General features: G+C 39.2%; 1 protein-coding gene across 7 annotated transcripts; it reads right to left on the bottom strand.

Annotated features, from left to right (window-relative positions):
* Positions 1 to 22110: 22110 nt before the first annotated feature.
* Positions 22111 to 102088, bottom strand: CFLAR (CASP8 and FADD like apoptosis regulator). Of its 7 annotated transcripts, XM_043996901.1 has the most exons (12): positions 86349 to 86763; positions 81367 to 81447; positions 63183 to 63603; positions 58783 to 58888; positions 52484 to 52619; positions 51623 to 51702; positions 46695 to 46752; positions 43914 to 43960; positions 42845 to 42923; positions 27461 to 27968; positions 26325 to 26478; positions 22111 to 22597 (listed from the first exon to the last, which is right to left on the bottom strand). In XM_043996901.1, the coding sequence occupies exons 3-11, from the start codon at positions 63479 to 63481 to the stop codon at positions 26340 to 26342; spliced, it is 1452 nt and encodes a 483-aa protein (XP_043852836.1). In that variant the 5' UTR covers positions 63482 to 63603; positions 81367 to 81447; positions 86349 to 86763; the 3' UTR covers positions 22111 to 22597; positions 26325 to 26339. The 7 variants fall into 7 exon arrangements, with proteins under 7 accessions (XP_043852836.1, XP_043852833.1, XP_043852835.1 ...); XM_043996898.1 differs by lacking the exons at positions 81367 to 81447; positions 86349 to 86763 and adding an exon at positions 101873 to 102088; XM_043996900.1 differs by lacking the exons at positions 81367 to 81447; positions 86349 to 86763 and adding an exon at positions 87397 to 87542.
* Between the last annotated feature and the right edge of the window lie 1401 nt (positions 102089 to 103489).

A 103489-nucleotide genomic window follows, 5' to 3' on the forward strand; every position in this document is an offset into this window, starting at 1 on the left:
CCCACCCTTCCCTTCCCTTGCTCCTAAATAAACTATCACCTTATTCTAACTACTTTTGTGTGCAAGAGGGTGTAATTCTTTAAAGCAGAATTCCTAAGAACCCCAACCGCTACCCAAACCCATTTCCCCCCATACAAAAGGAAACCGATTATACTGAAATACAGTTATTAAAGTGAGGAAGAGAAAGGGAAATTGACTCTTGCTCCACCCAACTCTTGAGACACAGTTCAAAATAGATCTCAAACTTTATAGCCAGAAAGGAAGAGAGAGGCAGAGAGAGAGCAGTAGCCCAGTTTTGTATATCCCTGTGTCCAGTTCACTACTCCATATCTCCTATAAAGGGTTCAAACAAGCAATCATTCTACTAAAATCATATTCCAGTAACCTCAGGTGGAAGCAGTTCCCAAGACAGTTAAAAGACAGATCAGCAAAATAAAAACCACTGGCCAAAAGGAAACAGTTGGCCAGAAGGTTGCCTGGGGTCTTATGTCCTTTTCCCCAACACCTGAAGAACTACATTTACACTCCTCTTGGCCAAAGTTCCCACAGCTGGGTCCCAGTTCATTCCATCCTCAGTCTACAGCATAGCATCCTTGCTTGCAAAAGTCCAGGCTAGTGTTGTGGGGGTGGGGGTAGGGAATTAACACATCTCCCTAGTTCCATCATTATTCTGGTCCAAAATGTCATGAGCTACGAGCTTTTCCCATACAACAGCTAATTCTCCCATTGCAAACTTCTGACTCATACACATCCAGAAGCAGTGTTCCTAAACTCTCACATGGTTGACTGCAATCAGGCAGAAAATATATCTAGCCCAAGCTCTGTATAATCTACTTTCAGTTTTGTCTTAGAACATAACCTGTGCTAGCCATACCAAATATGAAGCTACACTATAAAGTGGCAGTCATCAAAACTATTTGGCGCTAGCTAAGAAATAGTAATGGATCAATGGAATAAGTTAGGCACAGGAGACACAGTAGTAAATGACTATAGTAATCTACTGTTTGATAAACCCGAAGACTCCAGCTCCTGAGATAGGAACTCAGTATTTGACAAAAACTGCTGGGAAAACTGGAAGATAATATGATAGAAACTAGACATAGACCAACATCTTTCACTGTATACCAAAATAAGGTCAAAATGGGTACATGATTTACACATAAAGGGTAATACCATAAGTAAATTAGGAGAGGAAGGAATAGTTTACTTCTCAGATCTATGGCGAGGAGAACAATTTATGACCAAATAAGGACTAGAGAATATTATGAAATGCAAAATATATATAAACAGAATATATATAAACAGAAGCAATGCAGCCAAAATTAGAAGGGAAGCAGAAATTTAGGAAACAATTTTTAGAGCCAGTGTTTCTGATAAAGGCCTCATTTCTAAAATATGTAAGGAACCAAATCGAATTTATAAGAATGCAAGTCATTCCCCAGTTGAGAAATGGTCAAAGGACATGAACAAGCTGTTTTCAGATGAAGAAATCCAAGCTATCTATTGCCATATGAAAAAATGCTCTAAATTACTATTGATTAGAGAAATGCAAATTAAAACAACTCTGAGGTACCACCTGACACCTATCAGATTGGCTAATATGACAAAAAAGGAAAATAATGAATGTTGGAGAAGCTGTGGGAAAATTGAAACACTAATGCATTGTTGGTGGAGCTGTGAACTGATCCAACCATTCTGGAGAGCAATCTGGAATTATGCCCAAAGGGCTATAAAGCTGTGCATACCCTTTGACCCAGCAATACCACTTTTGGGTCTTTTTCCCAAAGAGATCATAAAAAAGGGAAAAGGACCCACATGTACAAAAATATTTATAGCTGCTCTTTTTGTGGTGGCAAGGAATTGGAAATTGAGGGGTTGCCCATCAACTGGGGAATGGCTGAACAAATTGTGGTATATGAATGTAATGGAATTCTATTGTGCTGTAAGAAGCGATGAGCAGGAGGAGTTCAGAGAAACCTGGAAGGACTTGCATGAACTGATGATGAGTGAGATGAGCAGAACCAGGAGAACATTGTACACAGTATCATCAACATTATGTGTTGATCAACTGTGATAGACTTGATTCTTCTCAGCAATACAACAATACAAGATAGTTCCAAAGGACTCATGATGGAAAATGTTCTCCAAATCCAGAAAAAAAAAGAACTGTGGAATCTACATGCAGATTGAACCATACTATTTCTTTTGGGTTTTTTGCTGTTGTTTTTCTTTTTTGAGGGTTTTACTTTTTGCTGTGATTCTTTCATAGCATGACTAATGAAGAAATATGTTAAATGTGATAGGGGCAGCTAGGTGGCGCAGTGGATAAAGCACCGGCCCTGGATTCAGGAGTTCCTGAGTTCAAATCCGGCCTCAGACACTTGACACTTACTAGCTGTGTGACCCTGGGCAAGTCACTTAACCCCCATTGCCCCGCAAAAAAAAAAAAAAAGTGATTGTACATTGAGTCAAGATAATGGAATATGATAGATAAGGGGATTTGGCAGATACTCAAAGGCCCACCTAGAGATTAATCAAAACTGATTGAATTAAGTGAGAGTGATTGACTGCTCATTAGCCTACTCCCAGTTAACTAGATTGTAAGCACATCTGGCTGGTCCTTAAGAGGGTATTGTTCTCAGAAACTAAAAACTTTGAACTTTACATCGAGACCACCTTTGGGTCCAGTGAACCAATGAATTTGAATGACACTAGCCAATCAACTTGAAGAACCTCCCATTTCTGGGAGGGGAACAGGAAGGAGGAAGTTGACGCTGGCAGAGGACTTCTTCCTCTTTTGGTTCGAGACAGCATGGTGGAAGGACTTCAAATGGGCTGGTAGGAAAGCTAGGAGGGGCAGCTGGGTGGCACAGTGGATAGAGCACCGGCCCTGGAGTCAGGAGGACCTGGGTTCAAATCCGGCCTCAGACACTTAACACTTACTAGCTGTGTGACCTTGGGCAAGTCACTTAACCCCAACTGCCTCACCAAAAAAAAAAAAAAAAGAGGAAAGCTAGGATTTCCATGCTATAAGAAATCTGCTCTCAATCTTTCTCTTTCTTTACTATCTTTTATCTTTTAATAAACCCTTAAAAAACCTAAACTCATTTATCAGTGATTTTAGCCAGTTTCCCCCCAAAACTGGGGGGACAGATTAGAACCCACATTTAGAATTTTAAAATACACAACATATATAACATATCAGATTACTTGCTGTCTTGGGGAACGGGGAGGGAGGGAAGGGAGGGAGAAAAATTTGAAACTAGAAATCTTATAAAAACAAATGTCTAAAACTATCTCTACATGTAACTGGAAAATAATACTTTTATAATTAAAAAAAAAAAGAATCCTACTGCCTCTTCTCATACTAAAGTTAGAAGAAGAACCTGGGATAATTTTCTTAGGTGGATCTGGAAAACTGCTGTCTTTACTATTCCTTTTGTTGGGTAACTTGACCATGAGGTTATGCTTACAAATTTAACATTGGTAATAGAATAAGTTTCTAATTCCACTGCATTAGGGTTACAAGAATTGGAAGAGTGCTCGTACTCTCTGGCAAATGTGGTCCTGGACTGAGGCAGAGTCTGTATGGTTCAGAACACCTCCTGAAGGTTGAGCTCCAGTACCAAGGTTACCTGAATGGCTGAAACTTGTTCACAACTGTTTACTTCATTTGGTTTTTCATGGATCTCTTAGATTTATTCTGTATTACGGTCCCTTGGTCTATTTGCTAATCACTTGTGTTTTGTGTTGTGGTCCTTGCATTTATAACTCTAGCTCCTGGATCTCCCTCAATTCATAGACATACACAAACCCCTCCATGAGCCCCTACCTTGCCCCCACTCAGCAGGAAGCAGTGACAGAAGAGATGATCTTCGTCCTTTTTCCTGGAGTATATGAAAATGGGGGAATGATGTAGGAGGCCAAAAAAAGGGGTTAACAGAAAAACCTAAGACCCAAGCTCTAATTTAGATATGAGCTCTAAAAGGAATTCAGACCCCAATTAATGGATAACTTAAGATTTGACTCTTCATTAATACAAGTCAGGGCCTAGGTTCTCCTTACCCACATTAATCAGCACTCATAACAAGAACATAAAGAGGAAGGTCATAGAGACCTTAAGTATAACAATGATACATTGACAGGGTATAGAAATTCAAACTGATAAATGAAAATATTTTGAAACTAAGTATGGGAATCAAAAGATGACATGGGGGGGGGCAGCTAGATGGCGCAGTGGTTAAAGCACCGGCCCTGGACTCAGGAGTACCTGAGTTCAAATCCGGCCTCAGACACTTGACATTTACTAGCTGTGTGACCGTGGGCAAGTCACTTAACCCCCGTTGCCTCAAAAAAAAAAAAAAAAGATGACATGGGCAGAAAAGGCCGAATTTGTCTCCAGATTCACCTTATGATGTGTAAATCCCCAAAACACACCTCCACAGAAAAAGGCACCTGCCTCAAGGATTGGTCTAAACCCCCAAGAACTCCAAATTAGGATAAGCCCTCCCCTGTACCTCCCTAAGGTGGAGGTTATTATAATGAGACTGATAATCAATTTATCCATACCATAAATATAACTATCTTTCCTTTCCCTATTTAAGAGATACTTTCCCACTTTTCTGGTTCTCTCCCTGTGTTCACTCACAGTTGTAATGATTGGAATGACGCCACCTGCTGGAGACTTACTGTAGAAGAGTTCCGCCCATGAAGCGAAGGTCTTTGAGGGCAAGACCAGGAGTCTTTTCTTTGGAGTCAGGAAGTGACGCAGGCTAGTGGGAGGAGGAAGGAAGAGACTGGCGCTCAGTCTCACTCTCTTTCCTGAGGACTCTGGTGGAGAGCGGAGCTAGAAATGTGCTCTCCCTTTAATAGATAGGAATCTAGGCCTTTCTCTCTCTCTTTACCAAATTCTTATTCTCCTTAATAAATGCTTAAAAGTCTAACTCTTGCTAAAGCTTATAATTTATTGGCGACCACTCATTGGATATTTTAGAGAGACTAGCTAGAATTTTAGCCCTTAACACAGTATTGCAATAAAACTTGGGAAACTGAGTCACTGACTCTTGTAATTCTTTTGGGACAACTCACGATCAGTTTGACCCTAAATCCATTCCACATCAAAAGGACTCTCCCATCCAGTGACCCTGTGCTGACAGCTGGTCAGCATCGGTGAACCCCTCACAGTGATAAAAGGGCTTCACTCCCTCTCCAATTTCTCAACTCTCGGTGAGTTCTTTTTTCTGGTGGCATAGATTTCTTCTGGGTCCTCCTGTACCCTTTATCACCTCAATGAGATAGAAGTGACTATGTTTAGGAACATGTACAGAGGAAGATGAAGAGAGGACTCAGGGGGCCTTTGGTCCAGAAAATGAAATTTACTCAGAAGGGAGCCCAAACCTGGATCATTCCAATACATGTATTCTGTTTATCCAAAAAGATGTAACAGTAATGTTCTAGTGCATTATTTAGAGGTTACATGAGTAGTTGTTGGGTTTTTTGGGGTTTTTTACTGGATTTGTGATTTCATTGGTTTAATGAGCTCCCCTAGAGCAACCTCCCTCTATCGATGAATATCAATCAGGTTTGTTGTTATTGTTCATTTGTGACTGACCCTTCATGACCACTGACAGGAAAATGACTCCTGCTCAATAATTCTCTGGAACTCAGTGGCAGTGATGTGTCAATGGCAGTGATGTGTCATTCTCCAGAGAATGGTCACCCAGTGTGCAGCTGGTGGGTGCAAAGAAGGGGGGTTCGCAGGCCCCATTTTAACTCCTAGTGCCTAAGGCAAATGGATCCTCCCCTTTTTTATCACAGGTGGATTACTCAAGGGTCCAGTGGTCACTCAGTTTATATGTGTCCAAGATGGGACTTGAACTCTGGTCATTTTTTTTTTTAGTGAGGCAATTGGGGTTAAGTGACTTGCCCAGAGTCACACAGCTAGTAAGTTGTCAAATGTCTGAGGCTGGATTTGAACTCAGGTCCTCTATCCACTGCACCACCTAGCTACCCCTGAACTCCGAGGTCAGTTTTTACTGACCATAATGCCTGAGCTGTGAGTATTCATTACTAGGGAGAGAGAAGGCTCGGGCAAGTGTTGCCTCAGAAGTCACAAGGATTTGAACTTGGCTTGGGGTGATTTGTGGGAAACAGAAGCTGGAAGAGCAAATCCATTTTGTCCATGACTTGAGAAGGGAAGCACTATAAGCTAGGCTGAGCTGCTTGGGTTCTATGAGCTTTCTCTTGAAAGAGCTACTTGCACTTTGTAGGGGGAAGAGAAGGGAAATCACCCATCATAGTGTTTGCTCTCTCTGTCCTCGATAATAGCTCACAGTTACACAGTGTTTTGCTGAGGCTTACAAAGCCAGTGCTCCAACAAGGGGAGCAGTCCCATTCCCAGAGCATTTACAGCTTTGCAAGTTCCAACCTGGAGAGAGTCGGATGTCCTCCTTTCACCTCCATAGTGAATCCCTAAGAGCCTTTCACTAGGTTTCTGTTCTAATACAAAATGTCCTTGGGCCTCCCTTCTCACTTTCCATAGGCCAGCTTAAGGTGGACATTGTCTTATCTTGTTTGATGGGAAAAATTAAACATCTGAATATTTGTATGGGTGAGGATAGTGAAAGATTATGAGAATTATCATGCCATTCAAATGAGAAGAGACAAAGAAAACATTAAGCAAAGGCTCATGGGTAAGGTTATAGGATGATAAGATCATAGATTTAAAGCTAGAAGGGAACTTAGAGGCCAACCCTTTCATTTTACGGATGAGGAAACTGAGTCACAAAGATGGTTAAATGACTTGCCCCAGGTCACATAGATAGAAACATAGTATTTGAGGTAGGATTTGAATCTTGGTCTTCCCAACTCCAAGTCTTTCCCAGATGCCACAAGACTGGGCCAGGAAGGCCAAGTGTATTATGGTTTGTATTAATGGAAGCCAAGGACATGGGGATTTGCCATGACAGCAGAAATGTCAGTATAGTCTGTAAGCTTTTGCCCTCTCCACTTTTAGAACTTCTAGGGTTTCTTAAGGATTTTTCAGAGCTTTAAGGTGGTTTTCATGGCCTAGCCCTTTGTGTTTTATAAATTAATTGCTATTGCGCCAGTTTGGGCAATAAGCATTTATTATTATTTTTAGTGAGGCAATTGGGGTTAAGTGACTTGCCCAAGGTCACACAGGTAGTAAGTATCAAGTGTTCTGAGGCTGGATTTGAACTCAGTTCCTCCTGACTCTGGGGCCAGTGCTCTATCCACTGCGCCACCTAGCTGCCCCCAAGCATTTATTATTTATTAATATTATATACCAGTAAAGGTTTGACCACACATCTCCCTAACTTCTCATGGTCTCAGGGCTACTCTGTCCTAAGAGGGAGGGTCAAGCCAAGAGGGAGTGCCAAAAGAGACAGCCCCTGGTGTGGCCAAGGGTTTTATCCTCTTTTGATAGAGGGTCATTATACATTGATCAAAGCATCATTCAATTCCATTGGTTGACATGATGTGAAGGTGGTCTACATTAAAATGAACTCTACAGATGACATCAGGGAAAGACCCTCATTCATGGAGCTAGACAAAAGAATCTATCTTTTGTTTTTTTGTTTTGCAGGGCAATGAGGGTTGTGGTAAAAAATATGAAAGTTTTTAACAGTTGGTTAGGATAACTGAAAGACGCCAGTTTTTGAAGGACTACCCTTTTGGGGAGGAGACGAACAGTCCACCTGCTGCGCACGTCAGACTGCCTGCGGGGACTCGACTTCCAGGGTGGAGAGAACGGAAGTGGGGCTTTTTCTGCTTGGCTGGGCTCCTGATGGCGCAGCACAGACAGTCTCTCTCCAAAGGTGGCCTTTTCGGTTTGGTGAGTTTTGGTAAGGAATATAGACTAAGCTTAGACTTAAGACGATTTGTATTGTGTTTCTACTTTCCTATCCTTTTAATCAACATCACCTTGTGACTACCATAACAATAAATAAAAGGTCTATCTAGAAAACCAAAAGCTTCTTCCATTTACTAGTCTGGGAGATAAATTAAGGGAAAGGTTAAGTAGGGGAGATTTATGATCTAATATCCAATTTTAAATCTCACAGGGTTAAGTGACTTGCCCAGGATCACACAGCTAGTATCAAGTATCTAAGGCCGGATTTGAACTCAGGTACTCCTGAATCCAGGGCCGGTGCTTTACCACTGCGCCATCTAGCTGCCCCAAAAGAATCTATCTTCATTTCTTTTGTTCCTTTGGGTTTGTCCCAAATAAGATCTAGAACTGAACTTTCTGGAGGGGGCAGGAGAGGGGGAGGGAAGAAGGAGGAGGTGTAGAAAGTATTGAGAAGCTTATCTCTGGGGCCCCCAAGAAATCTAGAAGAGGTCATGCCTAGTTACTTAGGAGCATGCTAGGAATTGGAAAGGCAAGTAGAAAGGGATATAAGTGTTTATTCCCCCCAAAAAATACTGAGTAGGAGATGCATTGCCTGTACCTTCAAGAAGGGAAGAGGAAACTCTATGATCCTAACTCATCTAGGAGTAAGGGCTGTGGACCTTAGGTTGAGAAGTGTAGCGATTGGAATGACGCCACCTGCTGGAAACTTACTGTAGGAAAGCTCTGCCATGAGGAGAAGGCATCTGAGGGCAAGACATGCAGCTCTTTCGCGTCAGGAAGTGGCATTTGCTTGTGGGAGGAAGAGGGGGTGAGGCTGGTGCTCTCGCTCTTTTTTTCGCCAGGACTCTCAGGGAGAGTGGAGAAGGAGAACTGTAGCTCCCCAAGATAGATAGCTGAATCTAGGCCTTTCTCTCTCTCTTCACCAAATTCTTATTCTCCTTAATAAATGCTTGAAAGTCTAACTCTTGCTAAAGATTATAATTTATTAGTGACCACTCATTAGATATTTTAGACTGAAAGAATATTTTTTATGACTAGCCTAATTTGAGGGAATAATCTATGGATGACTAATCTGGGGACTTTTGACTATCTGGCTATCTGACTTTGTTAATTTAATGTGGGCTGTTTATAAAGTTCCACCACACTGCTCCACTCCCAAATTGATAAGCAAAATATTAAGAAGGCTCTTATCTAAATAATCAAAGCAGAGTTTATTTATGAGATACTATTTAAAATTAATAATACATGGAAATAAAATGTACAACCTGACTGCTTTCCTGCGGTCTCTTTCCACTTCCTCTCTACTTGAATACAATAAGGGCCTTAGCTGCCTCCAGCCTCAGGGCACATTACACTTTATTCTAACTCCAAGCCCCTTTCACTTTGTAAATCCCCTTGCTTCTAACTTTCCTCTCCTTACTGCCACTGCTGAACCCCTGTGTTTCTCTCACTGACCTTCTGTCTGTCTGCTCTGTCAGTCTGCCCTTCTGTCTCTCTTTTCCCTGCTCCTAGTCCTTCTCATATTCTCCTGCGTCCTTGTAGCCCTGTCTCTAGTCGGCTGCGATCCAACCTTTCTAATCTCGTCAGCCTCCGTTTGACCTCTTCTCCGCCTTGTCTCATCCCCCCACCCCCTTTTCACTTGTCTCCTTGTCCGTCCTCCGCTCTAATCTCATCAGCTGCCCCTTCTAAACTCACTCCCAGGTTTATATACACCCTTTTTATCTCCACTCAAATCTCAGGGCTTTGGTCCCCACAGACCAAGCTAATCCACTAGCCAGGGCTGCGGCTGGTGGGGGGGGGGGGGTGTTCCAGCCTCACGTGCCTCAGGACAGGCTATCCAGGATCTTTCAGATAGCTCCACTCAGGTCAGAGGGAGTTGGGGGCTTTTTTTCCCCCAGCTGTCTGACCTGGCGTCTTGTACAGCCCATGGGGCTTTTGGGCTCAGCTGAAGCAGAGGGGGAGGGGCACCAGCCCCTCCCACACAGAAGAGACCCTGAGGGCCTAAGGCTTTCCAATCTCAGCCCAAAGGTAGGGTCCCCAGATCAAAATAAATTTCCATAAGACAAACTAGCTAGAATTTTAGCCCCTTACTGATGGCAACCATAAAGGGAAAGCTGAATCTCTGTCTTCTGATTGAGTAAGATTTCCCCTACCCTGTCCCCTTAAATTGGAAAGTACTGCTAAGTACCAGCTGTTTTCCCTTTAAATTTTCAAATGGGTTTTTTCAACTCCCTAAGTACCCTGTTCCTGATTTTAGTCTGTTTAACCAGACAAATGGGGGATAAGATCATGTTAATGCTTTGTTTTTGTAGATTTTCTATTTCTATTTTTATTTTTGTTAGAAGAGCCAGCAAGGTGCTCACATAAGGGAATATTAATATCCCCCCACCCCCTCCCAACCATGCCTTTTCAGAGATACCTAAGACTCCTGCAGCTTTTCAAAATTCTAACACTAATTGTTGCTCTAATTTTGTTTGCCTGGAGGCAACTACCCAGCCTCTAGAAGCCTTTAATCCCCTAGAAGTGGGGGAAGGGGAAATCAGGCTTGAGTTTGAAACCAAGCCTGATTCCCCAGCTGTGCACCACGTAGGAGAGGTGGTCCCCTCCCCTCCTCTTGGGACCCCTCCTCCTACTCCTCCCATGGCCAAGCCCCTTGATCCTCCTCCCCGGGAGGTCATGAGATCTAATCCACCAGCTTCTTCTCAGTTGCTGAAGCAGTCAGCCTCAGCTCTTCCCCAACCTGGCTGTGATTCTGACTTGACCTGCTGTGGTTCTCCCAAACCAACCTTGGAAAACCCTTTAAATCCCAGATATGCTCGTTTTGTTCATAATTCTGTTAATCTGCTTTTGTCTTTAATTAGTAACCTTATAAAGCATTTGTATTATGAAAGGACTGACAGACAATATAGAGGGGTTAAAGAAGACAAACTTAAGCTGAATAAAAATGACAATCATCATCATATTTCAAGAAGACATATTTTACAGAAATGTAGAAGCAGAAAGGTATTAATATGAGTATTGGGGATTTTAGATATCGGAATCAAAAGTGTTCCAAATTCACTCAGAGAAATAGAGTCAGTTCAGAGGTTATATAGGATTTCTATGCTATCACATCTACGTTTTGAAAATTAATGGTATGGGTTTATTTTCATAGAGATTTTCATGCTTTTGAGATTGTGTTTTATACTTAGGTTTTTTTTTAAAAAAAGGAATATTTGTAAAAGCTTTTTACAGTCATGTGATCAAGTTTATATTTTGTAATACTCTTATTAATGTTAAATTCATATTCATTTAGATTTCCCTAGTTTGAATTTCATTGTCTTTTATTCTTCCATGTGTATTTTCTTCTATTTATTCATCTATCTAATTTTGAAACAATGCAAGATGGTTTTGATTTAATAATACAATGTTAATTCTGGGATTATTGTGCTCCCATATTTTGAGTTGTTTGTTTTTGTTATTTTTTTCTCTCAACTGATTACTTGATTGAACTCTATTTTCCTGGCAAATTGGTTGCCATGGCAAGTGTAAATTGATTCTAGAAGTATTATTTTTGATAAGCATATTTAAAAAAAAAAAGAGGGGAACATTTGTAAAAGTTTTCTTTTTTCAAAAAAAAGGTTTTCTTTAAGATTGTGGTTGTTTTAACTTGTGCTTAAATATGTTCTGATTTTTCACAAAAGTAATTGTATACTTAGTAAAAAAAGGTATTATTTGAAATTATTGCATAATTGTATATTATATTCTGAGTCAAGGTACATTCACATTTTTTGTGATCACTTTATCCTCAATTTTTAAATTCATATGAGACTTGGATTATGGGAACTTATCATTTAAGACATTAATTGCCTTCATTCTGAGTTATCAGGTGCCATCTGATCACAAGAGCAGACACTGAACTGTCACATGAAGGGAGACATGCATGAAGTCAAGGTATGGCTGAGGGAACGGCTTTTGGCAAATGTTGAGGTTGGTTTCTCTTTGTTTAATTTTTTTTCCCACAATATTGTACAGATGGCTGGAAGTTTTCATCCCACCCATCTCATTCTACACCTGGCTTCCATGATCCCTCCTATATGCCTGATACCATGGACATCTCAATCCCATGCATCTGATTAAGTCTGACTCAGTTTCCTCCAATATGTTCGGTGGCATGGACTTATATCCCATCCACTTATTTTAAGCCTGGCATACTGCATGGACAGTATATATTGCTCAAGTGTGGGAATGCTCATATCCCATCATTTCTCTGTTCTTTTATGGTAACTCCCCCTAATTATCTCAGGTGTCATGATAAATACAGTGTTGAATTTGGCCTTGACATCTGTTATCAATTATATTAAATTTTTAAACTTCTCATAATGGCATGAGGATAATTAGGCAGATGATGCAAAAAGTGATGAAACAAAGATAAAATTATTTTTTAAATCAATATCGCAGCAATTGTCTTCTCAATTTACCCTCCACAAGGGGGAACTATAGTAATATTAAGTTTTAGAGAATGTTTCAATTTTTGTTTTATTATATGTTTCATGTATAACAACTAAGATTCTGAATTCCCTTAGACATGGTTTTTGAGAACTCTCATTGTTTGATTTTATTATTGACAAAGCTATTTTAAAGTTGTGTTAAGGTCAATTTGGTAGGAAAGTTTCCTGACTGATTACCAGCATCCACACACCAACCCCTGAAAAGACTTCCATTCCACAACTACATCCAGAGGACATCTGAGAAAAGACTTTCAAAGACTTTAAATGAACAGTTTTGTTTGGTTGATTTTTATTCCCTTCTGTTGTTATGTATACCATTTGTAATACGTATTCTCTGTAGAGGCCCTCCCTCTGCAGGGCAGTGTCAAAGCGCCAGATCATGTGGAACCAACCCTCTGGACAAAATTTCCTTTCTCCTTTTTCTATATTGTTATTAACATATTGTTTGTTAGCATAGGGTATTATATTCTGTTATTTTTGACTGTTTCATCAAGGAAACACCCCATGTTTCTTGAAGAAACAAACGGGGAACTGTAGAGATTGGAATGACGCCACCGGCTGGAGACTTACTGTACGAAAGCTCCGCCATGAGGAGAGACATCTGAGGGCAAGATATGTAGCTCTTTGGTATCAGGAAGTGATGTTTGCTTGTGGGAGGAAGAGGGGGCGAGGCTGGCACTCTCATTCTTTTTCACCAGGACTCTTGGAGAGAGTGGAGCAAGAGAACTGTAGCTTCCTGAGATGGACAGCTGAATCTAGGCCTTTCTCTCTTCATCAAATTCTTATTCTGCTTAATAAATGCTTAAAAGTCTAACTCTTGCTAAAGCTTATAATTTATTAGTGACCACTCATTAGATATTTTAGACAGACTAGCTAGAATTTTAGTCCCTTACAGAAGGGAGACTATGCAAGTCTCACAGACTACCTAAGTGACCCTTTTGGACACTAAGTGGGACTCGGAGACTGACTACCTAGAGCTAAAACTATGTCAACTAACCAGGGTAATCTCACTATAAAGGAATGAAGAGGCTTCTATAAGGAAAAAGCAGCAGCAACAGCAGCAGCAGCAGCAGCTACAGTCACAATGAACTTTGGTCAAGGGAAATTAAGAAAATGGAGAGCAGAAGGCAATAGAAGTAAGGAGGAAGTTCCTAATCATATGTGAGAGCTGTGAGCAAAGTGTGACTATGGGAAACTACTCATTGATTAGTGCTAAGAATGATTTTCCTGCTAGATTTTCCCTATTTGCTTTCCAAATTCCACACTCTTTTTCAGTTGTTCAGTCATTTCAGTAGTGTACAGCTCTTTGTATGATCCCATTTGGGGTATTTTCCCCAACATTTCTGGAGTAGTTTGTCATTTCCTTTTCCAGATCATTTTACAGATGAAGATACTGAGGCAAACAGGGATAAGTGACTTGCCTGGGGTCACACAGCTAGTAAGTGTCTGAGGCCAGATTTGAACTTAGGAAGATGAATCTTTCTGACTTCAGGACCAGTGCTCTATTCAGTGTACCATCTACTATTTAATACATTGCTATTTGATTCATGGTGCCTACTTGGTCTATTAGAATTATACAAGTACAAAAACAAAAATAAAGCCCTTCCATATTACAGTACATTGATTCAGATATGGCAGGATGCCTGTGTTCTAAATATACTCTTCCTCCTGGGCAGCTAGGTGGCACTTTGGTTAGAGCACTGGCCCTGGAGGCAAGAGAATCTGAGTTCAAATCTCACCTCAGACACTTAATAGCTTTGTGACCCTGGGCAAGTCACTTAACCCCAATTGCCTCAAACATCCAAGGCCATCTCTAATTGTCCTGATATGTGCTTTGCCACTGGACCCAGATGACTCCAGAAGAGAGAGTGAGGTTGATGACCTTGCACAGCCCTCCCTTACTTAAATCCAATTCAGTGTAAGTCATGACATCACCCCTGATATGGGGTTTAGGATTACTCAGAAGAAATTTCTCCTGTGAGAAGCAAAACTAAAGATGATCAGATAAGAGGACAGACATATCCAGGAATCAAGGGATTATTAGAGTTTAGATTGACCAAGTAGTTGGGAGATAAAATTCTATAGCAGGAAAGTCAGTTAGGTGTGGCTACTACCTGACTAGGTAGTTAGGAGATAGAGATAACTCCCAAGGTCAGGACCATCATTTCAAGAAAATCCCCCTTGACTCTCAGGAATATGACAAGCATTCAGGCTTTCCCCACCCCACCCCAAAAAGCAATATAAAAAGCTATATAGATCCAGTAGTATCCTTTCCTTTATACCCCTTCTTCCTTTGCTCCTATTCCTCCACAAGCCTAGTTCTCTCTGTCTCATGTTAGGCCTTGATCCATCCCTTATGTGAGTTAAAAGTGCTGAAATGAAGACCACAACTAGGATGGGGAAATCAGGGCTCTGCCTCAAGGCAGTGACATATAGTGCATAAAATCAAGCACATTCACTCCTTCAGTGGCTTAGAAACAACTGAGGTTAGCTGGAAAAAAAAAGTAAAAATAGGAAGCTATTAATTATTGCTCCTGTTCAACTCACATTGTCTTGATTCTTAATTTTCACATCATGAAATACAAATTTGATATCAGGATGTTTTTGTGTGACTTTGCCCCAGGCACCAGAATTGTAAGTGATAGTTCTGGGCATAATAAAGGTCTATTGCTTTAAAAAGGCATTACTGAGGGCAGCTAGGTGGTACAGTGGATAAAGCACTGATCCTGGATTCAGAAGGACCTGAGTTCAAATCCAGCTTCAGACACTTGACAATGACTAGCTGTGTGACCCTGAGCAAGTCACTTAACAATCATTGCCCCACAAAACAAAATAAAAAACAAACAAAATATATATTAAAAAAATTGGGGGGGCAGCTAGGTGGCACGGTGGATAGAGCACCAGCCCTGGATTGAGGAGGACCTGAGTTCAAATCCAGCCTTAGACACTTAACACTTACTAGCTGTGTGACCCTGGGCAAGTCACTTAACCCCAATTGCCTCACCAAAAAAAAAAAAAAAAGCATTATTGGCTTTTCTGATGATAAATCAGTTCCTTCTTCAGTTCTAAAATTCCAGTTACAGATTGGGACAAATAGACACTAAACAGGAGCTCAAGCCACATGTCACTCTTATATTGAAGCCTGCAAACCCTGGGAAATTCCAAAGTAAGTTAAATATATGTTACATGGGTAATGTGAGAAATATCACTCAAAAATTTCTGGAACTCAGAGTTGAAGGTGTGTCAAAAAGCTTCTTTATTTTCATTCTCCTGAGAATGAGCCATTCCCTAGTGAAATGTGCACAAAATGTAGGCTGCAAGCCTTTTTTATCTCTTAACCAACTGACCCCTACCCTTCTTCCCCAATTACAATTCATGAGCCAAAAACTGGCACCAAAAACTGGCGCCAAAAACTAGCCAATGTAGGGAGGTGACACAGGGACAACCCTTCAAACTCCTCCCCGACATGACCAGCCTAGGGTTTTCCCTGAATTATGTGATTTTGTTCGCTGCAGGGTAGGGGGAAAGGGGGGAAGAGGCAGACCTTTAATGTGTCTGAGAGAAGCCCAACACCCCCATTTCCTCATAGGTATGTTTCAGTTCAATTCAACAAAAATTCTGTAAGAGATCTTCTGTACAGGGCATTGTTCTGGTACTAAGGATACAAAGAAAAATAAGACACTGGTATTTTTCTCAAGGAATTTATAATTCAATGGGATAGATGGGGAAATGAGTGCCCAAACAATCAAGATACAAATGAAAGGGAATTCAGTGTGAAAGAGATGCAAAGAAACATTTAAGTACTCTGGGAGGCATTCAAACTCATTTTTAAAAAGTGATTCCAGTATGCTTTTTTTTTTCAGGGCAATGAGGGTTCCGTGACTTGCCTAGGGTCACACAGCTAGTAATTATCAAGTGTTTAAGGTCAGATTTGAACTCAGGTCCTCCTGAATCCAGGGCCAGTGCTTTATCCACTGCGCCATCTATTTGCCCCATATGCTTTCTATTTCTTACTACAAATGTACAATCCATGTTTGGACTATATTTGTGATTCTATAACCTTTACATTTTTCAGACACTGACTCATCTCTTTTGATTGGTGGAAAAGTGTGATTGATCTCTTCTTCCAAAATTTTGGAATCTAACAGTCTTTTATGATGCTTTAAAATGGACACAGATATATATTGTGATATATCACAATAAATAACAACATGGATTTATCATTAAAAACCTATAATGTGGGGGCGGCTAGGTGGCGCAGTGGATAAAGCACTGGCCCTGGATTCAGGAGTACCTGAGTTCAAATCCGGCCTCAGACACTTGACACTTACTAGCTGTGTGACCCTGGGCAAGTCACTTAACCCCCATTGCCCCACAAAAAAAAAAAAAAAAGCATTATGCCCTCTTGTACACAAATCCAATAAAATAAAATAATAGTTTATTTAAAAAAAAAAAACAACCTGTAAATGTGGGGGCCGCTAGGTGGTGCAGTGGGTAGAACACCGGCCCTGGAGTTAGGAGGACCTGAGTTCAATTCCAGTTTCAGACACTTAACACTTACTAGCTGTGTGACCCTAGGCAAGTCACTTAACCCCAATTGCCTCACAAAAAAATACAAAAACAAAAACAAAAACCCCGTAATATGTTCCCAAAGAAGATACATAAGAAAATACCTTCACCCAACTCCTTTGCAGAGTTGAGGGGCCTGTGGGTATGTAACATTGTCCATATTTTCAGATTTTTTTCAGTGTACCAATTGGTTTTACTGATTTTTTTTTTCTCTTTCTCCTCTGTTTTTTTCTTTAATTTTTTTTTAATTGGTAATGAGGGTTGGCTCTCTGGAAAGGACAGAGGAAGAGATACAAGAGGAAGTTTAGACAATGTAAAAATAAAGAGCTCAATATTTATTTTTCATTTATGAGTTATTTAGGTATTATTTATATAGTAATTATACTTAAACAAATTTGTCAAATTATTTATATAAATTGATATATATTTGTTATTTATAAAACAGTTATTTAAGGAATTAAAATACTGAGTTATATGTATTAGAATATATCTAGGTATATCCAAATGTAATAATGTAGAAAATTTACATTATATATGTCATATATGTGTCTTTGTGTATATTACATTTATGTTTGATATATCTATAAAATATGATTATATATCACAAATAAAATTTTAAAAAATTTTAAAGATAATAAGATATTACATGGTTACTCTCTTGATTCTTGAATATCCATAAAACACATTGTTTTATCTGAAATCAAACTATCTTGCAGTAAGTGATTATTGTACAACATTTTACCCTAGAATTGCACACCGAACAAATTAAAAAACAGAGCTGCTCCAGCCTAGAAAGTTCAAAATGCAATTGCAGGGAGCAGCTAGGTGGAGCAGTGGATAAAGCACTGGCCCTGGATTCAGGAGGACCTGAGTTCAAATTTGACCTCAGACACTTGACATTTTTACTAGCTGTGTGACCCTGGGCAAATTACTTAATCCTCATTGCCCCCACCCCCCCAAAAAAGGCAGTCAGAGTGACAAAACCAAAGCAGTCAAAACTATAAAGTCCAGATTCTTTTCCAGTATATTAGTAACATTGATAAAGTGTTTTTTTATGCTGACATACATTTAGATATAAACGTGTATTATATATATATATATAACATTTACAAAGAATGTAGCTAATTATGTACTGCATTTGAAACATCTGCATTATTCTTGAACTTCTTCCATTAAAGAGTCCAAATGTGAAAATTTAAGAGACATAATGATAAAACACCAGTATTCACCAGTTTTTTTCACAATGGCTTTACAGAAATTTCATGTGAGCACATTTTTTTGATCAGTAGATTTTTTTTTATAATAAACATTTTTATTTAAAGTTTTGAGTTCCAAATTCTATCCTTCCTTCCTTCCTTCCTTCCTTCCTTCCTTCCTTCCTTCCTTCCTTCCTTCCTTCCTTCCTTCCTTCCTTCCTTCCCTCCCCGCCCTTGTCCCCAAGGTGGTAAGCAATGAGATATAGGTTACATGTGTGCAATTATGTAAAACATTTCATTATTAGTTATTTTGTACAAGAAAACGTGAATAAAAGAAAAAAAAGAAAGAAAGTGAAAAATAGCATGCTTCAGTCTGTGCTCCATCAATATCAGTTCTTTCTTTGGAGGTGGTTAGTATGCCTCATCATTAGTCCTTTGGGATTATCTTGGATCATTGTATTGTTGAGAATAGTTAAGTCATTTACTGTTCTTCATCAAACAATATTACTGTCTCTGTGCACAAAGTTCTCTTGATTCTGCTCACTTCACTAAACACTGGTTCATACAAGTCTTTTCAAGCCTTTCTGAAATCATCCTGCTTGTCATTTCTTGTAGCACAATAACATTCAATCACCATCATATACCACAACTTGTTTAGCCATTCCCCAATTGATGGACAATCCTTTGATTTCCAATTCTTAGCTACCACTAAAAGAGCTGCTATAAATATTTTTATACAAATAGGTCTTTTTCTCTCTCTTGGGATGTCTTTGGGATATAAACCTAGCAGTGGTATTGCTGAATCAAAGGGTATGCACAGTTCTATAGCCCTTTGGGCTTAGTTCCAAATTGTTCTCCAGAATGGTTGGATCTTTTCACAACTCCACCAACAGAGGATTAGTGTCCCAGTTTTCCCACATCCCTTTGAACATCCAACATTTTCCTTTTTTGTCATATTGGCCATTCTCATACGTGTGAAGTGGTACCTTAGAGTTGGGGGGTTTTTTGAAGGCTTTTTTTTTTTTGGAAGGGATGACTTAGTGGTTAGTAACAGATATAAAAACTAAGTAAATAGCATCAATAATATATATATATATATATATATATTTTTTTTAGTGAGGCAATTGGGGTTAAGTGACTTGCCCAGGGTCACACAGCTAGTAAGTGTTAAGTGTCTGAGGCCGGATTTGAACTCAGGTACTCCTGAATCCAGGACCAGTGCTCTATCCACTGTGCTACCTAGCTGCCCCAATAATATATTTTTAAATAGGCAAAAGAAAATTAAAATGTTCAGAAGGGAAAACAAGTAAATGTTGCAATTTTGTCCCTCCATTAAATTTTAAATGTACTTTTTAAAAAGTGCAGGGATTTCACATAAATGCCATTTTTATTCTTATATGGTAATGTTTAGGGGCAGCTAGGTGGCGCAGTGGATAGAGCACTGGCCCTGGATTCAGGAGGACCTGAGTTCAAATCCGGCCTTAGACATTTAACACTTGTTAGCTGTGTGACCCTGGGCAAGTCACTTAACCCCAATTGCTTTACCCCCCCCAAAAATGTAATGTTCATGTATGTTACTCATTATTAAGTTTATCTTTAAAAAAAAAAAATTTAAGAAATACATTCATGGGGCAGCTAGGTGGCACAGTGGATAAAGCACCGGCCCTGGATTCAGGAGTACCTGAGTTCAAATCCGGCCTCAGACACTTAACACTTACTAGCTGTGTGACCTTGGGCAAGTCACTTAACCCCAATTGCCTTACCGAAAAACAAAACAAAACAAAAAAGAAATACATTCATATTAACTTTGTTGTTGTGCATTCATTTCAGTTGTGTCCTACTCCATTTGGGGTTTTCTTAGCAAAAATACTGTGGTTTGCCATTTCCTTCTCCAGTTCATTTTACAGATGCAGAAGTGAGACAAATAGGGGTAAGTAATTTGCCCAAAGTCACACAGCTAGTAAGTATCTGAGGCCAGATTAGAATTCAGGATGATAAATCTTCTTGACTCCAGACACAGCACTCTACGCACTGCGCCACCCACCTCAGAGTTGTTTTAATTTGCATTTCTATGATCAATAGTGATTTAGAGCCTTTTTTCATATGACAATAAATAGCTTTAATGTCTTTGTCTGAAAACTGCCTCTTCATATTCTTTGACCATTTATCAACTATATCTCTTATATCAACTATATCTCTTATATCAACTTATCTCTATACATTTGAGAAATGAAGCCTTCATCAGTGATACTTATTGTGAAAATTCTTTCCCAGTTTTCTATTTTCCTTTTAATTTTGGTTACATTGGTTTTGTTTGTGCTAAAACTCTTTAATTTGATATAATCAAAATTATCCATTTTACATTTTGTATTGCTCTCTATATCTTCTTTTGTCTTAAATTCTTCCCCTGTCCAAAAATCTGACAGATAAACTATTCCATGCTCTCTTAATTTGCTTATGTTATCACTCTTTGTGTGTAAATCATGATTTTGACCTTATTTTAGTATATTGTGTGAGGTTTTGGTCTATACCTAGTTTCTACTGTGATCAGTAAAGATTTAATAATGCCTATTCAAAAGAAAAGCAATCTAAAAGTCAGATCAGGCATTTAAAAAATTGTCAGTAATATATAACAATAAGCACCAAAAGGATATGTTACCTAAATTTTAAAACCTTTAAAAATCAGAAAAGAGGGGCAGCTAGGTGGTACAATGGATAGAGCACCGGCCCTGGAGTCAAGAGGACCTGAGTTCAAAGCCAGCTTCAGACACTTGACACTTACTATCTGTGTGACTGGAGTGAGCTCTCGAACTCATGACATGATTGCTCCAAAAAACATCCAAATAATGCCATAGGACAATTCCTGGAGCAGCAAAACCCACAGAAGAATGTGCTGAAATCATCTTCTAACCAAGGACAGCTTGGAAGGTCAGAACAAGGGAGCTGCTGTTCTGAGAGAGAAGTGGAGCCCAACCCCACAGTCACCCTGATACAGATCCAGATGCAGGAAGGCCTCGCCAGAAAAAGAGACACCCCGCCCCCAGAGAAAGAGACCCCCCCCAGAACCTCTGAATTAGCTGCAATGCCAGTGTCGTCTAGAACTAAGCTCACAATCTGATGAGAGGGCTGAGCCCTTGGCAGGAGGGAGACTACAGGGGTCTGTGCTGGTGCTGAGGCAGAACTTGGGGTTTTCACCCCTGCTGGGTACCAGGAAGTAGGCTTGAGTAGCAGTGGCCCAGGTTGGCGAGGGGCACAGGCTCGTGGGAGCTGACAACCACAACACACAAAGCTGGTTGATAAGCAAGTTGGTCTGGGCTCTTCTACGGACCAGGGAACAGGTCAGGTGAGTGAAGAACCTGCTCCTCCTTAAATTATACCACCTGGAACCTTCTGAAGCTTGGGATAGTGCAGCTTGGAAAAGTGCCCCACTTTAAGGAGTTAAAAGTCAAGTAAAAGAAAGGCAAGATGAGCAGACAGAGAAAGGTGAGGACCACAGAAAGTTTCTTTAGTGACAAGGAAGATCTAGGTGCACCATCAGAGGAAAATGTCAGCTTCCGTGCCCCTATATCTAAAGCTTCCAAGAAAAATATGAATTGATCTCAGGCCATAGAGGTGCTCAAAAAGGACTTTGAAGATAAATTTAGAGAGGTAGAGGAAAATGGAAAGAGAAATAAGGGTGATGCAGGAAAGACATGAGAAAAAAGTCAACAGCTTGAAAAGCCAAATTGGCCAAATGGAAAAGGAGGTACAAAAGCTCTCTAACAAAAATAATTGCCTAAGAATTAGGATTGAGCAAATGGAAGCTATCTGTGTGACCCCAATTGCCTCATCAAAACAATAAAATAAAATAAAATCAGAAAAGAATAGATATGGGTCCTTTTCACACATATATAACCAGGGAGAACATTCTTAAATAATGGTAATTGTAAAATTTAAAAGAATTTTCAAGAACAAAATCAATGAAGATAAGTTAAAAGCTGTTTATTGGGGGGAAAATTCATGCAGCACAATTATTGTTGTAATTATTTCTGATAAAGGTCTGACATACAATATTATATGAAGAATTGATACAAATGTTTTGTTGATTGTCTAGATTTAAATGAAGGATAAACAGTTAATAATGTGGATTAAACTTATTTGGTGGAAAAGAGTGATTGATCTCTTGTTCCAAAATCTTGGAACCTAACCATCTCTTATGATGCTTTAAAATGGACACAGATATATATTACAAACACAATAAATAACAACATGGATTTGTCATTAAAAACCTGTAATGTGTTCCCCAAAAAGATACATGAGAAAATACCTTCACCCAACTCCTTTGCAGAGCTGAGGGGTCCGTGGGTGTGTAACATTGCCCATATTTTCTGATTTTTTTTTCAATGTACTAATTGGTTTTACTGATTTTTTTTCTCCTCCTCCTCTCTTTTTTTCTTTATTTTTTTTTATTGGTAGTAAGGCTTGGCTCTCTGGACAGGACAGAAGAAGAGATACAAGGGGAAGTTTAGACAGTATAAAAATAAAGAGATCAATATTTATTTTTTTAAAGATAATAAAACATTACATGGTTACACTCTAGATTCATAAAACACATTGTTTTGTCTGAAATCAGGTTATCTTGAAGTAAGTGATCATTTCACAACAATACATATTACCCTAGAATCTCATGCCAAACAAATTAAAAAACAGAGCTGCTCCAGACTACAGAGTTCAAAATGCAGTCGGAGTGACAAAACCAAAGGAGTCAAATCTATAAAGTATGTTCAGATCATTTTCCTGCGCATTAGTGATATTGATGAGGGTTTTTTGATACTAACATACATTTAGATAGATAAAGGTTTATTTTATACATATACATAATGTTTACAAAGAATGTAGTTAATTATGCACTGCATTTGAAACATCTGTGTTATTCTTGAACTTTTTCCATTAGAGTCCAGATGTGAACTATCTCTAAATATAACTGGAAAATAATAAAATATCTATATATTAAAAAAAAAGAATCCAGATGTAAAAATTAAGAGACATAATGATAAAACACCAGCCTTCACCAGTTTTTCACAATGGCTCTAGCTGTGTGACCCTAGGCAAGTCACTTAACCCCAATTGCCTCAAAAAAAAAAGCAGCTATAAATATTTTTGTACATATGGGTCCTTTTCCCTTTTTTTATGATCTCTTTGGGAAAAAGACACAAAAGTGGTATTGCTAGGTCAAAGAGTATAGCATAATAATTTCTTCTCATTTCTTATAGCACAGATTTCAGATTTCTAGTCTGAATTCCACTAACACCCCATGGTGTTAGTGACTTGGAGGGACAACAAAGTTGGCTGAGAGTCAGTATACCTCAGTCCTAATCCTCATTGAGAAGCAAGAATAGATGAACCTTCTACCTCCAAGGTTCCTTCATTCAGTGTTGCTTAGCATATATGTACTTCATATTGTTGTGGTAAAAATTATTTGTGGTATAGGCAGCTTTTGAAGAACCTCCCCTTTTGGGGGAGAAAAGATTGAACACTCCCTGAAGGGAGGTTAAAGGGCACATCTGGAATGCTAAGTTCTCACGGCACTTCCGGAACGCCAACTCTAGAGTGACTTCTGGAACTCGAGTTAGCTCTCTCTGGCTGGTGACTGAGGTCCTGGTGGCGCACAAGCAACCTTAGACTGGCAGGCTGTTCAGGTTGGTGAGTTACTTACTGAAAACCCTAAATTCCTTTGAACCAGCTTAAGCTAAGTTTAGAGTTAAGAGCATTTCTCTATATTACTATTTTCCTATTTCCTTATCTTTGATTTTTATTAGTTTCACCTTTGTTGTTTAATTAATTCCCAAGTAATAAAATCTGAACCTTTTGTGTACTAAAGCTTAGAGGATTCTTTCTTATTGGCCTGGGAGAAATATCTAAAAAGGGCAGTTCAGAGGGGAGTTTAAACTTAAAAGGGTCCCTCATATTTCCGGGACCCCAATATTAAGGCGAGTCACCCAAATAATGCTCCGTATATCAAATTTTGGCCCTCACATTGTAAAGTTGCTATCTAGCTATACTGTCTAAAATATCTAATGAGTGGTCGCCAATAAATTATAAGCTTTAGCAAGAGTTTAGACTTTTAAGCATTTATTAAGGAGAATAAGAATTTGGTGAAGAGAGAGAAAGAGGCCTAGATTCAGCTATCTATCTCGGGGAGCTAGCATCTCCTACTCCGCTCCCCCCTGAGGTCCTTGTGAAAGAGTGAGAGAGCGAGCCTTGCCCCTTCTTCGACCCACAAGCCTTCTGTGGAACTGGTACATCCCATCCACAAGCTAATTGGCTGGTAGCTTTGATCGACAGTACCCACGAGCAAACATTACTTCCTGACACCAAGGAACTGACCTTGCAAACCACATGGCTTGCCCTCAAACGTCTACTTTGCTCTAAGCTTCTTCACTGCCAAGCATATAGCATGTATTTGATGCATGTTTAACTATAGAAAATAACAAAACTTAATGTTTTAAAAAAGAAGAGAACAATGCTGTAATCTTACATAAAACTAAAAAAGAACATAAATAAATATTAGAACATAAATAAAAATTACCTACATCATTTTCTTGACAAGTTACATATATTTTGTTCATGTTTTGATACTTTTTCTTACAAATAAACATTTTTATTTATAGTTTTGAGTTTCAAATTCTTTCCCTCCTCTCCCTCCCCTCCCAACTCTGTGAGGCAGTAAACAATCAGATGTGGGTTATACATGTGCAATTATATATGACTACCATATTAGTCATTTTGTATATGAAAACTTGAATAAAAGAAAAAAATGAAAGTGAAAAATAGCATGTGTTCAATCAATATCAGTTCTTTTCTTTGGCAGTGGATAGTATGTTTCATCATTAGTCCTTTGGGATTGTCTTGGATCATTATATAGCTGAGAATAGTTAAGTCATTCGCTGTTCTTCATCAAACAATATTGTTGCTGTGTACAACATTCTCCTAGTTCTTCTCACTTCACTAAACACCAGTTCATACAAGTCTTTCCAGGCCTTTCTGAAATCATCCTGCTTGTCATTTCTTATAACACAATAATATTCCATCACCATCATATAACACAGCTTGTTTAGCCATTCCCCAATTGATGAGGATTCCTTTATTTCCAATTCTTAGCCACCACAAAAAGAGCTGCTATAAATAAATATATATATATATATACATGTGTGTGTGTGTGTATATACATACACACACATATTGGGGGCAGGGCAACGAGGGTTAAGTGACTTGCCCAGGGTCACACAGCTAGTAAGTGTTAAGTGTCTGAGGTCGCACTTGAACTCAGGTCCTCCTGAATCTAGGGCCGGTGCTTTATCCACTAATATTTTTGTACAAATAGGTCTTTTTCTCTTTCTTGGGATATCTTTGGGACATAAACCTAACAGTGGTATTGCTGGATCAAAGGGCATGAACAATTCTACAGCCCTTTGAGCATAGTTCCAAATTGCTTTCCAGAATGGTTGAATCTTTTCACAACTCCAGCAACAGTGGATTAGCATCCCAGTTTTCCCACATCCCCTCCAACAACCAATATTCAACTACTCATATTTTCCTTTTTTGTTATAATTGCAACTCTGATAGATATAAGGTGATACCTCAGAGTTATTTTAATTTGCCTTTCTCTGATCAATAGTCATCTAGAGCCTTTTTTCATATGATTGTAGATAGCTTTGATTTCTTGGTCTGAAAACTGCCTGCTCATATTGGATAACTTTTTTTTCATTATAATATGTATGACCTATATATGATTGCTTACTGCCTCAGGGAGAGGGGAGGGAAGGGAGGGAAGGAGGGACAGATTTTGGAACTCAAAACTTTTTAAAAAATGTTTATAGGGGCAGCTAGGTGGCGCAGTGGATAAAGCACCAGCCCTGGAGTCAGGAGTACCTGAGTTCAAATCTGCCCTCAGACACTTAACACTTACTAGTTGTGTGACCCTGGGCAAGTCACTTAACCCCAATTGCCTCACAATTAAAAAAAAATGTTTATTATTTATAAAATAAAAAATAAAATTCAAGTAGCCTTTTAAATGACTTTTGTGTTGGATTGCCCAAAGTGCCTAAATATGAGTTACTGTTTCATATAATCCTGAGATTATATTTATATGAATAAAAAGAAAGGAACATAACTATCAATTCAGTCCCTTTTGACCTCATCCCACAACAGCCTCACCTTTTTTTTCCCCTTTCATCTATAGGAAAGAACAATTTTCTTCCTCAGAGTATGCTCTAACATGATAGAAGACTGCTCTTCAGGAGCCACTCTGCTGTTCCGGTCATAGATTTTGTTGTTGAGATCAGTGTGGAGAGTCAAGAGCGAGCATCCTCTGAAGAAAGGAGAAGAGAGAAAAGTGAGTGCCAGGCACTGTCGATTCTAAAGTCGGTGCTAAGCAACTGAGGCAACCTGTGGTGATGCGGTGAAGAAAGACCTAATTTTCATCATCTCTAAAATGGGAATAGTAATATACCCTTTGTCTACCTCACGTTGTGAAGATGAGATAAAAGATGTGGAAGAGCTTTTTAAAAAGTTAAGCAAAGGGGCGGTTAGGTGGCGCAGTGGATAGAGCACCGGCCCTGGAGTCAGGAGTACCTGAGTTCAAATCCGGCTTCAGACACTTAACACTTACTAGCTGTGTGACCCTGGGCAAGTCACTTAACCCCAATTGCCTCACTAAAAAAAAAAAAAGTTAAGCAAAAACAAACAAACCAACCTTATTACAAGAATGCATAGGAATACAGGCAATTCCTGACTTGGGAACTGCAGGCTAATGAATGGCTTTAAATATATAAACTAGCAGTGGGAAAGAATGTATGCAGAAGCCTCTTTCCATAGACATAACAAGCATTCAGATGAAAATAAAATTGTACTATTACTGCCATTCTTCATATACATTATGAGTTTGTTTGTTTTGCAGGGCAATGAAGGTTAAGTGACTTGCCCAGGGTCACACAGCTAATAAGTGTCAAGTGTCTGAGGCTGGATTTGAACTTGGGTCAGCCCTCCTGAATCCAGGGCCAGTGTTTTATCCACTGTGGCACTTAGCTGCCCCCCATTATGAGTTAAATAGGCCTTTGGGAAGTGGCCTGGGAACCTACTGACCCATATATTATACTATTGTTTCAACTGTAAAATGTTTTCTGAGTTCCCAATAACCAACTGGGAAAGAAAACTTTTGGAACATAACTGAGCCAGAAATTAGGAACTGCTGTTGTCCTTAGTGTACAAAAAAAGCTAAATTCCTTTTCTTCCTGGGTAGCCCTGCAGATATACCATGCGGCCACCTGCTAAGAGATGTCAGTAACACTCACCTCTTCTCCCGTAGGAGATTTGACAGCCCATGCAGGTAGAAGGATGGTGAAGTGGGAGACCTCGCCAGCACAGAAACATTCACCTTGCACAAACTCCAAAAGACGTCGGCTTCTTGATGAATAGTGAAGTTCCTGGATTCCCATCCATTATAAGATACTTTGGCAACCCTGCCATCCACCTCTAAGAGACTGTTTGGCTCCTTGTGGTCTTCTGGTACCACATAGTTCTGAATAAAAAAGAGCTTTGGTTTCCCCAAGAGCAAAGGGCAAGCATCCCCTGTGAAAAACTTCCTTATTTGATGCAGAGGCAATCCCAAGCAAGGCTGGTTTATTCCAAAAATGTTCTCAGAGTCACCACGGCAGATCAGAATACACACAAAGATGTCATAATTTTGATGTTTAGTAAGGCAGGCAACTTGATAAAGAGTCTGCTGGATTTCTTCTGTGCTCAGGTGTTTGGAATACTGAACTTCAAACCCCAGGGAAATAAATGTGTCTTTTAGTGGATCTGGTGGGGTGGGGGGAAAGTAGAAAACATTAATTTGAGAAGATTTCAAAGTGTGGAAATTTATTTTGATTTGGGGACCCTATCTTTAGGCTGAGATTAGAAAGCCTTAGGCCCTCAGGGTCTCTCCCCCTCCTCAGCTTCAGCTGAGTGAAAAAGCCCCATGGGCTATACAAGACGCCAGGTCAGACGGATCCCGGATAGCCTGTGCTGAGGCACGTGAAACTTGGAGCGCCCCCCCCCCCAGATGCAGCTCTGGCTGGCAGATTAGCTTAGTCTGTGGGGGCGAAGGAAGCCCCGAGATTTGAGTGGAGAGAAGAAAAGGTGTATATATAGAGCTGGGAGTTAGAGAAGGGTGGGGGGGCGCTGACTAGAGGAGGAAGGAGAAAGGAGACGGACTAGATAGAGAGACAAGATTAAGAAGGAAGGCTGACTAGAGCAAGGGAAGCTGACTAGGAGAGACGGACTAGATAAAGGACAGACTAGAGGACGGGCTGAGGACGGACTAGATAGACAAGACTCAGGGGTTCTGACGGACAAGAAGAGGTCAAGGGGATGGATGGAGGAGACGGACTAGAGGAAGGAGACTCGAGGAAGGACTAGGAGAGAGGCTGACTAGAGGGGAGCCCGGACAAGGACAGAGGAGAGTTCGGTTCGGAAAAGGAGAGACCGGGCTGACAAGGTTAAGGGCCTTAATACAAACCAGGGAAAGTGCAACTTGCCCTGAGGCTGGAGGCAGCTAAGGCCCTTATTGTATTCAAGAAGTTCGAAGGTCAGCAGGTGCAAAAGAGAGACGAAAGAGACCGCAGGAAAGCAGTCAGGTTGTACACTTTATTTCCCTGTATTCCTAATTTTAAATAGTATCTCATAAATAAACTGCTTTGATTATTTGGTTAAGAGGCTTCTTAATCTTTAGTCTATCAGTTTGGGAGCAGTGTGGTGGAACTTTATAAACGGCCCACATTAAATTAACAAAGTCAGATAGCCAAATAGTCCCAGTTTAGTCCTCCATAGTTTAGCCCCCCAAATTAGGCCCAGTCAATTTAAAAATATTTCAACAAAAGAAAAAGCTGGAAGGAAGCCTTCATATTTTCTAATGTCAATCCTAGATTATTTTGATTTTTAGAACAGTCATGTCAAAGGCAGTCTTTGTGCAATGAGGGGCTGTGAGGGACTGGGCAGGCAAGAAGAAGGTAGACCCACAGCTGATCAAGCCTGTCTGTAACTCTCCATTCTGCCTGATTCTTTTTTTCTACCACTTCCCTTCAAGACTCAAGAGCTGGTCGGGTCCTGGTGCTATTAAAATTGACCACTAGAGGGAGACCGATTCCCTCTAACTGCCCAAGACGTAGCTTCATTTCAGTCAAGCTAAGAAGCCAACCAACCAGTCCCATCGTCCAGTTCTGTGTCTCAATCCTGTCTAGGCTGAATGCTAAACTTTTTAAGCAATGGTTGGTGCTCCAGATCTAATATGACCCTTAATCCCTCCCAGGACCCACTTCCTAGTCTTATTTTCTATTCCCTCTCTATCTACCCTCTCCCATCCTCCATCTCAGATAATCTCCTCTGACTTTTGGCCAGTTCCCAGCCATGCACTCAGGCACCTGAATGAAGGAAGCACTTGACTCCCAAAAATTATTTCTCTTGACCCAAGTCCATCCTGCACTAATCTCGCAGCTACCTTCCAAGTCCTGTCTCCTGTTTCTTTCCCTTTTTCCCCCCTTCCCTTCCTTCTGGGACCTATTACATGAACTGAAGCACATCTACTTGCTGCTGTTAAGGTTGGCTCTGTCCTTTGGTGAAGCAAAGGGTCTTCACCTAATGTTCAAGGCTGGAATTTCCCCTGATGGTTACTTTAAGTTCTTTCTTTTTTGTTTTTGTTTTTTGTGGGGCAATGAGGGTTAAGTGACTTGCCCAGGGTCACACAGCTAGTAGGTGTCAAGTGTCTGAGGCTGGATTTGAACTCAGGTACTCCTGAATCTAGGGCCAGTGCTTTATCCACTGTGCCACCTAGCTGACCTAAGGCTGGACTTTCAACTTGGTTTCTTTAATATCGGCATGGCTTTTGAGTCATTCACTACCTGTGCTTTAGGGCCCTGTCCAACATTATTATCCACTCCTTCTGATAGCAGAAAGACTTCTAGTTCAGTATCTTTCAAAGCCCATGTTACCCTGTGGGTTGCCCACTAAGTTCCTGTTTTCTCTCTGGGGGATGCCACTAGTTCTCAGTTCCTTCTTTTTGGGGGGGGGTGTTTTTTGTTTTGTTTTTGGTGGGGCAATGAGGGTTAAGTGACTTGCCCCAGGTCACACAGCTAGTAAGTGTCAAGTGTCTGAGGTTGGATTTGAACTCAGGTCCTCCTGAATCCAGGGCCAGTGCTTTATCTACTGTACCACCTAGCTGCCCCCAGTTCCTTCTAAGAAAGAAGAAAAAAATGTATATATTAATCTTATGTATTTTTGTAAGAGGCAGCCAAGTGACACAGTGTAAAGATGTTGGATCCAGGTTCAGGAAGACCCAAGTTCAATATTATTATTATTATTATTAAATATATTATTATATAATAGCTAACATTTATATAGTGTTTACTATGTGCCAGGCATTGTGCTAAGTGCTTTACAAATATCTCATTTGATCCTCGAAACAATGTGGGAGATAGGTGCTATAATTATTTCCATTTTATACTTGAGGAAACTGGGCCAAACATGGTTAAGTAACTTGCCCAGGGTCATACAGCTCATAAGTATCTGAGGCCAGATTTGAACTCAGGTCTTCCTGATTCCAAATCTAGCATTCTATCCACTTTGCCCCACAGCTGCCCTAATGCACTACATAAATGCTAGAAATTACTAGATTTTTTGGGAAGTAACAGTTAACTGGAAAAGGTTAAATGACTTGCCTAAGATACTCAGTGAGGGATATAGCCAGGATTCAAACCCAGCTTGTCTGATTGCAAATCTAGAACTCTTTCCACTGTACCTTACTGCCCCCTGGATAATGTTGAGGCTTCAAACTTGGAAAGGAAAGGGAAATGAAGATATGAGTATTAGGGCAAGATGCTGAGTTCAACTTTGGACAAACTGACTATAACAGATCCAATCTTCACCAAAGGAAGAAGGTCATTCCCCCGTAAAGACAATCTCAATCTAATGTAGACGTCATAGAAAGAATCGGATCAGGGGAATAAAACTGAGGACAACAGATATTTGGATACCACTACTTCACCTCTTCCTTCTAATGAAGGTCATTTTCACTGTTGATTGGCATCCTGCAAGAAAGCTTGGTCAGGGAAACATTGGGAAATGTTCATATTGGCTGAAATGAGCCAGAAGACAATAGTTTATTTATCCAGGGTGGTTCTAAATAACTACAAGAAAAGAAGGACCAAGAATAAACCAAAGATTCACAGCTCATTTCAGGCAATGCTTTCAACTTTTTCCCCAACCAAACTTTCTACTAGTTGCTAATACATAGTAAAACTGACCTATTTGAATATGTCTTCTCCTAGCTTATCATACAGAAAGTGGGGAAGTGACAAAGGAAATGCAGCAGAAGATGTCAGCCCTGAAGAATATGCCCAGATAAACCACAATTTGGAAAACCAATCCCTGGATTAAGTGAGAGTTGAATTTAAATATACGAAGTCAAATGAGCCAGGGTAGCTGAGAATGGCACTGTGGATAGAGCACCAGACCTGGAATCAGGAAGACTAGAGTTCAAATCCAGCTTCATATACTTACTAGCTGTGTGACCTGGGCAAATGACTTAATCTATTTTCCTCAGTTTTCTCACCTGCAAAATGGGGATAATAATAGCACCTACCTCCCAAGGTGAGGATCAAATGAGATAATAATTGAAAAGCACTTAGCACAGGGCCTGACAGATAGTAACCACTACATAAATGGTACACGTTTTTTCTTCTAATAATTATTCCCTCCTTCCCTACAATCTTGATACAAACATCACCAGTAACATACATCATCAAGTGTGACCATCTTCTCTCCTCGGACTCCCCCAGCAGCTCTCAACTCCTCCACTTAGATTGTAAGCTCTTGGAGAGCAGGGCTTGATATCTGTCTTGGTAATCTCACAGGCTGGCAAGGCGCCTCACACAGAGTAAGTTCTTAGTAAATGGTGACTCAATTGAATCTGAACCAGTTGTAGCTCCCCCAAAGAGGTTCAAAGTCTATCAAAACTAAGAGCAGGGAGAATCATCTGTCAAGAAATACCTCAGTTGGGGCAGCTAGGTGGCACAGTGGATAGAGCACCGGCCCTGGAGTCAGGAGTATCTGAGTTCAAATCCGGCCTCAGACACTTAACACTTACTAGCTGTGTGACCCTGGGTAAGTCACTTAACCCCAATTGCCCCGCAAAAAAAAAAAATTACCTCAGTGAAGAAGCCTGAAATTTGAAAAAATAATTAAATCAGTGGGTTTCATTTTAATCAGGAGCACAAAGAAAGCCTTGACCATCTTAAAACTTAGTGATGAGGGTCTGATAACTAAGTTGGAAGGAAGTATACCCTATGACAAGATACTTAAGGTACCGATAGCATTTTGCTGACTAAATAACCCACTTAACCCTGGCAAGAGAGTAAGAAAGTACCTAGAAATTCAGCTGCCACTTTCCAGAAGGGGAAATAAGGGTATCAGTAATTAGCCTGTTCTGTTCAAAATAGGAATGGCTGAAATGGAAACTTTTCTGTTACTGCCAAGTATTTCCCCTTCAACAGCTGGGTGTATGTCATCACGGGGCAGCTGGGTGGCGCCATAGAGTACAGAGCTGCGCTTAGAGTCAGAAAGACTAAAAGTCATATTCAGCCTCAGACGAGAGAACTAGCTGTGTAATTGATCCTGGGCAAATCACTTAACCTCTGTTTGCCTCAGTTTATTCATTTGTAAAATGAGGAAAGCACCTACTTCCCAGTTGTTGTGAGGATCAAACGAAATAATAATTGTAAAACACTTAGCACAGTGATAGTAAGCACTGCATACGTGTTAGCTATCCCATATGTCATTTGGAAAGGAAGCAATAGGGTGTAACAGAGAGTGTGCTAACCCCGGAATGTCCTACCTCTGACTTACTAGCTGTATGTCCATACGCAAGTCCTAATACCTACCACCAAGGGGTGAATGGTAAATACAGCCACAAATGTCACTTACTATCAGATAGAGGGCAGGGGCTCACTCAAACTGAAACAAGCTATTTTTCTCCATTATTTGGAAGTACAATTATGAGGACAGCTTACCCCAAACTGGCTCATGGCCCTTTTTGTTAACTATTGATAAATTCCTCTCCTCCCAATTTCCATTATCTTATCTATGTCCTTGGACATCATACCTACACACAGTGAGTCAGTAGGAGGATTTGATTATCTTGTTAATTTTTTATAATCAAAATAAAACTGCCCACTATATACACAGGGTAGACAAGGGCATAGCTGATGAAATAAGACACACCCATAACTTTCCAAATTTGCTTTCATTAAAACAAAGGAATTCTTTTTACAAATAAAACTATTACAGGTCAGTGACCTGACTATGCATTGAGTTTTCAATTTTATTTAATTCCTTATAAGAAAACTAATGCTAACAGGTCAAACTTGTTGCATTATAAAAATGGAATCAGACTTTATTGAGCTATTGAGAAAGGACTATGAAGAATTCAAAGAAACATGAAAAGATTTGAATAAATGAAACAATCTAGAGCAAGGTAAGCAGAACCAAGACAAGAAGCTCATGGGGCAGCTAGGTGGCACAGTGGATAAAGCACCAGCCCTGGATTCAGGAGGACCTGAGTTAAAATCCAGCCTCAGATACTTGACAGTTACTAGCTGTGTGACCTTGGGCAAGTCACTTAACCCTCATTGCCCCCCCCCCCCCCCCCGCAAAAAAAAAAGATGAATCTTCCTGATTCCAGGCCAGCCTTCTATCCAATTCACCTAACTGTCCCTAACTCTTACCTTTTAGGAATGAAAGAAAAGAGTCACGGGGAAGTGAAGTACTGGTAGTTGTTTTTTTTAAGTATCAATGAAACATAAAGGGATTGATTGGCCTATCAGCACAGTCTCTATAAGCATGGGCAGAGTGCCCAATTTCCTTCATGAAAGAGACTTGGGGGGGGGCTAGGTGGCACAGTGGATAAAGCACCAGCCCTGGATTCAGGAGGACCTGAGTTCAAATCCGACCTGAGACACTTAACACTTACTAGCTGTGTGACCCTGGGCAAGTGGAAGAAGAAGAAGAAATAATGAAAGAGAGCTGGACTTGAATTTTTGAGGATTTAGGTTCAAATTCCTGCTCTGCTACTAACTACCTGGAGACTGTGGGAAAGGTTTTAAGCCACTTTAGACCTCAAGTTTCCTCATCTATAAAATGAGAGGGCTAGATTGATTAAATGGCCTTTAAGATTCCTTCCATCACTAACTCAAAACTATAACACGACATAGTTTTCTACTCTTCGTAGAGAGGCTGGGGACAGGCATGAAATGTCACATGATATCATTCATTTAATGTCTATTGGTTTTGCTTAACTGTTTTTCTTAGTTACAAGGTGGGGTTTTAGTGAGAGGGAGCACATATCTGGATTTTATCAAAACTAAGAGCAGTGAGCACCATCTGTCAAGAAATAACTCCGTGAAGTTGAAAAAGGAATCGTATCAGTGGTTTAATTTTTTTTTTTTGTGCAGTGGGTTAAATTTTAATCAGAAGTACAAAGGAAACCTTGTTGCAGTTGTTCAGTCCTGTCTGACTCATGACGACCCCATTTTGGGGTTTTCTTCAGAAAGTTACTAGAGTGGTTTGTCATTTCACAGATGAGAAAACAGGGTTAAGTGACTTGCCCAGGATCACACAGCTAGTAAGCGTCTGAGGCCACATTTGAACTGAGGTCTTCCTGATTCTAGGCTCAGTGCTCTATCCACTGAGCCACCTAGCTGCCCTAAAGGAAGCCCTAAACATCTTAAAACCTAAAAGGTTGTGATAACTAGATCTGAAGGAAGCAGGACCTAGGACAAGACACTTAAGGTACTAATAGCATTTTATATACAATAGACAACCCATTTGACTCTTAAGGGACTTTAAAAAATGCCAAAGCCTTCAATAAAACCTTTTAAAAATAGAATTTAATGAACTGGGAAAAATCCTTAAAAAACCCCCCCTGAAAAACCCCTACTGCATGTGCCCAACTCTCTTAGGAAATTAGCTTCTAGAAACACCCTTTAATCAATAATTTTTCTCTTATCCCCTCAGCATTGAATTACTAGGGAAGAACCAATCACAAATGCACCATAAAGGGTTGGCTTTGCTAAGACCAGTCTCAGAAGAATAAATATATTAAATTCTTGTTCACTTGGATTTCATCGATAGGGAATTTTCTGGTCATTCAACCCATACTATGTATAAAAAAAAACCATGTCTAAAATCAATAGTGTAAACAAGACCACAAGCAACATGTTTAACCAACAAATGTTTACTGAGCGCCTACTATAAACCCAGCCCATAGTAATAAAGTCAAAGGTTAAACACTTGGAAGGGCTCTGTCCTAGGCTTTTCATTGTCTCAGAAGAGGAACTGCCTCTACCACGACATCTTCTCTGAAATTTCTAGTCCCAGAGAGTTACCTGGACTGAGATTGAGAAGTTAAATAACTTGTGTAATGCCAAACCACCAGAATGTGCCAGAAGTAGAAACTGAACCCAGGTCTCCTTGACTTTGAGGAGTTTTTATAAGCAAAACAGATAGAAGGGGATACACAAGAAACCATTTGCTTCTTTTCATTTGTTTTTAATTTATTTAAATAGCTGACATTTTGTTATTTTTCTGATTAAAATGCAAATAGTTTCAACCTGAGAGATGGTGTGTTGGATAATTAGTGTTTATCATACATGTTCAGAGTACTTCAAAATTTCATTGGGGTGTGTGTGTCCTGCTGTCATCCACATGGACCCTACTTCTCCATGTCAATACAAAGTCTCATTGTGGCCAAAAAACCCCTAAATAATGTAAGGCCAACCTGGTCCCAAGCCTCCTGGACCTTAGGCTTTCTTCATAAGACAGAGAAGTCATACTCCAAGCCTTTCCAGCTCAGTAGGTTTACCAGAACTTGAGATCAACTGGCATGGCCTCCGAGAACCCAGCATCACCTCTGTGCCACAATGAGGCATTGTAATAGGACTACATGGATTTCCTATCATTTCTTAAAAAGAAAGTGTTTCTTAAACATAGATTCACTAACATCTACTCCAGTGTTTGATTATAAATTAGTCTGAGTCCAAATTAATGAGACTCTTAAGGAGGTTTTGTTTATTGGAGTATACTCAGGCAATAAAAATCTCCAAACAGCTAAATCAGTTACATTTTCTTAGTCCTTATTCTCCTAGAGCTGTTTGCAGCTCTTGAGACTAATGACTTCCCAGTGAGGCACACTCTCCTCCCTAATTCTGCTCTAACCTGATGCTTTTTCTTCCCATATCATCCTTCCTTCTTCCTCACCTGAGTTGGAATATCTTGCACTTCTTGGCCCTTGAGTGTTTGTGCTTCCCAGGGTATGGTCTGAGATCAGCTTTCATGAGTTCAAATATCACTTTTATGAAGATGACTCCCTCAACTATATACCTAGTCCTAATCTCTCTTTTTTTTTTCTTCCTTTTTTTTTTTTTTAGTGAGGCAATTGGGTTTAAGTGACTTGCCCAGGGTCACACAGCTAGTAAATGTGTGTTAAGTGTCTGAGGCCAGATTTGAACTCAGGTACTCCTGACTCCAGGGCCGGTGCTCTATCCACTGCGCCACCTAGCTGCCCAATCTCTCTTAATAATAATAATAATATGGGCAGCTAGGTGGCACAGTGGATAAAGCACCGGCCCTGGATTCAGGAAGACCTGAGTTCAAATCCAACCTCAGACACTTGACACTAGCTGTGTGACCCTGGGCAAGTCACTTAACCCCCACTGCCCGGGGGGGGGGCAAATAATAATAATAATAATACAACTGACTGTTGGATATCTCCTGGATATCCTATAGACATTGTTATCAGTAACAATGATGATGGTGATAATAACGGCTAACATTTACATATAACTTTAAGGTTTGCAAAGCATTTTAAATACATTATTTCATTCCATTTTTACAACAACCCTGTGAAGTAGATGTTTTTGTTAACCCAGTTTTACAGATGAGGAAACTCGGGCAGACTAACCTCTCTAGCATCACGCAGCTAGTAAGTGAGGCAGGGTTTGAACTTAGGTCTTCCTGAAAAGACAGTGTCCAAACTCAAACTCATCATCTCCCTCCCCACTTGACTATTCTCCTCCATACATTCTATCTATCTATCTATCTATACACATGCATATCTGTACACATATGTATAGCATACATAAATATATTCATATATTTATCATATATAATATGGTTTAGCTACACATATATTTATTCAGTTATTTGACAAGTACTATTCATTCTGCCTCTATAACATTTCTCACCTCTGTCCTCTGCTCACTTGGCCACCACCCCAGTTCAGGCTCTCATCAAGTTTGCCTTACTAATTTTGCCTCCTAATTGGTCTTTCTGTCCAAAGTTTCTCTTCTTTCTCTAATCCACCCTTACTCTATATTGCAAGCTTCAAAATAGCCTTCCTAAGGCCCAACTCTGACCATGTCACTTCACCCAATCAAAAATCTTTACTAGCTCCCCATTACTTACAGAATAATATAAAGACTTTAGCCTCACATGGAACAAACAGCTAAGTGGCACAGTGGATAGAGCACTGGCCTAGGAATCAGAAAGACTCATCTTTATGAGTTCAGATCCAGCCTCAGATACTTCCTAGCTGTGTGACCCTGGGCAAGTCACTTAACCCTGCTGGCCTCAGTTTCTTCATTTGTTTAAAAGAAACACACTTTTTTTTCTTTCTTCATTTGTAAAATGAGTTGAAGAAGGACATGGCAAAACCCCAAATGAGGTCACACGACTGAAACAGCAGAACAATAGCCTGACCAAACAACGATAGCCTGGCTCCAATTTCCCTTCACAGCCTTACATACTCCTGACGTTCATGAACTCTTTACTCAAGCCAAACCAGATTATTAGCCATTCTCTGAACCTCTGGGGAGTCATAGCTCAGAGTCCTTGGTTCTCTGTGTTCATTTGAACCATCTGTCTCTTCATGCCCATATCTCAGAATCCCTGTCTTCCTTCAATCATAGAAGCATAGTTTTAGAGTCAGAAGGGACCTTCAAAGCCATTAAAACCCATTCCCCTTTATTTTTATTGCTAAGGAAACTGAGACAGAGAGAAGTTAAGTCAATTGCCCAGGGTCACACAGCCTGTATTTGAGAAAGGATTTAAACTCAGACATCCCTAATTAAAGCCCCAGGCTTTACCCACTGCACCACCTAGACATCAGTTCATAGACATAGCTAGGTAACTTTATGTATACCCAACTACTCCCCCTCCCCCACTCATTGTCAGAGCTCTCTATTCCTCTTCAGTTTTCCTTACACGATACTTATATATTGTTGTCCCACAAAAGAACAGATGGAAGCCCATTGAGAGCAGAGATTTTGTTTATTTTTATCCCACTGCCTTGTGATATAGTTGGTGTTTAATAAGTGTTGAATTATATTGATCAGAAGGTGAGAAGACAAAAAACTCACAGTTCTTCCCCACTGACTGTCCTTTTTATGCTCAGGTTGAAATGAGTGGAGCAGTCTACAGTGTTCTTTATACATATCATCTTATTTAACCCATGCAACAAACCTAGGACAGTTGATAGGATAACTATCACTCTCTCGATTTGACAGATGAGGAAGAAGGGTATAGTGGAAAGGGTTCTGGGTTTGGAGCTAGGCCCTGTCATTTACCACCCACGTGACCTTGGGCCAAGCCCTCAGGGGTAAAAGGAGAGAAGTGGACTCAGTGTCTATCTCTCAATCCCATGAAGTGAAGGAAGTTGCCTGAGATCCCCCAGCCAGTCCACAACAGATCCAAGATCCCAACCCAGGTCTTCTGACTCTAAAGCTCTTTCTATTAAATGGCAAAATAGATCATTTTGGGAGGAGTTTCCAAGACTGGTAAATAAGAAAGCCCAGCCCAGTGGTTTGCCATTCAAGCCAATAAAAAGCATATGGTCAGGGCAGCTAGGCGGTGCAGTGGATAGAGCACCGGCCCTGGATTCAGGAGGACCTGAGTTCAAATCTGGCCTCAGACACTTTACACACTTACTAGCTGTGTGACCCTGGGCAAGTCACTTAACCCCAATTGCCTCACAAACAAACAAACAAACAAACAAAAACAAAAAAACAACCCAAATAAGACAAGTGCTTAGCACTATCTCCAAAAACATTAATTTTTTTTTACAGGGCAATGGGGTTAATTTTTATTTTTATTTTGCAAGTTTTAAAGAAAGGACTGAAGGGAAATTAAAAAGAAAGCCATTCTTCCAAACTTGCAAGGATTATCTTTTACTCAGGAGGCTGAAAAAGAATTTGGGCCTCAGACCAAACACCAGAGACAATCACTTGTGACACAGAGTATTTTCTACCATCTCCACCCAAATATCCAGTTCTTTGACATGTTGTTGTTCGGTCCTGTCTGACTCTTCACAACCCCATTTGGGTTTTCTTAGCGAAGAGACTGGAGTGTTTTGCCATTTCCTTCTCCAGGATGAGGAACCGAGGCAAACAGGATTAAGTGATTTGCCCAGGGGCCTATAGCTAGTGTCTGAGGCTGGATCTGAACTCAAGTCTCCCGGACTCCTGGCCCAGTGCTCTAGCCACTATGACACTCAGCTGCCCTAAAACCAAGTCACATAAAAGCTAATGACATAGCTAGGTAACTTTATGTATACCCAACTACCAAATTAACATTAATGCAATTAATCACATCAATGACTATTACTCCTTCCTTGTCAATAGCTCCCTGACAAATAAAATCCAGCCTTTTATTATAGCAGGTAAAATCCTCTGAGATCTGATCCCAAGCAGCTGGTCCAGCCTTATCTACCACTACCTTCCCTACATCTATCCAATATTACAAATAAACTGAACTAGATATTTATTACTCTTTGAATACAGTCCACGCTCTCTCCTCTGCCTCTTTATACATGCTGTTCCTTCTTCCATCAATCCCCAACCCCTCAAGCTTCACTTGCCAAAGTGTTATTGAGCTCCTGTTAAGTCTAATTCAGATGCCACTTTCATCCATGAACTCATCCCTGATCATTCCCCTATCCTGGCCAATCATGATTTTTCTCTACTTTAAATTCTCACGACTCAAAAAAAAAAATTCCCACGATTCATTCTTTTATGACACTTAGCAGATGATATCTTATACTTATTTGTGGACATGTCATCTTCCCTACTAGATTACAGACTCCACTTCTTTTTCCTCTGAATCCTCCACAGGTGCCTAGCATAGTGTCTTGCATGCAAAAAGGCATCCAATAAATATTTAGAGCTAGCATGAATGAATGGAAGAACTGAAATTATCTATAAAAGGGGCAGAGAGTATGACTCAGGCATTCCTTCTTATTCTCAAATCAGCACTTCTACCAGTATCTATCATTTCTTATCTATTTCATATTTATATCCAAACATTAAGAGATATTTTATATACAGATGCTATTTACCAAACAGAGCTATGAAAAGCCATTAAGTAGAGACTCTGGAATTCAAATCAGATAAGCCAAGAATGAGGAGGATTCAGATGTCAACAAAGAACAGGATGTTCTGCCTGTGAGAATCTTGGACTCTATGCATTCCTACAAAGGGCAGGCATTGGGTCTGTGGGATTTTCTGAGGGAAATGCCCAGCAAAGCACTATGTACAATGAATGCTTCATCAATCTTCCTGATGATGAATGAATGATACAAGAGAGCTATGTTTAAAAAAAAACAACCAAAAAACCGGTCCTGACAACTGTGGATCAGCTCAAGGACAACAGTGTCCACCTTTCCTTTTACCTCTCTTGGGAGATTCATTTAAACATCTTAAAAAATGTTATTGGGGTTTTCATGGTCAGAGAAAGGAAAGGAGAGAGAAGAGAGGATAAAAAAGGGAAAGGAGAGAGAGAGAGGATAAGAGGAAAGAGAAAAGAGGAGAGGGAAGAGAGGGAGAGAAGGAGAGGGAGAGGAGAGAGAGAAAAAAGAGAGAGAGAGAGAGAGAGAGAGAGAGAGAGAGAGAGAGAGAGAGAGAGAGAGAGAGAGAGAGAGAGAGAGAGAGAGAGAGAGTCTTTGCAGGGTCACATGTCTCTGAGCCAAAAGGGAAAAAAAAAGAAGACACCTGGAGGGAAAGGGATGGGGGACAGCACTTAATCTAAGACTGCCTGATGTGTGCTTATTTAATCTCTTCTTAAGATTGACTTTTCTGGAAACTCCCCAGGATAAGTTTTAAAGTGATTCTGAAAAATAGTTCTCAAACACCCAGAGAATATGTCCAAGGTTTAAGAGAACTGAATGACACAGAATAACCAGTTCCTCTCTGTCTCTCTGTCTCTTGTCTGTCTGTCTCTCTCAATAAAAGAATAAAAACATCCTCTTGCCTCCCTTATGGACTGGCTTCCTGACCTTTATTGGTTGTCTGAGTAATAATGCTATTTGAGTCAGACATAGAATTCTAACTGAAAAACCAATCCAGACCTAAATATGGGTAGCTGATGTGAGGTTACAACTATGTATGCACTCAAAAATCAGATTAACTCCAAAGGATAGAGCTGAAAGAGCAAAAAAGATTATCATCTTTAGCTAATTTCATCCAGTGGATCCTAGGTAGATCTGTTTTATTCTACTCTTGAAATATTGATGTAGGAGGCAAAAAGAGGTTAATAGAAAAACCTAAGATCCAAGCTCTAATTCAGATATTAGCTCCAAAAGGGAGTCAGACCCCAGTTAATGGATAACTTACAAGTCAGGATGCTAGGTTCTCATACCCACAGTGATCAGTACCCATAACGGGACCATAAAGGGTCAGGTCATATAACAATAAGACACAAGATAGGGTATAGAAATTCTAATGAAAAATGGGAAACTAGTCATGGGAAACAGAAAGAGACATTCGTAGAAAAGGCCAAATTTGTCCCCAGATTCACCTTATGATGTGTAAACCCCAAAACCACACCTCCACTGAAAAAGGTACCCACCTCGGGGGTTTGCTTAGGACCCCAGGAACTCCACATTAGGATAAATCCTCCCCTGTACCTCCCCAAGATGAAGATTATTATAATGAGACTGATAATCAATTTATCCATACTATAAATATAACTGTCTTTTCTTTCACTATTCGAGAGATACCTTTCCACTTTTCTGGTTCTCTCCCTGTGGTCACCCACAGTATTGCAATAAAACTGAGTCACTGAGTCTTGTAATTCTTTTGGGACAACTCATGATCTGACCCCAAATTCCATCCCACATCAATATCACCAGAAAATATTTCACCTCACAGTATTCAGTACCTCACAGTCCCCGACCACCAAAAAGTCATATTTTAGAAATTCCTTTTTTTTTAAATAAATTCCTTCTAGGGGGTGGCTAGGTGGTGCAGTGGATAAAGCACCAGCCCTGGATTCAGGAGTACCTGAGTTCAAGTCTGGTCTCGGACACTTGACACTTACCCGCTGTGTGACCCTGGGCAAGTCACTTAACCCCCATTGCCCCGCAAAAAAAAAAAAAAAAAAAAAAGAAATTCCTTCTTCTAGAACAAAGCATTTCTACTGGATTCATATTCACTAAAGAAGAAGAAGAAAAAAAGTTCAACCATCTCCCTAGTGGTCCATTCTACAGTTTTGTTTAGTTCCAGTACAGCTGAAAGGTGATAAGCAGCATTGGATAAAAGCTTGAAGAGTCCCATTTAATTGGGGGATACCAATTAATTCAAAAGGCCAATACATACCTGCATCATTGCCAATACAATCAATTATTAAACAGATTCCCAGTGGTTGACTCTGTAGCCTGTATATGTCACTAGCCACCTGTTTAGAAAGGGAGAAAAATGGATTAAGAAAGATTCTGGGGGTTTTTTTGTTGTTTTTTTTTTTTTTAGTAAGGCAATTGGGGTTAAGTGACTTGCCCAGGGTCACACAGCTAGTAAATGTTAAGTGTCTGAGGCAGGATTTGAACTTAGGTACTCCTGACTCCAGGGCCGGTGCTCTATCCACTGCACCACCTAGCTGCCCCAGGAAAGATTCTGAATATTACTCTGTCCCTTCCAGGCCCAAACTATATGCCATGTCTCCTCTTTTGATTTCCCTTAAAATCCTTTTTTCAGCTAGTTCCAATCTCGCTAGACTTTGCCATAGATTAGCCAATCAATTCTGATGTCGGAAGAATCTGTTGATAATTTCTTTCCATTGATGCAATTTCTGTTAAGAGAAATTATTACAAGATATGGAATCTACTTCTGTTTTCAGTTTTCTTTTGATTTTTAACATTTTTAGCTAGTATCTCTTCCCAAGAGGTACTTTCTATACTGGTTTATCTTTTAATCTCCCGCTATCTTTTGAACCAGATATTTCCTGACCAGCCACAATAAGGCATTCTTTCAGACTTTATGTAAGTAATCCCTTTTCCAAAGCAAGTAGGGGAAGCTCTCTGGCTTCTGTCACCACAGCTTAGAGCAGCAACAAGAAATGAGGTTGACAACACAGCAGTAAGTAAACTAGCCCTATCCCCACTTGCTTCTATTCCTTGGCATTGTAGTCACCTAGTTGAGAAAGGAAGGATAAAAGGTCATTTTGACTTTTCCCATTTATCCAAGCTGCTGACGCATTCATTTTAATTTCTTCCAAAATAAGAGTACATTCTTCTCTTTCCTACAGCTATCAAGTCCCCTTCCCTCAGTTAGCCAAAATAACACTATTAGGCTGCTAAGTATGCTTCCTGTTGCTGCTTTCCTTGTAACAAATTATAAATTAATTTAGAAGCATTTCTTAAGAATTCAGTATTTTTCTTTAAAGCGGTACCTGAGGTGAAGATTTTTCAGATTCCTGAATGGATGTTTTAACTGATTCTGCTTGGAGAAAAGAAAGGAGTTCAAGTGTTAATGTGATGTATAAGCTATGCCAAATTGCTTGCCTTCTCAACTGGGGGTGGGGGGATGGAGAGAATTTGGAACTCAACATTTGAAAAAGGAATGTTAAAATTGTTTTTACATGTAATTGGTAAAAAATAATATATTAAAATTTTTTAATATTAATGTGAGAAGGTAGGAGGAAAGACTACTGGACCTGGAGCTGGGAGAGACCTGGGTTCCAATCCCACCTCAGGCCCTGGAATGTTGCATGTCTTTGGGCAAGTCACTTTGTTTTTCTGAGCCTCCATTTCCTTAGCTTAGTAAAGTACCATCATCATCATCATTGTTAGACAAGAATTATTTGTCTAGCTACCCAATGGTTGACTCTGTAATGTGTATATGTCGCTATATTTAACAGGGCTAGTGAGAGGAAAGTATTTTTCAGAAACCTTAAAATACTATATGAATATTCACTATTTAAGCCTATTCACATAAAGGCAAAATTCCCAAAGACTGCATTCTAGTTTTCTCCCTATCTCTTTTTTTTTCTCATGTACCATCATCTTTTTTTATTATACTGTTAGGGAAATGCTTGTTTTATCCCATCCATTAAAAGGAAAATAATAAAAAGAAAAAAGTATACCTTCTTTTTTTAAATAAATAAACATTTTTATTTATAGTTTTGAGTTCCAAATTTTATCCCTCCTTCCCATCTCCCCTCCCTGAGGCAGTAAGCAACCAGATATAGGTTGTACATATGCAATTATGTAAAACATTACCATATTAGGCATTTTGTACAAAAAAAACTGGAATAAAAGAAAAAAATGAAAGAAAGTGAAAAATAGCATGTTTCAGTTTGTGTTCAATCAATATCAGTTCTTTCTTTGGAGGTGAATAGTATGTTTCATCAATAGTCCTTTGGGATTGTCTTGGATTGTTGTATTGCTGAGAATAAAGTTATTCACAGTTCTTCACCAAACAATATTGCTGTTTGCACACAATGTTCCCTACTTCAACGCTTCTTTGCTTTTCCAGTAAAGAGTAGCTCTTTGAAGACAAGCTCTTTTTTTTCATCTTTGTCTCTATATTCCCAGCTGTGTCTTGTACACAGTAGGCACTTCATAAGTAAATTAAGTGGAATGTTCAGTTACTCTGTAGCCAGAGAGCTCAGGTTGTACATTTCTTTGTTAAAAGTTGCAAATCTGGGAAGGAAATTCCAATAGATGACCCCTTGTAAAAGAGTCAAAGTAAAAATGCAAATTTCACAGATAAATAAAGCAAAACAAATTTGCTAAACCTTTTCCCCTTCCCCCTCTGCAACTTCCATGTCTGATGTCCCCTTTTTTCCCCTTTGCAGCTGATGAGGAACCCCTGGATCACGGTACCGTAAGAAATGATCCGGTATAAAACATTGAAGGAATCAGGAAATGTCAAGTGATACTAGGAACTGAAATCTAGTGTACATCTCTTATATTGAAGATAAAAAAAAAAAAGGCAAAGCCCAGACAGGTTTCTTTCTTTTTTTTTCTTTTCTTAATTTAACAAGGTAGTAACAAAATTACCTTATGTACTTATGTTCCCCTTCCAACTTCCCCTACTGCTCCCATTAAGTGTCTTGCCCATAATAGCACAGCTAGTTAATGGCAGAATCAGAATAAGGGGCAGGATCTTGATTCCAAACTCAGTGCCTCTCTCCATAATATACCACAATGCCTATATAATGATATATACCTGTTTTAGGTATGATAAGTTGGAGCCACAAAAGTTCAATGACATACACAAGTCAGTGAAATCACTAAATTTCTTGAATCCTCTTTCTGTGGTTCACCCGATATTTCTGTTAGAGTAGAACCCCTTTGTCATTTTGATAATGGTTAAAGACAGGGGAGGGTCATCCCTCTTTTTTAGACTGTCATATCAGGCTTCTACTGTGTGTACATGTTATATCTGAGTATGTATACATGTGTGACTATATGAAATGCATGCCATATATTATCATTCTATAAACCATGCCTCCCCCTTCTAAAAAATCTCCAGGAGAAAGGAGAGTTTCTGGGGAAGAGAAAAAGAGGAGATCTTTTTTTTTTTTGAAAGGGGGAGGTATGGTTTATGGAATAATAGCATTTAATAGTTGGAAGGGACCTCAGAGTTCACATGTAGTGTATGCCCCTCATTTTAGTGATAAAGAAACTGAAGCTCCCAGAAGTTACGCGACTTAACCAAGGTTATACTGGTGGTAAGTGGAAAAACCTGGATTTGAACCCATTTTAAATCTTCCAACTCCAAATCCACAGCTCTTTCTAGATAATAATGAGACATGTTATCATGGAAGTTTACTTCCTCCTGTTCAGTGATCCATAATCAATGTTTGGAACACAGACCATGTTATTTATTACGACGATAAAAATCACTGCAAGCGTATAGCCCCAGATCCTATTTTTTGTCTTATTCCTTGCTTTATAGAAATTTCATATCTCATTAAATACAGTCAAAGAAATGGCAGTAACGAATTAAACTCGGTGTTACTTAAATTCAGATAATTCTATCACACCTTAGATTAAGTTGTTAGAAATCAAAATCAGTTTGCTTATTATGGGTTTTAAAGGGGCCCCAATCTCTGACTAGTGATGTAATACACAGCTGGGGAAAAGGAATGACTGTGTCAATTCCAAGGATAGGTACCTAATGTTTTTAATTTTCGAAAGCGAAAGTGAAAGAAAGATGGCCTTACTTGAAATCCCGTTCAGTCCAAAGATTGGTCTTTCTTCCTTATTCATCCCATTCTTGAACTTGAAAGAAAGAACAAGGTCATTCTGCATTTTGTTCTCCTTCCCAGTTCCCCTACTACATTTGACATATTTCAACAAGACTACTACCCTAGGGAAGGAAATATATGAAGGAAAGGCTCACAATATGATCCAAGAGACCCTCTATGTACTCCCCAATCCAGGGACACTAGACTTCTTGCTATTCCTTGCCCCATCTCTCAAGTCTGCCTTTTCAGATAACCCTCACGACTGGAATGCTCACTCTCACCTCAGCCTCTTCCTTCCTTCCTACAAGGTCTGAGGCCCTCAGCAAGTACTGGGGTAACAAGGATGAAAAAACAGAGACTAATACATTAAAGTATGTGTGTGGGGAGGGTTAATGGTCTGATGGGTAAATAAATAATTATGATAGAAGAGAATTTGGTAAGTATACGAGAGGTCAGATGGAGAGGCAAGAGATACTTGAGAAAGAAGACATCACTTTTAGCTAACTTAAAGAGAAATGCTTTTAACAGGCAGAAATTTGGCAGCCATGAGTCCCAGGCATGGGGCACAGGAACATAAATGGTAAAGCTCTTGGGAAAGGACACAATGAGAGCCAGAAACAGAAAATATTGCATTTTGGTTGGAATGTGGTAAGTGAAGGTGAGGAGAGACTGGACTCAAACGGTGAGGGCCCTTAAATACCAGGATAAGCAACTTACATTTTGCTCACGAGACAATAGGGAGCCACTAAGGATTCTTGAGAAGGGGTATAATATGGTCCAATTTGTGGATGAGGAAGATTACTAGGGTGGTGGACTGGAAGTAGAAAGACCAGCTAGTAGCTATCCATATAGTCCAGGTAAGAGGTAATGAGAGCCTGAGCAAGAATGATCATCAGTCAATCATTAAGCATTTATTAAGCACCTTTGTGCCAGACGTTGTTCTAAGAACTGAGAATGGTGGGAGTGAAAGTAGAGACAACCAACTCTACAACTATTTATGTTTACTACAGTGGTACCTCATGTTTCCAGTCAAGGAATTTTTTTTAATACAGAAGAGCTTATTATTGAGCCATGAAACTTCACTTTCTTCCAAATTTTCCCTCCAAACGTATCACTGGTGTAAGAGAGTGGATGTATAAATTAAAAAGTAACTTCTTAGTTACTTTTTTTTTTTTTTGGTGAGGCAATTGGGGTTAAGTGACTTGCCCAGGATCACACAACTAGTAAGTGTTAAGTATCTGAGGCCAGATTTGAATTCAAGTACTCCTGAATCCAGGACCGGTGTTTTATCCACTGCGCCATCTAGCTGCCCCGTTACTTTTTAACTAACCAGAGAAGGTGTATTTTGGCTTAAACTATCTGCCAGGATAAAATCCCCACTGATAATTCTGGAGAAATCAAAAGAAAAGACCTTTGTTAACTATCTAATACCTAGAAGAATGTTTTAGTATTAGCTAATTAACAAAGGGCTTTCCTTTTTATTTCTCCACAATGAAAAGCCCTTTGTTAGTTAGCTAGTACTTGGAAGCATAAGAAAGAAAGAGAGAGAGAGAGAAAGAGGGAGGGAGGGAGAGAAAGAGAGAGAGGAAGGAAGGAAATAAATCACTGAAATCATATTATCCCCCTTCAATAAATTCCAATGGCTCCTCATTACTTCCAGAATCAAATATAAAATTGTCTGGTTTTTAAAGTCCTTCACACTTGGCCCCTTCCCACCTTTCTAGTCTCCTTACAAATAATTTCCCTCTATGTACTCCCCTATGTACTAGACTTCTTGCTATTCTTTGCCCCATCTCTCAAGTCTGCCTTTTCAGATAACCCCCATGGCTGGAATGCTCTCTCTCACCTCAGCCTCTTCCTTCCTTCAAAAGACAGCTCCAATACCAACTTCTGCTGGAGTCTTCCCCACCTCAACACTGCTAGTGCCTTCCTTTTGAGATTTCCTTCCCTTTTCACTGTTCACCTGCATAATTTTTTGCATGATGTGTCCTCCATTGGAATGTGAGCTCCTTGAAGACACAGACTATGTTTTTGGCTTTCTTTGTATCCCCAGAGTTTAGAATAGTCCCTGGCATATTGTTAAGTGCTTAATAAATGTTCATTGTTGATAATGATGATTTAGGGCTGGCACACAGTAAGTGCTTAATAAATGTTTGTTGACTGACTGAACAGGAATCTCTTCTACAAAACATATTTGAGAGGAGTCCATTTAGCTGTAGCTGGAAGACCTCTACCTCCAAGGCAATCCATTTGATTTTGTGAAGAGCTCTCATTAGTCAGAAGTTTATCCTTGTGGCCTCAAGTCTAAATTTGCCTCTTACAACTTCTACCCCCTTTTCCTAGTTTTTACCTCTGGGGCCAAGCAAGACAGGTCTAGTTTTCCACATGGCAGCCCTTTCTGTCTGAAGACAGATATCCTGTCCTTTCTAAGTCTTCTCCTCACCAAACATCTCTATTTCTTTCAACTGATTCTTTTATGGCATGAACTGAAGGCCCCTTCACTATTCTGAGGACTGTCTCCCTCCTCTGGATAACCTCCACGTTTCCTAAAACATGAACTACAACTGAATATAATACTTCGGATGTGATCAGACCATAGCGCCTGTCATGTAATAGGTGCTTAATAATGCTAGTTATCTGGTACTGGCTAAGAAATATTTGGTACTGGCTAAGAAATAGAGAGGAGGATCAATGGAATAGGCTAGGCACAGGAGACACAGTAGCAAATGACATTAGTAATGCAGTGTTTGATAAACCCAAAGACTCCAGCTTCCGGGATAGGAATTCAGTATTTAACAAAAACTGCTGGGAAAACTGGAAGATAGTATGGCAGAAATTAGGCATAGATCAACATCCTATACCTTATACTAAAATAAGGTCAAAATGGATACATGATTTAGATATAAGAGGTGAAACCATAGGTAAATTAGGAGAGGAAGGAATAGTCTACCTTTCAGATCTTTGGAAAGGAGAACAGTTTATGACCAACCAAGAGATAGAGAATATTATGAAATGCAAAATGGATGATTTTGATTACATTAAATTAAAAAGGTTTTGTACAAACAGAAGCAACGCATCCAAAATTAGAAGGGATGCAGAAATCTGGGAAACAATTTTTATGGCCAGTACTTCTTCTTTTGTTTTTTTTTTGTGAGGCAATTGGGGTCAAGTGACTTGCCCAGGGTCACACAGCCAGTAAGTGTCAAGGGTCTGAGGCCAGATTTAAACTCAGGTACTCCTGAATCCAGGGCCGGTGCTCTATCCACTGCACCACCTAGCTGCCCCTCAGTACTTCTGATAAAGGTCTCATTTCTTAAAATATATAGGGAACTAAATCAAATTTATATGAATTCAAGTCATTCCCCAATTGAGAAATGGTCAAAGGATATGAACAGGCAGTTGCTCTAAATCACTATTGATTAGAGAGATGCAAATTAAAACAACTCTGAGATACCACCTGACATCTATTAGATTGGCTAATATGACAAAAAAGGAAAATAATGAATGTTGGAGAAGCTGAGGGAAAATTGGAACACTAATGCATTGTTGGTGGAGCTGTGAACTGATCCAACCATTCTGGAGAGCAATCTGGAATTATGTCCAAAGGGCTATAAAGCTGTGCATACCCTTTGACCCAGCAATACCACTTTTGGGTCTTTTTCCCAAAGAGATCATAAAAAAGGGAAAAGGACCCACATGTACAAAAATATTTATAGCTGTTCTTTTTGTGGTGGCAAGGAATTGGAAATTGAGGGGTTGCCCATCAATTGGGGAATGGCTGAACAAATTGTGGTATATGAATGTAATGGAATTCTATTGTGCTGTAAGAAATGATGAGCAGGAGGAGTTCAGAGAAACCTGGAAGGACTTGCATGAACTGATGATGAGTGAGATGAGCAGAACCAGGAGAACATTGTACACAGTATCATCAACATTGTGTGTTGATCTACTGTGATGGACTAGTTTCTTCTCACCAGTGCAATGGTACAGAAGAGTTCCAGGGAACTCATGATAGAAGAGGATCTCCAAATCCAAGAAAAAAAAAAAAAAGAATTGTAGAGTAGAGATGCTGATTGAACCATACTGTTTCTTTTGTTTTTGGTGCTGTTGTTTTTCTATTTTGAGGTTTTTCCCCATTGCTCTAATTCTTTTCTTATAATATGACTAATGCAGAAATACGTTTAATGTTATTTTATATATATATATATATATATAACCTATATCAGATTACCTGCTGTCTAGGGGAGGGGGGAAGGAGGGGAGGGAGGGAGAAAAATCTGAAATCGGAAAGCTTGTATAAACAAATGTTGAGAACTATTTTTACATGTAATGTAACTGGAAAAAAATAAAATACTACTATCAGAAAAAAAAATAATGCTAGTTGATTGATTGCTGATCAAAGCAGAATACAGTGGTACTATCTGTTATAGACACAGTCTCTCTTAATTCCACTGAAGATAATAATGACTTTCTTTTAGGGTTTGGTTTTTTTCTCAGTGGAATGGAACTGGGAGAGAGGATAAATGGGCTTTTGTTCATCGAAAACATTACATTTTGTTTGGTTTTGGTTTTGTGGGGCAATGAGGGTTAAGTGACTTGCCCAGGGTCACACAGCTGGTAAGTGTTAAGTGTCTGAGGCTGGATTTGAACTCAGGTCCTTCTGAATCCAGGGCTGGCGCTTTATCCACTATACCACCTAGCTGTCCTGAAAACATTACATTTTTTTAAAGAATTGTATTCTTTTTAATCATTCTAAGTCAAAATTTTTGAGGTTGCATTTTATGATTCATGAGTGTTTGGTTACATTTGAACCCCAAACCTGCATCCAGACTGAACTGGCCTGGGTTAGGCCTAGTCCCAAATATAAATTATTATGAAGGTCTATATGTTTGCTACATACTTACCCCCAATTCATAAGCAGAATTCATTATGCCTACACTTGGCAGGGAAGCCTGGATTCCATTCACATAGGTTGCTCCCAGAGCTGGAAACAGAAAAAAAGATTCTAAGACTTATTTGAAAGTGGGTATCAAACCTAAATAACCTCTCCTATACTAAATTAACAAGCAATAGAAAAACCCCCAAATAAAAAAGGGAACCAGGGGCCAGCACAAGATAGGAATCTGACATCATGAGTTATTTTTGCTGGATCTTGTAAGAGAACAAGTGAGACTTTAGACCACTAAAATTTTTAACAACCGATGGTTCTTTCCAAGGGAAACCACTTTTTTATTTAAAATTTTACAACTAACAGATCTATTTTCTCTTTCTCCATCTCCTCCCAGTAGAAAACAAACAAACGAAGAAATTAAAAACAAAACTCTTGCCACAAATATGTATACTTGAGCAAAACAAATTCCTTCATTGGTCTTATACAAAAAAATATATGTCTCATTCTAAACCCTGAATCCATCACTTCTATGTCAGGGGGTGGGTAGCATGCTCCATTCCCTGCCCTCTGGAAGCATGGGTGGTCATTGCACTGGTTCTTAAATCTTAGGGAAAAATCACTTTGGGGAATTATGCTAGTATCAAAGCAACATTTAAAAGAAAAATACAAATAACCCATACCACCTAACTGAACTCAAACACTAAATCAGATAAGTAATCCATCAAATGAAAAGACAAAGAGATCTGTTCATGTGGCTGATGAGCAAGGCTGAGCAATTAAGAAGGACAAAGTTGCTTCATTCATTGAATAACTAGTATTTACAAGCATTTTAGACTGAATCATCCTTGAGGTGAAAGGCCAAAATTCTTCTTACCTGACTGCTTATATTTCTGAATTTTTTTCTTCAGGTCTATCCTGTGAATGTTCTTCAGACATTTTTCCAGTAAATCTAACTTGTCCGGAGCGATCAAGTTTATCTTCTCCAGGTCGATAACAACATCTAAGAAACTCTTTTTAAAAAGAAAAAGAAATAATAATGACAACAATAAAGATAATAACAAACGAGGGCAAAAGAGTGTGGAGAGCTGACTATTAACTTACAAGAGTAAACCACAGGGTAGATGATTTACTCTCAGTTAAATTAAAGGATTTGTGTTTATTCCCCACAGAAGCTTCAAGAACAAAAGCACTACAAAGGTCATATCCAAAACACAGACTAGCCTGACAGTCTTTAATCCAAAATTCCTTTGAGTCAGAAACACAGGGTCCCTCCTCTGTGCACAGCTGGGCTTTAGAAGGTCAATCTATTCCCTGGGGCTGCTAACAGAAGGACCTCTGGGAGGTAACTAGTAAATCTGCATGAATAGAAGTCTGAGAAACTTCTGCAGTTTCTAACCTTAACTGATAAATCTGATTAGATCTTTACTTGAAAGCTCTAGGGACTTCCCCTAACAATGAGGGGAGCTGGTAATGGAGAAACAATTTCTAGTAAGCAAAACAGTATCAGTGACAGAATTTTTTTTAAAGTGTCCAAAATAATTATCTTCCCAACAAGGACATAGTATGTCTCTAACTCCTAATTATTCGTTATGTTTAAACAGCCATCATCAGACTACTGAAAAAGCCTCAGAGTTCAACACCAGGCCAAAAAAAAAAACCCCAACGAAATTATTATATACAACTATAGCAAGTGTTATATTATACAATATTATTATACAATATATTATACAATGGTTTGCAAAGTGTTTCCACATATGTTATCTCTTTTGATCTTCCAAAAACCTTGGGTAGTAGGTACATTAATGTACTCATTTTACAGATGAGGAAAGGAAATGGAGGCTCAGAGAGGTTGATTGGCTTTGGCTAGGGTCATCCAGTGTCTGAGACAGAATTTGAACTCACTTCTTCCAGACTATCCACTCCTGCACCTCACTGCCCAAATCGACCTATAAAGTTGAATGTCAGCAACAGTGCAAAATTTAGATCTTCCTAAGAGTAGTGTTTCCCTTTGAGAGGGGGTGTCATCTAAAACCACTTCCTTAGTGGCTTAGCTTCTAGTTTCACTTTCCAGATAACTGCTTTATGTTCTGGCCTTTGTCACTGACCTGCTGTAAATGACAGAAGGAATTCAGCAATAAGAATTTATTAAACCCCTAAACTGGGACTTCTGATAAAGGCCTCATTTCTAAAATATATAGGGAACTAAATCAAATTTATAAGAATCCAAGTCATTCCCCAATTAAGAAATGGTCAAAGGCAGTTTTCTGATGAAGAAATCAAAGCTATCTATTACCATATGAAAAAATGCTCTAAATCACTATTGATTAGAGAGATGCAAATTAAAACAACTCTGAGGTACCACCTGACACCTATCAGATTGGCTTAAATGACAAAAAAGGAAAATAATAAATGTTTGAGAAGCTGTGGGAAAATTGGAACACTAATGCATTGTTGGTGGAGCTGTGAACTGATCCAGCCATTCTGGAGAGCAATCTGGAATTATGCCCAAAGGGCTATAAAGCTGTGCATACCCTTTGACCCAGCAATACCACTCTTGGGTCTTTTTCCCAAAGAGATCATAAAAAAGGGAAAAGGACCCACATGTACAAAAATATTTATGGCTGCTCTTTTTGTGGTGGCAAGGAATTGGAAATTGAGGGGATGTCCATCAATTGAGGAATGGCTGAACAAGTTGTGGTATATGAATGTAATGGAATTCTATTGTGCTGTAAGAAATGATGAGCAGGAGGAGTTCAGAGAAACCTGGAAGGACTTGCATGAACTGATCATGAGTGAGATGAGCAGAACCAGGAGAACATTGTACACAGTATCATCAACATTATGTGTTGATCAACTGTGAGAGACTGGATTCTTCTCACCAATACAATGGTACAAGAAATTTTCAGGGAACTCATGATGGAAAAGGCTCTCCAAATCCAGAAGAAAAAAAAAAAGAACTATGGAATATGGATGCTAATTGAACCATACTATTTCTTTTGTTTTTGGTGCTGTTGTTTTTTTATTTTGAGGTTTTTCCTTATTGCTCTGATTCTTCTCTTATAACATGACTGATGCAGAAATATGTTTAATGTTGTTATGTATATGTATGTGTGTGTATATATGTGTATGTATATACACATATATACATACATATACACATACATATATACATATACACACACACACATATATATATATACATAACCTCTATCGGATTGCCTGCTATCTAGGGGAGGGGGGGAGGGAGGGAGAAAAATTAGAAATTGGAAATCTTAAATAAACAAATGCTGAAAACTATCTCTACATGTAACTGGAAAATAATAAAATAATTTTTAAAAAAATACTTTTTTTTTTTAAGTGAGGCAATTGGGGTTAAGTGACTTGCCGAGGGTCACACAGCTAGTAAGTGTTAAGTGTCAGAGGCCGGATTTGAACTCAGGTCCTCCTGACTCCAGAGTCGGTGCTCTATCCACTATGCTATCTAGCTGCCCCCCCAAAAAATACTTAAAAAAAAAACCCCTAAACTGGGGCACCAGGATAAAAAAGACCAAAATGTAAGAGTTCCTGTCCTCAAGCAATTTAAATTCCACTGGGGAAATAATGGCCTTCAATAACCTAGAAGGAACAAGGAGTTGGAAACACCACGATGAGAACACAGAAGAAATGTCTGCCAGTTTTGAATGTAGGTGAAGTACCCCAAAATGACCTCTTCGGTCTAGGGTTTTCACCACTCCTTCTGCCTTCCCTTACAAAACCCTCCTGTTTAACCTCACCATGATCAATAATCCCATCCCCCAAGTCACCTCCCCCAGCAACAACCACTGTCTCCTCTTTTCATCATCTTGATCTCTTGGTGAACCAATTCAACTAGACACTGCTCCTTCTTGAATCCCCAGTCTCTTGTCACATAACCCTTCTGACTGAGTCCACTACAAATTTATGTTACAGAACCTCAGCTGGGTCTTCACTACTGCTGGGCAATCCCAATATACCTCCCTTATCAACTCCCTCTCCCATTCTCCACAGTGGCCTGTATGAATTTGTTCAGCCTGGCTCAAACTCCAGTCTTTCAGCTGAGAACCTTGCCTCATATTTTAAAGGAAAAAAACATAATTGGAGGCCATTGGCCATGATCCCCCTCTTCTCCCCTCTTCCTTTCTTCCTATCACTCAGATGCCTTCTGCACTCTCTCCTCCTTCAACCCTCTCATAGAATGAAGTAGCTTTGTTCCTTACCAAGGTTAATAACAACTCCTCTACTTGTTTAAGTGATTTCATCCCATCCCATCTCCTCCAATAAATCACATTCTCTGTCTCTATGTGTTATTTTCGAATCTCTCCCTGTCTATGGCTCATTCCCTCCTGTCTACAAACAAGTCCATATCTCCCCTATCCTCATAAAAACCCCTCCCTTGATCCTTCCATCCCTGCTAACTATGCCCTATCTCTTCTGCCCGTTGCAACTCATCTCCTCCAAAAAGGCTGTCTACAAGCAATGCCTTTGCTTTCTCTCATCTCCTCCCATTCTCTTAACCCCTTATAATCTGGCTTCTGATCTTATCAGGGAGGGAATGAGCCATAGACAGGGAGAGATTTGAAAATAAGTCACTTAGGGGCAGCTAGGTGGTGCAGTAGATAAAGCACTGGCCCTAGATTCAGGAGAACCTGAGTTCAAATCCGGCCTCAGACACTTGACACTTACGAGCTATGTGACCCTGGGCAAGTCACTTAACCCCAATTGCCTCATCAAAAAAAAAAAAAGAAAATAAATCACTTAAATAAGTCACTTAACCCTCATTGCCCAAAAACAAAAAAAAAGCTTAAATATCTCCTGGTTTGAGCCTGGGCAATTTTCTTTTAGGCTTATTTCTAAATACCTTTTCCAGGCATATCATCTTTTTTTAAATGCTCTGTTCTTTTTTTCCTGACATAATAAAACATGGCCAAGCACTTTTGTAATTTGGGAATATTGTGGTAGCAGGAAGTGAAATTAAGTCATCAGATGACAGAAATGAATCTCCAGGCACTGTGCCAATAGAAACACAGGAACAGATTTCTCAATCTCAGGATCCAATCAGATCTCAGGACCAGAAAGGGTACAGAAGGTTAGGGGCCTTAGTTTGAGTTTCAATGAACAGAGATATTTCAAAGTAGTGAAAAGTAAAAATCCCAGAGCCAAAAGCAAAGATTCCTAGGACAGCTTCCAAGAAGATGACGAAATCCTAGAAAGCTAACTGAGGCCTATGGTCCAAGACTAGACTTTTTGCATTGATATCTTCAGATGGAAAGCCAGAGCATCCAGGACAATTAAAACCCAGTCAATGCAATATGAACATAGATAAGTAAAAGTAAAATTATACAAAGAAATTTTGGGAAAAGGAATATTAATAACTGGGAAGAAGGGAATCAGAAAAGGCTTCTTGAAGGACGTGTTACTTACAGGCACTTGAAGCAGCTGAGTTTTGGATTACAAGAGATGGAAGTGACAAAGAAGAGCATTTCAGGCAGGGGATATGGCCTCGGTAATATCGGACACAGAGGCAGGAAGTGGAATATCATGTGTGGCATGTAACAGTTTGGCTACAAAGTAGAGTATGTAAGGAGCAATGCGGAATCAATCCAGAAAGGTAGGTTAGAACCAGATTGTGGTGGACTCTTAAGGATAAAACAAAACTGAAGGTCATTAAAGGGAATGACCCTATGCTGACTGGTTAGAATGCTACTTCAGTAATACAAGGTAATGTGGGTCCCAAGTAGGGCAGGGTCTTTGAGATGGGATGAGAAATGTAGAGACAGAATGGACAAGACTTGGGGAGGTGCAGACAAGAGTGAAGAGTCAGGACATGAAGGTATGAAGTTGGCTAACTGGAAAGATATGTCAATAGAAACAGGGGAGTTAGGAAGAGGAGTGGATTTAGAGGGAAAGATGATGGGGAAAGTGTCAATTTCCTCATTGGTAAAATGAAAATAGGGGCAGCTAGGTGGCACAGTGGATGAGGCACCGGCCCTTGAATTCAGGAGGACCTGAGTTCAAATCCAGCCTCAGACACTTGACACTTACTAGCTGTGTGACCCTGGGCAAGTCACTCAACCCCTCATTGCCTTGCAAAAAAAAAAAAAGAGGTAAAATGAAAATAATAATCCTGGAACTACCCATCTTTCAGGACTGCCATAAGGAAAGTGTTTTTTAAACCATTAAGTACTGTATAAATGTGTTATTAGTACTCATGGAACTTCATCCTTTCTCTCGCTCCCCAACCTCACTTGTTCTCTCCCTAAAATGTTTCTATAATGTCCTTGTACCAGTTGAGAAATGGAAAGAGAAGCTGGCAAAAGTCCAAGGAGAAAACATCACTATCTTTTGTCTCTGTCTGTTCAGCATGAGCAAACATACTTCCCCTTGCCTCCAGCTTAAGTGATGAATCAGAAAGAAAAACTGTTCTGAGCAAAAAGGGGAAAGAGATCTCAGAAGTTCTCAGACGTAAGAATAAACTTTCAGGGTGCCTTGGAGAAGCACCAAATTGTTCCCTATGGGTCCTAATACAGTCTAGGTCTGGCCTGTCCTCTTTCTCTCCTTGCTTTCTTCTGCTTGTACCCACCTTCCTTTCAGACACGTTTTCCTCCACATATATTGCCTCAACTTTCCCTCCTGCAAGTTGTCCGGAAGTGTTTATGACAACTACCTACCATAGAGATTCCTGACTGAACCCCCTACATCCAGAGCTGGACAGCTCCTTTGACCTTTCTTGTTTATTTTCTTAATATCATAGTTGACTTCTCACAAATGCTACTGAGGATGAAGGAAAAGGAGGTCTTTTAGGCAACCCTGGAAATTATGACGACGATGATGATGAAAAGTGAGTTTCTCTCTTTCTGACTCTCTTTTTCCTTTTCTTCCTTCCTCTCAATATCCTTCCCTCCCACACTCCCTCTGTCTCATTCTTTCCCTCCCTCTTTTATTCTCATTCTATATCACATGTGCTCAAACCCTCCTCCTCTAACCCCTTTTTCTCAAGCCCTAGCCCTCCCATATAGGAGCACCCAGCTTGCTGTAGAATAGATCCTTAATGATGTGTGTGTGTGTGTGTGTGTGTGTGTGTGTGTGTGTGTGTGTGTGTGTGTGTGTGTGTGTGTGTGTGTGTAGCGTAGCATCTGTGTGGAGGGGAGAAGTCACCTTGTTTTTGTATGTCTTCCCTCCTCCTATGTAATCTCTTAGGAGAAAACTGAAGGAAGTCACTTCTGATTTGTCCATATCTTCACTAAGTTGCGTCATCAGCACCCTGAAAACCAGAAAGAGAATTTTCTTCAGTGAAATCAGAAGCTCCCTTCTGAAAAAAAACGAAATCAGAACCCACCAGTCCAATTAACTGACCAAGTTCCAGCCTGACCAAAACAAAGTCCCAGATACATCTGCTTTGTGCTTATAGTCCACTAAATAGTAATTCTTGTCCCACAGGCACACTTGCTAGCACAAAGAGCTTGGATCACTCCTAAGAAAACCCTTCAGTCAGGGGTTCTTAACCTGGGGTCAACAGACCTCTAGGGGTTAGTGAATAATTTTCAAGGGATTCATAAAATTGAATAGAGAAAAATTGCATCTTTATTTTCATGAACCTCTAACTGAACGTTAGCATTTCCTTCAATTATTTTTTTTTGGTGGGGCAATGAGGGTTAAGTGACTTGCCCAGAGTCACACAGCTAGTAAGTGTCAAATGTCTGAGGCTGGATTTGAACTCAGGTCCTCCTGAATCCAGGGCCGGTGCTTTATCCATTGCGCCGCCTAGCTGCCCCTCTTCAATTATTTAAAAATATTATTCTGAGAAATAGTCCATAGGCTACAGCAGACTGCCCAAAGGGGAGCAAGACACATGAAATTCCTGCCCTTAATGGAACTCAGAAGGGTGAATTCCTACTCTCTTAATGGTTTCTTCCTTCTTGGTTTCCCCTTCTTTTGCCTATTAATATAGCACAGCTAATTTCTATAAGAAGAAAGAAAAAAACTTCCCCCAAAGAATCCCCATCTTTTCTCTTTAAAGATGGCTGTAAAGTTATTACTCAAGGACCTATGTCACTAACACCTTGGATGTTAGAATGAGCATTCAACAAGATCTTGGCATATCTGAGTGATGGTCAATCAGAACTGAATTCATGATAGAAATATAATCAATTCTTATTTCCCTGAAGAACACCAGCACATATTGGGTACTGGTACCAATCACTCTGCTGTGTCACCCTTTCTAGTCCTGGAATATCAAGGCTCTGATTTCATTAGGTAAAATAACATCTAGGCTCCAAGGAGTCCCACCTCAGAGATTATGTTTGCACTGTGTTGGGTTTTTGTCTAACTAGGACAGAGCCCCTTCTCCATTCACCATGGTGACGGTGGTGCTGCTGCTGGTTGAGGGGGTGGGGGGTAGGGTGAAGGTAGTGGAGGTAAAACATGAGAGAGATGCTCTAACCTATCCATTAGAATCTAGTGCTAAGGGGTCGGCTAGGTGGCACAGTGGATAGAGCACCAGCCCTGGATTCAGGAATACCTGAGTTCAAATCCGGCCTCAGACACTTGCCATTTACTAGCTGTGTGACCCTGGGCAAGTCACTTAACCCCCATTGCCCCACAAAAAAAAAAAAAAAGGAATCTAGTGCCAATAGAATCTGCTATCTAATGCAAAATTCTATGGAGTTCCATAGAACCTTCAACTCCATTCTGCCTAATAAAGTCAGTTGGGTAGCCTGGAAAAGATGCAGGACATAAGAAAGAAATTCCAGGTAAAATAACCACCTGATCCAAGAGGATCTTGCCTCTGAAAAGTAAGTTGTGGGGCAGGTAGGTGGCACAGTGGATAAAGCACCGGCCCTGGATTCAGGAGGACCTGAGTTCTAATCCGGCCTCAGACACTTGACACTTACTAGCTATGTGACCCTGGGCAAGTCACTTAACCCTCATTGCCCAGCAAAAAACAAACAAACGAACAAACAAAAAAGTCAGTTGTGTTCTGCTTTTCCCCAACAACCCAACAGTTTATCCTTGGAAGCATATATACTCACAGCCTCTGCAGACAGTCCTGGTGGTCGTTCATAGGGCATACCAGGCACACAAAGGCAGGCCCAAGGTATCACAGAACCTTGGAATCCTAGAGTAAAAGGGGACCTTAGAGGTCTTGTCCAACCATCCCACCCAATGCTGAAATTCCCCTTTCAACATCTTTGACAAGGAAGCAGTTATCTGGACTTCCTAGCTCATCAGTATTTCTTGCCTCTGTCCATCATTCCCTTTCTACTCGCATGGCATGACAGGCTATTATCATCTCTTACCTAGACTATTGCGGTCGCCTTCCAATTGACTTCCCTGCCTCCAGTCTTCTCTCTGCTCTATCCTTCACACAAATGGATATTCCTAAAGCATAATTCTGACCATGTCATTCTCCTGCTCAAGAAGTTTCAGCGGCTCCCTACTGCCACTAAATCAAATACATATTTCTTTTTGGTCCTTAACATTTTTTTTTTGGCAGGGCAATGGGGATTAAGTGACTTGCCCAGGGTCACACAGCTAGTAAGTGTCAAGTGTCTGAGGCCAGATTTGAATTCAGGTACTCCTGAATCCAGGGCCAGTACTTTATCCACTTCGCCACCTAGCTGCCCTGGTCCTTAACATTTAAACCCTTAACCATCTGGCCCCAGTTTATCTTGCTAGGTTTATAGGGAGGGGTGGTGGTGGAGAGAGAAGCATTTATTAAGCACCTTTTTATATGTCAAGTACTGTGCTAAGTGCTTTACGAATAATCTCATTTGATCTTCACAACAATGCACATTGCATATTACTCCTCCTCATGAACTCTATATTGGTCTACCGGCATTTGTTCTTGCTAATTTATGACATTCCACCTCCTGCCTCCATAGATTTTCCCCAATGCCTAGAATATTCTTCTTCCTTCTAGCATACTGCTCTTGGAATACCTACTTTACTCCAGGAGAAGTTCAAGAACCACTTCCTTCCAAAGGCCTTTCCCAATTGCTCCTAGTTATTCATTGATGCTCCCACCATCATCACTCTGTATTTATTTCCTACCAGTTTGCATTTATTTATCAGTGAACATTTGGTATTCTTCTTCTCCCCCTTATATAGAATGTAAGCACCTTGAGAGTAGGTGCTGTTTTCATTTTTATCTAGAAATCCCTAGTCCCTAAACTAGTGCCTGGCAAAGAACAGTTATTTTTAAAATGTTTGATTGCTCAATTGGCTAAAATAAGAGGAAATTAGCTTCCTAACAGCCGATTAAGGCTAGGCTGAAATTCAAAGGATACATAGTATTCAATGACTAATGAGATAAAGAAAAAGTTAGAAAAACTATTCAGAGATCTAGAGTACATCCTAGGAACTCATCTCTGGGGCCTCAAAATTGCTGAGACCTAACTGACATAGAAAATATTACTGGTGGAATCTCTCATGAATTTGGCAGTAATTACTAATTCTTATTCACTCCTGTCTCCTTCCATCTCATCATTCAAGCCACAACCATCTGTCCCTTTAACTGCAAGTGTTTACACATAAATAAATAACTTCTAAAATTCTGTGTAGCAGCTAGAACCTACATTCCCCTTTTGTTTGGAATGGAGGAGATTGGGAGCGGGATGCATGGTGTTTATAAGTATAGTATTTGTTATTATGCATTACAGTATTTATTATAATTATTATAGTGTTTATAATGGAAGTAGGCATTTATTAAGTAAGTACGAAATACCAGGAACTGTAGATACAAATACAAAAATAAAACGATGCTTGTCCTCATTCTATTTGGGGAAATATGTATATGCAAATGTGTGTTCATATATCTATGTAGATATGTGTGTATACATATGTGTATATATGTGTATGTGTGGGGGCAGCTAGGTGGCGCAGTGGATAAAGCACCGGCCCTGGATTCAGGAGTACCTGAGTTCAAATCCGGCCTCAGACACTTGACACTTACTAGCTGTGTGACCCTGGGCAAGTCACTTAACCCCCATTGCCCCGCAAAACAAAAACAAAAACAAAAATATGTGTATGTGTGTATAGTGATGAGGAGGGAAAGCAAAAAGAACCTTCAATTTGAACTAGGAATCAGGAGATATGGATTCAAACTAGTTCTGACATTCACTCACTGTGACTGTGGGGAAGTCATTGACCTTAATTCCATGTTAAATGAGAATAATACTTTCACAACATACTTTTTTCAGATTTCTTGTGAAAAGAGCACTTTATGAATCTTATCCTTTTAGGCATTATTATGACTAATGTTTTACCTTTATTAGGACTTTCCATTTCTACAATTTGGTAGCAATGACCTTCCCTTTTATCTACCCCTACCCCCAAATTATTGACCAACCAACACTGCCTTAAGAATTAGTCAGGGGGGGAAGCTAGGTGGCACAGTGGATAAAGCACTGGCCCTGGATTCAGGAGGACCTGAGTTCAAATCTGGCCTCGGACACTTGGCACTTGCTAGCTGTGTAACCTTAGGCAAGTCACTTAACCCTCTTTGCCCCACAAAAAACCCAACAACAACAAAAAAGAATTAATCTGGAATGAATTACCTATAGTCAGAAACCAGTTGTGGGCATTCAACCAGGCTGGCTTCCACCGAGGCTCTGTCTGTTTTCATTATCCTCTTTAGCAGGTCAAACCTCCTTACTCTGTATAACAATTCCGCCAAACCAGCAGGAGACAGCTTCCCCTTCTCATTCAAGGTGCACAGAAGATCCCGTAGGTCCAACTTTGTAACTAAGTCAGGGGCAAGATCACGGCACAGGAAGAGAATCACCTCCTTTTCATCTTCATCTAATTCCTCTTCAATCTGATAAATGACTTGAGCCGATGTCTTACACACTGTCATTCCAAGGCACTGCTGTACTTGGGTTATATGGACTTAGCTCTTTTCAAAAAAACAAGCTGCTTTCAAGGTCATCTTTAGTTGCATCTTTTGGTCTTGTAGATTTCTTTCCAACAGGAAGGTTTCTGTAGGGTGCAGTTTTTGGTTTTTTTAGTTGTTATTTTTGTTTTGTTTTTTTTTAAAGGGGAGAAGGAGAGAAAAATCTCATATTAAGAGGTTTGAATCAGAAGGTCCCTACCAGCTCTGGAATCCAATGATGCTTTTGATCCTAAGTGAACTAGCTATTGCCTAGAATCAATATTTATTTAGTTCCTTCTCTTTTCTATTGAGACTTGGCAAATTAAATGCTCACTCTGCTTACAAAAACAGGTCCCCCACAAATAAGATGAAAATCAAAACATACACTAATCTGTTTAAATACCGAACCACAAGCCCATTGTAAGTTTCCAAAGGATGTGAAACTAAGCATATGCTGCATTAATGAGTTATCTGGACTTTCTAAAATTACTGAGTCAGAAGTGAATCCATCATACAAGTTTTATGGGGAAATACAAGGGAAATGACAGGTAACAAGAGCAGATAAGAATTTTCTGTGAGAGGCAGAAAAGAAAGGTAGATCCCAGCCAGGATCATGGATTTTGACCTGAAAGGACCCTTGGACATTATCTAGTCCATGGTCTCCAAAATGGAAACATTGGCCCCTAAGGAGGAGGAATGGAATGACACCCCCCCCCCACCATGGTATAAGATCAATCAATGAAGTGGGAGATGGGTCATATCCCACCCTCTCTATACTAGGGCTTGTTTCCAACACAACCACACCACCTCCTTCACCTACTAGAGCCTCACAGTCCCCCACTCTGATCCCTTGCTGGACAAAATCCCAACTCCATCCATTCTGCACTAGCATTAACATATTAGGATGGTTGTAACCTAACCTCTACTGGGTGAGCACCAGCAGCTGCATATGTAAAATTCCTTCTCCCTTGGGAGAAATAATTATTAGATAACCAATTATTGGGGAGATCCAGGGTCTTTTTCCCTTCCTATTTCCTCATTTTCTACTGAAGCCAGTCAACATAAGGATGTTGCTGATAATGAGGCCAAATTAATTTTCTCCTCAATCTTGTTCAGACCCCACCCAAGTTAGAAAGCCCATAGTGTTCTACTGGGGGTGGGGGTTAGGGGGAAGAGATCTTTTGCCTAGATTGCCTGAGGTTAGGGGGTGGTCTGGGAGTGAGAGTGATCAAAGTCAAGAGTAGCATTCCTCCAGCCCCTCAGTCTACCTCTCATTATAATATTCATTCTTCTCATTAATTGTAAACCAATCAAAGTTGATTGCCACCCTCAGGAACACCCACTCTTCCCAGGGCATATAAGCATTAAATGGGTTCCATGATGGGTCTTTTAAATTATCTGTTAGCATAATTAATAAAATGATTAAATACCCAGAAACTGTGTCTCTGACTTTTTGTTTGTTATACCACCACCTCCATGGCGTACCCACAGCCTGCCCTCTAGATCACCTCTTGGATTAGGCAAGCACCCTTGGCACTGGCTAGTGAATAAGAGCATCTCCTTTTTTGTTTCTAGTAGAACAGGGTGAGTCTATTTTATAGATAGAAAGGTGAGGCTTACTACAGTTAAATTACTTGCCCACGGGCATACAACTATTAAGTATCAGAAGTAGGATTTGAACCAGGTCTTCCTGATCCCAAGTTCAGCACTGTCTACTATACCATGTGGAGTTAGGTGAGCTTAAGTTTCCAATCAGCCAATTACTAGGTATGAGACTGTTCCATTAGGTAGAAGTCATTTAACCTTTCTGTACATCAGTTTCCTCACCTGTAAAATTAGGTTAATTATACTTGGACAATGTATCTCACTAGATTATAATAAGGAAAGTGTTCTATACACCTTAAAGCATTACACAAACAGCAGTTGAGAGGCAACCCAACAAAGGAGGCTGAGATGGAAAGGCAATTCGATCACTAAGTTATGGGAATGAAGCAATAGGAGCTGTCAGTATTCATTCAAACTTCTTCCACTAACATGCTTCAGCAAGCTATTCAATTTTCATGGGCCTTCACAGAATGGATCCTCTAGATTTTATGACAAAATATGGTTTACTGTTTTAGATAAGCAATCCCTGGCTTAAGGAAGATATATAGATATATGGGGGTGGGGAGGATGGCTTCTGCTACACACCTTCCCCCATTAGCTCCAGCCACTATCAGAGTTCTCATTGATGCTACCCCCTACAAAAACCTGACCTCCATTTCCTGTCAGGACATCCTGGAAAGTGACAGATCCTCCAACCTCATTTCCCTTCTCCCTCTGAATGAGACACACGTATTTGGATATGGCCAACATTAGAATTTGTTTTGCTAAGCTATGTACATTTATTACAAGGGCTTTGTTTTTCTTTTTCCAGTGGTGGGATCAAGAGAAGAACAGAAAATATAACCCTGTTAATTTTTTTAATTGAGAAAAACTTACAGGAATATCATAGCCACGTTTCAAGGCTCCCAGGTTAAGAAGACAATATTGGAAGCAATAAAAAAAGCAATTTAAATATCATGGAGCTACAATAAGAATTACACAAGAGCTAGCAGCTATACATTGCAGGACTGTAGGTCTTGAGATACTATATTGTATAGAGCAAAAGAGCTGGGGTTACGACCAAGAGTGACTTACCCAGCAAAGATAAGTATAATCCTGAATGATAATAAAAAAAGAATAATTAACAAATTGAAAGACTTTTCAGGTTTTTATGACAAAACCCCCAGAACTTAAGAGAAAATTTGACTTATGAGGGAAAACATTAAAGACCAATTATAAAGGACTTGATAAGAATGGTGTTTACTTCTTATATATGAAATTAGCAGTACTCTTATGATTGTCATTATTTGGGTAGTTTCAAAGAAAGGCTTGGGCTGAGCTGAGTATGTTGGCATCATTCTAAGAAAATAAAACTGTAGGGAGAGATAAAAAGGAATAATTATCTCATACAAATGAGGCATAAAAGAAAGAACTGATATAGAAGAAGATAGAAGAGGGGAGGACAGGTAGTGATGGAACCTTACTCTCATGTGGAATTGGTTAAAGAGGGAACAACATATATATCTAGAGGGGTATAAAAATCTTCTAAATTCAGAAAGAAATAAGAAGGCAAGGAGATGGAGGAAGGATAAGGGAGAGACTTTTAGAGGGGTGGGTAGGATAAGGAATAGGAGGGAAAGATAGAGGGTATAAGTAAAGCAAGGGAGTAAGGAGGGATAGGGTAAATAAGGTGAGAAGGATAGTAAGGAAAAATAGAAAGAAGGAAAATACACACGTAATTGTAGCTTAGAATGGGAATGGGAGGGGCAGCTAGGTGACGCAGTGGGTAAAGCACCGGCCCTGGATTCAGGAGTACCTGAGTTCAAATCCGGCCTCAGACACTTGACATTTACTAGCTCTATGACCCTGGGCAAGTCACTTAACCCCCATTGCCCAGCAAAAAAAAAAAAAAAAAACCAGAATGTGAATGGGATGAATTTACCCATAAAATAGAACCCAAGAAGCAGATTAAAAATTTGGATTCAACAATATGTTGCTTTCAGGAAACATTATAAAAATGAGAGATACACGCAAAGATAAAATAAAGGGCAGGAACAGAATTTATTATGTAAAGAAATCAGGGATTGTAACCATGATCTCAGACAAAGTTAAAGTTAAATAGATTTAATTAAAAGAGAAAAATAGAGAAACTACACTATGTGTTGGCAATAGTATTCAATATTGTTTAGACCATTTAAAATAACTAGACAGTATAAAAAACTTGAGCATATGCCTGCCAGAACAGACACAGGAACTACATGAACACAAACATAAAACACTTTTTATACAAATAAACATAAAACTTTTTATACAAATAAACTCAGATCCAAATAATGAACTAATATTTATTGTTCATGGGTATATAAAGCCAATATAATTTTTTTGTTTTTTGGGTTTTTTTTAAGTGAGGCAATTGGGGTTAAGTGACTTGCCCAGGGTCACACAGCTAGTAAGTGTTAAGTGTCTGAGGCTGGATTTGAACCCACGTACTCTTGCCTTCAGGGCCGGTGCTCTATCCACTGCGCCACCTAGCTGCCCCGCCAATATAATTTTTAAATGACAATTTTACCTAATTAATCTACTGATTCAATGTCATCCCAAGTAAATTACTAAAAAAATTATTTTACTGAGTTAGAAAAAATAATAACAAAGTTCATTTAAACTATATTATAAGGTAAGAGCATTGTTGAAGTGTAAAATGGATCATTTTGATTATTTTTAATTAAATTTTTCTGGTATTAATAAAGCCTATGTCAAGAATAGAAGGAATGCAGACAATTGGGGGAAAACTTTCATAGACTCAGACAGGATGTGATTGGGTTGGAATATTGCTGTAGTAAAGGAAATTATGAGCTGGTTGACTTGGAAAAGCATGGAAAGACTTGGAGTTATAAAGGAAGATGCTCCCTCAGAGAAAGAGATGACAGAAGGAAATAAGTATGGTATACATATAGGTATATAAGTATATATGTAAATAGATGTATATGTTTTATAGATATCTATGTATATGTATGTATGTATATCTATATATCTATATCTATGTCTTTGTTTATATCTACATCTACATCTATATCTATATCTAGCCACCTAGCCATCCAGCCATCCAGTCATCTAGCCATCTATCTCCATACTTAACTGTAGCCTTCTTTAGGTTGGGGGAAGGGGGAAAAAGATAAAGCAAAAAGTACTGGGCCAGCTAGGTGGTGCAGTGGATAAAGCACCAGCCCTGGATTCAGGAGGACCTGAGTTCAAATCTGGCCTCAGACACTTGACACTTACTAGCTTGTGTGACCTTGGACAAGTCACTTAACCCACACTGCCCTAAAAAAAAAAAAGTACACAGAAAAGAACAAAAGAAAACCAACAAGGAAGCAAAGAAAAGCTAGGCAGCTTTGAAGACAGTGTGCAGCATTTATTATATAGGTTTTCTTGAAATGGAAATTTATTGTTTTATACTGAATCTTATGTTCACATGTTCTGCTGCATTTTTTTCTTTTCTCATTCTGTATTTAAGTCTAAAATAATTTTTTTAATTTACAAAATTTACACACAAAAAAATTTAAGTCAAAGAGAATAAAGACTGAAAAAAATTGGAAAGTGCTGATCTATTTCAACCCTCTCATTTTATAGATGAGTTAGGAAGCTTTGAATAATAGTTGATTCATCTTCAGACCACATTTGGTCCCTATCCACTTTGGTGAGACCTGCCAGCATTTACAATTCATTAAGCATTATTTTCAGGAACTTCTGAAGGTTGCCTCTATATGAGCATGAGGGATAAGACTGGAATCAATGGAAGGACTAACATAATAACTAAGGATTAGCATAATAAAGTGGAAAGAGCAATATGTTTGGTTGTAATCAAAGGATAGGGCTTTGAATCCCAGCTCTGTTGCTATGCAACCTTGTACAAATCACTTTTCTTCTCTGATAGGCACCAGGAACTCCACCTCCCTGAACTTCCTAATTTGTAAAATGATGGAGTTGGACTATGTAGATTCTAAGGTCTCTTCCAGTTCCAACAAGATCCCATGAGCCCAGCCGTAATGTGAGTTAAATAGGCTTCTGTGGGCTGGGAACCCATTCATCCTTTTGATAACACTGCTTCTAGGGGAAAAAATGAATTTCAAATTCTCACCAAGCAAAAGAACTTTTAGAGCACACCCTATTCATTAGTTAGAGGCTGACTCTGAATGTGTGTATGTGGCAAAGGATCCACAGATACATACTGCAACTCCCATGCTTTTTATAAATGCCTGCATACTGGCTCACAATCAATAAATGAGATAAGTGTAAAAATCTCAGTATTTTAGTTTGAGAGATTCAGACAGAATGTTTTCTGAATACAATATTTTTTTAAAAAGATGCTCTGTTAAGCAAGTGGATAGAGAAAACAAGGTTGAACGGAGAGTATTTTCTCTTTACAATATTCTCTTGGCAACTGTATAAGTATTAGTTCCCTTTCCAACTATTTAGTACATTACCAGGGTCATCTCTGAAACACTCTGTCAGCCATGCATTACTGAATATGTTTGAAAGTGATGACTTCATCTATACTAAAAGAGGACTTTTCAGTAAGTTAAAGCAACCATTCCCACAATGAGGCTAAATCAGGAAGGATTTACCAAAATCACATTATTGTTATTATTACCTATATGTCTAAATGACGAAAAAAATTCATACAAGTGTTACTCATCTGAAGCTTCAAGGAAATAGTCTTTGTGAGAAACTTCCAAACTATTCAAAAGTCACTGAAAGTGAAAAATGATTCTTTTAGAAATTTTCTGGTTGTTTTTTGTTAATCACATGAGATTTTGTAAAAGATAACTTAATTGTAGGTTTTCAGTAAAGTCTAAATTAATACTTCTACTCACACAATAAGTTAGAATTTAAGAGCAAAACACCAGCTTTCACAACCAACAGAAGCTGTAGAATTCATTATTATTTTTATTATTATTTCTTTTTACTAAAAATCATATTTTTGTTTTTTCTCATCCATTTGAGAGTTTTCAAAGATGAGGTGGCAATAATGGGACCTGAATAGATGCTAGATTCCAAACTGTCATGTGTTTGTTAAAGTTGGGTAGGTTCCTTTTCACCACCATGCCCTAAAGTAGGGATTCTGGGACTCAAGACCCTCCAAAGAATCCATGGATAGATTTCAAGGAATCCAAGGAGTTGGTTGGGAGAAAAATTACATTTTTATTATCCCTAATATCCAACTGAAATTTAGTATTTTCTTTTAAGTAGAAAAATCCAAGGATTGTTTGATAGGGACTGCTGCCAATCATACTTAACTTCAGAGACATTTAAAAAACCTGAAATAACCATAGTAATCTAGTATATAATAAACCCAAAGATCCAAGTTTTTGGAACAAAAACTCATTATTTGACAAAAACTGCTGGGAAAACTGGAAAACAATATAGCAAAAATTAGGTATAGACCAACATCTCACACTGTATACTAAAATAAAGTTAAAATGGGTACATGATACATGTAAAGGTGGATACCATAAGCAAATTAAGAGAACATGGAATAGTTTATCTGTCATATTTATGGACAGGGGAAGAATTTAGGACCAAAGAAGATATAGAGACCATTAATGTAAAATAGATAATTTTGATTATATAAATTTTAAAACTTTTACACAAACAAAACCAATGCAAACAAAATTATAAGGAAAGCAGAAAACTGGGAAAGAATTTTGTAACAAGTATCTCTGATAAAGGACTTATTTTTCAAATATATAGAGAACTGAGTCAAATTTGTAAAAATATAAGTCATTTCCCAATTGATAAATGGTCAAAGGATATGAACTGGCAGTTTTCAGACAAAGAAATTAAAGGTATCTATAATGAAAAAAAAATGCACTAAATCACTATTGATCAGAGAAATGCAAATCAAAACTACTCTGAGGGGGGGCAGCTAGATGGCACAGTGGTTAAAGCACCGGCTCAGGATTCAGGAGTACCTGAGTTCAAATCCGGCCTCAGACACTTGACACTTACTAGCTGTGTGACCATGGGCAAGTCACTTAATCCCCATTGCCTAAAAAAAAAAAAAAAAAAACAAAACCCTACTCTGAGGTACCACCTCACAACTATCAGAATGGCTAATATGACAAAAAAGGAAAATGTTGGATGTGGGAAAACTGTGACACTAATCCACTGTTGGTGGAGTTGTGAACTGATCCAACCATTCTGGAGGGCAATTTGGAATTATGTCCAAAGGGCTATAAAACTATGCATATACCACCACTAGGTTTATATCCCAAAGACATCCAAAAAAAGGCAAGGACCTATTTGTACAAAAAATATTTATAGCAGCTTTTTGTGATGGGTAAGAATTGGAAATCAAAGGGATACCCATCAACTGGGGAATGACTAAACAAGCTTTGGTATATGATTATAATGGAATATTATTGTACTATAAGAAATGACAAGCAGGATGGTTTTGGAAAAACCTGGATTTACATGAACTGAGGCATAGTGAAGTGAACAGAATCAGGAAAACATTGTACACAGTAATAGCAATATTATTCGATAAACTGTGAAAGACTTAGCTATTCTCAGCAATACAACGATCCAAGCCAATCCTAAAGGACTAATCATGAAGCATACTATCCACCTCCAGAGAAAGAACTGATATTGATTTCACATAGACTGGAACATACTATTTTTCACTTTTTTTCATTCTTTTTCTTTTATTCGAGACTTCTTATACAAAATTACTAATATGGCATTTTTTTGTTTATTTGGTTTTTTGAACTTAATAAAAGTATTTTATTATTCTCCAGTTACATGTAAGGATAGTTTTCAACATTTGTTTTCATAGGATTTTTAGTTCCAAATTTTTCTCCCACCTTCCCTTCCCTATTCCCCAAGACAGCAAGCAATCTGATATCGTTTATATGTGTACAATCACATTAAACATATCTCTGCATTAGTCATATTGTGAAAGAAGAATCAGAGCACATGGGAAAAACTTCAAAAAAGAAGAAAAAAAACCCAGTCCCAAAGTAGAAACAGTGTGGTTCAATCTGCATTTGTAATCCACAGTTAATATGGAAATGTTTTACATAATTGCACATGTATAATCTATATCTGATTGCTTATTGCTTCAAGGAAAGGGGGAAGGAGGGATAGATTTTGGAAATAAAAACTTTAAATAAAAATATTTATTTGGAAAAAGAAAACCTATTCAAAGTACAGGCTCAGGTATCTAAAAATGGCTACTGAGCACCAGAGAGAACTTTAATAAGATTTATGTAGTTTTTAGTTTCATTTTAAAAAAAAAAAGATACCTTTGGATTTTATGGCTGCCAAAAGGGGAAGGCAAAGATACACATTTCAAAGATAAACTTGTAGGGGCAGCTAGGTGGCACAGTGGATAGAGCACCGGCCCTAAATTCAGGAGTACCTGAGTTCAAATCTGGCCTCAGACACTTGACACTTACTAGCTGTGTGACCCTGGGCAAGTCACTTAACCCCAATTGCCTCACCAAAAAAAAAAAAAAATTATAGAAGACTAATGGAGAGGAAAGTAGTTTACATGGCAAAAATAGGAAGAGTTAGGACAAGCTACACATTTCCCATTCTCTTTAACATTTAATTTTTATTTTTTCTCAATTACCACATAAACAAAAATCTTTCGTTTTTTAAAAATTTGAGTTCCATAGTGTCTCTTCCTCCCCATCCTCTCTACTTGAGAAGGCAAGCAATTTGAAATACATGTGCAGTCATACAAAACACTTCCACACAAGTTATAAATTTTCAAAAGACACTGAGGGATTACTTTGGAATTTATAACTAGCTAATGGTTATAAAACTAAGTCAAAAACTCTCTTACCCCTAACCAGTTAATCACCGTGAGTTAAATTACTGGAAATCTCAGCTAAATTCCATACTATAAGGAAAGCCTCAACTATTTACATAATTCTACTTATAAATAAAATGGCCAGGGGGCAGCCCTGGATTCAGTGGGACCTGAGTTGAAATCCAGCCTCAGACACTTGACACTTACTAGCTGTGTGACCCCGGGCAAGTCACTTAACCCTCATTACTCCACAAATAAATAAATAAAATAAAAAATAAAATGGCCATACTGAAGACAAATGGAAAGGAAATTTAAAAACTCTTGTGACTCCATCAATTATGAATGTAGGCAGTAAAGCATTATCCTGAGAAGAGAGAGTTTCACAAATGCTTTACCACACCCAGTCATATTCTCTCTCTCCCTCTCTCTCTCTCACAAACACACACACACACACACACACACACACACACACACTCACACAGTTAAACATCTCTACTCTAGAAAGAAATTCATGTGCAAGTCAATTAACAAAATAAGATGACAGGTTTAAATAAATAAATATATATGTATATATACATACACACACACATATATGAGGATATACATACACATACACACATATAAGCTGTTCATTTCCTCTCTATATAGTCAATAAGAACTCTGTAGTAATCTGTTCACTCAGTTCTAATCAGGCTAGATTACTCCATGGGGTCTAAGTCCCTTAGTGAGAGCATCTGTCATATGCAGAGATTATAAAAGGGAAGAGTGAAAATGACATGCTGAGCCACATGTCAGTCACGAGTCAAGCCAAAGAGTATAGTATAGTATCTAGGATGTACTAGGCACATGACCTTGAGTAAGTTAGAGTCCTGAGAAGTGGGGTGTTTGCTCATTTGCAAAATGAGATTATATCAGATGAGTTCTAGGGTCCCTTCCACTTCTAAAATCCCATAAACCTAAGAACAATAGAAAATGTCTTCGTTTTTCTACAATAAAATGTGACCCTGAGGTAACAGAAACAATAATAGCAGCTGGCACTAACATAGCACTTTAAGATCTGCAGATTGTCTTACACGTGTTAAAAATGAATAGAAGGAAGTGGCAAACTAGTATCTTTTCCAAGAAAACCCCAAGTGGGGTCATGAAGAGTCAGACATGATTGAAATAACCAAACAGCAACTTACATGCATTATTTTATTTGATCTGCACCACCCTGGGAGGTAGGTAGTATTATTCCCTTATTTTATAAAAGAATAAACTGAGGCAGGGGGCAGTTAAGTGACTTGCTCACATAGTTAGTAAGTGTCTGAAGAATTTGAGCTTAAATTTTTCTGACTCCAATTCCAAAACTCTATTCACTGTACCACCCAGCTGCTTAAAATCATGAAAATAATCTAGTAAAAAAAAGAGAGAGAGAAAGATACAATTTTTACAAAATTTCTGATTTTTAATATTGACATATCACATATTGGGAGGTGGCACTGTATAGTGAAAAGAACACTGGCTCTAGAGTAAGGGCCTCTGAGCTAGAATCCCACTTATGAAGCTTACTAACCTGATGTGAGCCTACCTTATGTAAAGCACTTAATCTCCCTGGGCGTGAGTTTCCATGTCTGTAAAATATGGATCCTCTTTGATAACTTTCAGCTTTCCATCTATGATCAAAGATAAATCCTAAATACTTTGGTGTAATTATTAAATACCTTCATGCTACAATTTAGGTTCAAACTTTTAGGGTACCTGCAATAATCCTTTTAGGATTCCAGCAATGGGTCCTTGGGTGAGGCCCACTATAGACTCAATTCAATTCAACAAAGATTTATTATTGGCTTTCTATGTGTAAGACACTATGGTGGGTGCTGAGGAAAAAAAAAAACAAACAATTGAAGACCCTGCCTTCAGGGAGTTTCTCTTTTTACAACTTTGCTTACCTACATTCAGGACATAGTTGGAGTATAGATCTTCTCTTCAAAGTAAAAGACAATTTTACTCCTATTCATAAGGTGTGTCCATTTTATTCCCAGCCTTTGCCGACATATAAGGAAATAAAATATGTATGCATGTTTCTTTCTGTCCCTCCCTAGCTCAGATCCCACTCACCTCTTTCCCAACATCAGTTGTCGCTGCAAATCTTCCCTTAGGCAGGAGACAAAGGGATTCTTCCAGCTCCCTTCACCATAAGCATATGGATTATCTTTCCATATTAAAATACCAGATTTTCCTGGATTTTCCAACAACAGGCTCACCTTAAAAGGGGATTTCCATTGTTTTTAGTACTTTTATCTTTTTTTTCCAGGTCAATCAACAGAAATTTTACAGAGTTTTACAGAAACTTCCTGTAACTCCCACTATGAGTGCCAGATAACTCAGCCCTTCACAATGTGTCCCAGAAAAGCATTTGCTCATTTAAAAAGAATTTACTGATACTTTAACTTTAGCTTCCCCATGCTACCTTGACCAAAGTATGACTACATACATATAAAGGGCATTCTTTGGGGATTAAATAGCAGCCTAACCTTCAAGTAATCTAGAAAACAATGGGGTAGAATTAATTTGTCATAGTGATTCAGTGAGTCCAGTGGGACAAAAATTCTAGAATCAGTTTCGTTTCTTTTTGTGATGGAAGTGGGGGGAGGGGCAATAGAGATCGTACTACCAAAGAGCATCAAGTGGCCAAAGAAAAATTAGAAGGAGCAGTGGTTGGCCAGGTTTGGGAATGATGAAAATTGGACTTAATACTGGACTGACTACAATTTCAAAATTTCTCCTCTCCTTCCTCCTTTGATCCTTGCCCATGGACAACCTACTGAGGATCCTATCAACAAAGATTATGTTGTCCTACTTCAAGCACTTCAAGGTTTAGATAAAGTATCCTCCTCACAAAAGGTACAGTGAAGTAATGGCATTCTTTTTTTTTTTTAAAGTAATGGCACTCTTACCATAATTTCAAGCCCTTCCCAAAAGGATCTTGTACTCTGAAAAATGGGTTCTCATAGGTGAACTTTTGCCTCCTCTTGCCCAGACTAAGTCCTTCATGAAGGGGATTGTCTTCTCTTATTAGAATGGACACTTCTTGAGAACAGAGGCTTTCTTGCTTACTTCTACTTGTATTCCCTGTGCTAAGCAGAGCACCTGACATTTACTAAATGCTTAATAAATAGTTTTACTGGGGGGCAGCTAGGTGATGCAGTGGATAGAGCACCAGCCCTGGAGTCAGGAGGACCTGAGTTCAAATCTGACCTCAGACACTTGACACTTACTAGCTGTGTGACCCTGGGCAAGTCACTTAACCCTCATTTCCCTGCCCTCCCCAAAATACTTTTACTTTTTTTATGTATGAGCTTTATTCTCATGTTACAGATGAGAAAAGCAAGGCCCAAAAGTTTAAATGTCTTGTCCCATGCACACAGAGTAAACATCAAAGCTAGAACTGGAACCCAGATCTTTTAACAGAATTTTTGTCACTACATCATTCTGCCTGACTCAAAAAAACACAGAATCATAGAATCACTGCCTAAGAATTAGAAAGAATTGAACTTAATAGCCCAGAATTGAATAAACTTGAGAGCATAAATCACTTAGGGAAGAACTCCCTATTTGACAAGAATGGCCGGAAAAACTTGAAAGCAGCTGAGGAGGAATTAGATTTAGAACACACTATACCTCTATATACCATCATAAGCTAAAAACAAATATGTGACCTAAATATTAAAAGTCATACCACAAAAAGCTAGCAAAGAAATAGAGCAACTAATTTCACAGCTAGGGCTAAGGGATAAACCCTTAACCAAGCAAAGAAGAGGAAATCACAAAAGATAAAAGAGATAACTTTTTTTAACTATATGAAATTGAAAAGCTGTTGCATGAACAAAATCAATTTAACTAGGATAAGAAGAGATTAAGAAAAAAATCTTGGGGGCAGCTAGGTGGCACAGTGGATAAAGCATTGGCCCTGGATTCAGGAGGACCTGAGTTCAAATCTGGCCTCAGACACTTGACACTTACTGGCTGTGTGACCCTGGGCAAGTCACTTAACCCTCATTGCCCCCCCCCCCCAAAAAAGGCAAAAAATCTTTGTGAGCAGAACCAGGAGAACATTGTACACAGTATCATCAACATATAATGTTGATCAACTGTGATAGACTAGATTCTTCTCACCAATCCAATGATACAAGAAAGTTCCAAAGGACTCACGATGGAAAAGACTCTCCAAATCCAGAAAAGGAAAAAAAAAAAAAGAACTGTAGAATATGGACACTGATTGGACCATACTATTTCTTTTGTTTTTGGTGCTGTTGTGTTTCTTTTTTGAGGTTTTTCCTTTTTGCTCTGATTCTTCTCGCATAACATGACTAATGCAGAAATATGTTTAATGTTATTATATATATATAACCTATATCAGATTACCTGCTGTCTAGGGGAGGGGGGAGATAGGGGGAGGGAGGGAGAAAAATTTGAAATTGGAAATCTTATCTAAACAAATGTTGAAAACTAAACTAAATAAATAAATTCTTAAAAAAACAAATTAGAATTAAAAAAAAAAGAAAAAAAGAAAAAAAAATCTTTGCATCAAATAGCTCTGACAAAGGTCTTAATATCCAGGCTATATAGGAAACTAACCTAAAATGCATAAGACTAAAAGCCATTTCTCAACTGATACAAGTAATCAAAGGATATGAAAACAAACCTCAAATGAATTGCAAACTACTAACAGCCATATGAAATAAAAGAAATGCAAATCATAAAACCTCCAAGTTTCACCTCACAGTCAGCAAATTAGCTAAGACAACAAAATATAGAAAGTTGGGGCAGCTCAGCACATGGTCCAGCCCCAGCCAGGAACAGACAGTGCTTCTAGTGCACCTCGGAGTCTTCAGCACCAGCGGCTTCTTTTGAAGCTCAACTCGTGGACCAGTGAGGGCGTTCAGTGGTAGGCCGGGATGAAGTGGCTACAGTCTCTGCTGGAGTTGGGGCAAAGCACCCTGATTCTGAACCAGTGGGCTGAATCGAGTAGAAGTGGCCCAGTGGGGGAGGAGCCCAGGCATGCCAAGCTTCCGACCATAGAGACTCAGATTTCAGACTTCTGTTTCCGGGTCAAAGAGAAAGCGGCTGTGGTTACTCACAAGCCAGTCAGGCTGAGAAGCCCAATCACCTCCTGGGCCATGCTATAGCTCAGAACAGTGTGTCCTGGAAGCAGTACTACACTTTAAGAATGAGTTAAAAGCCAAGAAATAGGCAGCCAAGATGAGCAGGCAGAGAAAGCAGCAGACCATCAAAAACTTCTTTGGGGGAAAGGTAGATAAGAATATACCCTCAGAAGAAGGAGATAATAACAAAGCTTCCAAGAAAAATATAAATTGATCTCAGGCCATGGAAGCACTCAAAAGGAACTTTGAAGAAAAAACAGAAGAGATAGAAGGAAGATTTAGAGAGATGGAGGAAAGAATGGAAAGAGAAATGAAAGCAATGAAGTAAAATCATGAGAAAAAAGTCAACAGTTTGAAAAGCCAAATGGGAAAGGGGATAGAAAAGCTCTCTCAAGAAAATAATTGCCTAAGAATTAGGATTGAACAAATGGAAACTAGTGACTTTATGAGAAACCAAGACACAGTAAAGCAAATCTAACTGAAAATAGAGGGTGATATGAAATACCTGCTTGGAAAAACAGCCGACCTGGAAAATAGATCCAGGAAAGATAATTTGAAAATCATTGGACTACCTGAAAACCATGACCAAAATAAGAGCTTAGACACCATCTTCCAAGAGATTGTCAGGGAAAATTGCCCTGATATTCTAGAAGCAGAAGGTAAAATGGAAATTAAAAGAATCCACTGATCACCTCCTGAAAGAGATCCCAAAAGGAAAACCTCCAGGAATATTATAGCCAAATTCTAGAGCTCCCAGGTCAAGGAGAAAATATTGCAAGCAGCTAGAAAAAAGGAATTCAAATACTGTGGAACTACAGTAAGGATAAAACAAGATCTAGCAGCTTCTACATTAAAGAACTGGAGGGCACGAAATATGATATTCCAGAGGGCAAAGGAACTAGGACTACAGCCAAGAATCACCTACCCCACAAAACTGAGTATAATCTTTCAAGGGGGAAATGGGACTTCAATGAAAAAGACGACTTTCAGGCATTTGTGATGAAAAGACCTGAACTGAATAGAAAATTTGACTTTCAAATACAAGACTCTAGAGAAGCATAAAAAGGTAAACAGGAAAGAGAAATCATGAGGGATATTAAAAGATTAAACTGTTTACATTCCTACATGGGAAGATACTACTCCTAACTCATAAGATCTTTCTCACTATTAAGGCAGCTAAAAGGAACATACTTAGAGGGCACAGGTGTGAATTAAATATGAAGGGATGATATCTGTAAAGCATTTATTTTTTGTTTATCCTTGTTTTTTGTGGAGCAGGCAGGGTGGGGTGGCTTATGTCTGCGGCCAGATGTGGGCTCAGGGCCTCCTGGGTCCAGGGCTGGTGCTTTGTCCACTGTGTCACCTAGCTGACCCATGATGACATCTTCAAAATAAAGTTAAGGGATAAGAGGAATGTACTGGAAAAAAGAGAAAGGGAGAGGCAGATTGGGGAAAAGTAGTTCACATAAAAGAAATAAGAAAAAGCTTATGGAGTAGAAGGGAAGATGGGGAAGGAGTAGGGGAGTGAGTTAGCCTAACTCTCATCAGAATTGGCTCAAAGAGGGAATAATATACATACTCAAGAGGGGATAGTAATATATCTTGCCCTGTGGGAAAGTGGGAGAGGAAGGGGATGGGGGGGGAGAGGCAATGGAAGGAATAGCAGATTGGGGGAGGGAGCAGTAAGAAGCAAAACACTTTTGAGGAGGGATAGGGTGAAGGAAGATAGATAATAGGGTAAATATCAAGGGGAAGGATTAAGATGGAGGGAAATACAGTTAACAATAGTAACTGTGAAAGAAATGATGAGCAGGATACTATCAGAAGGACATATGAAAAATGCAAACCATCAACAGAGATAGAACTGATGGTATCTGAATACAGATTGAAGCATAATTTTATTTGTTAGCTCCTCTTTCTAAAGGTATTTTGTCCATTTCTTTCACAACCTGACTAATGAGAAGATGTTTTGCATAACTGCATATGTATGACTTATATTGAATTTCTGGATTTCATAGGGAGGGATGAGGAAGGAGGGAAGAAGAAAATTTAGAACACAAAGTTTTAAAAAATCAATGTGAAAAGTAATGATGAGCAGGAGGAGTTCAGAGAAACCTGGAAAAACTTACATGAACTGATGCTGACTGAGAGGAGCAGAACCAGGAGAACACTGTATGCAGTAACAGCAACGTTGTGTGATGAACAATGGTGATAGACTTGGCTCTTTTTAGCAATGCAATGGTCCAAAACAATTTCAAAGAATTTCATGATGGAGAATGTTCTCAACATCCAGAAAAAAGAACTGTGGTTTAGGAATGCAAATTGAACCATACTGTTTCTACTTTGGGGCTGTTTTTCTTCTTTTCTGAGGTTTTTCCCTTATGCTCTGACTCTTCTGTCACAATATGACTAATGCAGAAATACGTTTGATGTGATTGCACATATATAACCTATACTAGATTGCTTTCTGTCTTAGGGAGGAGGGACAGAAGGAAGGGTGGAAAAAAAATTTGAAACTTAAAATCCTATGAAAACAAATGTTGAAAACTATCCTTATATGTAACTGGAAATTAATAAAATACTGAACAAACAAACAAAAAAAGAAAGTTGGTATTGGAAGAGTTGTGGAAAGACAAGTAATTTACAATAATCTAAAAGTGACTTAAAATGTCCATATCCTGCTTAACATGATAGTAATGTATAACCTATATTAAACTGATTGCTGGCCTTGGGAGTGGAAAGGAAAGGGAGAGTGGGAGAAAAAATTGGAACTAAAAAAATTCTTTATATGTAATTAAGAAAAATTTTAAATTAAAAAAAAAAAGTCCATATCCTTGACCCAGAGATCCCACTGCTAGGCATATACCACAAGGTCAAAAATGAATATACACCATAATATCTATCTATCTATCTATCTATTTATTTATTTTGGCAAGGCAATTGGGGTTAAGTGACTTGCCCAGGGTCACACAGCTAGTAAGTGTTAAGTGTCTAAGGCCGGATTTGAACTCAGGTATTCCTGAATCCAGGGCCAGTGCTCTATCCACTGGGCCATCTAGCCGCCCCTACCATTATATTTTTAACAGCACTTGTAGCAACAAATAGAGACAAAATAGATGGTTATCAGTTAAGAGAATGGTCAAATAAGTGGCAGATGATGGGATATTACTGTGTTGTAAGAAATTATGAATACAAAGAACAGAGAAGCACAGAGACTTTAATGAACTAATACAGAATGAAATGATACAAAACTGTAGGCAGAAGCAGGAAAACAATATACAATGATACAATGACTATAATAATATAGATGGAAAGAATAAAACCTGTAGTTGTTGTGTTGGTTAATTTTGCTGAACTGGTTTTTTTCCTTCTCTTTTTTATTCTTTGTTTTTAAGAATGGTTCTCTGGGAGAAAAAGGGAAAAGAGATATATTGGAAATGTAGGTGACGTAAAACAAGATATAAATAAAATTTTTAAGTACTTCCTCATTTTATTAGCATATGGAACTTATGACATTAATGTGAAACCCAAAATATAGTACGGAACCTCATCTCTGGGGTTTTAGCTAAACCATATTTGTGTGTCTGAAATTACGTTCGGGGGCAGCTAGGTGGCGCAGTGGATAAAGCACCAGTCCTGAATTCAGGAGGACCTGAGTTCAAATCCGATCTCAGACACTTGACACCTACTAGCTGTGTAACCCTGGGCAAGTCACTTAACCCTCATTGCCTCACAAAAATACAAAAAAAAAAAAAATGAAAAAAATTACTTTCTCTTTGACTCATGTCCCTTCCAAGGGTTTCTGCTGGGAATACATATAAGAAACCTATAGTTTATAGATTTCCATGGAAAAGGTAAAAGGGCACTCTACTTACATGGAAGCATTAAAGGTGAACAGTACATGGAAATAACATACAGATTTTATTCAATGAGACAAAAAAAACCCAAACCACTACAAAGAACAAAGAGCTCACACCTGAGCCCATAACCAGCCAAAATATCACTCCCAAGTACTTTATTCTCAGTATTAGATTAATATTAATATTGGTTACTGTTGGCACTGATTCTCATTCCCACAACGGTCCAGGTTAATTAATTCCCATCTCCCCCAGGAACCTATACAGAACTCTGGATTTACCACACTACCCAGTGAGAGAGGCCACTCTTCCAAAATGGAAGGTTTTAGGAGTCACTAGTGAATAGACCCCACAGGAGAAGGGACTTGTAGTTGACAGAGTGAACTCCTTTTCCCAGGACCTCCACAGACTGCATAACTAACAGTAATAATTTGTTCTTCTACATCATAGCTCTATCCTTTGCTGCTCCTCAGCTCTGGCTCCTGCATGGCCATAGAACTTAGTTAATATTGGCTACACTGAGGTCATCTTCGTTCTCCACTACTGCTGTGTCATTGCTAGCTCTGAGGCCATGTGATTCCTCTTCTCCTGGGGCCCTGAGGGTCTTTGGAGGGGTTTCAAAGATGCACAGGAGTTCAGTAAATCATAAACCAACACAATCTCTTGAGTTTCTCTCTCAGCTATTAAACAGCTACATTCTATTGAAAAGCCAATCCCTTGGGTATAGCTCATGGAATATATGAGCTTGGAATTCACCCTCCCATTAAGAAAAGTTAATGCCAGAACAAGGACCTGCCTCATTCTTTAAGCTGGTAAACCTTGACCAAGCCCTTCCCACCCTCTGGGAGATACAAACACATTCACACTCTTAGTACACATTTACTGAGAATGAACTATGCACAACATACTTTTACATGTGTTGGTAAGTACTCAACTGTTGACTGATAGAAAGGAAAAAACTGAGCAATAGAGACAAATGAGATAATAGTTGTAAAGCCCTTAGCACATAGAGTAGAATCTTAATAAATAGCTATTCCCTTTCTTTTTCCCTCCTTTCCCCTTCTCCTTCCTTTGTCAAGATATTAGGAGAATACGTTTCCCAGAGCTAAGGCCCAGCAAGCAAGCTGTGCCCCAACCTTGGCATAACAACAACCCTTTGCACTCAAACCTCTGGATGATCTCATCATCTGGATGAGCACCAGATGTTCTCTGAGCTCAGACAAGTACCGGCTATATCCATGTTCAGGCCCTGCTATGAGTCAAACTTGTAACATTGTTGCCCCTCATTGTCAAGGCTATAGATCCCAGAGTAGCCATTGGTATAACTACTGAGATCTTCCCACACTGCCTCAGATCCCCCACTAGGGATGGGGCCTGACACATGTATCTATAGCTCCTCCTTGATTTCCCTCACTTTGAAATTAAACTTCTGTTTGATTCTGGACTTTCTGTTTGGCTCTGACCATCCACAGGTCAGAAGCTAGTTCTGTCTGGTTGACACCTTCCATTCCCTCCCTGGAAAACTGGAAGTAAATTATAGTTCTCCCATCAAAGAATTAGAGACTCTCAGAGTCAGAAGGGACCTTAGAAATCATCTAGTCTACCTGAAGCAAGAATGTCCTCTACAACATCCCATGATGTTCTTGTGGTTATTTTAACATCTTCCCTTCTAACTTAACTATTCTCACCAATACAAAGATCCAAGACAATCCCAAAGGACTAATGATGAAACATACTATCTGCCTCCAAAGAAAGAACTGATATTGATTGAATACAAACTGAAACATGTCATTTTTCACTTTTATTTCTTTCATTTCTTTCTTTGATTTTTCTTATACAAAATGACTAATATGGCAATGTTTTAAATAACTGCACATGTATAACCTTTATCTGAATATTTACCGCCTCGGGGAGAAGGAATGGGAGGTAGGGACGGAGGGATAGAATTTGGAACTCAAAACTTTAAATCAAAATGTTTATTAAAATGAAAAAAAAATCTTCAGGAAATCTATTCCATTTTTTGATAGCTTTCACCTTGAATGTAATATAACTACGCTATTACTATTCTTATTTCCATTTTACATCTGAGAAAGTGACTTATCCAAGGTCTTCAACATTCATGTACAAGCCCACACCTCCTCACCCCTATCTCCTGTTCTAGAACCATGATCACCTCAATCTTACTTTTGTTCCTGGGTGGGATGGAGTCAATCAACTATCTATGACCCTGTAAAATTTTCTAAACCAAACTTCTCCTACCTGACTGTCACTCCCCAATGGATGTTGTTTTAAATAATTATAATAATTATAAAATTATTATAATATCATTATCATAATAATGGCTAGCATTTATATAAAACTTTAAGCCTGCAAGTGCTTTACATATGTTATCTCATTTGATTCCCATAATCAAGTGAAGTTGGTTGTAATTTTTATCCCTCAGGAAACTGAGGCAGAGAGAGGTTAAGTGACTTGCCTAGGGTCACACAGCTAATAAGTATCTGATGCAGGATTCAAATTCAGGTCTGCCTAACTCCAAGTCCAATAATCAGTCCATCCCACCATACAAGGGCCTCTAGAGCAGGGCTTCTTAAACTTTTTCCACTCTTGACCCCTTTTCGCCTGAGAAATTTTTACCCTGAGAAATTTTTACCTGGCCCCATGATGAAATGGAAAGTGCGCATGTTGTGTGTTCAGAACCAAGGCTACACTAACTCCCACATTCAGTTACTCCACCCCATATGTGGTCTCCACTCACAGTTTAAGAAGCTAGGCTCTAATAATCTACAGATTATAATCAAGCTCCTCTAGGGCTGGGACTGTCTTTACCTTTGTAGTAGCACAGTATACATAATAAGGGGTTAAAAAATACTTTTTGGTTTATTCATTCATTGACTGCTAAAAACAGCTGCTAAAAAGAACTACTATCATTTATATAGAGCTTTAAGTTTTGCAAAGTACTTTACATATGTTACCTCATTTGATTCTCAATAACAATGGGAGGTAGGTGCTATTATTACTCCCATTTACAAATAAGGAAATTGAAGCTCAGAGAGGTTAAGTAACTTGCCCAAAGTCACATAGTTAAGTAAGTGTCTGAGGCAGGATTTGAACTCAGATCTTACTGACTCAGTCTTGGGTTCACCTTTATATAGCAATTTTAAGTTTGCCAAATAACCCTATAAAGAAAGCTGAACAAGTGTCATTATCCTATAGTACTTATATTACATAATGATTTCAATTTTACAGAAGAATTTGAGGGGGGAGGAGAGAAGCAGACAGCAATCAAGAAATATTCAGTGTCCAAAAAGGAGAGAGAGAAATATTCACTTCCATAATCCCTACCCTCAAGGAACGGCTTTTTCTATCCAAATGAAAAAAATCCAAATCGTCCTTTTCTATTTTTACCAAAGCCTTTGTTAAATTTTTCTTGTGTCTAAAGTAGCATTAGCATGACCAAAATAATTTTATTAGCATACGAGGTTCTCTGACTCAAGTCTTTTAGTGATTTATAATTAATTTGACTGGAATTGTCCCTAGAGATACTTTTTTTCTCTCGAAAATGACGAATGGGGGCAGCTAGATGGAGCAGTGGATAGAGCACCGACCCTGGATTCAGGAGGACCTGAGTTCAAATCCGACCTCAGACACTTGATACTTACTAGCTGTATGACCCTGGGCAAGTCACTTAACCCCAATTGCCTCACCAAAAAGAAAAAAAAAATGACGAATGCTCGTAAAAGGGACCAGATGCTAGGTATAGGAAGAACACAAATACAAGTATAAATAAAAAGTTTCCCTTTTTTGTCTTCCTTTTTTAAGGCATTTAGGTAACTGGGAACCCTCCAGGAACACCCTGGGACTATATACTAAGTCTATCCGTAGGGATAGGGGCCATGACCTCGGTTTTCATAACTGTATTTCAATATTAATTGTTTTCCTCTGTGATTCTATGTATGTATTTTACTTTGTGCATTTAAAACGATTTTGAGAAGGGCTCCAAAGATTTCAATACACCGCCAAAAGGGCAGTCCATGACAAAGAAAAATAATTAAGAACCCCTGGGATAAATCTACATAAATATAAACTAATGCGAGTTATTCTCATTCTTAGCCCCTTTTGTTGATCTCGAATATAACCAGTAGTGCTTAATAAATGAACGAAAACCATTTATTAAAGCTCTTACAAGGCATTTCATTGCACCAACAAGTAATTCTATGGGAGGTAGCAGTTATAACTCAGAAAAGAAGCGTTTGTTTTAGTCCACAGGCTCCAAGGCTGCGTAAAAAAGGCTCTCAAGTTCAAATTCAATGGCAGCACTACAATTGGCGGAAGTCTAGACCTGGAACCCGCTGCGTCCGGGTCCTCTGGTTAATCACTCACTGTCCGCCTGCTAAGTTCAACTCTGCCGGGACAGGGAGAAGGGAAGAGTGCTCCCTTGTACTCACAGGGCGTAAGGCCTGGGCATCCAGCGCTCTGGCATCGGCCACGGAGGTAAGCCACAGGGGAGACGCAGAAACAGCACAGTTTGTAATTGCCTAAAGCAACAGTTGCCCCAGCTACGCGCTGGAAGAGACGGTCTCGCCCCGCAGGCCAAGCAGATGAGAAAACAGGAAGCAGGAAATTTTAAGTGGGTCCCAAAAGTAAGGCGGAGCCACTGTACTTTGTTCCGCTTCTCGAACGTGGTTCGGAACCCGAATTGTCTGCCGGGGACTATTCCTCATCATTCTGTTCTTCCAGAGGAATTAAGAGGGCAGGGGAAAGTACTGCATATACAGAGCCAAGTCTGTATCCTGGGGCTGACCCCTTTGCTCGGCAGAGCATGAAGTCCCCAGCTCATATTTCCTACGAAATGCCTTCACCCTCAAGACTCAAGCGTAGGGGGGGAATTTTCAGAGAACTACCAGGACGCCTACAGTTTTCGGTAAAACCGCCACGTGTAATTTAAAGCTCCCCCGCCTTGACAATGACTCAACCACAGAATACAGCCTCATTAAAAGAACGTGGAGGGGGCAGCTAGGTGGCGCAGTGGTTAAAACGTTGGCCCTGGATTCAGGAGTACCTGAGTTCAAATCCGGCCTCAGACACTTAACACTTACTAGCTGTGTGACCCTGGGCAAGTTGCTTAACCCCCATTGCCCAGCAAAAAAAAAAAAAAAAAAAAAAAAAAAGAACGTGGAAGGTGGCAGCTAGGTAGCACAGTGGATAGAGCACCGGCCCTGGAGTCAGGAGGACCTGAGTTCAAATCCGGCCTCAGACACTTACTAGCTTTGTGACCTTGGGCAAGTCACTTAACCCCCATTGCCCCGCCAAAAACAAAAACAAAAGAACGTGGAAGGGGTGGGGATGAAGCGAGCCCAGAACCTTTCTTCCTAGGGACCCAAGATCTCTACCAAGATCACCTCCTACTCCCCCCACCACCACCATTTACACACACACACCCACACCACCCCTACCTTATTTAAGGGGGGGGGGGGGAGAACTTTCAAAGGTTACCCATTCCGTAGTGCATAAAGTCCAAACTTTTTGCATGGTGTTTCATGTCCTCTGGGTTTTACGTCAAATTTATACTTCCCATCCTTAACTCCCAACACATCTTTCAGGAACCCTGGCCTCGGACGAACAATTCTGCTCTTTATCTTCTCTGTGCCTTTGTCTACAGTGATCCCACGCAGAATGCTCTCTAGCTGACTATTGGACTCTTACCCTAATTCAAAAGTCACTTCCTGGGGGCAGCTAGGTGGCCAGTAGATAGAGCACCGGCCCTGGATTCAGGAGGACCTGAGTTCAAATATGACTTCAGACACTTGACACTAGCTGTGTGACCCTGGGCAAGTCACTTAATCCCAATTGCCTCATACACACACAAAAAAAGTCACTTCCTCCATTTAATTTAAGGAATGTGTATTAAGCACCTACCAAGTATAGGGCCACAATGCTAGGCCTAGGGATACAAACACACTACAAAATGAAACAGTCCTTTTTTTTCTTCAAGGAGACTATGATGTAAAAGTGGGGATGGGGGGGGAGGAGTTGGGAGGACATACATTAATATGACATAAAATATGGATTAAAAGAAAAGATCCAGGCAAAGTTCTTCAAGACAATTTGAGGAGTGATCATTTTCAAGGAAAAGGCTTTCCTGCTGCTATTCGCTCTCCACACTCATCCAAATTGTTTTCCTTCTATCCTTTGAACAAAAATAGCTCTAACTTATTATTATATAATCCACTGTATTGCAATTATTTGTGTGTGTGTGTGATCTCCATGTGGGCAGAAACTACTTAATTGATATTCTTTTGTGTGTGTGTGTTCATGTCTTCGGTACATTGCTGGGCAGGAAGAGAGAGGCCTTAGAATTCAAACTCTTCATTAGAATCAGAGGTGTTGCTATTTCGATTTCCTGACCAGATTCTCCGGAAGATCACAGAATCAGAAGGAATCTCTGAAGTCTAAATAAGACCAGAGTAAGAATAGCTTCTAAAATATTTCTAACAAGCAATCAATCATCAATCCAGTGCTAGAGAGGATGTCCAGCTGCACACATATAATCTATATCAAATTGCTTTCCTTCTCAATGGGGGTTAGGGAGAAAAAAGGAGGGAGGGAGAGAACTTGGAATTCAAACAAAAACTTAATGAATGTTAAAAAATGTTTTTATATACAATTGGACAAAAATAAAATGTAGAAAGGAAGAAAGGAAGGAAGGAAAAAAGAAAGAAACAAAGAAAAGAAAGAAAGAAAGGATGTCTAGGGTCTATTCCAACCCTTTCATTTCAAAGATGAGGAAACAGATCTAGAGGATGTGAAGTCACCTCCAATATCTCAAAGCTATCCAACAGAGCCTGGATCAGAACCTAGATCTTCTTGCTTTAGATGCCATAGTGTTTCCACTATCCCTTGATGCCTCTATTATCTGATTTCAGATTGCTGACACCTTCCAGAGAGGAAGAACTTGTTAGGGAGGTTTTCTTTTCTCTGCATCTTTCCACTTTCTGAAGCCAAACAATACAAATTTAACCCTTCTTCCACATGCTAGTCCTTCAGATCTTTGAAGATAGTTATTTGGGCATGATTATTTTATATTGCTCTCCTGCACAAGGACAGAGAAAGAAGATGTTTCCAAGACCATCGTGCTGCACTACATTCCTCCTCTGACCCTGTTCAGTAATGTGGAACCCAGAAACAAACATGCTATCTATTATCATTTGCTTTGTTCTGGACACTATGTCTCTCCTAATGAAGCTTGGGATAGAATTAGCTTTTTTTGACTATCATGTCACACTGTTGACTCATCTTGAACTTAAAGTCCACTAAAACTTTTGAAGTCACAGAATCTTTTTCTCCTTACCTCTCAAATACTGCAATTGTGAAGTTTAGTATTTGAACCCAAGATTAAAAATCCTTGGCTTTTCTTGTCCATCCCAGGGAAGGGTTGGCTTCTTACCTATTCCAGTGGCTAATACAGTTTTGAAATTAAAAAACATAAACCTACCATAGAGGTGATAAAACATTTCAGTATAGAAATGGACAAAGGACTCAGAATGTTGCTTATCCTATCAGGCATGCAGCTAGGTGGCGCTCTTCCTAAGTTCAAATCTGTTCTCAGATATTTATTAGCTGTGTTTCAGGCAAAAATTTAACATTTTTATTAACTTAATCTTATTGAGGCAGCTAAGTGGTATAGTGGATAGATTGCTGGGCCTGGAGTCAGGAAGACCTGAGTTCAAATCAGATCTCAGATACTTATGTCTGTTTGATCCTGGGCAAGTCATTTAAACCTATTTGCCTCAATTTCTCATCTGTAAAATGAGGTGGAGAAGGAAGTGGCAAACCAGTCCGGTATCTGTGCCAAGAAAACCCCAAATGGGATCATGAAGAATTGGACATAACTGAAAAGGACTGAATAACAACATCAAACTTCAGCTGTTTTAACTTTTTCTTTATCACAAGAGAGGGGGGTTCTTTCTCTAGTGTAAAAGAGGGGGGAAAAGCATTAATAAAAGTAATTAAAATAAAATCAACCACCAGTGGGGAAAACACTGCCTAAATTTGTAATCCTTCAGAGTATAATGACTATTTAAGAAAACAAGAATACTGCAGAACGTAAGGGAAGAATACATTGGCCTAGCAGAGTTCTACTCCATTCTTAGTTTTAATATTTTCCAACTCTGCTATTCAATACTGACAAAAACAGTGTGAAGGCTGAGAAACTCCCATGACAACAGAAAATCTTAAAGTAAAAATTTTTTAATGTTTCTAAATGTTGGGTTAGAACCACTCCTTATCAATGAACTAAGTACCAACAACTTCGAAACAGATGTGAATTTTTGGTATGAATATTTCTTCCACCAATGCTAATTATGACCCTTCTTGTAGATGGTCAACCCCTCTTGTAGATGGTGAACCTCTTTTTTAGTTCAAATTAAAATATTATGAGGGGGCAACTAGGTGGCCTAGTGGATAGAGCACTGGCCCTGGATTCAGGAGGACCTGAGTTCAAATCTGGCTTCAGACACTTAATACTTACTAGCTGTGTGACCCTGGGCAAGTCACTTAACCCCAATTGCCCTGCAAAAACAAAACAAAACAAAATATTATGAAAATAACTATTTCTCCATTCAAAGGTCCTTTTCAGACTTTTTCCTTTAGGAAGTATATAAAGAATCAGTGGATAGAGCACTGGACTTGAAGTCAGGAAGACCTGAGTTTACATCCTGCTTCAGACACTTACTAGCTTTGTGATCTTGTACAAGTCACAACCTCTCTGGACTTCAGTTTCCTCATCTGTAAAATGGAGATAATATCTACCTCACAGGGCTGTTGTAAAGATCAAATGAGATAACTAACATATGTAAACCACTTTGCAAAAAAAAAATTTTTTTAAGCTAAGACCCTAGGAAAATAGAGTTTGATAACTAAACTTAGAATAAGAATTTACTTAGAACAAGAACAAATTTAGAACTCTTGTCCAGTTAAGATTATTGATTTCCCCAACAATACCTGCTCTTCCATTCTGAAGGAATGAAGGCACAATGCCTGGCATATAGTAGGTGCTTAACAAATGGCAGTGGACTTGACTAATTGACTTGACTACTGGAAAGGGGTCCCTTTGAACTCTTAAGGGGTTAGTGGAATAGAAGGAATTGAAGAATTTCAGAAGATCAAGTAACTAATATTCTAATAGATGAAGTAAAATATTACATTTGACCATATTGTTCAAGATTCCTAGAAATGTTACATCAAACTGTCTTGGATCAGAGGTCAGTGAGACAAAGCACAAAGAGACTTTGATGGTTTGAGCATTTCTCTCTCAAGCAGACAATGCTTGAATTTAGAAGAAAGGAAGAAAACAAGCGTATTATGTGCCAAGCACTACACTAAGCACTTTATAAAAATTATCTTTTTTGAAACTACTGATCATCAATTTATTATTAGCTACCCTAATTAATAGATTGGTTATTAATTACCCAGATACTTTGTCTCTTGGGGGTTTTTCATTTGTCACATAGCAACTCCTGGGAAACAGGTACTGTTATAAACCACAAATTTACAGTTGAGGAAACTGAGGCCAGCAGAGCTTAAGTGATTTACCCAGAATCAAACAGTTAAGTGTCTACAGCCCAATTTGAACTCAGGTCTTCCTGACTTCCAGACCCAGCACTCCATCTACTACACCACCTAGCTGCCTCAATAATGTTAAATTAATTAAAATGTTTAGATCTGTACCTAAAACTCAGAGTACTGTAATAATATTTTTCTTTGACAATTGGTAGTACCAAGAAGACTGGTAGGTAACTAATCTTCTGGCCTATCAGAATCTTTCAAGGGTCAGCTCAGGTGCCACCTCCTGCAAGCAGCCTCCCTTTGTCTCCCAAGTTGACCATTTAGAATGGATCCACAAACAAGTCCAAGCAGTGATTCAAAGCTGATGTACAAAGGGAATGCTACTGGGGCAGCTAGGTGGCACAGTGGATAAAGCACTGGCCCTGGATTCAGGAGTACCTGAGTTCAAATCCAGCCTCAGACACTTGACACTTACTAGCTGTGTGACCCTGGGCAAATCACTTAACCCCGTTGCCCTGGGGGGAAAAAAAGCCAATCAGAGGATTTCATTTGATCCTGGAGGCTGTAGGGAGCCTCTGGAAGTTACTGATTGGGAGTGTAGGGACCATGATAAGACTTGTATTTTAGGAAGATCAGTTTGACAGCTGAGTGGAGAATGGCCTGGAGTGGGGAAAAACTTACTTCCTCAAGGTTTCAGCCTTCCTGAACTTTTTAACTTTTAACCTGTTCAGCTAAATTTGACTTTTCTTTTTCTATTACATTTCATGGTTTTTTCTACCTCTATCCACCCATCCCCATCCATTGAGATACATTACATATGAAGTCATGCAAAATATATTTTCACATTAGCTATGTCTCCCCCCTCCAAAAACAAAAAGTAAGAAATAAAAAGAGAAAAAATATGCTTCAGTCTACACTCAATTTCATCAATTCTCTATGGAATTGTGGTAGATCATTGTCTTGATCATAATTACTAAGTTTTTCACAATTGATTGTCATTACAATATTGCTGTTAATGTATACATTGTTCTCCTGGTTATGCTCACTTCACTTCTTTTTTTTTTTTGTAGGGCAGTGAGGGTTAAGTGACTTGCCCAGGGTCACACAGCTAGTGTCAAAAATCTGAGGCTGGATTTGAATTCAGGTCCTCCTGAATCCAAGGCCAGTGCTTTATCCACTGTGCCACCTAGCTGCCCCCTGTGCTCACTTCACTTTGCATCAGTTCATATGTGTTACCAGGTTTTTCTGAAATCATCTCCTTCATTTCTTATAGCACAATAATATTCTATCACATTCATATGCTATAACTTGTTAAGCCATTCCCCAATTCATAAGCATCCCTTCCATTTTCAATACATTGCCATTGCAAAAAGAATTATTATAAATATTTTTGTAGATCTAGATCATTTTCCTATTTCTTTGATCTCTTTGAGGTGTAGACCTAGTAGTGGCATTGCTAGGTATGCCCAATTTTATACTTCTTTGGACATAGTTTCAAATTGCTCTCCAGAATTAGACTAGTTCACAGCTCTACCAACAATACATTACTATGCTTATTTTCCCATATCCCCTATAGCATCTGTTATTTCCCTTTTCTGTCATCTTATCTAATTGGCTAGGTATAAGGTGATATTTAATTTGCATTCCTATAATTATTGACAGAGAATTTTTCACATTGACTATTGATAGCTTGGATTTTTTTCCTCTGAAAACTTCCTATTCATATCCCTTGACCATTTGTCAGTTGGGGAATGACTCTTATTCTTATACATTCTTATACATACATGGTTCAGTTTCATATGTATTTTAGAAATGAGACATTTATCAGAGAAACTTGCTGCAAAGGTTCTTCTCCTCCCACCCACCCATCCAGTTTCCTGCTTTTCTTCTCATTTTGGCTGCATTGGTTTTGTTTGTACAAAATCTTTTTAATTTTACATAAATAAAAGTATTCATTTTAACCCCATAAACCTCTCTCTCTCTCTCTCTCTCTCTCTCTCTCTCTCTCTCTCTCTCTCTCTCTCTCTCTCTCTCTCTCTCTCATTCTTTCATGAACTCTCACTCCACCATAGATCTAACAGGTAATTTCTTCCAAGCTCCACTATTCTGCTTATAATATCACCTTTTATGTCTAAATTATTCACTATTTTGAGCTTATCTTGTTATACAGTATAAGAAGTTGGTCTGTGCCTAGTTTCTTCCAGGCTACTTTCCACTTCTTAGCAGTGTTTGTTCAATAGTGGGTTCTTGCCTCAATAGCTGGGATCTTTTGGTTTATCAAACACTAGGCTACTGTGGTCATTTGCTTCTATATATTGTGTGCCTAATCTATTCCACTGATCAACCACTCTATTTCTTATCCAATATCAAATTGCTTTGATGATTACAGCTTTGTAGTATAGTTTAACATCTGGTACTACTAGACCCCCTTCACAATTTTAATTCATTTATTCCCTTGATATTCTTAACTTTTTGTTCCTCCACATGAATTTTGTTATTATTTTTTCTAGCTCTATAGAATAATTCTTTGATAGTTTGATTGATATGGCACTAAATAAGTAAACTAAATTAGGTAGTATTGTCATTTTTATTATACTGGCTCTTCTTACCCATGAACAATTAATATGTTTCTAATTATTTAGATCTGTCTTTATTTGTATGAAGGGTGTTTTGTAATAGTGTTCATGTTAGGGGCAGCTGGGTGGCACAGTGGATAGAGCACTGACCCTGAAGTTGGGAAAACCTGAATTCAAATCTAACCTCATACACTCGTGACCCTGGGCAATTCATTTAACCTGAATTGCCTTAAACATCTGGGGCCATCTCCAGTTGTCCTGATATATATCTTGCCACTGGAGTCACACTGCTTTGGAGGAGAGAATGAGGTTGATGATTTTGCACATCCTTCTCTCACTTAAATCCAATTCACTGCAAGTCATGACATCACCCCAATGTCATGGTCCTCTTTGAGAATGAAGGACAAACCACAACAACAATATAGATCCTGTGTGTATCTTGGCACATAGACCCCCAAGTATTTTATACTGTCTGCAGGTATTTTAAATGGAATTTCTTTATCTCTTCCTGTTGGGTTTTGCTGGACATATATAGAAATGTTGATGATTTGTGTGGGCATATTTTACATCCTGTAACTTTGCTGAAGTTGCTGTTTCAATTAGTTTTTAGTTGGCTCACTAGGGTTGTCTAAGTAAACATAACATCGGCAAAGTGATAGTTTTGTTTCCTCATTGCCTTTGCTTATTCCTTCAATTACTTTTTTCTTGTCTTGTTGCTATAGCTGGCATTTCTAGTACAATGCTAAATAATAATGGTAATAAAAGATATCCTTGCTTTATCCCAGATCTTATGGAAAGACTTCTAGTTTATCCCCATTACAGATAATGCTTGTTCTTGGTTTTAGATAGATACTACTTATCATTTTAAGAAAAGCTCCATTTATGGGGCAGCTAGGTGGTGCAGTGGATAAAGCACTGGCCCTGGATTCAGGAGGACCTGAGTTCAAAATCTGGTCTCAGACACTTGACACTTACTAGCTGTGTGACCCTGGGCAAGTCATTTAATGCTCATTGCCCCGCAAAAAAAGAAAAGCTCTATTTATTCCTTTGCCTTCTAGTGTATTTAATAGGAATAAGTGTTGTATTTTGTCAAGAGCTTTTTCTAAATCTATTGAAATAATCATATGATTTTTGTGGGTTTTGTTATTGATATTACATTTTTCCCTGATATTGAACCAGTCCTTCATTCCTGGTAAAAATCCAGCTTGGTCATAGTGTGTGATCTTTGTGATATATTTTTCTAATCTCCTTATTAATATTTTATTTTATTTTACATCACCATTCATTAGAGAAATTGTTTTTCTTTTTTTGTTTGTTTGTTTTTTCTGTGGGGCAATTGGAGTGAAGTGACTTGCCCAAGGTCACACAGCTAGTAAGAGTTAAGTGTCTGAGGCCGGATTTGAACTCAGGTCCTCCTGAATCCAGGGCCAGTGCTCTATCCACTACGCCATCTAGCTGCCCCAAGAAATTGTTTTTCTTTCTGTGTTTTGGATCTCCCTGGTTTAGGCATCAATACCATATTTTTGTTATAAAAGGAATATAATAGGACTCCTTTCTTTACCTATTTTTCCTGTTTATATGCTATTGGAATTCATTGTTCATTAAATGTTTGTAGAATTCACTTGTAAATCCATCTGGTCTTGGGGTTTTTTCTTACAGGATTCAATTATGACTTGTTTAATTGCTTTTTTCTAAAATAGGGTTTTTAAAGTATTCTACTTCATCTTCTGATAATCTGAGAAATTTATAGTTTTGTAAATATTTATACTTTTCATTTAGATTGTCAACTTTATAGGCATATAGTTGGGCAAAATAGCTACTAATATTTGTTTTTATTTCATCTTCTTTGGCTATGTATGCACCCTTTCCATTTTTGATCCTGGGTTGGTTTTCTTCTTTCTTTTTAAAAATCAAATTAACCGGGGCAGCTAGGTGGCGCAGTGGATAAAGCACTGGCCCTGGATTCAGGAGTACCTGAGTTCAAATCCGGCCTCAGACACTTGACACTTACAAGCTGTGTGACCCTGGGCAAGTCACTTAACCTCCATTGCCCCGCAAGAAAAAAAAATCAAATTAACCAATGGTTTATCTATTTTATCATGTGGTTTTTTTTCATATAACTATTTCCTAATTTTATTAGCTCAATGGTTTTTTCTTTCAATTTCATCAATCTCACCTTTGATTTTCAGGATTTCTCTTTTGCTGTTTAAGTGGAAGATTTAAATTTGTTATTTTTCTAGTTCTTTTTTTTTTCAAGTTGCATGCCCAATTCATTAATATGCTCTTTCTCTCTTTTATTGATGTAAGCATTTGGAGACATAAAATTTCCCCCAAATATTGCTTTGCCTACATTCCACAAATGTTGTGGTCTCAGTGTTATCATTATTTTAATTTAAATTAGTGGTTGCTTCTACTATTTTTTCTTGGAACCACTCATTCTTTAGGATTAGGTTGTTTAATTTTCAATTAATTTCTATGCTTTGGAGAATCTTTATTGAATGTAATTTTTATTGTATTGTGGTCAGAAAAAGATGCATTTAATATTTCTGTTTTTCTGCATTTGTTTGTGAGGTTTTTATGCCCTTAATAAATGTTCAATTTTTGTGAAGGTGCCACACACAGCTGAGAAAAAGGTATACTCCATTCTATTCCTATTTAATACTCTCTGGAGGTCTATTTTATCTAATTTTTCTAAAATTACATTCATCTTCTGAAGTTCTTTCTTGTTTATTTTATGGTTAGTTTTGTGTATATCTGAAAGGGGCAAATTGAGGTCCTCCACTAGTATGCTTTCACTGTCTAATTTTTCCTATAACTCATTTAATATTTCTTTTAAGAAATTTGGGTGCTATGACATTTAGTGCATATATGTTCAGTATTGATATTAGTTTATTGTCGATGATACCTTTTGTTGTGATTATCTCTTTTTATAATTTTCTTACATAGCTCTCATTCCTCCCCCCTCCCCCAATTTTTCTTGTACCAGTATTATTTGGTGGTTTAAATCACTTTTTTCTTTTTTTTTTTTTAAACTTTTTTTAACTCTTAAAAGAATTCTTAGTGGTCTTTTTGTTGCTGTTTTCTGGGGTCCAATCTTCATTTTACTCTGAGGCTATTTTTGTAGATGTTTTCATGTCATTGTCTTTTGAGTTAGTGTCTTGAGTTTTGCTGTCACCATAGTAGCTTTTTATGATCAGGTTCTTTTCTTTCCTGTTTGCTCATTATTCAAGCCTACTTTTTGATTTTGGACTTTATGTTAGTTAGGCTCTGTTCACTTCAGAGGGGAATGATTTCCCTTCTTCTGCTTTCATAGCTCAGTCTAAGGGTCTGTAAATTCTCAATGCTTCCAATGTGGTATGATCTGGGAAGAGGTTTGTTTATTACCCTCCTGTTCTGCACTTTGCTCCTTTCACAGGTAAGGCCTCTGCTTCCTCTTGACTATGACTTCTCTTCTCCACTGTGGAACTGTAACCTGGAACTAGATAACAGAGCTGGGCAACAGAGATGCTAGAGGCACTCATTCCAGCTTCCATAGCTAGTACAGGGGTCCCCTGGGATCTCTTTCTGCCCAGGTGATCAGTCTCCTTATTTTCCCTGAGCACTGTACTGCTTTCCAATATTGTTGTACTGTGCTGTGCTCCTGGCTCGCCTGGCTGCCCATCACCACCCAGTGTCTACAGACTTCTCTATCAATCTTCCTAAGCTACCCTGGGATGGAAAAATGACTTACTGTGACTTTTTCTTGGTTTTTCTGCTCATACTTCTTTTCTATATTTCCTTCTTCTTCTTCTTCTTTTGTGGGGTAATGAAGGTTAAGTGACTTGCCCAGGGTCACACAGCTAGTAAGTGCCAAGTCTGTGGCTGGATTTGAACTCAGGTCCTCCTGAATCCAGGGCTAGTGCTTTATCCACTGTGCCACCAACCTGCCCCTATTTGGTATATTTTCTAGGTCATTATGGAAGAGGTTTTGGGGGAACTGAGGCAATGTTGCTGACCTCTCACTCTGCCATCTTGACTCTACCCCTCAACAAAGATTTTTATAAAGATTTATCTTGTTCCAAGGCAAATCAGGATGTGCTACAGTATGATGGTCTAGGAAATCTTTCTGCCCTTTCTGTTCTACAGTCCGAAAGCAATCCAAAAGGACAGGTTCCAAATGAAAGTTTTATTTAAAAGAATGTTTTCTCATTTAAAAATAAAATAAAATTGAATTTTAAAAAGAATGTTTTGGTCTCATGTCACATTCCACAATACATTTTAAATAGGTAAAGAATTCTGAAAGAAATCCACATTTCCCCAAAATACCTATGTTAAATTTATACTACAGTACTGTGTTCTCTCTCTCCCCACCTGCCCCTCAATTCTGCATTCTGCAGCCCAGTCCCCCACCAGAAAAAAAACCCCTCCAAGTGAAAGCAGAAGGGCAGAGGGAACCCCACCATTAGTGCAGCTGGCCAAAGAGGAAACCTTTGCCCTGCAACACATCTGTCTTCCACCTGGCTGGCTGAGGTACCCCTTCTATCCCAGCCTGTGTTGCCCTGTTCCCAGGCCCTTGCCCTCTCCTGTCTGTGTCCATGTGTGTCCCCCAGAATCTGTTGCTGCCTATTCTTCCTCTTTGCTCTTACTTCTCTCGAACCCTGTGCTGGTTCCCTTTTCCTACCTTTCTCCCTTCTCCACATGAAGAGGAGGGGAATTTGTATTATGTATAAATTGCCACTTCCCTAAAATGAGAACTCTCTGTATTCCAAAATATTTATAGCAATGCTTTTTATGATAGCTAAGAATTGAAATCAAAATGGATGCCCATCAATTGGAGAATTGCCAAGCAAATTGTGGTACATGAATATAATTCAATATTACTGTGCCATTAAAAAAATTATGTGTATGATGAGTACACAGAAACATAGAATGATTTACATGAAATGATGCAGAATGAAGTAAGCAGAGCCATGGAAACAATATACAAAATAGCTATAACAATGTAACTTGAAAGAACAATGACATACCAGAAAATGAAAAGTAAATGTAGGGCAGCTAGGTGGTGCAGTGGATAAAGCACCCGCCCTGGATTCAGGAGGACCTGAGTTCAAATCCAGCCTCAGACATCTGATACTTACTAGCTGTGTGACTCTGGGCAAGTCACTTAACCCTCATTCCCCGTCCCTCCCCCCCAAAAAAAGGAAATGTAACAGAATTATAAAGATCAAATAGGACATGAGTGAAAAGGTATGAGTACATACCTCCAGCCTACCCCTTCAAGGAATAACATTAAACATCGAAGTCTTCAGACTTTTTGAATGCAAACATCAGTTTTGCTGGGGTAGCTAGGTGTCACAGTGCCAGGCCTGGAGTCAGGAACACTCATCTTAGTTCAAATCTGGCTTTAGACACTTCATAGCTGTGTGACTCTGGGCAAGTCACTTAACCCTCATTCCCCGCCACACACCCCCCCAAAAAAGGAAATATAACAGAATTATAAAGATCAAATAGGACATGAGTGAAAAGGTATGAGTACATACCTCCACCCTACCCCTTCAAGGAGTAACATTAAACATCGAAGTCTTCAGACTTTTTGAATGCAAACATCAGTTTTGCTGGGGTAGCTAGGTGTCACAGTGCCAGGCCTGGAGTCAGGAACACTCATCTTAGTTCAAATCTGACTTTAGACACGTCATAGCTGTGTGACCCTGGGCAAGTCACTTAACCCTGTTTGCCTCAGTTTCCTCATCTGTAAAATGAGCTGGAGAAGGAAACAGAAAACCACTCCAGTATCTTTGACAAGAAAACCCCAAATAGGGTCACAAAGTCAGACATGACTGAACAATAGTCTTGCTGACTTTTTTTTTCTCTCTAAAAAAATACTATTTGTCACATGGAATGGCTCTCAGGGAGGGGAATTGGGTGGGATACATGGGATACCATGATAATGTGAGAAATAGGGAAAAAATTCGTTTTTTATAAAAAGAATGTTTTTTCTCCTGAAACAAAGCCCTGTAATTATAATAACCAAGCCTTGCCTGTAGAAGAGACTAGAAGATGCACTCCCCTTCCTTCTTTGCAGAGGTGGAAGATCCATGGTATAGTACACTGTGTATAATAACATCAGACTTTTTCTATATTTTGCTTAGTTTTGCTGAACTTCCCCCACCTCATCCCCCTTCTTATTATAAAGGATGGTTCTCTGGAAGGTTGTGTGTGGGGAGAGATAGACAAAGATACAGTAGTAAACGTAGACAGTGTAAAAAACAAACGACATAATTTTTTTTAACATTTAAAAAGCACACTCCTCACAATTCTGCGAGGTAGATACTTGAGGGGCAATGAGGGTTAAGTGACTTGCCTAGGATCACCCAGCTAGTAAGTGTCAGGTGTCTAAGGTTATATTTGAACTCAGGTCCTCCTGAATCCAGGGCCAGTGCTTTATCCACTGCGCCACCTAGCTGCCCCAAGGTAGATTCTAATGGTACTATTGTGCCCACTTTATAGATGAAGAAAATGAGGCCCGTGGGGAACGAACTTGTTTAGGATCAGGGCAGGTTCAGCTTCCTTCCCCAGATGTTTCCTCGAAATATAAATAGTTAGGGCAGCTAGGTGGCGCAGTGAACAAAGCACCGGCCCTGGATTCAGGAGTACCTGAGTTCAAATTTAGCCTCAGACCCTTGAAGCTTACTAGCCCTTTGACCCTGGGCAAGTCACTTAACCCTCATAGCCGCGCAAAAAACAAAGAAAGAAAGAAAAAAGGGAAAAAATATACAAATAGTTAACCTCTCTAGTCTCCTCATCAGTAAAAAAAGGGAATGGGAAGGAGTGAATTACCTAGAATGATCACTAATGCTCCTTCCAGCTATCAGCCCTCTAAAACTAAGACCATTTGGAAGCTCTAAAACAGTAGTTTTGTGGGCAGCTAGGTGGCACAGTGGATAGAGCACCGGCCCTGGATTCAGGAGGACCTGAGTTCAAATCCGGCTTCAGACACTTTACACACTTATTAGCTGTGTGACTCTGGGCAAGTCACTTAACCCAAATTGCCTTAAAAAATAAATAAAATAGTAGTTTTGTGATGTTTTACTCTAAAGAGAAAAACAAACCGACCAATTTGGAATGCTCAAACACGAAGCTGGCACTTCCAGCACCTGTCAAAATGTCCACCATGAGGAACAATATGATGATGATGATAATAATAATAATAAACCTTTTGACTTCACACGGATAAACCATTTCTTTCTCCTCCCTTTACAAACAAACTTTTTTTTTTAAGGGAGGGGTAAGACTTTAAAAACAGCCAATCCTTTGATAATAAAGCCACATAAACACCCCACCCCCATCCCTCCTCAGGGGACTATTTAAGTGGAAAAACTGAAACTTCAGAGCTTCAGAGATCCCTGCGCACTAGACACTAGTTTCACTCTTAGCAAAAGAAACTTCCTGGCCGGCCTAAATTTAGAATTGTAGCTCAGGTTTCAGTGGGGCTAAAAAGGAATACAAAGACCTGGGCAGGAAATAAAGTTCCTCCTTCTCTCCGGATAAGAAATCCTCAGGAGGTCCCAAGTATAGGAGGCCACTTCTCATTTCTGTCCTTGTCTCTCCCCCTTCCAGATCCAGCCAGCAGCTGGTCCAGGACCTCTGCCAGGGAAAAGGCCGGGCAAAATAATGATTTAAACACACGCACAACAGCCCACCTATGAGTCAGATGAGACCCATCTGTCAACAGCTTCTCCTCCCCTCCCTACACCCTTTTAAAGGACAGACGAGAAAAAGACGTGTTCTGAACATTAAGAAAAAGGACAATAAAGAAAAGGGAGGAAGGGTGATAGGAGTAAGTTACTCACCTTCAAAACTGCGGACCCGGAGTTCCGGAATTCTAAAGTGAAACTGAGGTTCTAACCAGTGAATTATCTAGCCAACAGTGAGCCCGAGAGGCTGTCGACTGCGCCCACTCCTCAGAACTTGGACAGCGACTTATTGCTAGGATTTTAGTTTGCCGGCTTTACGAGCCTTCAAGGATCCTGGACTGATCACCCGAGTAGGAACGCCATGGACCGGAGGCAGGACCAACCCAAGGCTTCCAGACTCAAAGACGGATCTGAGGTTTTGTCCACGCCCAGCAGTAGTTTTCCCTTTGCTGGAGTCCATAATCGGGAGTCTCTTGTGATTAAGCTTTAATAGAAAGTGTAGCTAGTTCAAAATTATAGGGATCGGGGACATTTACTTGATGTTAATACAAAAGAGATTTTTAAAAATTATTTTAAAATAAAGTCATTGGGATTTCGAGCTGGAAGAGTCCTTAGAGGACATACTTCTGTGTTGCTTACTCCCTGTGTGACCTTGGACAAGTCACTGGGCCTCAGTTTCCTCATCCGTAAAAGGAAGAGATTGAACTCGATGATCTCTGAGGTTCCTTCCAGTTCTAAATCTGGGGTACTGTAAACATACCGGCTTATAACTTTCCGTTCATGTAATCGAGGAATAATACGAAGCCCTACGTGGTGTTGTAAGCATTGCTAGTAATCATGAAGCATAGATACCTTTATTATTCAGGTATGGTGCATATGTACTTTCTCTCATCTACATTCCAGTTAAAGAGAAAAGGGCAGGTTCTGGGGCAGAGGAGGTGTGTGCACCAGTGGTGGGTTCACAGAACCTCTGATGTCTGACTAATGGATGAGTCACAACTTTGCTTGTACTCTTCTGTAAAATGAGGGGGAAGACTAGACAATCTCTGGGGTCCCTTCCTGCTCTCAATCTGTGATCTATGCATGGGCAAAACCTGAAGAGCTGTCTCTTTATTAATCCCCACTTTTATATTCCACCCACTCTCACCCTTGGGCACAAGTGAAAAGTGTAGCTTCAAGCTGGGATCTAATGGAAAGCTAGAAGGCCTTTTGCTGTGAAAGTCAATTTTCAGGGCAGCTAGGTGGCACAGTGGACAGAGTGCTGGCCCTGGATTCAGAAGGACCTGATTTCAAATCTGGCCTCAAACACTTAACACTTACTAGCTGTGTGACCCTGGGCAAGTCACTTAACCCCAATTGCCTCCAAAAAAAAAAAGTAAATGTTGGGGGGAAAAGGAAAGATCAATTCCCCCCCCCCCATTTTAAACTTTTTTCTCTTCAAGTTTATCAAAATGGGCTCTCTCTATTTGCTTATTTTTTGGTAGTATTAAAGTCATTTTGTGTTGAGCCACAAGAATGTCTATATTACATGAATGTGAGCCTCCTTATCATCTTTAGTTGAAGTCTCACGTGACTTGGTTTCCCTTACTGCATCTACTACTTGTTTCACTTTGGGCAAGCCACTTTACTTCTCTGTGCTTTCCTTTCCACATTTATAAAATGCCAGGACTGGGTTCAATGGTCTCTGTGATCTTTTCCAGTTATAAATCTGGGGCTACTAGGTGGCACAGTGGACAGAGTACTGGCCCTGAAGTCGGGAGGACCTGAGTTCAA

Source organism: Dromiciops gliroides, chromosome 3 (genome assembly GCF_019393635.1).
Source record: "Dromiciops gliroides isolate mDroGli1 chromosome 3, mDroGli1.pri, whole genome shotgun sequence".
Classification (NCBI taxonomy): domain Eukaryota; kingdom Metazoa; phylum Chordata; class Mammalia; order Microbiotheria; family Microbiotheriidae; genus Dromiciops; species Dromiciops gliroides.

Bases quoted from the DNA above. Each gene is read 5' to 3' on its own strand.
- CFLAR (XM_043996898.1), bottom strand. From the start codon at position 63,481: ATGACAGTGTGTAAGACATCGGCTCAAGTCATTTATCAGATTGAAGAG. The intron at 58,889-63,182 runs GTAATTCATTCC...TCTGGTTTTCAG, and splicing joins CAACTGGTTTCTGACTATAG to GGTGCTGATGACGCAACTTA. The intron at 46,753-51,622 runs GTAAGTATGTAG...CTTTCTTTCAAG, and splicing joins ATTCTGCTTATGAATTGGGG to TTCAAGAATGGGATGAATAA.